The sequence below is a fragment of the Onychomys torridus genome, chromosome 10, assembly GCF_903995425.1.
Source record: "Onychomys torridus chromosome 10, mOncTor1.1, whole genome shotgun sequence".
Lineage (NCBI taxonomy): Eukaryota > Metazoa > Chordata > Mammalia > Rodentia > Cricetidae > Onychomys > Onychomys torridus.
In genome coordinates this window covers 89,548,065-89,666,437 of record NC_050452.1, presented here as the reverse complement: position 1 = coordinate 89,666,437, position 118,373 = coordinate 89,548,065, and the positions used below count along the sequence as shown (strand labels likewise).

At 37.8% G+C, this 118,373-nt stretch overlaps 1 protein-coding gene across 1 annotated transcript; it reads right to left on the bottom strand.

Moving 5' to 3' along the window:
• Positions 1-7,284: 7,284 nt before the first annotated feature.
• Positions 7,285-75,961, bottom strand: Tmprss11f (transmembrane serine protease 11F). Its single transcript, XM_036200202.1, has 10 exons — positions 75,902-75,961; positions 48,709-48,863; positions 42,343-42,461; positions 31,793-31,860; positions 28,053-28,216; positions 25,234-25,272; positions 17,191-17,392; positions 13,589-13,848; positions 11,542-11,684; positions 7,285-7,502 (listed from the first exon to the last, which is right to left on the bottom strand). Exons 1-10 carry the CDS (start codon positions 75,910-75,912, stop codon positions 7,344-7,346), a joined length of 1,320 nt encoding a protein of 439 aa, XP_036056095.1. The 5' UTR covers positions 75,913-75,961; the 3' UTR covers positions 7,285-7,343.
• Positions 75,962-118,373: the final 42,412 nt, after the last annotated feature.

The window sequence follows — 118,373 nt, the reverse complement described above, 5'->3', positions numbered from 1 at the left end:
TCATAGGTGGAGGTGAGAAACATTTCCTTCCTCATCCCATCCCACTCCTTAAACTTACCAGTACACCTCAGGCTCTTGGTCTTCCTCCTAGATGTACATTATTATCTCAATTCTCATACTAAACTTTCCAATTCATATACAACACTAAACTTCAATTTAATCCAACAGTAAAAACTTAAATTCCTAAGTTACTTTTCTGAAATAGAGAATATTAATATTACTCAAAAATAGAGAAAAATTATTAGATTCACATCTTAACATGATTTCTAACTTCCATTTAGAAGCAGAAATATGAAATAAACCCTTCACAGGTAAAATAAAACCCAACTTACTGAAACATTGCCACCACGGGGAAGGCCAGCTTCTCCACCTCCACGCTGCTCTGTGTGTGATCCCTGTCAAATGAGTAGCATTCTAGATATTCTTGTAGACGTGTAAGCTGGCTAAAGTTAAGAGTGCTTAAAGATTTAAAAGAAACTTGTTTAACAAGTTGGGACAGGTAAATGTTAACCAAGAGTATGGTTTGAGGTAAGGAAAATAATTACTTGATAAAGTCTTTGTTACAGGAAGTAAGAATTTCCTTGTTCTGGCTAATTGAGAAACAATGTCAAGTCTCAAACGTAAGCAACTCCCTTGACTCTTGAAGAAGCTTTCTGTTTGTCTTTCTAGAGGTAGTGCTGTCCCTGTGAGTCAGTAAATGTCTGGTCTCTGGCTCAGTCATTCATCTCTTTCGGAGGCACCTGAAACATAAGATTTTTCAGGAAACGTTTGATGTTCTTAACAAAACTTTCTTAGTGCAGTAGCATATGTGTTCATTATGTCTTGCCCAGTATCCTCATGTCTATTCTAAAGAGAGATACTCTTAATAAGGAAAAAACCCTGAGATTTACCATGAACCCACAGTCATTTTAAGGATCTCATCAACTAGCCATGTTTTTGTCTGGGTCCAGTAACTTTTAGCTGTATCAGCATCCACTTTCTTTGTTACTGTTGGATTTTCATCTCTCTGATACCAGCGCTTTTCTTCCAGTGACTCTTTTTCCTGAATGTGGAGAAAATCTTCTCCTTTTTCTTTGCTACAGTTCACTTACAGTACACTCACTGTCAGAGTTACTAATCAGAACCTGTCTACATGGGATCTATGGATGCTGGAAGCCTGAACTGTCTCCAGGACAATCATCCCCAGCTCTACCTGATTTAAATAACTTTCCCCTCCTCAAGTAAGCATCCAGAGTTGGTTTTGTGTACTTTCAGATTTTTAGGCTCACTATGATAACAAAGCTCAGAAGGTTAAAACTGTGATGTATTTCAATGTGCTAAGCAGCCTCTATGAGAAAGCGCCAAGGCATTCATTATTCTTTGACCCCTTTCTTTTCAGCTGATGGTATTCAACACTACTATTTATTTTCTATTCCTTATTTCATTTTGGAAGAACCAATCTTGTTGTTTGAATAAGAGTGTCCTCTACAATCTTACACAATTGAGTGCTTGTTCCTCCGTTGGTGAAACCTATTTGGGAAGGATTAGAAGGTATAGTCTTTGAAGGTGGTAAGTCATAGGGGAGGGGGATGGAACATAGAGGTTTCAAAAGCTCACATGGTTCCAGTTAGTTTTCTCTCTTTGCCTTGTGGTTGTTGTCTCAACATGTGAGCTCTCAGACATTGTGCCAGCATCAATTAGTAGGTCTGTCTGCCTACTAATACACTCCCTGCCACGATGGCCGTGAAGTAACTTTCTGAAACTGTATGCCCCAATATATTTTTCCTTTTATAAGTTTCTTTGGTCATGGTGTCTCTTCACAGTAGTAGAAGGACAACTAAGTCAAAGGAATCGATATAAGAAAAGATTCCACCCTAGGGATTAAGTCCATAAAAAAAGCAGCCTAGAGAAGTGGGTTAGCCTTTCCACCATGTGAGGGTCCAAACAAAGGAGTTGTTCAGACAGTACACCTGTCAATATCTCAGTCTGTTCAGCCTCTAAAAGTGTGAGGAAAACATGTTTGTTGCTTATACTTCATAGTACTATATTTTCATTATAAAAGTCTCCACATACAGAAATAAGTACCTTTACTAACATCTGAAAAAATACCTTTTGTAATGAAATAAAGCATAATCTTGTGTATATATATATACAAGTTCACAGTAGGATTCACATGTTCACAGTAGGATTAGAATAGAAGATGATTTTGGAGGACTATTTTAGAATTCTGTTAATCATAATGTCAAAACAAAATATTATTTTTATTTTTAAGTGATATTTTAATAGTGTTACCCAGTTTAATTTGGTATGTACATATTGTACAGGTATGGTAAATGGCTTCAGTGATAAGAAAGGAAAGTGCCATACATAGGGTGAAGTGGTGCAGGGGGCATGACCATTTGCTTGGCCCTGCAGATGCCTTTGTGACAAAGCCACATGAAGTTGTGTGGCACTCTGGAAGTACAGTGGCAAGAGAGGAGTGAAGACGAAATTTAAAATAGAGAACAATAAGGGAATGACAATTAATTTCTTGTACGTCAAGAAATTGGTTTTGTCTTTATGCTACAAATACAGGCTCTTGATCTCTTTTTGTGCCGTGTATGTGATCATGTTTGGCATTCTTTTTTGTTGTTGTTATTGTTCATGATATCATTGCATTTTTTTTTTTGGTTTTTTTATTTTATAATTTAATTTAATTTTATATATCAGCCATGGGTTCCCCTGTCCTCCCCCCTCCCGCCTTCCCCCCAGTCCACCCCCCTAGTATACCCCCCATTCCCATCTCCTCCAGGGCCAAGACTCCCCTGGGGACTCATTTAAACCTGGTAGATTCAGTACAGGCAGGTCCAGTCCCCTCCTCCCTGGCTGAGCAAAGTGTCCCTGTGTAAGCCCAATGTTTCAAACAGCCAGCTCATGCACTAAGAACAGGCCCTGGTCCCACAGCCTGGATGCCTCCCAAACAGTTCAAGCTATTCAATGGTCTCACTTATCCAGAGGGCCTGATCCAGCTGGGAGCTCCACAGCCTTTGGTTCATAATTCATGTGCTTCCATTTGTTTGGCTATTTGTCCCTGTGCTTTTTCCAAACTTGGTCTCAACAATTCTCACTTAAACAATCCCTCCTCTTTCTCACCAGTTGGACTCCTGGAGCTCCACCTGGGGCCTGGCCGTGGATCTCTGCATCTGCTTCCCTCAGTCATTGGATGAGATTTCTAGCACAACAGTTAGGGTGTTTGGCCCTCCGATCACCAGAGTAGGTCAGTTCAGGCTTTCTCTGGACCATTGCCAGTAGTCTACAGTGGAGGTTGCATGGATGGAAATGTAGTTTTTAGGAGGCAAACAGTATGATAGTGTGGCAACTTTGAGAGATTTGATAAATTAGAAAACCAGATTCCTAGAGTGGACTAGAGATTAGAAATTAAGGTTCTTTAGATTTATAAGTTCAAAGAATTGAAGGTAGCTGTGGGTCATCTACTTGGATACTGAAATTAACCACAGAGAAGCAATTGAGAGATGGAGGATGCTTTGAGTTTGATGACTAGTATCTCACAAATGGCAGAACTGTTAAAAAAAAAAAGTTGGAAGCAAGGAGGCAAGGCAATTGTGGGTTAGAAGTATGAGCCCTAAACACATTTTTATATTAGTATGTAGCAAAGATTGTTATAAAACTATTTAAAAAATAAATAAATAAAAACTATTTAAGTATATAGAAACTTTTAGTTTTATTTTAGTTTTATTATCAGTAAGAAATAAGAAATCATTTTAGAGGGATCAAATGATGAGAAGTATTAGAAAACAAGACAAAACCACATATGCATGTGTGCACACCATCACACACAGGAGCACACTTGTATGCACACATGTATATATGCACACACACAAACATCCATATGCATGCACACCCACAACATGAGGACACATGTTAGAGACACAAGGTGTGAAGCACTGTGTGAATTTAGCTTACCTCACATTTGTTTTTTCAAGGAGAAGCAGTGATTTGCAATGGTCATTAAGGCTACAATGTCCCAGTCTGTCTAACTTGCACAACTCAGATTACAGCATTGGAGGGAAGACTGGGATGGACTCTGTTTTTCCACGGAGCATGGCTCATTCCATAAACCTCTAGGCATCTAGTTAGTCTTTGTACCAGCATTCAAAACACAGGTTTGTTTTAAAGAATCTCTTTTTTTAAACTTTTTTTAAAAATTATATTTGTGTTTTAATTTTACACATCAGCCAGGGACAAATAACCAAATGAATGGAAGCATATGAATTTATGAACCAAAGGCTGTGGAGCTCCCAGCTGGATCAGGCCCTCTGGATAAGTGAAACAATTGAATAGCTTGAACTGTTTGGGAGGCACCCAGGCAGTGGGACCAGGACCTGTCCTTAGTGCATGAGCTGGCTGTTTGGAACCTTGGGCTTACACAGGGACACTTAAAGAATCTCTTATGCTTCCCTCAGCTCCAACAGTTATGAATGTATCAATTTCAATGATTTCTTAAAAGTTTATCTTCATTTCTATGACTGCAGGAAGGATTGTGTATACATATTCTTGCTATCAAATAATTCAACCAAAGTTTATTCAGTTGAAAGAGAAAATGCATTTTTATTGCTTTTATTGTTAGTGTATCATGAACACATCAGAGCCATGACTGACTATTAGCAAAGTTTTTGGCTCAGTCTTTTGCAATCATAATAATTAACCCTTTAGTTAGAACCTCAAGTTTCATTAGGATTATGCTGTGTTGGGGTTATTACATTTTCTATAAGTCTAATTGAATTGCTCTGTCTTTTAAACCTACCAGAATTTGTTTTTTTTCAATAAAAAGAATACTAAAATTGTTATAGTGTCAATACACAGGAGACAAGACCATTCTCTTGTGTGTTGTTAATAATTTTTTATGTTTGCCAAATGAACAAAGCAATAAAAACCCAATACTGCAAAGAGCAAATACATCTGTATAATCTTAACACCTTTTTCTGTACCATCTATATTGATATCTTTTAACAATAATATACTTTGCATTTTTGAGATTTTAAATGTTCTCCAACTTTTCAACTTTGTTTTATTTATTAAGAATGCCTCACAGTAATGCCATGAGGTAGACAGCTTAGTAACCCATGTGCCAGATGGAAAACACAAAGTATAAGATCATTTGACTTCTATGACATTCAAACAACAAGTCAAATACCAAACTTGAAATAAGACATACAAACATTGTTATAAAAAATACACTTTCTATTTTTTTTTTAGAATTTAAACAACTTTTTATGTTTATTCCTCTTATTTGTGTTATCATTGAATTCAATCTAACATGGAAATTTTTAAATCAGTATACATAGTTTCACAGATACTTAAACACAAATGTAGTCACAGTCTTATGAAATATAAATAAAACAACACACAATGAATCTATTGTCATAGAATTTACAAAGGAAAGAATGAGAGTTTTTTTGGTAAACAGATTTGCTTTCACATATCTACCAAAAGGGAGTTTATCTTAAATTAAAGGAAAAATCCAATATCAATCAAGCCCATCTTTAAGCTTTGACTCTGCATTTTCTGATGCTGTCACTAACTATCAGCTCATAAAGCATGACCTTCCTGTACTTGTAACTCATTGAGATGCAAGTTAGAGCAACTCAGAGACTTTGAAAGTAGTATTTGTCTTGGCTTCATATGTACACATAAACACAGTTACATGTAAACTAAACCAAAAACAAAAGTTTTAGCCATTAAAGAATGGCTTTGCCACAGTTTTTGTCTGCTAAGTCAGAGTAACACATGCAGGTCTCACATTTGAGAGATGGAGGTGAAGACAGATGCATGGCTGTAGTTCTAAGTGTGGTGATCTTCATCCTATGACTACTTGTCTACAGCAGACAGTTCAAAATAAATCTGAGAAACAACATAAAAGTGATTTTGAAAGTCTGATACTTCATGTTTTTTAATGATGTAATTTAATGCATTTTGAAGATGTAGGGGCATTTAAAAATATAAATAAGTGCATTTTTAAAAGTCCAAAAAACATTAATATTGATAGTAGCTTGTTCATTCTGAGAACTTACTGTGTGCAGTTGCTATTGCAAATACTTTACTTGAATTAATACATGTAATCCTCAAAAAAATGAGGTAGTATTTTATTCACACTATACAGATGAAAGAGCTAACTAACCATGAGATATTGGGCTATTTGCATAAAAGCAAATAATTTGCATATGGCAGAGAGATAAAATTCGTGATTCATTGGCTTAGCTCAGACAATCTGTGCTCACTAGCTCTATGCCTACCACTATGAGGCTTTGGACTATAGTTAAGATCCTTTGGTGGGGAATTCATTTACTTTTATTTTATTTTATTTAGTGCTCAATATATAGTAAGCACTCTCCTAAATGTTTTGCATAAGGCATTCCCCACCTGACATTTTGATAGACATATGACTTGGCAATGAGTAATGATTTACAAAAGCATTGGTGACCATATGCTCATGTTGATACTTCCAAATAAGTATTTAGATAACACACACTATCAAAAGCTTAGTGTAGCTTGCTGCTAAACATTTTTAAGCCAATTCTGCTTTCATTTGCTTCCTTTTGTCCTTCTAATACTAGTAGAAAAACCCTTACAATGGTTTTATTTTCTCTTTGCTGGGCTGATTACAGTTGATATGTGGATGGCAAGATACTGCTAAAGAGTAAGTCAGAAATGATTCTTAACAATGCAAAATGCTTCCTGAAGCTAGCGCTTGAGGGCATTTTATGGTGCTATGGCAAGTTCATGTGCATTTAAATAATGACAGTTCCTGTGCTTGAGAATAATGCTCTGCTCTGTCAGATGCAAACCCAGGTTAGAGTTCAAGTTTTACTGCAGGTTCCACGTGCCTTCATTCTAGCAACTGAATGTCCAGTCATGAGTTCTAGAATGCTGGTGTCTTGAATCCCTAGGGAAGATGCTAACTGATGTTTGCAAGATGAGCTCTGTGTATCACATGAGGTAAGGTTGTAGCAGCCTGGCAGCTCTTATGTCCTGAGGGAAGACATTTGGAAGTGTTTGTCACACTGAGTAGTCACCCTTATGAGTGAGGCATTGGTGCTACCTGTCATTAGCCATGTCTTCTTCCTTCTTGGTAGAGAGTTTATGTACACAAAAGCCACCTCATGATATTAAGTTGGCTTAGGTCTGACAAGTTCCTTGATATCTGGCAGAAGCACCAATTTAACCCCCACGACTCTAAGTAATAATGTATAATCTGAAGGCATCCTGTTCTGTATGTCGTAACTATAACTCACGACTCTATGTGATAATATACAATCTGCAGGCATCCTGCTCTGTGTGCCATCGCTATATCTCATGAGTCCGCTTTAGATGCCGGTCTTGGAAGTTATCCAGTCTCGATACTTAGTCACTCTTGTGTAGACTCCAGGCTTGTTTGGAAGAGCACATGATTGTCCCCAACTTACTATGCCAACAATATACCAGATGTCCCGATTGTCATAAACCAGAGGTCCACCAGAATCACCCTGGAATATAAATAAATGCTCAAACATTTATGATCATAACATTCAACTTTTTCCCCCAGACTTTGTCACCCCCACAAAAAAAAAAAGAAAAAGAAGAAGAAAAAAGAAATTGTTATATGGACTACAAAGACAGACTGTGAATAGATTTTGTGCGCTTCAACTGAGTTACATTTTTTTTAACTGTAAAGTACATTTTCATTTTTAGTAGAAAGACCAATAATCATTCATATGTAATGGTTACATTATTTCTGGCTGATCATCCTGGTATTTTTTATTTGTTTGGGTAGACATGTTCTACATATACGCTGTGGTTAGACAACAGTTTATGCACATAAAATGTTAAATATGAGACTATTATTTATAGTAGTAAAGCAAAAGTTCCAAAGCTTACTTCTGAATACTACTGGCTTGACTGTGCTTTATTGCCCAGCTCTTGGTCTCCATTTCTTTTATTCATCTACTTCTAATTTATATTTTCTTAGTGAGTTATAAATGTTCCTTTTTCTCTTTTATGTAGTGAGAAAGAGTAATTAGACAGATACTCTTTTTTTAAATAAATAATTTTTTCTTTATTATTATGTGTTTTAAATTTTATACATCAGCCATGGGTTCCCCTGTCCTCCCCCCTCCCGCCCTCACCCCCACCTTCCCCCTAGCCCCTCCCCTCCATTCCCATGATCCTCTTATTGAAGGTAAAAATATGTTTTCAGATGTTGAAATGCCTCAGTTTCAGGCCTATTTCCGTAAATTGTAGGCTATGTGATCTTGAGTAAAATATTTTAACTTTCTTTGTCTCTTTTACTTCATTCTTCCATTCACTTATCTTACAAAAAGATTTATTTGTATGTATGAGGTGTGGGATGGTGTGGTGTGGTAGGTGTGTGTGTGTATGTGTGTGTGTGTGTATGTGTGTGTGTATGTGTATGTGTGTGTATATGTATGTGTGTGTATGTGTGTGTGTGTGTGTGTGTGTGTGTGTGTGTGTGTGTGTGTGTGTGTGCGTGCGCACACGTGCGCTTGCACGCGGGCATGCAGGTGCCTGTAGAGCTCAGAAGAGGGCATTGGATCCCCTGAAGTTGGAACTACTGCTACTGGAGGTTGTGGGCAGCCTGTGATGGGCACTGGGATTTGAACTCAGGTCTTCCAGAACAGCCTAGGCAATCTTAACCACTAAGCCATGTTTCTAATCTCCTCCATATGCTCTTACCAACCATTCTTTTAGTTCCTATTACATGCCTCATGAATTTTGATAGTTATTGGAGATATAATAATGACCCCCCCAAAAATGAATGTTTCCTTTGCTCATAGAGCTTGAAGTATACATTAAATAGGCTAATATTTAAATAAATCTCAAAGACAAATAATAACTATGGTTATTGACAGAGAAACTAAAATATGAACATTTGATTGTTCAGGGCATACCCTCCCAGTGCATCCCTTGGAAATGCAATGGTGCTGGATGAGAAGGTGGAGGGTTGTGCGTTGGAAAGCGGTAATGGATTGCATTCTAGATAGAAGGAGCATTTTCACGAATGCTCTGTGGTGTGGAGGAATCTGCCATAAACACGGGCAGAAAAGATGGATTTAGGGAGTGAAAAAATGGTAGGAGGATGGGTTCAGAGGCTTGAGGGGACTGGCGGATGGGGGCAGGAATTACGGACTTCGTTCAGAAAGCTTTGTTTTGTATTTTTAAGAACAAGAAAACCAGCGGCTGAAATATTTTAATGAGGCATTTGACATAGCTAGAGTAGCGTGTTATAAATATTGCTGACATTTATCTGGCAAATGCACTAAAGAAGTACAAGAGTAACAGTGAGGTGACTAGTGAGAAGCTGGAAGCTTGCGGTGAGGGAAAAGAAGAGAGCGGGAAGAAGAGTACAGAACTGATGAAACAGAAATTACAACAAAGGTAAAAATCCAACTGATTCAATCAGCAACTTGGTATGGGGGAAGAAGAGGAAATGGTTTGGAAATCATTAAAGACTTGAGAGAAGACATTGCTTTAAGGAAGGAGGTAGTAAGCATTGTTAAATGCTGTTAATAGGCTTTAAAAACAAGAACAACTGCAAAAACGCCTGTTAGAATTTGACATTGACGTCACTGGTGAGTCATTAGGGAAGACTATGGAAAAAGTAAAAGTAATATTGATGGATGAAAGCATTAGAAGGAAGTGAGCAATAGAGACAATAGGCATAGACATTCTTTCCAAATATTATATTAACAAAGCCACAAAACAGGGTTCTAGCTGGAGGCACCTAGCTAGAGATTTCCCTGAAAGACATTTAAACAGCAATAATAAAACAAACCCAGTTAGTTGCAAGGTAAATGTAAGTAGGAGACTCAGTCAGAGCTATTGTGAACTTTCCCTGAAAGGCCAGTGAAAGCAGGAACTGGAGTGGAGAATGGGGGTTGGGCCATAGAGAAGAGGTGACCTACAGAGCTCTCCCTTGAACAAAAGTGGCTTGAAAAAACAAGCCAATAAATGGAAAAATCTGTACAAATTCACAAATATGGGAAAAATATACTTCTAGACAACCAGTGAGTCACAAGAGAAATACAAAAGGAAATTAAGAAAATACTCTTAGACAAAAACTGAAACAGTATCCCCCCAAAATTATGAGATGCAGGAAAAAACAGATACACAGGGGAACTTACAGTGTGGAATGCCTAGATCAGAAAAGACTAAAGATCTCAATTAAACATAACATTGCTCCTTGACAAGGGGGTAAATGAACAAACTAAGGTCACAGTTGGAAAACAGAAGGGAATGAAGTACAGAGCAAAAATAAATAAAATATACACTAGAAAAATAAGAAAAGGGCATATCCGAATTGTTCTTTTTACCGCTCTATTCACAATAGCTAGAACATGGAAGCAGACTCAATGCCTTTCTACTGATTATTGGGTAATAAAAATGTAGCACAACAGAATTCTATTCAGCAATAAAGAGGTACAAAATCATGAAATTTGCTGGTGGATGGATGGAACTGTACAATATACCAGTGAAGTAACCCAGACTCCAAAAGAAAAACACCACGTTCTCTTTGCAGATCTTAATGATGAATCTTTAGATCTGAGTATATAACCCAGAGTAACTACAGAAACCAGGGAAGTAGAAAGAGACCATGGTGTGGGGGGGAGCAGTCTAGCTTTGAAGAAGATGATAGGGCATAGGTGTTATCAAAGAGGAAATGGGGAAATGAGGAGGAGGATCTTAATTGAAGAAGAGGGAAAGAGGATAATACAGTGGGAGAGACAGGAAGGCAGAATAAATAACACCAAAGATGTTTGAAAAGCAACAGGAAATACATCATTTTATAATATATTATTTTATAATTTTATATTTTATACACATGCATGCATGCCGACACATAATAGGGTTCATCACATAGTGTAAAAATGTTCCCCCAAGAATCATACACTATCTAACAAAAACTTCAGTTTCTGCCAAGGGAAACCTGCCTTACAGTTGTTGGTCAAGTGGTTCCAAGAAAACGAGTTATTCAGAGGAGTGGTTTTCTGTCTTTGGGGCTTCATTTAAAGAAAATTAACAATGGAAGTCAAGCATGGTGGTGCACTCTTATAACCTCAGAACTTGGGTTGTAGAGAAAAGAGGGTTAAGAGTTCATGGTCATCCTCAGCTACATAGCAAGTTTGAGGCTATCCTGTACTACTATATGAAACTCTGTCTCAATCTCCAGCTCCAATCTCTCACCTCAAAGAAGGAAGGAAAAGTATAATGAAGCATAAAGTAATTGTGTGGGCCAAAAGAGGGGACAGCTGACTTTATTTTCCCAAAGTGTAGAATAGGGAAAATTATATAGTTCTGCAATGTCTTGCTACATTGAAAATCAATAATAATATAAGAAATTAATAAGTATAAACCATAATATAACAATAAAATGCTGTTCTAAAGGGGCTGTACTTTGGGTTTGTGCACATTAAACAATCAATACAGTTGTTCTACTAGAATATGCTAAGCTCAGAAAGAGCCAGTAGAAACTTCCTTTGGAAGAATTGACTTCAACTTTCAACTTACCTTACATGCATCTACTTTTCCTTCCATGAATCCAGCGCACAGCATCCCTGGTGTTATCAGGCCGTCATACACTTCCTTTCTGTTACACACATCAGTGCCTATGGTTTCCACCCTGGCTTGCCGGAGTTTATTTTGTGTAGGTCCTATTACATACACACAGATAAATAAGCAAAGAAAGAATGTGCTTTTTAAATATGACTGTATCTCTACTATAGACTAGAGGTAAACTGTGTAAACCCAGGAGCCAAAGCACAAGTGTTTTATGAATATTAGTTTTTGTTGAATTGTATTTACTCTAGCCTAAGTGCCTGTATGAAAGAAATCAAACATACAAGCCTCAGAACTGTATCATATTACTGGTTGTCCCAAAGCATCCTTTAAAACTACATGCAGATATTATATGTATACAAGAGTTTTCATGAGGATACACTGTGCACTCTTCACTGGATGCTCAGAGAGATCAACCACACTGATCTAGTCCAAGTTCCATGATAAATAAATTTGCTGGTTTTTTGCAGCTAATATTAATATTAAAGTAAGAACCAAGACACAACACAGAGAAGCGTTCTTCCTGGAGTCACTGGTAGTGTGTTATTTATGGTGTTTTGTAACATGGAAAGTGAAATGGGTGAACAACTTGTGCCAGCTGTGTAACAGCAGAGTGGTGATAAGGGCTAGGAATGGAGGATGCTGCATGGTTGAATATAGATGGGAAGTAGCATGGGGTTTGGGTGACCAATAGGTGAATTAACATTAGTTAGTAGTGAAAATGAAATTCATAAGAAACTCTTAGAAAGCCAAGTTGGATATATATGGGATATATGAGAAAAATTTTCATGACAAAATTATACTTTCATGTTTTAGCATGTGTCCTGTCTCTGCTTCCTTCAGTGTACTCTTTTTGGGGGCATGGGGTTCAAGACAGGGGTTTTCTCTGTGTAGCCCTGGCTGTTCTGGAACTTGATCTGTAGATGAGGCTGCCCTCAAACTCAGAGATCTGCCCGCTGCTACCTCCCAGGGCTAGGACTAAAGGCGTGCGCCACCATACATGGCATCATCAGTAGATACTTCATTGAACATTAAATGTGTCACTTTTAAGTATTTGATTCATCTCCCTGTGTGTGGCAAATTAGTACTTAGAATTCTTAAGGTTTGATTTTCAATTTATGAAATTCTTAGGCTTGATATCTTCAAAAATTTCTAAAGAGAGGATAAAGGGAAAATAAAGAAAAGACATCATCAAGAATGAGATTTAAAATATATTCTGATCAAAAGGATTTGTACTAAGGAAGTATACAATTTGTTAGAGTCACTCCTGTATTTGTCCTTTGTTATATTATCTAATATACTCTTTTCTTCTTTATTAGTCTCTGTCCTTTCTTACCACTCTTTCAATTGTGAACTCTGAGACAAGGTTATTTCATTTACTTTTCAACATTCAGCACCCCATTCCACCAAGGACCACGCATATAAAAGCTTTGCCATCATCATCATCATCGTCATCATCATCATCATCATCATCATCAATATCATCATCATCAATATCATCATCATCATCATCATCATCATCAATATCATCATCATCAATATCATCATCATCATCATCATCATCAATATCATCATCATCAATATCATCATCATCAATATCATTATCATCATCATCAATATCATCATCATCATCATCATCATCATCATCATTTGTGTGTATGTGTGTGTGTTGTAGCATTTACGTATGTGTCTGTATGTGTGCACATACGAATATGTGCACAAGCATGTATGTATGTACATGCATATGGAGGATAAGGGCTGCTGGTCACTGCTTTCTTCAATCACTGTCAGGTAATTTTCTGAGACTGTTTGAGTTTGAGGTTTTCTCACTGAACACTGAATTCACTGATCACAGATTTGAGCCACACAGTTGGCTTACATGTGGGTGCTGTGGACCCTAAGTCATAACCTTTTGCTTGTGCAAAGAGATATGTTTTCCCCTGCGCCAATATTTTTATGAAAATATTTTTGTATCAAAAAATAGGGGGGAACTACTCACCATCATCTACAATAGACCCAAATCCTGTGACAAACACACTTGTTTTCGGCGGCAGTTTCATAGATGAATCTGGGAGGCAGACTCTCTGAACCACATTTGAAAACTCTACACGGGTGGTGAGCTGGGCCAGAGCAATGTCGTTTTCATTGCTTTCTCTGTGGTAATTTTCATGGATGATAATCTTGCCAACACTTCGTGTCACTGCAGGTGGTGTTATGGTTGTACCAAAAGTAGCAATCCATTTACTTGGGTCTCTGTTTCTACAGGAAATTAGAGGGTAATATTTGGGATGGTTCTCATTACCTTCTTTAAAAAAAAAATCAAAATCATACTTCTGCCCGACTTTTAGAATTAAGCTCTTAAAGAATTCCTATGGTGGAAGAATTGACAGTTGGTGCCACTGTGAGAAAGGGGTATCCTATGGTTAAACCAAATAATTGTACATAATTTATCAGTCAATTAGCATGATCAATTTTCAAAATTCAAAGTTGTGCCTTGTTAGAGTTCATTGGGTTCTCACTCTTTTATTTCAATGATTTATGCAGAAACTAATTTGCTCTCTTTTAGATTAATGAACGTACTAGTAAGCAAGTTCCCTCTGTATCAAAACACCTATCTGGATTTGACAACTTACTTGTTGGTTCTTGTTTACTGTGATCTTTGAGGCTGAGCAGAATGTGTCCACTGTGCCCTTCCTTGTGTGCTCAGAATTGATTCTCCACCCAGGCCCACACCCCTTCCTGACAGTCAGGGCTAAGCTGCTCTTACTGGAAGCCAGGCTTACACAGCCCTTGGCTGTAGTCTATTCAGTCCCACTCTTACCAGCTCTTCTTTCATATAGATCATTTTTTTCTTTTCCAGGGTTATGTCACAAACTCCATTCAGCCCAATCAGCTCTTATCTGCCATATTTCTTCCCCAAAGTCCATTTCAGTTCTCGAATTATTCACATCACAGATGATTAGACATATACAGAAACCAGAAATCATCCGAGGAAAGGGAAATTGCGTAGAAGGAAATCACCGAAGAGAATTCAGAAAAGAAATTTCCTCGTTTTTAAGGGATTATTATGTTGGTGAATCATCGACTTTTTTTTCTTTCTGAAATGATTTTTTTATGTTTGCCTGTGTGAGGCTATGTGTACATGAATACAGGTGTCAGTAGGGGCAAGAGGCATCTGATCTGCTGAAGCTTGGGGTCACAGGCAATTGTTTCACACTTATTATGTCTGCTGGGAATGGAACTTGGGTCCTCTTTGAGAGTAGAATATTTTCTTAACCACAGAGCCATCTCTCCAGCCCATGAACATTACATTCTATATTGCCTTCTCTGAAGTTAAAGCTCTTCTTTCCTTCCTTCCTTCCTTCCTTCCTTCCTTCCTTCCTTCCTTCCTTCCTTCATTTTTTATTTTTTAAGAAAAAAGTATTTATTTTGTATTTTGAGATTATCATATAAGTACAACATTCCCCTTTCCTGGAATCATCAACTTTTAAGAGTAGACATTTTCAAAGTGGACTAGAATTTCCAGGGATGAGCAGACAGAGCCAGGAGCAGAAAGAGAGTCTTCTTTCATCTATTTGTTTATTTATTTATTAATTTGTTCGATGTAGACACACTAGGACAGGGACCTTCATTTGATACCTAGAATTCTAGGGGAGATAATGAGTAACATGACTCCAGGAGTTAAGGAGATCACAGTTTTGGACAACAAAATAGAAGGACCACCCTTTTGTGCATCATCAAAGACTCACAACAAGCCTAAACACCCTGCTTTGTGAATAAGGACACTAAGAGATACTCAGGCCTTGTTACATCTTGTCTTCCTACATCTTGTCAAAAACTTTTTCTGACTCACATTGTTTCTTTAAGACTGGAGTAAACATTCGTGGACATGAAGCACTGGGATTGTACTTAAACACCATTTTAAAAAAATGTTATTTTATAGAAAATTCATTTATTAACTTATGAAGGGGATAACTTCTACATTATCTTCAAAATATTCCTTTATTCATTTTCTCAATAGTATTTCAAGTATACATTATAGGATGGCACTCTGAAAATATAATCCCTTTTTTTCACGATCATCACCTTATCCAGCTCTTTGAATTTCTCTTATCAGTATCAAATATGCTCTATTTGCCACATTAAAAAGTCTTTCTTCAACTTCATAATTGCCATTAACTTCCAAATTTCTTTGTCATCTCTCATTTATACACTCCTTAAAAAGAGTTTTTAAATTTACTGTACTTGTTCCTTCAATTACTTTTTTATCACACTATGAAAAATTAGCTTATTAAGGTAAATAGTAATCTTTACTTTATCCACTTTAACATCCAGTTCCTATGTAGGTGTGTTCATCTCCAGAAATTGCACTAGACTCACTGAAGGGAGTGTTTATATTCATTGTTATTATTAATCTGGCATTCTGATTGTTTTTTTAGAAGACAATTGTAAAGTGAATTAACACTTTTACAAAAAAATGAGTTTTGAGAGACTGTAAGGACTTGAATGTTTCAGAAAGTCTTTTTTTTTTAATTATTTAGTTTTTCATAACAGGGTTTCTCTGTGTAGTTTTGATGCCTATTCTGGATCTTGTTCTGTAGACCAGGCTGGCCTCGAATTCACAGAGATCTGCGTGGCTCTGCTTCCTGAGTGCTGAGATTAAAAGCATGTGCCACCACCCAGCTTCAGAAAGTCTTAACAAGCACATGGGACTTGTGTTCATCATGAAGACACAGTATTAGTTGCTTTGGGATTCATAGATAGGCAATAGTGAGTCTCTTCTTCATTGAGGGAGGAACAGATAACTTTAAATTCATTAGGTCATTTTCATGATACCTTGTCTATGCAGAGACTGGTGAAGTGTCCTGGAATTTTCTGTTCCTGCCCTTAAAAGAATGATTAAAAAAAAAAAAAAAAAAAAAAAAAAAAAGCTTCCTAGGAGCACCAGGGAAAAGCTGCTTTGGGAGAACGCACGGACAGTGGCACTGTGCAAGCAAAGAACCTTTATTCAGAAACCCTCCCGTCTTTTAAGATTCCTCTCTATGCTGGCGGTAACTCCCAAGGGAGAAAAGACCATGCAGTTCAACCTCCAGGTGCTCTTGAGAGTCAAGGTATGTCTGGGGTTTGAGAGCAACAACCTCGAAAGCTCAGCTGAGAGCCAGACTCTGCTACACATGACCAAAATTCCATGCTATGTGGGCAGAGTGACACCTCTATACACCTTCGGAGTCATGCCCTCCCTTGGGGTATCCTCGATAATGCAGTGAGAAGGGAGTGCTTCAGAACAGATTTCAAAGCCTTTTGTAATCAAATAACACTGGATACTGACCATGGGAAGTCAATTAGTTACTGGGGAGCAGAACAGAGGTGGTTAACTTTTCTCCTTGAGTATGTTGAAGACAGGTGTAGTAGTTTTTTCATGACAAATAGCCTGAAATACTATGGGAAAGATAGCACCAGAATCACAATGATACAAACCAAGTAGGGATGCAGAGCACAGAGAAGGTGCAGACCAGAGGACGAGTGAGGTTGACCTGTTCCCTTGCACTCAGTCATTGACAAAAGAGGACTAGGAAACAAACAAAAGCCCAGTCAACTTACTTCCAGAAACAATGGGCTGCTGTGAGCAGCCATGTGTTGCTGATGAGCGTGGCTCCACACTGATGGCCAGCCCCTATGAGCTGTAGGCTGGCCTGCCATGGCCATTCCCCTTCCATAGCTGTTTCCCTTCCTTGGACAATTCGTTCAGTAGTAGAGGATGCTGGCAATGGCATGTTTGAAGATGACATCCTTATCCCACATCCTGGAAAAGAAACACAGAGTAGTTTGTTCTCATGACAACAGAGAAAAGTATCATGACTTCATGACTTATATTTAGGAAAGTCACAAAGAAAATCCTTTGCCTCAATAACTCTTTAACCAATTCATAGCAGTCAGTCACTGGCATACATATATATAATTTATTACCCTGAGGTTCAGAAGAAATATTTACCAATATGCTTAGGCATTTAGTTCAAAAATCAACTTCTGTCTATATATAAAACATACTGACATACATATTTGTAATCCCAGCATTTATGATGCCTATACAGGAATTTTCTCAACATTTAGTCAGCCAGGGCTACACAACACAGTAAGTTTCCCACAAACAAATAATATAGATTGATAGATAATATGAGCCAAAAATAATAAATGAGCTTAGAAATAGAGGCAAAAATAGAAATAGTTTTATTGGGTGCAGAATATATTTGAAAGTTGGAAAATACAATCAGCTATACTGATCAAGTGTTCCGTTAAGGGAACATCAAGTGTGTGTGTGAGGTAACTTAGTATCCTTTGAGGGAAAGGGATGGAGTTGGGGCATGTTCACAGATCAGAAACTAATTCAAACCCTGGTGGTCCTAAATTTTACAAGTCTCATGGAATGTCTAAGTCAAGAAATATACAATAAACTGACCACTCTGGTGTACCTAATACCTGTTAAGATATAATTAGGCGGTCTGCCCCAGAACTCCCATCTGGACCAGAGGTGAGTGCCTGGGTTATAGTCAGAGAGGCACCTGTGCCTGGGTCCCACCACTGGGACACAGGCCACTCTGGGAGGACCTGACCAACTTGGCCCCAGTTTCCTGCCAATCGGCGGACACTGCAGGAAGGCTCCCCTTTTCCAAGACTGCAAGCAGACACTGCAGTCTCCACACCCTGCCCCCACACCCATTTGCCCAAGACCCCAGGCACTTCCTGAGACTCAGAGACTAGCCCCCAGCTTCTGTCTGCCCTGGAACTCCCATCTGGACCAGAGAGACCCCAGCCACTTCCTGAGAATCAGAGAACAGACCCAAGCTTCCATTCTGTCCTGGAACTCCCATCTGGACCAGAGACCAGAGGAACTCCCATCTGCACAAGAGGAGCTCCCATCTGGACAAAATAAGGAGACCCCAGAGACTTCCCGATACTCAGAGTCCAGCCCCCCAGCTCCTATCCGGCCAGCACTCTCATCTGGACCAGTGCTCCCATCTGGCACAGAACTTCCATCTGGACCAGAGAGAGGCTCCCTAAATCTGTCAACTTTCTCTGGACCAAGTACACTGATAAGACCAAGAACAAACACAAGAGGAGATGGGCAGACATCAAGGCAGAAGTACATACAACAAAATAAAGAGCAATACAGCATCACCAGAACCTAGCCCTTCTCCAACAGCTAGACCTGAACATCATGGAATGGAATAAGAAAAAGAAAACAACCTTATAAGTAACATCATGAAGAGGCTAGAGTCTTATATAGAAGAAATCAAAACTAAAGTAGAGGAACAGACAAACAAAAAATGGGAAGAACGCTATAAAAAAAAACTAGAGGAAAGGACAATTAAAGCAGAAGAAAACAATAAATCCTTGAATGAAAATAATGAAAAATCAAGGGAGACAATCCAAGACCTGAAGAGGGAAATAGAAAAAAATGAAGAAGACACTAGCAGAAGGAATGCTGGAAATAGAAAATCTGAGTAAACAAACAGGAACTTCAGAGGCAAGTATAACCAACAGAATGCAAGAGATGGAAGAGAGGATCTCTGGTGTTGAAGATACGGTAGAAGAAATAGATTCATCAGTCAAAGAAAACACTAAAACCAACAAAGTCATGACCCAAAATGTCCAAGAAATTTGGGACACCATGAAAAGACCAAACCTATGAATAATAGGGATAGAGGAAGGAGAAGAATACCAACTCAAAGGCACAGAAAATATATTTAACAAGATCATAGAAGAAAGCTTTCCCAACTTAAAGAAGGAAATGTCTATGAATATACAAGAAGCCTATAGAACACCAAACAAACTAGACCCCCCCAAAAAGTCCCCTCAGCACATAATAATTAAACAACTAAACATACAGAATAAAGAAAGAATATTAAGGGCAGCAAAGGAAAAAGGCCAAGTGACTTGTAAAGGCAAACCCATCAGAATAACACCTGATTTCTCAATGGAGACTTTGAAAGCCAGAAGGACCTGGACAGATATAATGCAGATACTAAGAGACCATGGATGCCAGCCTAGACTAATATACCCAGCAAAACTTTCAATCATCATAGATGGAGTTAACAAGGACTTCCAAGACAAAACCAGATTTAAACAATACTTATCAACAAACCCAGCCCTATAGAAAGCACTAGAAGGAAAATTCCAACCTAAGGAAAACAGATACACCAAGAAAACACAGGCAATAGATAACACCACAGCAGTAAACCCCAAAGAAGAGAAGTACACACACACTACCCCAAAAAATAAAAATAACAACAGGAATGAACAGTCACTGGTCATTAATATCCCTTAATATCAATGGACTTAATTCACCTATAAAAAGACACAGACTAACAGAATGGATATGAAAACAGGACCCATCTTTCATCTGCATACAAGAAACAGACCTCAAATTCAAAGACAGACAACTCCTAAGAATAAAAGGCTGGGAAAAGATTTTTCAATCAAATGGTCTTAAGAAGCAAGCTGGTGTAGCCATCCTAATATCCAGCAAAATAGACTTCAAACTAAAATCAATCAAAAGAGATGATGAAGGACATTACATACTCATTGCAGGAAAGATCCACCAAGATGAAGTTTCAATTCTGAACATTTATGCCCCAAACACAAGGGCGCCCACATATGTAAAAGAAACATTACTAAAGCTTAAATCACATATAAAACCCCACACATTAATAGTGGGAGACGTCAATACCCCACTTTCTCCTCTGGACAGATCAGCCAAATTGAAACTTAATGGAGACATAATGGACTTAACTGATGTTATGGCTCAAATGGACTTAATCAATATCTACAGAACATTCCACCCAAACAAAAAAAGAATATACCTTCTTCTCAGCACCTCATGGAACCTTCTCTAAAATCGACCACATACTTGGCCACAAAGCAAATCTCAACAGATACAAAACAACTGGAATAACCTCCTGTGTTCTATCAGACCACCATGGTTTAAAGTTAGATTTCAACAACAGAAAAAACTACAGAAATCCTGCAATCTCATGGAAACTGAATAATGCTCAAATGAATCAACAATGGCTTAAGGAAGAAATAAAGAAAGAAATTAAAGACTTCATAGAGATCAATGAAAATGAATACACCACATAACCAAACTTATGGGATACTATGAAATCAAGACCAGATAAACCATTTAAATAGTCCAATAACCACTAAGGAAATAGAATCAGTCATTAAAAGTCTCCCAACGATAAAAAGCCCTGGACCTGATGGTTTCACTGCAGAATTCTACCAGATCTTCAAAGAAGACTTAATATCAATACTCTTTAAATTGTTCCACACAATAGAAGCAGAAGGTATATTACCAAACTCCTTCTATGAGGCTACAATTACCCTGATTCCTAAACAAAACAAAGATGCAAAAAAGAAAGAGAACTACAGACCAATCTCCCTCATGAACACTGATGCAAAAATACTCAATAAAATTCTGGCAAAGAGACTCCAAGAACATATCAAAACAATTATCCACCATGATCAAGTAGGCTTCATCCCAGGGATGCAAGGGTGGTTCAACATACGAAAGTCCACCAATGTAATGCACCATATAAACAAACTCAAAGAAAAAAACCACATGATCATCTCACTGGATGCAGAAAAGGCATTTGACAAAATCCAACACCCCTTCATGATAAAGGTCTTGGAGCGATCAGGAATACAGGGAACATATCTAAACATAATAAAGGCAATCTACAGAAGGCCAACAGCCAACATCAAATTAAATGGAGAGAAACTCAAAGCATTACCACTAAAATCAGGAACAAGGCATGGCTGGCCCCTCTCCCCCTACTTATTCAATATAGTACTTGAAGTTCTAGCCAGAGCTATAAGACAACATAAAGAGATTAAAGGGATAAAAATTGGAAAGGAAGAAGTCAAGCTTGCAGATGACATGTTAGCATACATGAGTGACCCCAAAAATTCAACCAAGGAACTGATACAGCTAATCAAAACATTCAGCAACATTGCAGGATACAAGATCAACTCAAAAAAATCAGTAGCCCTTCTATATACAGTAGACAAACAGGCTGAGAAGGAAATCAGAGATACATCACCCTTTACAATAGCCACAAATGATATAAAATACCTTGGGGTTATGCTAACTAAGCATGTGAAGGACCTATATGACAAAAACTTTAAGTCCCTGAAAAAAGAAATTGAAGAAGATGTCAGAAAATGGAAAGATCTCCCATGCTCATGGATAGGCAGGATTAACATAGTAAAAATGGCAATCTTACCAAAAGCAATCTACAGATTCAACGCAATCCCCATCAAATTACCAGCACAATTCTTCACAGATCTGGAAAGAATAATACTCAACTTCATATGGAAAAACAAAAAACCCAGGAAAGCCAAAAGAATCCTGTACAATAAAACAACCTCTGGAGGCATCGCAATCCCTGACCTCAAGCTCTACTATAGAGCTACTGTAATAAAAACAGCTTGGTACTGGCATAAAAACCAACATGTGGACCAATGGAATAGAATTGAAGACCCTGATATTAACCCGCATACCTATGAACATACAATTTTCGACAAAGAAGCCAAAACTCTACAATGGAAAAAAGAAAGCATCTTCAACAAATGGTGCTGGCATTACTGGATGTCAATGTGTAGAAGGCTGCAAATAGATCCATATCTGTCACTGTGCACAAAACCTAAATCCAAGTGGATCAAAGACCTCAACATAAATCCAGCTACTCTGAACCTGATAGTAGAGAAAGTAGGAAGTAATCTTGACTGCATTGGCACAGGAGATCACTTTCTAAATATAACACCAGTAGCACAGACACTGAGATAAACAATCAATCAATGGGACCTGTTGAAACTGAGAAGCTTTTGTAGAGCAAAGGACATGGTCAATAAGACAAAGCGACAGCCTACAGAATGGGTAAAGGTCTTCACCAACCCCACATTTGACAGAGGGCTGATATCAGAATATATAAAGAACTCAAGAAATTAGACATCAAAATGCCCAACAGTCCAATGAAGAAATGGGCTATAGTACTAAACAGAGAATTCTCCACAGAGGAAGTTCCAATGGCTGAAAGACATTTAAGGAATTGCTCAACATCCCTAATTATCTGGGAAATGCAAATCAAAACGACTCTGAGATACCACCTTACACCTGTCAGAATGGCTAAGATCAAAAGCACAGAAGACAGCTTATGCTGGAGAGGATGTGGAACAAGGGGAACTCTCCTCCACTGCTGGTGGGAATGCAAGCTTGTACAGCCACTTTGGAAATCAATATGGTGCTTCCTTAGAAAATTGGGAATCCATCTCCCCCAAGACCCAGCTATAGCACTCTTGGGCATATACCCAAGGAATGCTCAATCATACCACAAGGGCATTTGCTCAGCTATGTTCGTATCAGCTTTGTTTGTAATAGCCAGAACCTGCAAACAACCTAGTTGCCCTTCAACTGAAGAATGGATAAAGAAAATATGATACATATACACAGTGGAGTACTACTCAGCAGAGAAAAAACAATGATATCATGAGGTTTGCAGGCAAATGGATGGATCTAGAAAAAATCATCCTGAGTGAGGTAACCCAGACTCAGAAAGACAAACATGGTATGTACATATGTAGTCACTCATAGGAGGATACTAGATGTAAAACAAAGATGACTAGGCTGCTACACAACTCCAGGGAGGCTACCTAGAAAACGGGACCCTAGGAAAGACCCAAGGATCACCCAATGACAGAGAAATGGATGAGATGTACATGAACAACCTGGACGACAGTGGGAGTAATGAAGGGCAAGACTGGAGGGAAAGAGAGCTTAGGGGAGCAGGAGATCCCAGCTGGATCAAGAACAGAAAGGGAGAATGAAGAATAAGAGACCATGATAAATGAAGACCACATGAGAACAGGAATAGGCAGAGTGCTGGAGAGGTCCCCAGAAATCCACAATGATATATCCTCTGTAGTCTGCTGGCAATGGTTGAGAGAAAGCCTGATCTGACCTAGTCTGGTTATCAGATGACTAAAGAGCCTAACAGTCGTCTTGGAACTCTCATCCAATAACTGATGGTAGTGGATGCAGAGATTCTCAGCCAGGCCCCAGATGGAGCTCCAGGTATCCAACTGTCGAGAAAGAGGAGGGTCTGCAAGAGCGTGAATTGTTGAATCCAAGATTGCAAAAAACAAAGGGACAAATAGCCAATCTAATGGAAGCACATGAATTATGAACCAAAGGCTGTGGAGCCCCCAGCTGGATCAGGCCCTCTGGATAAGTGAGACAATTGAATAGCTTGATCTGTTTGGGAGGCACCCAGTCTGTGGGACCAGGATCTGTCCTTGGTGCATGAGCTGGCTGTTTGAAACCTTGGGCTTACACAGGAACACTTTGCTCAGTCTGGAAGGAGGTGACAGGACCTGCCTGTACTGAATCCACCAGGTTTAAATGAATACCCAGGGGCTGCCTTGATCCTGGAGGAGATGGGAATGGAGGGGAGGGGCTGGGGGAAGGTGGGGATGGAGGCGGGAGTGGGGAGGACAGGGGAACCCATGGCTGATGTATAAAATTTAAAACATATAATAATAAAGAAAAAAAATTAAAAAAGATATAATTAGGCTGGAAAAAGCAATCTCTATGGTAGATTGAGTTCCTGATGTGAGATATCTTTGTAGTAATCTGTCCATGTCAGCATGTAAATGAAGTACAGAAAAGGAGTTTTATTCTCCTGTTGACCATCCTAGAGTCTCTCTGTCATTTATTTTTATCAATACATAAGTTATTTCTAAACATCGAAAATGTCTAGATATTCTTTTAAATGCTGTGTGTGTGTGAGTGTGTGAGTGTGTGTGAATGTGTGTGTGTGTGTGTGTGTGTGTGTGTGTGTGTGTGTGTGTGTATGTAGCAACACACTTTTTAGATGAGAAACCCAGCCTTGGAGAGGAGCATAAATTGCTGTACATCACCTAGCTGGTGAGTGACAGATTAGAATTAACATTAGGAGATTATACATCCAAATCAATAGTATTTTGCTGTTGAGAGACAGCCTAACACAGAATATAGGTCATGATTTGTCCTTAATGTGACAAGAATCAATTTATTATCTTTGATGTACTTTATATGATATTTATTTTCTAAAATATAAGAGTAGTTTAGAAAAATTATTATTCCCTGATATCAAATCTTCAATTTATCAAACTTCAAACCAACCTTTAAAAAGACTTGTAAATGTTCTTACAACATTGATAATAGGTGTATATTTGTTTACTAAACTCACAATACATTCAGGTGTGATAGGATGAAGCAAGGTGAAATCCTTAAACACTTTTTTTTAAAAGTAAAAATAAAAACTTCAACTTGGTCCTTTCTTGAATTATGAGAGAATATTAAAAATATTTTAAAATATTAATACAACATCTAAAATATTATACATGTATAGGGTATAAAGAATAAAATCACATTGATATACACCTAATATGTGAAGTATTATAAACAAAAATGATAAGACTAAGTACTTTATTTATGAAAGTATAAATAGAAATGGAAAATCTTGTGATCTATACTAACTCTTTTGTGATTCTTAACCATTCTCTTTATTTAAAAATAAACAATTAATTGTGGACTTTGGAACTTACGACTATTGAGAAGATTTCTCATCTTTTTGCTGTCAATAGCTGTAAGAAAAGAATAGAAGTTAGTTGATATGACAACATGGTCCTTTTCCTGGGCTGTTTTGTTTACATGTTCATGAACAGCATTGATAATTATTTGAAGTATCCATAATTCAGAAAGACATCAAAGTTTTCATAAGCAAGCAATATACTATAATACTCTGATTTACTCATTAGTTCAAATAATAGAATTTCATTTGAAAATAAACTCAGAGCATCTTATTTTATGATTTTTCTTTTATGAACAGGAAAAACAATTAGGAATGAAGGAGCAAGGGTAAATATGCCAATGGCTTTCTTCATGGGGCTCTAGTCAAAATCCAAGAAGTGGCCTCCAATTTCCATCACAACTGATGTTGTCACTCAGTGTCCTTTGTCTGTATTCCCAATGGTCAGCAATGAAGGCAGACCCTCAGGGCCCAATTTCAAGGCCCTAGTCTAACAGGAATTTGGAATTCTGTCCATGGACCTTGCTGACTTCTCCCTGAGACCCTATCTCATACTGCAGTGCCTTGAGAAATTTGTGACTCGGCACTAAGAGAAGTGCATGTAGCTACTTCACTTATAACCTGTCTAAAGACCCCATCGATTTACAACTCTTATCCCACAGTTATGTCTGTAGAAAGGTAGCCGGAGACTACGTAGGGATCTAGTGTAGGCAGACCAGTCTTTTTATTAATCCATGTAAGAAGATTTCCTCCTTTCCCAGACAGGGTTCCTCTGGAAAGGAGGTCTTGTAATCTACTGTTGTATAGGGTTAGAGAATTCTCTCTGACCTGTTCTTCACAGAAAGGTAGATGGGTCAAACTCTCAGTATCTGCTTTAGGAAAGAGGGATTCTAGTTGCTTTCCTTGGAGCAGAAGAGAGAAAATTAGGGAATGTGAGATCCAGAAAGGACTGTTTTTGAAGGCTCTTGAGATTTATTTACTTTAGTTCAAAACTCTCCATGCCAAACAACATACTTATGAAAGTTCAAATAGGAATGTAAGTCCCAGTCCCTGTTAAGGATTTCCTAGAGACTTTTTTAAATGAATGGTATGTATGTAACAGAAGAAAATATATAGAAATGAATATTTAGTATCAAGCATTGTCTTAGTATATGCTTGTTTGTGTATCAAAATAACCTGTATGATAAAAATGTCATTGTGTATAAGCAAGGCCAAAAATCCTTTTGAAAACTGTAAGAATTTATAATTTAACAATGCAGTAAATGTTCATGGTTTATATTTTACTTTAAGTATGTGATCATGACTTGGGAATAGCTATATTATCAATAATCAAGATTTTCTCTGAGAATCCTTTTTACAGAATGATGAATATGTCCTATTTTCTTTTGGAGTGAAATGATTTAACAATGAAAATAATCTATAGTAAATAATGTGATCATCATTATTCCTAACTACCTATGAAATATATGAAAAGATTTGGCTTAAGGATGTCCAGGAAGGATCCACAAGTCCTTCCATCTTTTATATCAAAAACAACAAAATACAGAAATTCATGAGATAAAGCAAAGGTGCTGGAAGGCATGCTGTCGTGAGATGTAGAAACCGACTAAGGAGGTAAAAGAAAAAGAAACAAGTCCAGTCCTTGCATCTTCAAACAACATTTAAAACAGGATTTATTTGAAGCAGCATTTTATTTTGGCAGAGAACAATAGAATCCCTCTTGGCTTGGATTCTAACTAGCTCTAAGGTACTTCTCATTTTAATTTCATAAACTATTTGAACTTCATTTTCTTCTACTTTGGGGGAAAACTAGGACTTTCCTGATATTTTCTTTTCTTTTCCTTTGGAGTAACAGGAAAATAATGAAAAACATTTTGAAGTTAGAAATAAGTCAGAGGACCTCTTTATAGTTTATGTCTTTCTTATTTCAGAATCATTCTTCATATATGTTTGTTTCTTTGCTATAAAATGTAACTCATGGGGCTATAGAGAATTCAGTAGTCAAGAGGACATGATGTTCTTGCAGAGTACCTGGGGCATCTCAGCATCCACATCCACCTGTAATTCCAACACCAAGGGATCAGCATCCTCTTCAGGCCTCCACTGGCATCTTCACACATGTGCACATAAACTCACACACACACACACACACACACACTCACATAAATAGGGGAAAAGTCTTAAAAAACAAACAAACAAAAAACCCTTAAAATGAACCCATAAATGAGGCTCATAATGTTGGTTTAATTCTGGTTATTTTTGCTGATTCATGTCTCAGGGCCTTGTTTAATGTCAAGCTCCCCATGCAAAATGTTGAAAATAATGCCTCCCCTTTGATGCATTTTAAAATATCCAATATCATTTGGTTAAAAAACTTAGAAATTTTGTCAAAATCTCTCATAAGTTTAGAAAAATGTGTAATTCTAAATTTTACCTCATAGGTAATTTTTCATTTAGTTTTCTTCCACACTGATATGTTTTTAGTGTGTGTGTGTGTGTGTGTGTGTGTGTGTGTGTGTGTGTGTGTGTGTGTGTGTGTGTGTGTGTGTGTGTGTGTGTACAGATGTCAGAAAGGCATCAGCTACCTTGGAACTTGGCTTACTTGGCTTACAGGTAATTGTGTTCTGTCATGTGGATGCTTAGAGCTGAACCTGGGTCCTTCTCAAGAACAGAAAGTGTTCTTAAATGCTCAGTCATTTCTCCAGGCCCATTGATATATTTATTAATAATGGATTTGTAAAATTGGGAGATGCATGAACCAGATTCTTCTGACAAATACAGGAGATTTCAGTCAAAGAGAATTGGAAAAATGGCAAACAACAACAAAATACTTACGTGTGAGGCTAAATGATGGTTTATAAATAGTCAAAGGCAACTGCTTGATCTTCAGACTTTGATATAAAGTTGTTTCAATTTTTTTCTTGATTCGTTCAACACTATCAGTAGATGGGTATCGAAACATAAGCACCATAAGAATGTTCACACCCTGTTCATCTGGACTGGAGCAAAATAGAGAAATAATTCCATGTCTGTGATCTCCATGAATTAAAAGAAACATTGTTGATGGATGTCTTGGCACAGGAGACTTAGCATTACATCCAGATAAAGGGAACAAGATAGGGTAATAAGTGTGGCAAACACTGTAGAAAGGAAAGCAACATAGTAGAGATACTAAGATTATTCTCACCTTTCCTCAGTTCAAAGAGTCTTGTGAGGTACTCATGAAATCACACTTTGTATTCACTTAAAGGATTAGCTTTTAAAGGCATTTTGAATGAAAGTGGTAAGGTAACTGAGGTCATTAGCCTCCTAAGCACAGAACTATATCACATTTCTAACCTATCTTGATGTTTACTGAAACTCTCTCATGAATTCTGGCCAGAGGGATGTGGTAAGGAATGATGTCCCTTATTGCCAAGGTCTTGGGCTTCTCTTGTCTGAGGCAGAAGTAGAATATCTTATGGCAATGCAATACTATAATACCCCCTGGCATCCACTCTTTTGCCTCCATTTTTGACTCTTTGAGTTGACCTGTGGCAATGCAATAAATATTGTACAAAAATACTGATATTTTGGTGTTTTAGACAAATTAAAAAAAAGAAAGAAGACAAAAAGAAAAAGCTGGAAAAAGAATAATTATCACTCAGAAGTTAAATAACCATGCATATCCTTTCTATTATCCACCTGTCTATCATCTCTATCAACCCCATATCATGTCATATCATATCATATCTTATCAATCTGTCTGTCTGTCTATCTATCTATCTGTTATCTATCTATCTATAGTCCATCGTTTCCTTATCTATTTCTCTATCATATTTCTAATTATCAACTATCTCTCATCTATCCATCTATCTCAGTGTGAAATCTAGGCCTTTTAAACATCATGTTAAAACACACATAGGAGCTAATGAGATGGCTCAGCAGGTAAAGATGCTTGCTGCCAAGACTAATTACCTGAGTTTGATCCCTGGAATCCGCATGGTAGAAGTAGAGAACTGACTCCTATAAGATATCCTCTGATTTCAATGTGCATGCTGACTGATGCACATGGCCACATATACACAGGATTTTTAAAAATGTCAAAAGTAGATAGATCTCAGTCTCTGATAATAACTCCATGTTTAATTTACATATATTACATTTTGCCAAAGTATTAAAACAAAAAGATGTTTTTTAAGAAAAACAACAAAAATTTGTTTGTACTAAGGAAAAACACTTCATAGGAAATGACTGTGATGGTTATAGAGACTTAAAGAAAGGAAAATTATAAGGTCCTACATTCTGTTCTATTTTGCTCCTTCTTGACGGGGGCAGACTGGTGTTATTAGAACCATCTCATTTACTCTCCTTTCTGTGTAATGTTTTTCTTGCCTAATAGTGGTGAGTCTCCTTTGAAGTACTTTCTATCTTCCTATTGTGACTAAGAAGTCATTTAAACAGTCAGACAGCAATTAACAAAAGGGACCTCTTAAAACTGGGAAGCTTTTATAGGGCAAAGTATATGGGCAATAAGGCAAAGAGACAGCCTGCAGAATGCAAAAAGATCTTTACCAACCCCACATCCAAGAGAGGGCTGATATCCAGAACATGTAAAGAACTCAAGAAACTAGAAATCAAAATACCTAACAGTCCAATTTAAAAAATGGGCTATAGAGCTAAACAGAAAGTTCTCAACAGAAGAAGCTCAAATGGCTGAAAGACATTTAAGGAATTGCCCAACATCCTTAGTCATCAGGGAATGCAAATTAAAATGACTCTGAGATACCATCTTACACCTCTCAGAATGGCTAAGATCAAAAAAAAAAGAAGACAGTTTACATTGGACAGGATGTGGAGCAAGGGGAACACTCCTCCACTGTTGATGGGAATGCAAACTTTTACAGCCACTTTGGAAATCAGAAAATTGAGAATCAATCACCCTCAAGATCCAGCTATACCACTCTTGAGCATATACCCAAAGAATGCTCAACCATACCACAAGGACACATGCTCAACTATGTTCATAAGAGCATTATTTGTAATAACCAGAATCTGGAAACAACCTAGATGGCCTTCAACTGAATAATGGATAAATAAAATGTGGTGCATATAGACAATGGAGTACTACTCAGCAGAGAAAAGACATCATGAGGTTTGCAGGCAAATGGGTGGAACTAGAAAATATCGTCCTGAGTGAGGTAACCCAGACTCAGAAAGACAAACATGGTATGTACTCACTCATAAGTGGATACTACATGTAAAGCAAAAGATAACCAGACTGCAACCCGCAGCTCCAGGGAGGCTAGCTAATAAATAGGACCCTACATATGACACAGGGGGCATCACCCATTGATGGAGAAATGGATGAGATCTGAAAACTGGGGCTGGGGGAGGATAATGGAGGGCAAGAGTCAGGGGAAAAAGAGCTTAGGGGAGAGGGAGATCCTAGCTAGATCAGGAACAGAGTGGGAGAACAAGGAAAGAGATACCATGATAAATGAAGACACCATGGGAATAGGAAGTCAGAGTTCTAGAGAAGTCCCCAGAAATCCACAAAGATACCTCCACTATAGACTACTGGCAATGGTCAAGAGGGTGCTTGAACTGACCTACTCTGTTGATTAGATAGCCAAACACCCTAAATGTCATGATAGAAACCTCATCCAGTGACTGATGGAAGCAGATGCAGAGATCCATGGCCAAGCCCCAGGCCAAGATCCAGGAGTCCAATCAATAAGAAAGAGAAGGGATTCTATGAGCAAGAGTTATTGAGACCATGATTGGAAAAACTACAGAGAAAACAAGCCAAACTAGTGGAAACACATGAACTATGAACCAATAGCTGAGGAGCCCCCATGGAACTGGAGCAGGTCTTCTGGATAAGTGAGACAGTTGTTTAGCTTGAACTGTTTAAGAGGCCCCCAGGCAGTGAGACTGGGACTTGTCCTTAGTTCATGAGTCAGCTTTTTGGAACCTAGTGCCTATGCTGAGACACTTTGCTCAGCCTTGGTGCAGAAAGGAGGGGATTGAACCTGCCTCAACTGAATGTACCAGGCTCTGCTGACTACCCAGGGGAGACCTTGCCTTGGAGGAGGTGGAAAGGGGGGCAGGGTTGGGGGGAGAGGCTGGATGGTGGGAGGAGGGAGGACAGGGGAATCCATGGTTGATATGTAAAGTGAATAAGAAAGTCTCTTAATAAAAGGAAAATAATTGTTCATATTAAGGAAAAACACTCCATAGGAAGGGACAGTGATGGTTATAGAGACTTAAAGAAAGGAAAATGGAAAGGTCCTACATTCTGTCCTATTTTGCTCCTTCTTGATGGGGGCAGACTGGTGTTAGTAGAACCATCTCATTTCCTCTCCTTTCTGTGTAATTTTTCTTACCTAATAGTAGTGAGTCTCCTTTTAAGCACTTCCTATCTTCCTATTGTGACTAGAAGTCATTGAAACAGTTAGACAGCATAATTCATGTTGCTTAAATTGTATGGAATCTCTTTGCTAAAACAATTCTCAGGGTGGCTGAGCAGCCATGTCAGTTAAATATGCCATCTTTGTGGTATTGGGTTGAAATTACAGATCAGGTCTACCTACCTAATCTTGATCACATGGGACTTGATAAATCGACCCATTCCAGAAGAACGTCGAAACATCCTAGACATCTGATAAAAAATAAATAAATAAAAACTGTTAGTCCTAAGAAACATTATTTCTTATCTATCAAGAATTTTTTGTGAAGGATAGGTTTTTAGCTGATTTTCATGATGCATATTGGCTTTCCACAGTGAGAAGAGTAGATCTGTTGTCCAAATCCTTGTAGGACTGAACAACCTTTTCAAAATGGCCAAATTTACTGATCCTCTGTAAAATGGGGTGATTGTGATATCTGCCTTACAGAGTTCATTTGGGAAGTAAAATTTGGAGCGTGAATGATGGATCAGTGGCTAAGAATGCTTTCACAGAAACCATAAGGATACAGATGTGGATCCCAGTACTTGTGAGATAAGCCAGGCTTCCTTGCAGACTCCTGTAATCCCAGCTCTTGGGGGCTGCAGAGGCTTGTGGCTTTAAGCCTATCCCCAAAAGCAAGCACCTTGGGTTCAAGAAGAAATTGTGGCTCAGAGGGTATAAGAGGATACTTTATGGGATGCCCTCTTCTGGCCTTGTCTGTTCGCAGAAAGGTGCACTCACATAGACCCATACACACACATACAAAGACAAACAGAATTTTTAAAAGTAAATAAAATTATATCATAAATTTGATGTCTAGCACACTACTCACAAAATAATTTCAGTTTTAATTACCAAACGAATTAAAGTATGTGTTATTTTTAAGACATCATCCTCAGTTCTAAAAAAAAAAAAAGCCCAACAGCTGTTTGCTACACTCCCATAGCATCTAGTTACCACTGATCCCAGTTCTGCTGATTTTGTCGATGATTACTGCATCACTTGACCATTTGAATGACTGTAACAACTCTGACACCTCACTCTGAGTCATCTCTCTGAGACATTCAGGGCTAAACACCTAATACTAGCACTGGTAGCCAGTTCCACAACACTTCCTATTATGAGCATGACATTTCTCGACCTTTCCAGACTGAACTTGTGAAGGATTTGTGATGTTCAGAGAACTTATTTCCTAAAGATTCGTGGTTCCCTAAAAGGTGACTTGCTGAACCGTACCATCAAAGACCACTGGAATGACCATCCATAGTCTGTAGACTCAGGTATGTGTTAAAGGAACCAAAATCTACTTATAAACTAAGTTTTACACCCCACCTCCAGTTACTACACCCTCTGGGGACAAAGGATTCTGTATTCCTACTCCATATCGTTTCTTCCTCTCCTTCACGCCACAAAACTAGGACAAGACTCCAAAGACTCTACCTTCTAAATATTAAACCCATTTTCCTTGTTTTGGTCTAGTGGCAGAGTAATGCCATCTCCTGAAAACCCTGTGTTATATGGTCCTTCTTGTTCCTGCAGTGTTCCCTCACAATGCAAGGGAAACTGATATCTATGAAATAGAAAGATGAATATATTAAACTCTTGTTTACAGACAGTATCTCCCTCAGAGTAAGTGCTATGATCTTCCTCCATTGTTGGTCCCATCCTCTGCCCTCACTTGAAAGCTGCCTTTGCCTGTCTGTGGTTTTACAAAAGAGAATATGAACAGGCAGACTGATTCTATAAGTTGACTACCATGAGGTATCTACCAGTAAACAAATGGACAAAGAAAATACATTGTGTTATAAATGCATAATGGTTTTTCAGTCATATGAAAGCATGCAGTAATGCCATTTTCAGGATAATAGAAGGAAAGTGTAAAGTAAGAAAAATAAGCTAGATCAGAAAGACAAATACCACATTCTTTCTCATATGTGAACCCTAGATTTTATGCATAAAATGCCTTAAATATATAAATATATGCACACACAGCATAAAGTAGTGGTGTAAATATCTGGGAAAATAAGGAGTCAGGGCAGATGGGAGGGTGATTAAGGAGAGGGGGATTGAGGGAAGGTATTGGAAGTGAAAATGGTCAAAGTACGGTAAAGGTGAATGAAAATGTATTTCTAAAGCCAGTCACTGTACACATGAATATATAGCAGCAAAATATATTTTTTCAAAATTGAAAACAGAATGGAGAGATGGTTCAGCCATTAAAGGCTAGGCTCACAACCAAATTGCCAAATGTTTTTTTCAAAGTTTGTGTGTTGCTAGGCGGTAGTGGCTCACGCCTTTAATCCCAGCACTCGGGAGACAGAGCCAGGAGGATCTCTGTGAGTTCAAGGCCAGCCTTGTCTACAGAGTGAGATCCAGGACAAGCACGAAAACTACACAGAGAAACCCTGTCTCGAAAAAAAATGAAAACAAACAAACAAAAAGTTTCTGTGGAAATACCCTGTATACAGCTCAGTCAGTTAGTATAACTCAATGACACTAACAAATTTATGAACAAAAAAATCAAAAGAAAACAAGATTAGCCATTTATTTTATATAAAAATGAACTATCTTCTTGGAAGCCATTGTTATGGTCATTTTTCTAAAGAAATTGAATTTTTCTTATTGGTGTATTTCCATTGAGAACTCAATAATATGATATCTAGTCCAAACTGCTAATTCTATCCTTAGGTTTTTATGGTCTAACCCTAAAAATAACTTTGGTAATGATCATTTGACTTAAAAATCTGTGTCTAAATAGCTTATGAAAACTATTTTTCACCTTAAAATAAGATCATAATTGTCTCCCTTGGCTTTGATTCCAGCATTAAAAACAAAATACACTTGAAACAGTGGGTGTGGTTCTTAGTAGGCTGGTGGCTGCTCAGTTACTGTTTGGGTTTTTATTCTTTTCTCCTCTGGCAAGTAACTGTAGAAAGACTACATTCTCAAGGAAGATCAGCTGCTCCTGGATACAAGGAGATACTGCTTGAGAATTATCTTTGAGGTCTAGCTATGAAAATAAGGCCAGTTATACAGGTATCTTTCTACTATAAGGGTGGATATGGGCCAGTAGAGGAAGAAGACATTAATAGAACAGTCTGCTCCAGGAAGGCTTCCTGCTGACTCCAAAAGTTTCCATCCTCAAATCTCCAAAATCCTGATCATTCAAATCACACAATTAGCAGTTGTACACTGACTGTGACAGGTCTCAGATTGTTCCATCCTGTCATTACTTAATTTTAATATTGACTGCATTCTTTTCCATGAATAAGCTTCCATTAATAATCAAGATTTCATGTTCTTTGAAAGAAGGGACTGTGGTGACCTTGGCATTATTTAGAGTTTTGCAGAAGGTATGTGTGATTGAATAATTGCATATTCCTTAATGATTGACTATGTACAGTTATGGCTAGTCTTAATCAGCATTGTAAAGGAAAAACAGCTCTTATACTGCTTTGTTTATTCTTCTTATAGCTGTCTTCTTCCTTTTAGATCACTAATTTATTCATTCAGTACAATCATAAGTCCCCTGTGTTCAAAGCATTGTAGTAGACACTGGATAAACAGTACTGAACAAAAATAGTGCCAACCTTAAACTCAAAATACAGTTAGAAAGTAATAAAACAGACATTGATTATCAAGATCACTAGTAAAGTAATATAAGATAACAGCTAAGAAATTGTAAAAGAGAAAGGTTCTCCATGTAGGTGATGTTGTGGTGATATTTCAGATGATGAGGAATCAACAAGGTTGAGATAGTCTTCTATGTGGGAGGAATAGAATATTCAAAGAATCCAAAAGAAGGCCAATATGGGTAGAGCAAAGTGAGCAAGGTAGAGTGTGCAGAGATGGGAGGAGCCAGAGCCAAAGCACATGAGCATTTGGAAACTTGGGTGAAGAGCTTAGATTTTTATTCTGAGCATATTCAGAAACCATTAAGAAATTCTAAGCAAACAAATACAATATAGCGTTTTCAAAAAGTCATTCTGATTTCTCTGTAGATGTGAAAGGGATCCTGAGTGGAAGCAGTGATAACTGATTTGAATATGTGAGCGATTATTCTGGCTATTCTAGAATGGAGATAATGAACTAGACATAGAAATGTGACTCATGACTTGAATAAACAAAGAGATAAAATTGTTCACTGAAAATTCAGAGTGAGAGAACACTACAGGAAGCAGTCTTCAAGAGGGGCATTTAAACTAGATTAATTTTGATTAATTAATGCCTCCAAGAGTTCAAAGTAGAAATGTCAGGCAGACTATTGAATGAGGGTGAAGTTTTATCTATATAGTTCAAATGAAGCTAAACTAATCTCTATGGCTCACAAAATTGGCAGAGTTTTAACATCTTGGCCAGTCTTTAATTCTAAATTTGACCAACCAAATAAGACTTATTCTTCAAACATCCATCTAAGGATAGTCATGGAGAAATGTCCTGCTGCTTCAGTTAGTAATTTAGAAAAACACATCAAGCAGGCATTAGCTGTATCTTCCAAAAAGAGAAAAAATAAGGAAGGACATTAGCCCAAGGACATTCCCCTGAACCAGCAATATCAGAAACCAAGTGAGTCTCTGCTGTTCCCCACTAGTTTTCATTTTATTTATCTCTATTTTAACTTACACTTGTTTAATGCTATTTAGCCCTTAATGTGCACTATATGTCATCAGAGGAGAAAATACAAACAAACAAACAAATAAACAAGCAAATAAATAAATAAACAGTAAGAAGGAGAAGCAAAGCCAGACAATCCCTCAGATGATCTAGAAACATTGACCAACAGAGGTTGATTGTTACGGTTGCTTATCTAACAAATAATAACATCTCTTTTCTTTCTTTAGAAATTTCTTAAGACAGGCTGGAGAGATGGCTTAGCCATTGAAGGCTAAAGCTCACAACCAAAAGATCAAGAAATTTCTATGGCATTAGATTTGTTTTTTACAATAAGGTAGATTGTGATGAAGAATTTTAGCACATAAATATTTACTTAACTATAAATTCATAATTGCATTAACAATAAATTGTACTGAGTGGGGAGATGTACCAGTTTCTGTAAGTGCTGGCTGATAACACATCACACCTGTACTGTCCCACAGATGTGTCCTTGTCTGACCTGGGAAACTTGCCCAGTGATGTCTGGGAACTTATTATCTACCATTTCAGGCATCACCTTTGGGAGTATGACAAACAGCCCAGCCCAACTATGTCTGCACAGAATCACCACTGTGACGTAACCTAAACCCCAAATCTTCCCCACAAACCAAGCTGAGCCTGGACTTTTGAAACCACATCTTTGCTTAGATTCTTCCTGCTGTCTCTACATTCTAAATAAAATTTCCTGTAACTATTTGTTTTAAAAAATCATGTAATCAGAAATCTTCATTAATCAGGAACTTCCAGTCACAGAATTTGCTTGTTATCACTCAATATAGACAAGAATCAGTTTTCTGGAATGAGACAATGCTTCATTAAGCATTCATTCCTGCTGGGGGACACAGAATTATGCAGTGAGACATTCAGCCATCATAAAAAAGCCAGCCCACCAGAGCCAAGGGTTCTGATGAATGATTTAAACAAACAAACAAAGAAACAAAGAAACAAACAGCAAACACAAGGCGTGTTGGCATTGGCCTTTTGAATGGCTTGGCTGTTTCCTGCTGTAGATTTCTTGGGTGAAGCCATTTCCCCACATATTACAATTTGGGGATTTATTCCCATGGTGTAGCGTGTGTTTTGACCATTTACTGGGCACAATTTCTCCCATGTGCTGGTATATTGGGTGACATCCCCTCCATTCTGTGGGACCTCCAGTGAAAGAATTCAAAGTCAATAACCTTGGTTGCTACAGCCTAATCTCTGCTCCATTCCCTGAGACATACATTAGAAGCCAGCTCCCTGTAATTATCTCCCATTCTGCAGGACATGTGGTCAGGAAAGGATCATTCAAATAGAATACACTTCAGAGATAAAGGAACGTCCAAGCTCATTTGATTCCTGGTCCCTCCTGATTATGGAGAATTGAGTACCCTAAGTTCTCCCACAGCTGACTTGAGAAAGTGCTAACCTCAGCTGACCCCCCAGTTCTACCCTAAAATGCTATTAATCCCCTTTTTCTAACTGCTTAGGTGATAGATGTAGACTGTTGCACATTTATTTATCACTAACCCCGAGTTTAATTAAGCACACCTAGGAATGAAGCATCATGCATGAGCTCCCTTAGATTTAAGAAGCCTAGTAAATCAGCCTTTCTGTTTCTCGGTGCTGCCCGGCATCCTTCTAGCCACGCCTCCCTAGAAGCAGAAAAGTGCTGATGATGTCACTTGGGACAGCTCCTATCTGCTTGTTCCTGAGGAAAAATGCTAGCTCTGTAACTATGGTGATATACTGTGTACCCTCGTAAACTTCCCTGAGGATCAGAGGACAGAGCCAGCCACTAGGATTAGACATAGAGGTCAGGCAGTGATGTCCCACACCTTTAATCCCAGTGCTTGAGATCTCATGTCTTTGCTTGGGAAGCACACATGCCTTTAATCCCAGGAAGTAATATGGCAGGGTAGAGAAAGATATATAAAGCATAAGGAAACAGGAAGGAATTCACTCTCTTGAGGCTGAGGATTTTGTTAGAGGTAAGAGCCAGTGGCTGGTTGTTCTGCTTCTCTGATCTTTCAGCTTTCACCCTGATATCTGGCTCTGGGTTTATTATTATTATTATTATTATTATTATTATTATTATTATTATTATTAAAAGACCATCTAGAAGCTGGGAAGTGGTGGCATACACCCTTAGTCCAAGCACTCAGGAGGCAGAGACAGGAGGATCTCTGTGAGTTCAAGGCCAGCCTGGTTTACACAGACTGAGTTCCAGGACAGGGTCCAAAGCTACATTGAGAAACCCTATCCTGAAGAGAAAAACAACAACAACAACAAGAAGACCATCTAGATTCGAACAGCAGTAATTGTTCGATTACCAGACCTGCCTTTGTTTTTTGTGTGTATATAAACTGAAAAACTCTGAAGCAGAAAAGAATAAAAAAGTTGGCACGAAGAAGCACAGAGTGAGGGATTGTTTCACCCTCAGGTTTTTTGAGCCTTCAGCTGGCTATAGCCTGTCCTCTGACCCTGAGAGGACACTGAGGCTGGCCCTCAGTAGTTCTCAATACATGCCACTGTGTCCTCTTCTTGGAAGGTCTGCTATCATAGGTTCCCAACATTGGGATGAGCCTTGGCTCTCAGGTGGGAAAATACTCAATGAACTTCAGCAGAAAAGGGTTTGCACAGTAACTTTTTATGTCCTCATGTACTTTTATATTTCTTAGAAAGAAAGTAAGAGGAACATTCAAACAGCCCCTCAAACTTTAATCATTGTTTTAGAATGTTTTCTTTTTAAAAAAATCATAAAAGGAGTTTCAGTAAACGTTCTTATAATACATGGGATTAGATAAATATAAGGTAAATAACTTCAACTAAACCAGTAATACTGAGTATGAAAACAATTGATTTCTTGTTTTTTTTTTTTGAAAATATAATTTAATTACATTTCTCTCTTCCCTTTCCTCCCTCTACATCCTCCCGTGTATCCCTTCATACTCTCTTTCAAATTTATGGCCTTTGTTGTTAGTTTTTTTAAACTAATTGTTATGGCATATATATATATATATATTCATAAGTATATCATATTCAGTGCACATAATGTTACCTGTATGCATGTTTTTATGTTTTTAGGGTTGACCATTTGACACTGGACAACCAACTGATGTGCTCTTCCCTAAGAAGGAATGCCTCTTCCATTCCCAGCTTTCTACCATTGCTTTATTTTAGTCTGTCTTAACTCTACCCCAAACATCAGAGTATTACACAAGTGATCAAACAAAGAATTGCTGTGGAATACTTGCTTTGCACACTGTAAAGATTTGTCACTCGAGTTGGTTTAATAAAATGTTGATTGGCCAGTAGCCAGGCAAAAAGTACAGGTAAGGCAGCCAAACTGAGAATGCTGGGAGGAAAGACAGAGTCATGCCAGCCAGCTGCTGAGGAAGCAGGATTTATAAAAAAAAAAAAAAAGGAGGTAACAGTACATGAGCCACATGGCAAAGCATAGATAAGAAATATGGATTAATTTAAATATAAGAGTTAGTTAGCAACGAGCCTAAGCTATTGGTCAGGCATATATAATTAATATTGAGCCTCTGTGTCAGTTTTTTTGGGAACTGGTGGGCAGGACAGAAACTTCCACTAACATAGAAGTCCATGAAAATCACTGTGTGGCTCTGAGATTGCAGATAGTCTGTAGACAGAGAAAGTTGCTACTAAAAACAATGGCTAGCCTTAATATTTTTACCGAGGTTTATGATATAAGGCATTGATTTAACTGTTCATAAATTATTCTGCATAGTCATGATGCTGTATTTATCCCCTCTCTTGGCCACTAATGAAACATAACATATTATCTGCTATCATTATTTGATAGAATCCTAGAGATTAAGATCCTATAAATATTCATTAAATACATATAAAAATTAATTTATAAATCCATTAAAAAGATAGAAAGATAAATGAATGAGTCATAAGCTACACATTTTCATTTTCATCTCAAATATGTTTGGAATGGAAAGAATATCTTAATAATTAAAAGGTTGTAGCCTGCATAAAGGAAAAGTAAAAGAAAAATCATTAAAACTGGAAGACTATGCAATGAGAATAGTTCAATAGTTTCAATAGTTTCTGATGTTACTAAATGAAAACAGGTAAGCTGTTGTCGTCAGAAAAGTAATTAACTAGGAAACTCTCAGTTGCTTATTGTGTACAAGTCTTTACCGTACAAACTCTTTAATTCTGTGTTATCCTTTGAGAAAGTGGATGTAGAATGAGAAATTAGGAAGAAAAGAGCAAATAAAATATTCAAAAACATAGAAGTAGCTTTAAGGAGGGGCTGACTTCTAAGAACTAGGAATTTTGAAAAAGTGAATGTAGACTACATCTAAATGAATAGATTTGGGTTCAAGGTGACAGACTTCTCTTTAAAGACCTCATTAAAATTATGTTAGATATAAAAGTAGAGATAAACACAAACACTAACAAAAAGTAGGAAAGACTTCCTTAATAGATGAGAAATTTATTTCATGTCTTGAATTCAGACAAAGAAAGAAAAATAACTGTCTAGAGAGATGGCTCAGCAGTTTAATACTGGCTGTTCATCCAGAGTATCCGAGTTCTATCCAAGTCCAATACCCTTTTCTGCCTTCTTGGGCACCTGCACTCATGTGCACATGTAAACATAGACATATGAACCTATACACAACTAAAAATAAAGTAAATCTTTGAAAAAGAGGAAAAATCTGAATTTAAAATTACAAAATGCACCTAGTATTAATTCTTTAAAAAAAAAACTAAGAAATTATTTATTTATTTTCTTTAGCCCATGGAATCCAATTAGTGCTGCCTATATTGAAATGGGTGTGAGGTCCTAGGAGAACTTGGGTTGAAAGTGAAGGATGGATATAATCAAGATACATTGTATACACATACAAAATGTTCAAAAAAAGAATAAACTTCTAAAACTGAGTAATATCTTTAAAGAAACAGTTTAAAGTTTTATTGAAATGCATCAAAGAAGTCCTAAATTAATTAGTTATTTTGTGCAGGCCTCTATACTGAAGCAAGTTAAACCAGATCCCAACAAATGTGTATCTGTGTGTGAATGCGTGTGTATATTAGATACATAAAAGCAAAATTCAAGATTAGCCAAGATAAACTTGTAGGTTATAATTCTAGATATATTAGATGTACTGGGTGTACATTCTGATAAATGTATTTGAATCCAGAAATATGTGAATATGGTATAATTAAGCTATGTGAGAAAACGTGAAAATAGATTGCCTTGGAGGCACTGAATCCCATATTAAAAAGTCTCATCAGAATGAAAACTTATAGAGAAATGAGGAGGAAGACCTTGTGAAGATGGAGACATAGATTAGATAGAGATTTTACTATTTGCAGCAACAGATTAAGGGATGCTTGGAGTAGCCAGAAGTTAAAACAAGAAGTATCCCTTGCTTGCTATTGACAGAGTGAAAAATTGTTGTGCATTGAAAGAATTCATATGCCTCAGTTAATATGTCGAAACTTCATTTGTGGAGGAGCTAGCCTGACAGATAAGCATGGGAATGACTATTGTACCACAGTAGTGCTAAGAACACTGCTTTTAACATTAGGGAGGAAGTGAATTTAATTCCTTAATTCAAACACACATGTGACTCAGTTCCATATAGCATAAACTTTAAATGTAAAAGACAAAGCCAGGGTTTTAAAAGCCATTGATATAGAATCAGAAACGATTTCTCATACAAGTACAAATGATACTGATGAGAAAATAATGATATCAATAACATTTTAAAATTTAGTTCACCTGTCCACCTCAATATAGTATAACCATAATAAAATGCATGGAACAAATTGAAAATGTTATTTTCAATACTTATTATTAATGCAGGTTTATATACAAGTGGTTAAAATCATTAACAAACATTAATGGAAAGAAATGCTCATGGCGGATAACTATGGTTAAAACTTATTAATAAACAGGAAAATGAGAATTAAATCCTCAATGTGATGCAGACTGCCAGCATGGCAAATTTGAATAGTCAAATTGTTAAATTCTGAGAAGGTTGTAGATCAGCATTTCTCATTGAGCTTACCATTCTCTCAATCTGATGACTTCTTTCTATAAACTCTCTTGATGACCTCGTCCCATAACTTTCTTTGTATTTGATGTTTGTGACTTGAAAAGAGGCAAGGTAATAGAATGACTTATCATCTGAAAGGCAAGGAGAATGGGAGTTTCTGGGTTACATGTACTAGGTTCTTTGTTTTCCATCTATAACAAAAGTTACTGTAGAATTCAAAAACTCCACCTTATAATTTCATCATGGCAGTCAACCAACAAAGAAAATTCAGTTCCCAAAGAATGCTGCCTGATACTCCTCTTATAGATCCATATGCATATCAAAATTTTCCTACAGTTAGACATGTACCATATAATGAAAAGTCAATGTCAAGTGAAATCATAAAAGTCATGTGCATTCTCTTCTCAGAGAACAGCTAACATAGGTTTATCACACACCGGGTTTTGATGACACAGTTGCCAGAGTTTTGAAAAAAATCTATCCTCTTCATAATTCCCACTACCACCAGCAATCCAGTTTACGCTTGTGTCATTGAGAGCAAAATCTAACAGCATTCTTAAGAGCATCCCTGCCTCTTCTCCCATTCTCCACACAGGAGCCAATTGTGTTGAGAGCTGTCCTAGAGACTGCCAATTTGGCAATATCACTTGCCCACCAGAGAAGCCTTTCCTTTCCTTTAACACACTGCATCCTTATTTGCATGGAACCTGCCTTCTTTTTTGATATTCTCTTCTACATACTCGGAATTTCTGCTGAAGCAGCAGCAAAACTGTTGGTGTTTTCCTATCCCCCTCAAGAGTTTTCTTCTCTATTACTTTCTTAGAAAATCTCTTTCAGAGGGTGTTCTCTACTGTTTTAATCCTATTCTTGACTTCGCCTCTTTTCAAGATGCTATTTGCAACATCTACACTGAGCTACCAACCACAACTGCACAGCTATACTACACTTTGAAGAGCTCCTACTATAAATTCTAAAGATTTGTGCTTTTTTTTTTTTCAATAGGATGTCTGCCTCTGGAGGGGAACTTTGGACTACTTTTAATTCTAAGAGGAAGAAACATTTCTGATAATGATAGCAAAAAGAACACAGTGCCATGAGGGCCCTAAACTTTTTTATAAAATAATAAATGAAGGAATATCTACTTCAATACTCTGTACTTATTAACTACACAATATGTTATGTTAAAATTGACATTTTAATTTAATTATAATTCCATTTCAAAATACTTTCTAGATTAAAATTATATCAAAGACCTTGAATGAGTAAGAATTGCATTTGTAAGAGAATAAACAGATTCTAACTCTAATACCTACAAGTATTTCACATTATTATTTTGGTTTTTTTTCTGTTTTAACTTGTTTTATCTGGCTGAGATGGATTACTACCACAATTTCATATCTTCCTTTTCTTATTTCTGAGTTAACCCTAAGAATTTTTTTGAGACATAGTCTCTCTGCATAGCCTGGCTATCCTAGAACTTACTCTGTAGACCAAGCTTGCCTAGAACTCACAGAAATGCACCTGTCTCTACCTCCAGAATGCTGGGATTAAAGATGTGCACCCCTATACCCAGCTAGCATTTTGTTTCTTAAAAATATAGATTAGTTATCAAAGTTAAAAGTTGAAAAAGATGTGTCAACGATGCCTTTTTACCTAAATAATCTATGCTCCATTTCAATTGTATTTATGGTTTCACTTTTAAGGTCATGGCTTAATTCTTTGTCATGGATGAGTGGATGAATGAATCAATACTAAGTTCTAATCAATCACTGTTTACATGCAGTGTCTTAACAGATCCAAGATATATCCCCATTCATATCTTCACAAGATTTCATAGCTGAGTTCTCTTATAAGAGGTTTTATTATTTACTTCAATGACAGGTATTTTTTCAGTGATGTCTCTGTGTATATTTCAATACATTTTAATGTATTATAATCTCAAAATATTAAAAGTGATTTAAAAATCAATTAAAATTATGTAAAACACTGTTAGGAATGGTTGTTGTTATTTTATTGTTTTGCTATTGGAAATATTCCATGTCATATGGATAGAGTCTGGAATCAGCATAATGATGATCCAAAAACTGCTTTCTCTGACTCTAAAACCCTTACATTTTGAAGCTGAGTACTGTAATTAAAGCATGAGCAAAACAGTTTATTTTTTTGAAATTATAATATATCACTCCCTCCTTCCCTTTTCTTCCTTCAAACCTCACATTCATACACCCTTGCTTTTATTCAAACTTATGTCTATTCATGCATATTTATTCATAAATGCATAAATACAACTTGCTCGGGCCATATAATGTTACTCATATGCATATGTTTTCAGGCTGACATTTGTTACTGGATAACAAATCAATGGGCTCTTCTCTGGGAAGACTATTTCTTCAGTACTCAGCATCCTAAGTTTTGTGTAATTCTGTGTCTTGGGTTGCCAGTTCAATCCCCTGGAATGTTGTAGAGATGCAAAGGTGACTGTAACAAACACTTAAATCATTACAAAAACTCTAAAGTACATTGTATATTGTACTTCAATTATAGTAGTTATTACATTATACTATAGTGATACTGAGCTTCTCTGTGGCTATTCTGTTCATTTCTGCAATGAGAGAGTTGGACACAAAAAGGACTTTTTAAAGCTTGGTTAGTAGAAACTAGCATCCTGAATCACTCAAGGTGGTGGGCCTGAAATTAAAACCATGTCTCTGTATCTCTTCAAAAAACAGAACTCCTACATCCCTGGAAGCAGAGTTGGTTCTGCATAGTGAGAAAACAAGTAGGCTATCCCAAAGCAGAAGAGCACTTTATACTTTTGAGAAACCAAGTTTTAATATAGTTTCAAATATTAGATTTATGAATTTTGTGAAAATTCAATTTTACAAACTATATCCTTCAAAATTTTATGTGACATTATATAGCAGTTTCACTTTTACACCATAACAAGGGATAAAATAAACAATACAAAATTATCCTAAAATTTTTAACTATATAAAATTTAGAAAAACAGCTAGTATGTAATTCCAATATGTAAATGCAACAATTAAAAAGTCAAATATCCCCCTAAAAAAGAGCAGTTAATTTTCAAATCCATGTGTTTGGACTTTCAGTTCATTCTATAGATCATATGATATGGTAGTGAGTGTGGTTTCATTCATTAATTGTTAAAAATACTCATATAGTCTTTAAAAATATGGTCATTTAAAAAATATTCCAGTCGGGTGGTGCTGGTGCACACCTTTAATCCCAGCACTCGGGAGGCAGAGTCAGGCGGATCTCTGTGAGTTCGAGGCCAGCCTGGTCTACAGATCGAGATCCAGGACAGGTACCAAAACTACACAGAGAAATCCTGTTTTGAAAAACAAATAAAACAAAAAACAAAAAAAAAATTCCATAACCTTTTTCACTGGCAGAAGTTTTTCCAATCTGCAACTGTCAATGAATACTAATCTATGAAGTATTCAAAATCAGTTTAAAAAAAGAAAGAAAGAGAGAAACAAAGAAAATTAAAGAAAGAAAAATGGTTTGATAAGAAAATGAGATAAAATTTTTAAATAATTATAGGAAACATGAATGACCTATTGATTCATGGATAGGTCCTCAACATTATTGCTGATCAGGCAAATGCAAATTGAAACTAAAATTAAAATTTCAATGCTAATGTTACCTGCACCAAATTAACAATTATGAGAAGGCATGGAAATACTAAACGTTGATGATACATGACAGTGATAATTGACATACAGTGATAAAAAATAAATAGTTAATATTAAAAAAAGATTTTCTGTAGTCCAGCCCGGGGTTTATACAGATAATTATACACTTTCATGTTTCCTAGGCAAACCCTTGTACATATTCACAAGTATACCAAGTTATATGTGTAAGGGAAATAGTCTGGTATTCTCTTAAAATCTACAATGTTCAGTAATCTCCAGGCACATGTAAAGGTAAATAAATTAGGGTTGATATAGCAATACAAATTTATTCTCATATAATTCCAGAAATGAGAAGTCTCACAGCAGTTTGTAGGTTTAAGATCTCCACATAGTGGAGTTTGGTCTTTCTAGAAAAATCTGTCTTGTCATTTTCTTTAGCGACCTCATCCTTTAGCTCCTTATTCCACATCACATAACTCCATTTCCTGCTGTGGATATCGCTCTGTGTAAATAAAGTTCTGATAGGCCAGTGGCCAGGCAGGAAGTATAAGCAGGACAAGAGAGAAGAGAATTCTGGGAAGTAGAAGGTTGGAGGGAGAAACCGCCAGCCACCGCCATGAAAAGCAACATGTAAAGACACTGGTAAGCCACAAGCCACGTGGCAAAGTATATACTAACAGAAATGGGTTAATTTAAGATAGAAAAGGTAGATAACAAGCAGCCTGCCACGGCCATACAGTTTGTAAGCAATATAAGTTTCTGTGTGCTTTCTTGGTTGGGTCTGAGCGACTGTGGGACTAGCGGGTGAGAGAGATTTGTCCTGACTATGGGCCAGGCAGGAAAACTCTAACTACAATTTCCTTCTCTTTCGGTGCCTTCTCCCCTTCGACCTCTGTTTCTCCTCCTTCTTAGAAGAACCCTTGCAGTTCTATTTAGGGACCATACAGAACATGTATATAATATCCCCATCTCAACACTATTAATGATGACTGGCATGTTGCTTCAGCTGTGTAACATTCACACAGGCTGAAGATGAGGACATGGACGAGGGCCTATCACAAACTTTATGACAGCTTTGTTTTGTTTTGTTTTTTGTTTTTGTTTGTTTGTTTGTTTTTTCAAGACAGGGTTTCTCTGTGTAGCTTTGTGCCTTTCCTGGAACTCGCTTGTTAGAACAGGCTGACCTCAAACTCACAGAGATCGGCCTGGCTCTGCCTCCCAAGTGCTGGGATTACAGGCGTGCGCCACCACCGCCCGACTGGAATATTTTTAAAAATGCTTTTAGACACTAATTTTTTAAATTATTCTTTTACTGTTTCTTTCTTGAACACCTGAGGCAATGGGATTCTTTTGAATTTATTTGCTGTTTTTAAGACACGGTCTCATTCTACAGCACAGACTGACTGGGAATTTACATGTGTTCCAGGCTGACCTGGTGAGCCTTCTGTCCCAGACTCCCAGGTCCTGAAACTACCACCATAAGGAGGGGATTTTAAACATAAACCTACTTTACTAACTTCTAACCCAAAATGTCAACAAGAAAGATAAAATTACAGGAGATAATGTTATTTGGGTTTGTCTAAGAAATACATATTATTAATGAGCCAGTTAAAGTGTGTAGACAAGTAAACTGGTAACTTCAGATACTTTTCACTTTTTCTTTATAGGTTGTTCCAGTGTCCTGTTATCGTTATGGCTGTGGGAGTTTCTAAAATTTTAAACAAAGTTTTGATCACTTCTGGTTATAAATATGCAAAGACAGAGGTAAATGAATCTTAGCTGTGTGTCATTTGGTTTTATCTGTGATAGCATTTTTCTATACAGTTAGAAATTAGTCCTGAGTTTTTCATTCTCCCTCAGTCATTAAACAACTTTACTTTCCTTCAGATATAATGTTTGCTTTGACTTCTTTAAGATGTTTTGGGGTGACTTTCTTATATAACAAGCTTTACCCTCCCTTCCTCCCCCTCCTTTCTTTCCCTCCCTTCTCCTTTCTTCTAACCTCCTTTCCTTCCTTCCTCCCTTCCCTCCCTCATTCCCTTCCTCCCTTCCCTTCCTTCCTTCCTTCCTTCCTTCCTTCCTTCCTTCCTTCCTTCCTTCCTTCCTTCCTTCTTCTCTGTCTCTCTCTGTCTCTGCCTCTCTCTGTGCATCTTTCTGTCTCTCTCTCCATTTCCTTGTTTCTTTGTGGTGTTGGGGATTTGAATCCACAACTGAGCACCTCCTAGGCAATTGTTCTTCTACTGAAGAATATCCTCAGCATTCTTTAATTCTTAAATTTTGAGACAGGCTGTTCATTTGATGAGGCTGTTCTTTATCTAACTCTGTAACCCAGGTAGTTCTCCTTCTTCAGTCTCCTGACCAGCTGGGACTACTAGCTAATACTACTGAGTCATATCTATCATAAGCTTTCTGGAGGTGATTCATCAATATATTGATTCTGAGAAGGGCAGTCAAGCCCATAACTTGATGTTATTTGTCCTTATCCTAAAGAATTGTTTTCCTTTTTTAAAATTCTTCTTTGTGTTTCATGTACATGTGTCTATCAGCTTTGTGTCTATTTAAAATTGTTAATGTTTAGGAATGTGTAAAGCAGGCTTTCTGTTCTTAGCAAGCCAGACTTTTACAACACTATAATGTTATATTTAGCATTGAATGCCATCAAAATATCAAATTATGTGGAACAGAGTGCACTGTACAGTGGGAACAGGGCCAGGAGACTTACCTTCAACGACGAAGTGAGTGACGATGCCAATCGTGATTCCTACGATTGCTGCGATTGCCAACGTGAACAGAGATAGGCGAATAGGGTCCCAAAACCGTTGTTGTCTTCTGTGGTATTCAACTCGTGGGTATTCAGTTTCTGAAAATTCAACTGGTCTGAAGAAACAGAATGAAAAACGACAGCAATTCAGTAGACTTCATCACAGTCCTTTCTCACGTGCATTTCCCTCTTTCTTTCTTTTTTTTTTTATTGAAAATGGATTCAGTGGAGAGAGAGTCCAAACCAGAGGTCTCCATTGGGTCCCTGAAAAGTCGGGACCCACAGAAGAGAAGGAAGAAAGATTGCGAGAGTCAGAGGGGAGAGAAGACACCAGGAGAACAGGGCCCACCGAATCATGTGTATTTCTCATTCCTTCATTTAATGATTGGTATTGCTAACTACCATTCGGTTACTTGAATCTCAATGAAAACACCGTAATGTGCATACCCTCCCCAAACTGCAATCACAGTACTTATTGTAGTTAAGTTCTATCAATGTAATGATTTCTTTGCCCTGATTTTCATATGGCATACTGGAAATTTAAATGCTTGGTAATGAAACATAAAGGCTAAATTTAAAATTTATACTTTATAAATAATATTTAAGTCATATAATAAGGGAGATTTTAAGCACAACTTTCCATAGTTCCATCAGTTGTAACTGATTAAAAATAATAGGCTTTAATAAGACTTTAAAAAATAATCTTAAGAAATTAAAACAATCCATCCCTCAGACCAAGTCCACAGATTGAGTGGGCCCATCCGCCAGGGAGGACTCCTCACGCTGTGGCTGGAAGCTGAATCTGAACACTCCTCACAGGCTCACCTGGGGAACTTCCTCAATACTGTCGCCCTCAGCGGGGCCTGGGCTCTTCTAACTCAGAGGTCCCCTCCCTGCCAGTGCCAGGCCTGAGCACACTCCAGATGCCAATTTCTGCTTCCCCCTGTCCCCTTGGTAGAGGTCTTCAAGGTCCTGGCCCGGGACCATCTAACCAAATTCTGGAGAAGTGGACCTTAGAAACCGCGCTCTCTGCTCCCTGAGACCTTAGGGAAAGAACCTGACCCTGGTGAAAGGGAAAGGAAGGGACTTAATTGACGAGGAACTTCCCTTTCTGAGTCAGTTTCATTTCCTCCAGTGGCACTGGCCACTCCCCCTGCCTCCCACTCTAGACACATTCCTAAGACCCAGGAGGTAGGCTGGGGGCAGAAGGAATGGGTGGGATCCAGTTTTGTGTGGTTGGTTTTTATTATCTGGGTAACAGCAAGCAACAGAGAAAAAAGAGAAAGAAAGATAAAAAAAGAAAAGAAAAATTCTTAATGAAAGAGAGAGAGAGAGAACAGTGGTTAAGAGCGCTCTTCCAGAGGACCTAGATTTGATTTCCAGCACCCACATGGTGATTCACAACCATCTGTAACTTCAGTACCAGCGGATCCATCTTCTTCTGGCCTGTGCCGGTACCGCATTCATGTGGTACATAGATACACGTGCAAGCAAAACACTCAGACACAAATAAAACGAAATAAATACAAATTAGTTTTTTAAAAAAGTAACAACATAGCCGGGCAGTGGTTGCACATTCCCTTAATGCCAGCACTCAGGAGGCAGAGGCAGGTGGATCTCTGTAAGTTCGAGGCCAGCCTGGTCCACAGAGCGAGATCCAATATAGGCATCAAAAATACACAGACAAACCCTGTCTTGGAAAATTAAAAAAAAAAAAAAAAAGTAACAGTATCACTTGCAAGACATGATCAGGGTTCTTTGTATTTTATTGATATCCCCAGCAAAATCTCAGAACTTATGTGTTGTACTTGATGACATTCCAGTATGTCTATGACTTGTACCACTCAAGTGTCCCAGTTTCCCTGGTACACTTCCTCTTCTAGGGATAGAGCATCATTTTTCCAACAAAAAATGTTATTTACTTAATTTCTGACTCCTCAAATAGCATTCAGTGCTGTGGTTTTTGTATTTTTATGAAAACTTTTTATTTGACAAATATGCATTGAAAATGTTCACAATTATAAAAGCAATCCTCATGTTGGTATGTATAACATTAAAATGCTTCAATCATCATATTTACCTAAAGGTTTTGATATGTGCTTTGCCTTTAGGATATTCATACTTTAGTAGAGGAGAAAGACAAGGAAACAAGTTGTTGCAGCTCAGTTTTTTTAAAGATTATATAACAAACAACCCTTTAGAGGAATATGGTAGAAGATTTTTATCAAGAAGGCTACATTGTGTGTGTGTGTGTGTGTGTGTGTGTGTGTGTTTCTTCCTTTCTTTTTGAGACGGGCATTTACTACATAGCCCTGACAGACTTGGAACTCTCTGTGTAGACAAGACTGGTTTTTAACGCACAGATATCTGGTTGATTCCTGATTGTGCCTTGAGGGTTCTGTAATTAAAGGGGTGTGCTGCTGTGCCCAGCTTAGGCTACATTATTAAAACTTTGAGGAATTACTTGATATAAAGAAAAAGGACAGAGAAAACAGAATGTGAAAAGGAAAAACTGAAAGGGTGAGATGTGAGGAAGGGCTCACTAGTAATATTGGTGTCAGAAATAAAAATATAAGTAAAATTAGGCTTTTGCCTCGAAGAATTTATGTTCTGTAAAGTGTATGCAGACAGGAAGTCTTTTCCAACACTACAGTACTAAAATAGGATGGAGTAGAATAGGCTGCTGTAAACTCAGTAGTGTGAGGTTTATAATCCCTGCAGGTAGGTGGGCAACCAAATTCATGATCAGTTAATGAACGTAGCATATTTCTTCACACAGGTGTGAAAGGAATGGATTCCGCAAGACAGGAACAGGTATGTCAGGATAGAGGCTGTGTTAAAGAAACAAGAGATACGTGTCCAACGCCTGGACTGAGGTTGCAGCATGGGAAGGAAAGGAGAACACACATCCAGCTTTAATCCTTGAACCTTGCTGAGTGATTGATTGGGTGTGGGACAAAGAAATGATTATCGGCTCATTAGAGTGGATGTCCAGGCAAATTATTGTGCTTCTAGGAAAGATGGGGACAATTAAAGGAAAAGGAAGTACTTCCAATGAGGAATCAATAATGCTGATAGGATGCTCAGCCCGAGTCAGCGGGAAACAATTCCTTTACTTTTGTATCACCAATGCCTATTCATATTTCAATGAAAGCAACCCTTAAGGTTGAAATTGCACACCCAGAAGAAAAAAAATCCCCATATTCCCATGAGCATTGCTTTGCTTCTTACCCACAACACACCTATTTCCAAATCCAGTAAGTGTCTTGATGGTTTATTTTGTATGTGTACCTGGTACTGTCATTCATTTGTACTCTTATTCCCCCTTTCACCATGTTCTCTTGATTTCATTCCTGCAGCCGACCCTGAGTCAAGGCGTCTTCCCTTTCAAAAATCAGGAGAATCAAATTTTACCAAATTCCTTGTGACAATAACTAAGCATCACATCATAAGATGCACCATTGCAAAAAAAAAAAAAAAAAAAAGGCCCCTTTTCTTTTATTACAGACACATTTAATTTTGAAACTTATTTCGTCTATCATTGACTATTTGTTTTCATCCTGATGGGGCTAAAATGGCACATTCTGTCCCATAAAAGTTGAAGTGGGTGTTACCTAATACGTCTGTCCTGCGAAGTAGAGTCTGTAGGGGCAGCAGGTAGATGCCCCCCAATCACTGAGGAAGTAATGTTCATCATCTTACGGTTTTGATATGAATCACTTCCTCGAGTGGTCCATGTGTTGGAGACTTGGTCCCCAGATGGTGGTGTGTCAAGAAGAAAACATTCTTTGCCATGCCATTCAGCTGCTGTCTTCACCATCACCACATTCTAAGAACAAGGGAGCAAGTCCAGTATGCACAGACACCTCTGAAACCATCACACATTCTAAGAACAAGGGAGCAAGTCTACTATGCACAGACACCTCTGACACCATCAACACATTCTAAGAACAAGGGAGCAAGTCTACTATGCACACACACACACCTCTGAAACCCTGAGTCAAGGCGTCTTCCTATAAGTTGTTTATCCAGATGTTTTTTGTTTGTTTGTTTTTGTTTTTGTTTTTTTTTAAATCGATAAAAAAGTCCTAGAACACTCAAAGCAAGGAAAAGGTTCATAAAAAACACCTAGGGAGCACTAGGGAGAACTGGCCCTGCTCCTCACCAACTGCACCATTCTGGAGAGTGGGCCCTGCACCTCCCCAGGCAGCACAGTAGAGCTGTCCCTGCTAACAGGGGTGGAGGTGAGCCAGACCTCCAAACTTGCTCCTTGCCCCTCAACACCTAGCCACCTACAGCAAATGTCAAAAGCTGATGCTGGGGGGTTATCAGAGTGGGGAAGGTGGCCTTGACCCTCACCAGCTGCAGCACTTGGGAGAGCAGGCCCTGTGCCTAGCCCAGGCAGCATAATAGAGCTGACCCAGCTGACAGAGGCACAGGTGATCTGGTGCTCCTAATACACATAGATCTGCCCCCACCTTCATCTACTATAGGGTGGAGTGGGTGAGGGAGAGATAACCTCTCCCTTTTCCCACCACTCACTGCCTAAGGTGGGTGGGTGGGAGAGCTGGCCCTGGGTCATGAGAATTGGAGAATTGGCACTACCCCCTAATGGCAGCAGCACTCTGGAGAGCAGGTCCTGCACCTCATGTAGGCAGCACAATAGAGCTGACCTTGTTGGCAGAAGTGCAGGAAAGTGTGCCTGGGGGGCATCAGAGCATGCAGACTGACCCTATGTTCTCTCATCTGCCATGTGGTGGCATGAAAGAGGGAAAAATGTCCTCCCTCCTCTCATGCCTCACCACCTGTGGCAAGTGAGAGAACTGGCCCTGGGGCCACAGAGTAGGAGAACTGGTTCTGCCCTTCACCAGCTGCAGCCCACTGGGGGAGTGGGTACACATGGCACCTGACCTGGGCAGCACACTAGAACTGACCCTGTTGGCGAGGGTGCAGGTGAGCCAGGTCTGTGGGCATGAGAGCAGGAAATCTGCCCCAACCCCACCCTTGTATGCCATGGGATGGTAAGGGTAAGGAAAATATGCCCCCCACACTTCTTGCCACCTGAGAAAGGTGGGAGAGCCAACCTCCGGGGCATAAAAATGGAAGAGCTGGTCGAAGCACAGCAATCTGGAGAGTGGGTCCTGCACTTCACCTGGGCAAAGCAATAGAGCTAGTACTGGTGGTGTGAGTGTGAGTGAGCAGGAGCCAAGGGTGTGGGAACAGGAGAACTGGCCTTAGATTCCAGCACTTGGGAAGCAGAGGCAGGTGTATCTATGTGAGTTCAAGTCCAGCCTGGTCAAGAGAGTGAGATCCAGTACAGCCAGGGCCACACAGAGAAACCCTGTCTCAAAAATAAACAGAACAAGAGAACTGGCCTCACTCCTTGCTGTCTGCTACATTGGGTGAGCTAGCTGGGGCAGTGCTGGGGAGCTTACCTGGGTGGTGATGATTAGGGAAGCTGGCAGGCGGACCCAGCTACCACCCAAGCACAGAACCAAGACTATGAGTTAGCCCACTCCTACAACTGCTGGAGCATGTGAAGGGGTCAAACCTGAAGAGCAGGGGTTGAGATATAGATGTCTCAGTTAGGGTTGGTCACTGGGCAGTCTCTTATTCTTTATACTTTTAGCAGTTGGAGTTCGTGTTTGTTAATCACCAAAAAAAAAAAAAAATTGACAGAAGGATGACAGATGCACTTGTCTATAGATATATTGATCAATTACTAGAAGGTAGTTTAACTGGTGTCTATTTAGCAAAATAATAGTAGTATGTTCTCCCCTTGGGCTTATGACTTCTTTAGCATAATTTTTTTAAGCCTTTAAAACTGTGCCAGGCATGGGTTCAATCTTGTGAAACTGGCCTTAAATACAATCAGAAAGTAGTTGGTTACACTTATAACATTTGGGCTACTGTTGCACCAGTAAACATATCTTGCCAGGCCGGTCACTATCATAACTCATGGGGTTCACAGCTTGGTGATATCAGTCATTACTTTTCTCCATTGGTAGCTTGCATTGAACCTTCTAGTACTATGGAAACTGGCCAGTAGGGAGGAAGCCTCCAGGCCATTATTAGATTTGGTTCTCCATATTCTATCACTCAAGTATGTGATGTCTTCATCAATAGGCTCTTACCATCAAGTTCTATAAGGTAACCAAGAGCAATGGCAATAGTCTGTAGTGTTTGAGGGCATATTGTACCCCACTAATCAACAACTGCAAGAGAGGTAACTGGTTCTCGGTACTGGGCTCTTTATTTGATAGTCTATTGTGCCTAAGAGGAACATTGTTCTATTCTTACAGGACACCTTCATTTAAACTCTTGTCTATATATGTGGTGTGTACATCTACAGCAGTAGGTTCCCATATGCCTTTTTCAAAGGATGTTAGTGTTAGTTTTCCTTCCCTATACTCTTTCCTCTACCCTACCTTCCTGTCCACACTTCACTTAATCTTTCTTGATTGTTATTCCTCAATCACCCTTTATACTACCTATCTTCTATCTCCCCTTCCTTGAAAGATATTTTAAAATAATGATATAAATAAAACTTGACAAGAGACCATAAGCTTCTTTCAGAAAAAGAACAGTATGTCATACCACTTTTTATCTAGCCCTGATATATAAGCCCTGACATAAATATCGCTGCCTTTCATATGAATGAATAATAGCAAATAAGAGAAATGAAATCTATACCTAATTCCAGGAGATATTGTTTATATGCAAAATCTGAAGAACATTAGGAATTTTTCTTTAGATTCAAACAGTGATTTTAAAGCTGATGGCTAACAATAATTATTTATAAATTAACAAAGAAAAAAGTCCATATATATATATTGTGGAATATTTGTATACTTATAACGATGTATTACTGTGATTGATGTAATAAAAAGCTGAACAGCCAATAGCTAAGAGGAGATTATAGGTGGAACTTCCAGGCAGAGAGAGAACTCTGGGAAGAAGAAAGGCAGAGTCACCAGCCAGACGTGCAGACATGGAAGAAGCAGGATGGGCAGTATGGAGAAGAGGTAACGAGCCTCAGGAAGAATCGAGATTGAAAAATATGGCCTAATTTAAGTTATAAGAACTAGCTAGGAACAAGCTAAAGTTAAGGCTGAGTTTTTATAATTAATAAGAAGTCATGTCATTTGGGGCTTCTAGAAAAAATCTGACTACATATATGGATATATGTAGTGAATAAAAAGTAGATTCAAGATCTAAGAAAAGGTGAAATATTACTTTAATGGTTGCAGCAGTTTGATTTGGTTCAGCTGATGGCACCATGTTGAAAATGTAATCAGTAACAGAATATAACCTTTCCTAGAGGATAGTAGTAAATGTATCTCCCCATCTATGAGTTTCCACATTCCTTCCTTCACACACACAAAATGTAGAAAACTCAGCCTCAACTTGACCCATCAGTAAAGCCTTGGTACTGATCCCCAACATGCACAGTAGCCTTGAGTCCACAGAATGAACAATCTAGCACAATAGGAAGAATGCTCTCAAGATCATGGAAACTGACTCATCCACTCTACAGGGAAGACCTGAGGACCAGCCAGCCAGCAATCTCTGACCCCTAATCCTACCACTCTGCCACCAGTGGCCCTACTCTACTCCAAGAACTTGAGAACTGGTCCACTAGGCAGTGCATACCTCTAGCAAAGTCACACCATTGCCTCCACATGATCCTGTGGTGTATCTCATCAAGGTACTTTCAGACACACTAAATCTGATTATGTCTTTAAAAAAAATAACATGGCACTATATCTCAGTACTCCCCAGAACCAAAGTCAAAGCACCTTGCCCAATAAATACTCATATTTCATTGGAAGAAAATGCCTTTCCTTTCAAAGTTTCTCCATGAAATTGAAAGAAGGAGCTATTTGACTTCACAGATACCGATAGAAAGACTCGATAAGCTCCTTCAAAGAAATAGAGCAATACTCTAGTAATTGTCTCCAATGCTAAATCTTTAAAGTGCTGAAAAGATAATTGAAAACAATTATTTGAGGGAACTCAGACAGAAACAAGAGACTAGAGATGAACAATTCCACGATGACAGTACAATAATAGTCTGAATGACACAAAGCAAAAGATAAACAGGCTAAAACCCACAGCCCCAGAGAAGCTAGGTAAAGAGGAGGACCCTGAGAGGGACACACATAGATGGACCTAGGAAGGAGAAAGGGTTAAGATCTCCTGGGTAAACAGGGTGGGGGAGTAAAGGTGGAGGGGATGGGGGTATGAACATGAGGGCTTGAGATGGCCCAGCTTGGAGAGGGACAGAGAGGGAGAACAATGAAAGAGATATCTTGACATAATGAGCCATTATATGGTTAGGGGGAAATCTGGTGCTAGGAAAATTCCCAGGAACCCACAATGATGTCCCCAGCTAAGACTCATAGTGATGGTGAAGAGGGTGCCTTAACTGGCCTCAGATCCATGACTACCCCAATTGTCATAATAGAACCTACATCCAGCAACTGATGGAAGCAGATGCAGAGACCCATAGCCAAGCACTTGACCAAGCTCCTGGAGTTCAGTTGAAGAGGGTGAGGAGGGACTAAAAGAGCAAGGGGGCAGAAGATCATGATGGGAAAAACCACAGTGACAGCTGACCCAAGCTAGTGGGAGCTCATGGACTCTGTACTGACAGCTGGGGAGCCTGCATGGTACCACAATAGGCCCCTTGAATGAGGGTGACAGATGTGTGGCTTGATCTGCTTGTGAGTCCCCTGGCAATCAAACCAGGACTCATCCTGAGTACATAAACTGGCTTTTTTAGACCCCATTCCCTATGGTGAGATGCCTTACTCAACCTTGATGCAGGGGGGAGGGGCTTGGACCTGCTCCAAATTGGTATACCAGCCTATGTTGAATACCCAAGGGAGGCCTTACCCTCTATGAGGAGTGGGTGGGGGTGTGATGGTATAAGGTGGGAGGGTAGTAGGAGAAGGGAAGGGAGGGGGAACAGAGGGTGGTATGTAAAATGAAAAAAAAACTTTAAATAAACAAGTAAGTGTTAAAAATAATGGTCTGAATAAATTCAATACATAAATGTATACAATATATTATGCATAACATATTATACAAATATATAACATATGCATTGTCGTTAAAAGAATCAGACTAAAAACATATCAGGGAAGCAGAGCATTCAATAGTTGAAATAAAACACAGTTGAAAGTCCCAACAAAAGAGTAGACAGAGCAAGTGAAACAGTTTCTGAACTTGACTACAGGTCTTTTGAACTAAATCATCAAATGTGGAAGCAGGGCAGAAGCTGATTGCTATGCTACAGCATGTAAAATGATGCAGCATTTATGTTGCACTGATGTTGGTATTTTCACAATGAGAAAAATGATTGTATTAACCTTATGTATTTGAAAGAAAAGAAACAAAAATTAGAGGACTGCCAAACATGCACTTGGTTTTGTCAGAAAGCATGTGAGGGGACATTCTTAGTTGTGAGTGACTTCAGTGGCATAACGAACTGGTGAAATGATGGGGGACTGAGGGACTGTCAAGGACACTTTGGTCATCAAAATAAACTCCCTATCAGCTAAGGATGAGAAAAACTGCAAGATATGGAAAGAAGCTATACAGTACCTTGCTTTAATGTTAGAGTATGGAATAGCTTTGCATGTGAGGGGAGTGTTATCCTATTACATTTTAATGACACTGGAGAATGAAAACAAGATATTTCAAGAATTTGTTCATACTAATTACATATATTTTCTGAAAATTATTTTTAAAGCTTCAGAGCTACACACATCCAGTATTGTATTCTTCATAGCTGACTTCAAAAGACATCATGAGCAAGTCAGAGCACTCAGAAACAAGTCCCTCCAATACTGTAATACAGAAAAGTCAGCTTCACCTCTTATAACAGCTCCATTTACAAATGTGTTTAGTAACTTAATTTACTTTGTATGAATATAAAAACATTTGGGTAGTTTCCCTTATGTTCTTCAAAAATCAGTCAAGCTCCTCAAATATTTTATTTTTTGAATTACTATTTGAGATGAATTAGAATTATCATTTTTTTGCCCCAGGAAGATATAATGGGCTATCATGTACCCTCCAAAAATATTGAGAACAGATCATGTTCAATGTTTCACCTAACTGATTATCCAATAACAAGTGATCAGTTCTAAAAAATATATACATTCAAGTAATACTAAATAGACTCACCATGGTGTTTGTGTGTGTGTGTGTGTGTGTGTGTGTGTGTGTGAGAGAGAGAGAGAGAGAGAGAGAGAGAGAGAGAGAGAGAGAGAGAGAGAGAGAGAGAATAATTAAAGAACAAAAGATGATGAATTTGAGGAGGAGTTGGGCAGGACATATGAACAGGAAGAGAGAACGTGGGAAGAAGCCAGGAATGTGAGAGGTAGAGGAAGTAGTGAGTGGATGTGTGTTGTTGATATAAACATAGTCATGTCACACACCCCAATATCTAGATCCATGGAAATGGCAAATCCTTCTCTGAGTGAGGTTAAGAGGCATAGAAGAAGCATCCTCTGGTTCAAGTATGAGGATTTTCAAACAAATGTTGACAGTGTGTGCAAACCATCAACTGAAGCTTCCTTCTCTGGGAAGACTGAAACCCGAGATTGTGCCTCTGCCGCCTTGTTCTACTGTATACTATAAACCTTCTTCCTCAATTTAGATATACAAAATAAATGTGCTGCGTTTCCAGGCTGCTGTTATTGATGGTGTGTATCCATCACAGTGCGTGCAGTCCAGACATGTCTCAGCTTTTTTATACTTATGTTTGTGTGTTTGTCCTTTCTTCATCCCCCAAACATTGTAGGATGCATCAGGGAACATTACAGTAATGTAACCATATTTTAATTTTTTAAAAACCAAAATTAAATATATATGTGCGTGTATTGAGAACAGAACATATTAAATGAGTTAAATTATCTCATTCATTGAGCACATGTTCATTAAAAGTCTACTGTGTTCCAGAAATTATTTTAGGTACAAGAGATTCAGCATAAATGTATATATATGTGTGTGTGTGTGTACACACACACACACATATATATATATACACACATTTTACATGTACACACACACACACACATTAACACACACACATTTTGGCTTCCAGTAGGAAAGAAAGACATAGTGGACAATAGACAAATTTATACAGCAACGTAAAATACTAGGGAAGAGGAAAGAATTAGTGTAAGAGAGGTGGTTAGATTACATTAAGCAGGAAAGAACATTTTGAACGGATAAAGAAAGATGCAAACAAAGTGAAAAACAGAGCCATGTAGATATCTAGGGTTTGTTCTTCAACCAGCAAAAAAGAATGAGTCTAAGGGCTTAAAAGTTGGAACAGTGAAGTATTTGCAGATAACAAAAGTTTGGTGTGGACAATGTGTAGTATATATGGGGAAAATAATATAATAAGGACACTGAAACTTATAAAACAGATTATAATCTGGAGACCAGCAGGTCATAGTAGAGACGTCATGTAATTCTCAATCAGAAGGGAAACCATTATGGAGTTTTGCTCTGTGAGCTGGAGTAATTTCTTTACAAAGATCACCTTCTCATGGATCAGGGTAGAATGGGATGAGTGCAAACAGCAAACCGTCAAGAGGATCATAGCAGTGTAGCGGTAACTCTGGTGAGAGATGATGATGGCATGGGCCAGGACATTACCAGTGAGATAAAAATTCATCCCTGATAGAATTTCCAGAAAGAGTTAAAGAGGTTCCTAGGCTCCCTGATAGGTTACTCAATCCTGAATGGTCAGCCATAAACCATATCTCAACAACACACACACACACACACACACACACACACACACACACACACACACACATACACACACATCTATGATGAATAATTTGGGAAGAAGAAAGTGGGGAACAAGAGAGGAGAGAAGGGGGTAGAAATGATGTAACTACAATACAAATTATGAAATTAAAAACTTAAATCATAAAAATGACTTTAGCCTGAAAAGCGTTAGTAATATGTAGTGATGCAGTGGCCTTGCCATACTATGAGCAGAGTAAAATCTTTATCAAAATAATCTTCAGCCGGGCAGTGGTGGCGCACGCCTGTAATCCCAGCACTCGGGAGGCAGAGTCAGGCGGATCTCTGTGAGTTCCAGGCCAGCCTGGGCTACCAAGTGAGTTCCAGGAAAGGCACAAAGCTACACAGGGAAACCCTGTCTCGAAAAACAAAACAAAAAAAAAAGTATAATAATAATCTTCATAAAGAATGCTCATCTACAGAACAGATGTTAGACAGTTGTTTTGAGGTAGAGAAGGAAAATAGAATTCTTCCAGTATGAAACCTCACTACCAGGCAAACCTCTGAAACACAATGGAGACCTCTCTGTTGAATTCCAAATTGACATACAAACCCTTTAGCAAGACACTGGGATTTATGTGTAATGCAAAACTTGGAAGTTGACCTGTAACATGGACCTGATTCACCTTTGTCAGCCTTTTCCCAGTATGCACCCAGGAAACACATCTTTGTTTTTAACTATCATCTCCATAAAGTCTTTTCACTTCCAGGGACAAGGAGCCAGGTGCTGTTATAGTCATGAGTCATTGACGCATTGTCTTTCTCAACGCCTCAGAAGACATACGCATTAGTCAGTTTTCTGTCACCATGACGAAACACCCAAGTCAGTGAACAAGTTTTTAAGAAGGCTTATTTTGCTCAAGTTGAAGTTCTCAGTATATGGTTAGTTAAGTCCATTGCCTTTGGACCTGTGGAAATGCAGTTCATCACCAGGAGAGTTAATGGCAGAAGAAGGGCAGACAGGAAGTCAAAGAGAGGAAGAGGAAGATTCCATGAGGGCATGACCTCAGTGATTTAATTGCCTCCCACTGAATTAATCCCATTTAATTTCATCTCTCAAAGGTTCTGTGAACTCTCAAAAAATGCTAAGCTATGCCTTTTGTGGACATTAAATACTCAACATATGCCAAAGAAGAAAAAGGAGACAGACAAGTTAGTTTTTGAAAGTGAGACCTGCTTTCTCCAAGACTAGCTGCTAATACAAATACATTAAGTATAGAGGAAGGGACTGAATTTTCTTCTCTGTTTTACCAACCAGCCATATGAAATCAGATTTTACAGTAAAACATAACCTACAGTTAACTCATTTTAATCACCAAGACTATCTATATTCTGACAACACTGGGTATTGTCCTGCCTAGTCTTCAAACTCCTTCTGAAATTCCCTGTCTTTTCTCATGTTATTCATCCAGATGATGGTTTTTAGATTTGCCTTCCCAGCTTTTACATCCAGCCATTGGCTGTATTTTCATAGAGACATACAGAAAAGATTGAATCCTTTAGTCACACTCCATGCATTTAAAAAGTATTTGCTATCTACTGTGTGCCTTGCACTGTGGTAGGCACAGGTTATTCACTGATCAACACACTAAAGTCCTTGTTCTTCAATAAATGAAAATAATCTGTTATTTATACTTTCTTCTACCAGTCAACCTGAAGGTTACATCCCCCCACACCCTACTGTCACAAGGAAATGCTAGGGGCATGCTGAGGAAGCACATAAGTCGATAAATATGGACAACAGTTACATAGGAGCTGATTGTCAATTAGAAAGCAACAGCTCTCTGAAAACTTTAAAATTTCTCTTCCTCCTCATTTGGAATGAGGACTTTGATTTATGAACCAAATGACACTATGGGCAGCTCATTTCTTTTTATGAAAGGGCCAAAAACATGGGCTGGAAAAGAAATGGTACAGGAAAAAAATGGTTCAGGATAAATTGCATATCCATCTACAGAAAAGTGAAATTAGGTCCCTATCTTTCATCCTAAACAAAAATCAATTCAAAATGGATGAAAGTCCTTATTTTAAAACCAGAAATGCTGGAACTTCTAAAGGAACACACAGATAAAATACTTCAGGACTTTGGTTTAGGCAGCAAACTTCTGTACAGAATCCCATCGAAGCATAGGAAACAGCCCCAAACTGACAAATAGTATTGCATAAAATCCCAAGCTTCTCCATAGCCAAAGAAATCACAGAAAATGAAAAGATAGCCTGTAGGATAAGAGGAAGATATTTACCAGCTATACTTCAAACAAAGCATTTAGTGTCTAGAATATATAAAGAACTACAAAAAAAATTTAAGTTAAAAATCTGAAAATAATGACCAAAAAAATGGACCAATGCCCTAAACAGTATTCAAAACAAACAACAAAAACTAAAAACAAAAAAAAGCAAAGAAAAAATAAAAATGGCCAAGAAACATCTTATAAAAAATGTTCAACATCTCTAACCATCACAGATATAACAAAATTAAAACCATTTTGAGATGTCATCTTACCCAAGTCAACACTGCCCACCATCAAACAAACAAACACAATGCATGCTGGGAAGAATGAAATGAAAGGACTATCCTTAACATCTGTAGATGGGAGAATAAACTAGTACAGCCACCATGGAAATTTGTGTGGAAGCTTCTCAAAAGACTAAAATTAGAACTACCATATGATCCACACCATACTCCTGGGTATACACTCAGAGAATTCTAAATCCTACTATAGAGAAACTTGCACATCCATATTTACAGCTGTTCTTTTCACAATAACAAGGAACTAAAACCAGCCTAAATGTCTGTCAACAATTAAGTGAATAATGAAAACATGGTACATATATACAGTGCAGCTTCATTAAGCCATAGGGAAAACTTGAAATTATAAAATCTGCAGGTAAATAGATAGAATTGGAAGATGTTAAGTGAATGAACCCAGGCTCTCTCACATGGACTTAGCATCTAACATAAATATGCACATGCAGAGGAAAATAAACATAAATAACAGATGGGAAACTAGAAAGGGGACCTGTGATTAGAAATGAAAAAAGGCTTTGAGAGAGGGAAGTGTGAAGACAGCTGAGCAATGCGGAAGAAGGGAATGCTGGGTGCCAACGGTACAGTGTCAAGGCAGGGGGAGGCAAGGAGTTGATGTGGAAATCAAGCAAAATGAAGTAGGGATGGAAAACCCTATTACTTTGTAAACTAATTAATTTTTAATTAACGAAACAGTATCACTCTGAATTAGAAACAGATGTCCAGTGAATAGATGTGTATGTTGGTTTGACTCAGCATTGCATCTGAAAGAAAGAGAAACTTGTCAAGGATTTAAGGACAAATGAGAAGATATGGGGTCTACTTAAATAGACTTGAATCACCTGTGACAGTATTACTTAAATCATCATGATCATTCTTACGTGACTTTTTTTAATTGAGCTTATTTTCTGTTTATTTCTAATGGTATTAATGTGTTACAAGGCAATACAGTACAATTAACTGGAACCTTGTAAGTCGAATGAATCAGATAAAAATTCCATCAAGATGAGGATTTAAATATTTAACTATCCTGAGCACTAAAGAGATGTAAATAATCAGATGTAAATTAAGTGTAATTCTATGTGCAGCATAAATATTTATGCACTAATCAGATGTTCTCACCACAGCAACCCTGAGGGGAAATTCTTCCAGTGTCTTACACATGTCCTAACACATTTGTATTCAACCTGGAGCACAAATAAACATTAGAGATTCAGCTTGGGCACAATCCACTCTACTTCTTGCCAAGATGCCTTCATTTCTGGGCATGTCCACAAATAGTTCTCTCTCTTTATTAGTATCTCTTCTGCATGAGTTAACTGAGGTTAACAATCACATATGTGTAGTGATACACATGAAGATTGGCAAGTTACAGCAGGAGATAAAATACATGATATTCATTTCAAAGGCAATTTTAAACACTCAAAGGAAAAAAAATGAACCTCATCAAAACTCATAGGTGCACCCTTCCACAGGGCAAAATAAGATTGCAGTTTATTAAATCATGCTAGTTTTTCATTAAAGTCTAACTTAAAAATCTTCAGCTTTGGCTAATCTTGCTGAGGCTTCACTTTGGATAAACTAAAGGTAAGTTATATAACAGCCTGAGCACCAATGTTACACACATAGGGACTATCTTAATGATAGGATTCTAAGTATGTGTATAATCACTTACTTATGTGTACAATTACAGTATAAAATATTTTATAATTTAGTTACCTTGTATCCCAGTTAATCTTGCTTAAGAAAGTATTCATCAACCATTAAAATGTTTAGATCTGGGATTTGCATCACAAATCTCTTCCTCTTTTCTGTTTTTCTGATTCCTTTTGCTTTGGAGACAAGATCTTGCTGTGTAGCTTGGACTGACCTAGCTCTGTGTATACACACATGAAATTGCCAAAGAACAAACTTAACTAACAAAAACCAAAAAACTACTGACAAATATTTAACTATGATGAAAATTGGTATAAGAAATGGAGGACACTCCTATTCCTATAACAGGGAAAACTTATCTCATGGTTAGGATCAAGTATGGCTTCTTCAAAGACAAATAAACAAAACAGCCCGAAGACCATCTCATTGACAAGATCCAGGAAAAGAAAGAACAGAGGGGTTCATAAAATGAGCCACCAACGTGCATGAAACCAGCTGAGAAGGGGATAATCAAAATAATTTCAAAAGAGATTTGGATGTGATCAGTAAGCATAGTCTTCTCAATCTACCAAATTTTGTAATATATAGAGTTAATCAAAGACTAATAATGTACACATATCGAGTTATGCCATATTTCTCCAAATATTTTTTTAAAAATCTAATAAATGTGAAAATGTTATTTAAAAATTCAGTAATAATAGAGACACTAAACAAAGATGACTCATATGAAAGAAACAGTCACTGGACTATACAAAAGCATCTTACATATTATTAATTTTTTAATCCTTTCCACGTGCTTTTTATAGTCTGCTATGATGCAACCTAGGATTGCAATGCTGCTTTATATAGTTCATGCATGTGTAGAGTTTACTCGTGAAAGGCAGAGTTTAATCTTTGCTGTTTGGATGTGTTAAAGGCATTTGTAGTGCAATGACTTAGAAATTTGGTTGACTTGAAACGTCTCAGCCCTGAATATTAATCACAATAAACTCGGGTCCATAGTACTTTGACAGTCATATTGGAGGAGAAAGTAAACATTTCGCCTGATTTTCTACTGAAATAGAACTCCTAATGAGAAAGTCCTATTGTTTTCTGTACCCTGACTGAGATATGAGTGACCAGGTCTCAAGTACCACAGCGAAATGTAAGAGCATTGATTGTGATTTGATTCTGGAAAGCTGTTGCAGTTCTATTATTACTGTTGTTTTTGTTATCACCATTATTATTATTATTATTATTATTATTATTATTGTAGTTATTAATTATTGTGTGTCAGACATGGAGTTAGGCTCATCTTGTCTCTGGGAAATGCTTGCAACTATAGACCTGACATGATAAAAACTGTAACTAAAAATGTTAAATTACAGCAAAATGTGTATGAAATCCTCTGTTCTCCTTCCATGTGGCATAAGATCTACACCTCTCATGTCAATGTGTTTTTTTCAATTTTATGAAGTAGTTCAATGATATCAGTAAATTATCTTTTAAAATCAAGTTCATATCTTACAACCAAAAATAATCATTCTGACCTTAAATCCAAGAAATAATTCATGAGAAATCAAATACTATCACCTGTGACTTAGACTGAGAGATTATCACTAGAAAAAAATAAAATTGTGACTTGTAAAGATTCCACAGACTGTCAATCATACTGTCTCTTGAAAATTATATTTTAATATTGAATATTTTTATATACTATCCCTAAAATAATTAATATTTTGTTTTGTATTCAAAGATTAGTTACATAAACTACTATTAGTTGCAGTGAATTCAAAGTTGAAATAAATACTGGCTCTGTTTTCCTGTGTTTATCTATAGTAGACTCTAAATGAAGTATACTATTGTTATCCAGTTTCTGGTAAAATAAGTACACACACACACACACACACACACACACAAATACACAGGCACATACACATGCACACACAGGCACACATGTGCACACACATGCACATACATGAGCACATTTAAAATGCAATTATTTTCCATGAGCAGTGATGTTCTGCACTTAGCTTTCTATATGGTTGTCTGGTGAAGAGGTTTGTATTTTGTTAGTATTTTGCAATACTAATACAGAGGGAGGAGCTGTGATTAAGATATAAGTGCCCTAGATAAAGGACATCAGCAGTGTTCTCATTTACAACTCACATGATCTGCATATTCAATAAACAAAATTAACATGTCCCAGAATTTCTCTGTCACATTACTGAAGGGTCATGTGTGAGAGATAATGACTAGGTTAGAGGGCTACATGTAGAGACATCTGAGAGCTTGTCATTCTTATCATTTTCCCTTCAAAACTATGCCTTACTTACTTTTTATTGTTTTGTTTTTAATACACCCCAGTCACAATTTTCCTCCCTCCACTCTTCCCAGTCCCCCCTCCACCTCCCCTCTCCCCAGATCCACGCCTCCTCCTTTTCCCTTCAGGAAAGAGCAGGCTGCCCAGGAATATCACCTGAACACGGCATAACCTGATACAAGACTAGGCACAAAGCCTCAGATCACAGCTGGGCAAAGTCATGCAACCAAAACTAAATTTTATAAAGACATAATTTTTTGAAAAATGATTTTTGAGTACACATTAAGGGACTCACTGATAATTAATAAAATCATCTGATCTAATCTATACAAGTTTTAAAAAAACATGTCATGTAATTCTCGAATAACAATAAGGTAATTGGATTATGACTTCTGAAATTTTAAATATAACTTACAAACTGTTTTGCTTAAGGTTTAAAGTTAGATTTTATCCCTGTGAGAATGTCTGAAATTCTTATTATTGGCTTCATATTCAGATAGATCCTACCTGTATTTCCATATATAAATTAACTGGTATTTGCTTCCATATTCCTTTGAAAACCTATTAATCAACTTACTATGTTTAGCTACAAATAAAACTACAAAAAAGTACAATGAAATGCATTATTTCATAGTAACATTAAGAGTACCATGAGGTTTTAAAACTAACTTCCCTATATTTTTCCAATGCAGAAAACAGTTAAACATTACAAATGCAACATTAGTTTTCTCAACATTACCATGTGAATCAATGAAAATAAAATTCTAGGGAACTGATTCTATTCTAACTAATATTTATGTTAATTATTCTAATGTACAGGCAACACCTAACCTAAGCAGGTAATATAGTTCTGGGCACCAAGAACAATTTAATACATGCTTTGTTTAATGTGTTAACTCACTTCCAGGATGACATTGATGAAAATAGTACATTTTCATTTTAATTTAACTAAGTGGACACTTTAATAATTCCTGAATTCTTTATTTAGTTAAAAACATTTTTTTTATAATTTAATTTCATTTTACATATCAGCCACTGATTTCCCTGTCCTCCCTCCCCCCAACCCATCCCCTGTTCCCATCTCCTCCAGGGGCAAGGACTCCCCTGGGAATTCAGCTCAGCCTGGTAGATTCAGTTGAGGCAGGTCCAGTCCCCTCCTCCCTATACCAAGGCTGAACAAAGTGTCTCAGCATAGGCCCCAGGCTCCAAACAGCCAGCTCATGCACTAAGGACAGGTCCCCCCGGTCCCACTGCCTGGGGGCCTCCCAAACACTTCAAGCTAATAGACTGTCTCACTTATCCAGAGGGCCTGATCCCATTGGGGGGCTCCTCAGCTATTGGTTCATAGTTCATGTGTCTGAGATGTAGGATGATGGATAAATCTAAATTGAAATGTATAAATATCAGAAATACCTAGCTGAGTTTGTTCATGTTAATAGCATCTTATTTCTCCATGTTTCTGAATAATAAGTGTAACTCAATGTTAATCATCCAGATTTCTAATTAATGGAGAGTACTGTGAAAGTTAGAGGAAACAACTTCCCCACCACTAAAAGCTTGACTCAGCATCCCTAATTTTGTAAACACAGTAGAGAGCAGCAAATAAACCATTTCTTATATGTTGTCACAGCTGTACAACTTATCAGCAAATAGTGTTTAATGTTCTTTCAATTACTTCTGTCGAAAGAAAGGGATGGAGACGAATGAGTTAAAATGTGATAAAATTAATGGCTTGTTGATTTTGAAAAAGGAGTAAATACTAACTGAACTCTTGCTGCTCTGATTGGGCCAAGGAGTGAAAAATACTAGCTGTTTCCAGGGAAAGTATGCTGTCCCAAAACAATGATGGGTGGAAGGCAAGGAATCCAGTTCCATGTCCTCCACAGAGGACACATTTCTCAAGTTAACTTTACAGAAGTGTTTTTGCACATTCTGCTGAGGATGCTGGCCTCAATTCTTTCATCTAACCGTCTCACACTCAACCATAATGGCAAACTGGTTAATATATTTTTAGAGTTTGTTATAGTACATAAACCGTGAAAATAACATCTGACTGTTCCTTTACCTACAAGGAATATAAGCTATGGAAATAAGATTAATCATTCCTTTACCTGTCAGAATGGTGGCAAAGAGCATGAAAGCAATTGAAGATGGGGGTCAAAAAGCCAGGTACAATCTAGATCACATAGCTGTCTGGGAGTAGACCGGCATGGAAGGGTGAATGATGGGGAGGGAAGACAGGCAAGAAGCCATAGAGAGTGGAGCAGGAAATATCACACTGATGTAGTAGAGATGAGAGTTAAGGTGATACTGCTCATGGAGTTTCGAGGCGGTATCTGTGCTGATGCATCAGTCCTCAGCGTTCTGTTCAGGTTTATGTATATGACTGAAGTGTCTTCAGTGTAAAAAATGGGAGCCAGCCAAATGACCTGATTCTTAATCTATTTTTAAATACATTCATCAAAATAAAAGTGCCTCCTCCTTCTCTTCTTCCTCCCCTTCATCCCCCTCCTCCTCTTCCTCCTCCTCCTCCTCCTCCTCTTCTTTTTCTATCCCTCCTTGCCTTCTTTCAGTTTGTATTGTTCTTCTGATGGTTTGATACTGGTGTATGCTCTAAGTCCTCTACCTGTTTATTCACCTGATTAGTAAAAGAAGGAAAGAAGGAAGAAAGGAAGAAAAAGAAAGAAGGGAAAATACTCCAATTGAAAGAAAGCACAGGAATCCTCCAAGGATGCTCTCAGGTGAGATGATAAGAGTTAAGGCAGTTGTTTGCCATCATATAGATCAAAGGATTTACCTGTTTTCATTTTTCTCTACAGTACCAGAATGTATCTTGCACTCTCTTTTACGGTTTTTTTTTTTCTATTCTCAGGACTTATTTCTTGCCAAAATGCTTTATCTTATCTTATTTCCTGGAATGTATCTTCAATATTGTTTTACATACCAGTATCTAAGCCAACATTTTAAAACAGCACATAGCACTGAAACATATGTTCTGAATGTTGTGTTAGACACTCTAAATATAACACTCAAAGAAAAATAAAACAATACTAGGAAAATACTTAATAAATTTCAGTTATACGAAATTGTTAGTTTATAATATTTTAACCTACAAATGGGGTAATGACTTTAATTTTCTTACAATCTTTAATTGTGCATTGTACTGTATATTTTCAAAAGTTGTATTTTGCTTCATTTTTTATTTTATAATAGAAACGATGCCCCAAACATGAGATGCTTTCTTACTTAATTGCAATGTCATATAAACTACTGACTTCCTCAAAGTCACTTGTTTTCAAGTTTTGAACAATAACAAGCATTTAATTATAACATTAAAACTTTGTAAAAATAAAAAGGTCCTACATTTTAAACATAGGCAATGACAGAAAACTTGCAATCAAGATTTGTATCATACACACAATTTAAAGGATATAATATGCAGAATCCAATACAACTACAAATATCTTAGATGTGAGTTTGAGTTGATATTGAACTTGGATTTTGAATTTTTTTCAGGGGTTCAGGATGCATCACAATAAATAATTAAGTCTTAAAATGTCTATGTTTCAAAATTATGAAAACTTTCTACTTCTTTCTTTATAGTACCACGACTGAGGAGAAACAGCCCCACATTACTTCCCACAAAAAATACCATTTTGACAGTTTGCTGCAAGTGACTGCTTTCAGCAGCAAATCATGACCCAGATTGTTTCTACATTTTTATTCTGCATTTGTCAAATGCAGCTAAAAGATGCTTTTGGGGTCTTTTTAAGTATCATTTGTGCAAAGCAATAAACAACAGCAATATTTAAAGTTGTTAAAATGCATTTCTAAACTTTGATCTTGATTAGTTTTCAAAAATAAATGAAAAACACATCATAGAACAGTGGTTCTCAACCTGTGGATCTCGTCCCCTTTGGGGGACAAATGACCCTTTCTCAGGGGTCACCTAAGACCATCCTGCATATAAGATATTTACATCATGATATCTATCAGTAGCAAAAATCGCTATTATGAAGTAGCAATGGAAATAATTTTATGGTTGGGGATCACCACAGCATGAGGAACTTTATTAAAGGGTCTCAGTGTTAGAAAGGTTGAGAAGCACTGTCACAGAATATTAGCATATAATCTAAAAGTTGGCTTTAGCAGATAAGTAAATAAAGTGAATCTTTCAAAAGAAAAGGTACACAACCTTCATCTCACGTTTATGATGTTTATAATTCACTTCTGTTATTGTATTTCCTCCTTAGATTTGAAACACCAGAAAACATTTTTTTCCTCAGGAGGCAGAGGCAGGTGAATTTCTGTGAGTTCAAGGCCCTCCTGGGCTAGAGTGAGTTCTAGGAAAGGCGCAAAGCTACACAGAGAAACCCTGTCTCGAAAAAAAAAAAAGTATGCAGCTTCTTATTCTTTTACATAATCTTGTATTTATATGTCTGCACACATGATAGATACACACAGTATATATATATATATATATATATATATATATAGAGAGAGAGAGAGAGAGAGAGAGAGAGAGAGAATTTAGGTAGCCATGTCATGTGAATATACTGTATTACTAGTATACTATAATCAATATTTGTTGAATTATGAATGAAATCAAAATCTAGTCAATTAACATTTACCTGATGTTTTCTTCTCTTCAGTGATAAGTTTTCATCAGCAGAACAGCACAAGTTTACTTAGAATAAAGCATCTCTATTGTTATGCTTTTTATTTATCTTCAGAATTGCTGTGATATGAATATTTCATTAGCATTGTTAATCAGTGTTATGAGTCATGAACCTGAGTGTTTCATTTACTCATAACCTTTCCTATTTTTCTCAATAATCATTCTTTAGCTTTAGCCATATATAGTCATGAATACCATACAAATATTGAGGGTCTGCAATGAGACAGGAAATATGTTTAGCACTAGGAATAAAGAGAGCATTCTGTTTACCTGGAAAGACATGATTGAAAGCAATTAAATTTATAGAGAGATGAGTATCGATTGGCAGATACTCAATGTTTTAATGTGTGCCTGGGGTGGACAACTATGCTTTAGGAATGACTATTGTAGCAGCTTAGAGGAAAAGAATATCACAGCAAATTTCATTAACATCATGAAGGAAGACTGTGGGCTGTCACTAAATGTGGGAAGGTGCATTCCTTACAGGCGAGGAAGCAATCTATGATCAGGTGGAACCCCACCTCTTCCCTTATCAACCAAATGACAATAAAGTCACCAAGTGAGCTGGTTCCCTTAAAGCTCTAAATAGCAAATTTCATCATTCCTTCCTCCTTCCATTTTTATCAAACTCTCATAATGAAGTCTAGAGATATTTAACCTGACACAAAGACCCTTCCTAAACCAATCATCTCATTTAATTAGATGATATCCTGGGTCTTCTTAGAAGTATACTTAAAATCTCATGACTTTGAATGACCGTCTTAATCCAGAATATATACTTATTTTCCTCCAAACCATTTTTACATGTTTGTAAAGGCAACCATCATTTCTTACATATTTAGAGATCCTTTCATGAGATTGGGCAGACAGATTCATTATATTTCTGTGTGCTTCTCATTTTTATGTGTGTCACATTCAGCCATCACGGTAGAGTTCACTGACTTGTCTCTCGACACCAAGTTCTGCTTCCTTGTAGCTGTACCTCCTGTTGTTGCCTCATTTGTAGATGGTGAAGTGAAACAAAACTAGACAACTATGCTCCAGGATAGTTTAAACAGTGCTCTTATACTTTAAGGAAATTGTTGTTCTGTATGCTAACTAGCTTTTAACTCCTTGACATCATAGAATATAGTTATTCAAATGGACTTCAGTATTATTTCACTTATTGATTTAGAAATACTTTTGACCAAGACCCACAGCAAAAAAAAAAAAAAAAATGTTGTACATCAAATACTCACACATCTTAAGTATCTCCACAATGAAAACCTTACTACTTAAAATACAGACTATATGAAATAGTACCTCATTAGTATTTCAACAAAACAAATAAACTAATAATGCCAAAATTAAAATAATAGCAAACCCCCAAAATTGTTTTGTGTTTATCCTGGAAGATAATCACAAATTCTGTTAATGGTTATGACCTCTCATCCCTTCTATTTTGCTATTATGTCTTCCTAACCTTTATGTATGAACATGAAATCTGGAGAGGTAGAGGACACCCAGACAGGTGAGTGGAAACCTGGCTAAGATGTCTGTGCTAAGAATCTCATCAGCCACGATCTTTCCTCCCCATCTTCCTTTCTGTGGTTCCGCCTAATGTTTGTCTATGGGTCTCTGCATCTGCTCCCATCAGCTGCCTGAGGAAGACTCTCTAATGACAGTTGGGCTAAGCACAAATGGGTTTGTGCCTAATCGTATTGCATCTTATTATTCCAAGTTCAGTTGCTATCCCTGGGAGGGCTGCTCTTTTCTGAAGGGAAAAGAAAGAGCAGTGGGTCTGCGGGAGAAAGGAGGTTGGGGGTGGAAACTGGGAGGGGTGAAGGGAGAGGAGGCTGCAGGCAGCATGTATTGTATGAGAGAAGAATAAATAAAAAGAAAAAACAAAAACAAGGACCCAACTCTTGTCTAGAGGTCCTTACTTAGAACGCTGAATTAAATCTGAGGAGGCTTCAGTGTGACATAACATAGTAAAATGGTCAGAGTAGAAAGGCAAGTATAACAAAGGTATAAAAAACATCCAGACTTGGTCTCAACAATTCACACTCTGCATCCACTTCCATCAGTTATTGGATGAGGGTTCCAGCTCGACTGGTAGAGTGTTTGGCCATCTGGTCACCAGACTAAGTCAGATCAGGCTTTCTCTCGACCATTGCCAGCAGTCTACAGAGGATGTATCATTGTGGATTTCTGGGGACCTCTTCAGCACTCTGCCTATTCCTGTTCTCATGTGGTCTTCATTTATCATGGTCTGTTATTCCTTGTTCTCCCTTTCTGTTCTCGATCCAGCTGGGATCTCCTGCTCCCTTAAACTTTCTTTCCCTCAAACCTTGCCCTTCATTACTCCCACTGTCGTCCAGGTTGGTCATGTAGATCTCATCCATTTCTCTGTCATTGGGTGATCCCTGTGTCTTTCCTGGGGTCCCGTTTTCTAGGTAGCCTCCCTGGAGACCAAGATTGGAAAAAGCACAGGGACAAATAGCCAAACGAATGGAAGCACATGAATTATGAACCAAAGGCTGTGGAGCCTCCAGATGGATCAGGCACTCTGGATAAGTGAGACAATTGAATAGTTTGAACTGTTTGGGAGGCACCCAGTCTGTGGGACCCGGACCTGTCCTTAGTGCATGAGCTGGCTGTTTGGAACCTTGGGCTTACACAGGGACACTTTGCTCAGCCTGGAAGGAGGGGACTGGACCTGCCTGTACTGAATCCACCAGGTTTAAATGAATCCCCAGGGGAGTCTTGGCCCTGGAGGAGATGGGAATGGAGGGGAAGGGCTGGAAAGAAGGTGGGGCTGGGAGCGGGAGGGGGGAGGATAGGGGAATCCATGGCTGATGTGTAAAATTATAACACAAGTATAATAATAATAATAATAATAAGAAGAAGAAGAAGAAGAAGAAGAAGAAGAAGAAGAAGAAGAAGAAAACATCCAGAGTAGAAAAGAGATCATAATAATATGTCAAAGTAGGAACGTAGGTATAGGTAATGCCATGAACTGGGAAAAGAAGAGAGCCAGGCTGTTGGAGAGGCATGCTACTGAATTCTGAGATAAAGGTGGATGAAGACTCCAAGTTCTTTGATATATCTTTTACATTAAAATTGTTAGCCTATCATACTCACTTCTGTACATTTTATCTTGCTAAATAATAAATATGCTTTCTTATACTTAAAAATATGACTATCCTGGTGAGTTGTATTATTAGGATAGGATCTGTCTAGGTCAGCCTTAGGCATGAAATGGATAGTCTTCCTCGGGCTCATGCTGGTATTGGTAAGTAAGTTGGGGCATGTAAAAATTACTTATCATTTAAGAATATGACAGTCCACATGTTTAAAGCATTATATTTCATAGAAGACAAACTCAAAACTAAACAATCACAAGGATCACAAAATCAGAATTATGTTTCATACACTGATCAATGGAAACATGGGAAATTTATATACAGGGACACTAAGCACCTATTTGAGAAATAAAATAACAAGTTTGGGCTATAAGGAGTTTGGAAGAAATAATCGATCACATATCAATTATCCATTTCAGACTAAACCAATAGCACAAATACTACTACATAAAATAAGTAATTTTAATAAAAAATGAAAAGTGATCATTTATTTTGAAGTTCAAGTTTTTGTTAACTCAATAATTGTTTACACATGAGTGTTTTAATTTAACAGTTTCATTCATGTGATATATATATATATATATATATATATATATATATACAGTAATCCAATTTGTAGTCATCTTTTTACTTAGAATTAAGCAAATAAAAAATTCAATATTCTTTCCTATTCAATATGTATTTTGTTATCCCATAATACGTTTCATTAAAAAATATACTATTAAAAACATATCATATTGAGCATAGTAAGAAATCAAATTAACTATGCTTAATATTTTACTCTTTGAAGCAGAGATTTTTCTAAATGTTAAAATATAATACTGTGAATATATTGTATTTATTTTCTAATTAAAAAGAAAGCATCACACTGGTCACTTTTGTTTCATTCAAAAAAACAATGAGACAAAATTTCGACACAAAATATAATCTCATAAAGTTAAAAGAACTTCCACCAGTCAGAATCTGCATAGGCTGACCCAGGAGATGTAAATCTGTCCCCATTGTCAGCTCACTGAGAAAAGCTGAGTACTTACGCGTACATCATGGACCCAAGACTGGGGAGGCTTCTATCCAGTCACCATCTGATCTCTATCAGCCAGGTCAGGGCTAGGAGGCTGGAAAATAATGACAGTCACTGGGGACAAGAAAGGAAACAAGTCCAACAGGTTTACTGACTGAGGGTGGTTGGCTTCATGGAGCCTGATAGGAGCAAGGTCTGTTTGGTGCCAGCCATTGCCACACAATGAAGTAATTGTCAATACCTGCATAGAGAAGCTCTAAGCAGTAGAGGGCTCAGATACGCACAACTGAGGATGATTCAGAAGTGGCACTTTTCCAGTCAGGGAAGATATGATCAGAATTGAGGTGTGGACTCAGGTTCTTTTTTGTTTTTTGTTTTTATTTAAGCAAAACAAAACACTAGAGGACACTGATGCCACATTCTCCTTTCTTGTCAGAGATCTTCTGTCTCTTCCACTTCAGAGGGGAGCAGAGTGGTTCTGAATTCTAGACCAGGGTACCTGTGCCTATGTCCTTGGTTGTATGATCATGGACAGTCAGATTAGCTTATTGAGAATGACTTTCCCCACAAGCAAAGTAGTAAAATTAATTGTATCTAACAGTAGCCACTTTAGCTCTAAAAATAAAAACAAATTTCACCAAAAAACAGAAAAGTAAAACAAACATGTCATTTCTCTTCTCTCATCACCAGAAATATTAGTAGATTTCAGAGGCATAAATAACCCAGTATTTAGAAATAGTCTTCTTATATAATTATATACTTGGAGCATTTAAGAATGCATGAATTTCTCATCAAATTATATAAAGTTGCCAGGTAAATATTACAATTTTAAGGTCTATCTTTAAAGATTCAAAACCAAGCCAGACCTAGTGGCACGGGTGGGTAACCACGGTGTTGGTAACCACAGTTGTTCAAGAAGGTGGTTGAAGAAAGGCTGTAAGTTAAAGGCCTCAAGCAGCAGTTCTCATCCTGGGGGTGTGGCCCCTGGGGGGGGTCACACGTCAGATAGCCTGCACACTGGATATTTACATCATGATTCATAACAGTAGCAAAATCACAGTTATGAAATAGCAGTATAACAATTTTATGGTTGGGGGTCACTACAACCTGGAGAACTGTATTAAAGGGTCAACGCATTAGGAAGATTGAGAACCACTGAGTTGGCATGATAATGGCCATACATTTGTTGTATATAGCCTTTATTACCTCAGTTAATCCCCCTCACTCCTCCTCTCTTCTGAAGGGCTGTTGGATCAGGGCAGACTTTTTCCTGCACAGTCAGGCAGTTGTGAAATTTCTGTCCATGAGTCCATTTTTGTTGCATATTACATTTATGCATTTGTTTTGTTGCTGATGATGAACAATTCCTTTATCTCTGGAATAAAATCAACTTGACCATGATGAATGATCTTTTGAATGTGTTCCTGAGTTGAATTTGAAAATATTTGCTGAGTATTTTTGTATCTATGTTCTTCAGAGAGATCAGTCAGTAATTTTCTTGTGTGTGTGTGTGTGCGCACGTTTATCTGGTTTAGATATCAGGGTAAAAGAGAATACAGAAACATTTCTTTCTTTCCTATTTTACATAATGGTCTGAGAAATCGATGCTTTTTTTTATAAAGTCGGGTAGGATTTAGCTGGGATTTCCTCTGGGATTTGACTTTTTTACCTGGGAGGTATTTTGTTTTGGTTTTTGTTTTTAATTTCACTGCTTGTCACAAATCTGTTTAAATTCTCTTGTCACACCTTGGTTTACCTTTATTAGGCCATATACAAATACAAATTCATCCATTTCTTCTGAATTTCCCAACATAAAGTGTGGTGATATTTTGTTTGTGCTCTAACAGATAAAGCTTGCCGGCAAATCAGAGGAAAAAGCCAACCACTAGAGTAAACACAGAGGTCAGGCAATGGTAGCACATGCCTTTAATCCTAGCATTCAGGAGGCAGAGATTCATCCAGATCTCTGTGAGTTCAAGGTCACACTGGGAACAGAGCCAGGTGTGGTGGCACACGCCTTTAATTGCAGCACTAGTTAACCATAGAGTCTGTACAGACAGACAGGGAGTGATAGAGCTGGGCGGAAAGAGGAAGTGATGTAGCTGGGCAGGCAGAGGAAGTAAGATGGCAGGGCACAGAAAGGTGTGAGTATACAGGAAGTAGCTCTTTCTTGGACTGAGGATTTCCTAGTGGTAAGAACTTGTGGCTGGCTTGTTCTAGCCCTCTGATCTCTTAGTTTAACCCCAATATCTGGCTCCTACTTCTTTATTAATAAGACCATTTAGCAATTCGTGTTACATTAAAGAGATATAAGATTTTTGTTTTTTATTTTTGTTTTATTTTTCCCCTTTCTCCCTTTTTTAAAGTTAAATTCCCTCATCCATTCCACATACCAACCACTTCTCCTCTATCCCTTCCTCCCACTCCCTCCTCCCCCACCTGCAGTCCACTACCCTCATCCACTCCCCCTCTGCCCAGAAAGGGGCAGGCCTCCTGTGGGAGTCAACAAGCACAGGATATAAATTAAGACATGTTTTTATGCTTTTTAGAATTTCATTGTTATTTATTCCAATGTCTCCCTTTCCTCTCTAATTTTATTAATTTCTGGCTTCTCTCTCTTTTTCTTGACTAGTTTGGCTGTGGATTTATCATTATTGTTTATCTTTTTTTGTTTTTGTTTGTTTATAGACAAGGTTTCTCTGTTTAGGTTGGCTGTCCTGGAACTCACTCTGGAGACCAGGCTGGCCTTGACCTCACAGAGATTCACTTGCCTCTGCCTCCCTTTCTTGGACATTAGTGTGTATCTAGTTCATTAATTTTGACCCTGACCTTAACTCACTAATCTCAATTAGTTCATTGTAATTCATTTTATACCTTGTGATCCAGTTAAATGTAACAACGTGGTGGGGAGGAAAGAAATGGTGACTGCATGAAGGGGGGTAGACTACAGACAGCAGCACTGGAAATCCGTCTCCTGCTGAAAACTCACTTATTTTCATCCTTTTAATTATACCCCAGGAAAATATTGTGTGTACATATAGCTAAAGTTTGAAAAATAGTAGCTACTACTATAATATAATAGTTTGTGAACTGCAAGTCCAGTTTCTAAAAATTCCTTCACTATACTCTCAGTATTTTGACAGTCTACAGATGGATTATCTGCCTCATAATATTCTCACCATAGTTCTCAAATGGCCTGATAGAAACAGATCCTAGTAACATCTGTTAGGCTTGATTTATATGGCTCCTGAAGAGTAAGAATGTGTGTTTTGTGGGTGGCATAGGGACAGTCTGTGTCTGCAGATTGATTTACAATTATCCTCTTCAAAAAAGAAAAGGTCTTAAATCCAGTATTCAGCCTGTTAGGCAGTTTAAATGCTGCCAGGTAGGAAGGAGAAAAAAAACAAAACAAAACAAAATTCTTGAGGGGGTGGTGGCACATGCCTTTAATCCCAGCACTCAGGAGGCAGAGGCAGGCAGATCTCTGTGAGTTCGAGGCCAGCCTGGACTACCAAGTGAGTTCCAGGAAAAGGTACAAAGCTGCAAAGAGAAACCCTGTCTTAAAAAAAAATTCTTAATGCTATTAATCCTTTCCAAAATATGATTTTTGTATATTCTCTCTGAATAGAGTGATAACATCAAAATCAAATGATAAAATTTGTGATGGCAAATAATCTCATGCCACATAGTGAAGCATGTTCCACAAAGAATGTGCATGGTTTTTCATCATCAGAAAGAGCAAATGCCCTGGTTCATCAGAATGGCCAATGAACAATAAATTATATATATTCACATATACATGTACCAAGAAGTACTGAAAAATAGAGGCCATGAATTTGAATAAAAAGGAGAGGCATATACAAGGGTTTGGAGGAGGAAAAGGGAAGGGTAAAATGATGCAAATGTATTTTAATATTATTTTAATCTCAAAATATTAAAGAAGTAATTAAAAACCAAGCAGAGTAATAACTAAACTTCATAATATAACCCTTTCTGTATAGCAAGTTTAAAAACCCTGTGAAATGACGAAGAAGATAACATGATTCTGGGTGATAATGCTCTTCCATACTGATTTTCTTTATGAATTGGGAACTCCATATATGGATGTTCTTCATTTCCCAAGTAAATACAGATATTCTTCCTCAAGATCTAATGAGTTTCCTGGACTGTAGGAACAATTGCCTTTTCTTACTTTTAAAGATATTTATTATTTGCAGATGTTGTGTGCAGAGGGGGAGATATGTAGGAATAAGGAAGGTGAACTCACACCTAAGTGCATGTGTGGAAGTTCGAGGACAAATTTAAAGAGTCAACTCTCTCCTTTTTTCCACTATTTTTTTTTCATTTATTTTACATACTGACCACAGATTCCCCTACTTCCTCTCCTCCTGTTCCCTACCCCCACTTCCCATCAACCTCCCCACCATCCCATGCACTCTTCCTTAATCTCAGTTCAGAAAGGGGCAGGCTTCCATGGGAGTCAACAAAGCATGGCACATCAAGTTGAGATAGGACCGAAGTTCTCCCCCTGCTTCGAGGCTGGGCAATACAACCCATCATGGGGAATATGTTCCCAAAAGCCAGCTCAGGGGCAGGTCCTGATACCACTGCTAGGAGCCCCCCAAACAGACCAAGCCACACAACTGTCACACACATGCTGAGGGCCTAGGTCGGTCCTATGCAGGCTGTCTAGCTGTCAGTCCAGAGTCTGTGAGCTCCCACTAGCTCAGGTCAGCTGTCTCTAAGGGTTCTCCTGTTATAACCTTGATCCCCCTGGCTTGTACAATCCCTCCTCTCTGTCTCTGTGACTGGACTCAGGAGCTCTGCTCAGTGTTTGGCTGTGGATCTTTGCATCTGCCTCCATCAATGACCAGATGAATGCTCTCCAGTGACAATTAGGGTAGTCACCAATCTGACTACAGATGACCAGTTCAGGCATCCTCTCCACTATTGCTAAGAGTCTCAGCTGGAGTCATCCAACTCTCTTCTCTTACCATGAGTTCTGGGAATCAATGTCCTATGTTCTCTCTCATATGGGGTTACTATCTTAGACTCTCTAGAAATGTGTGTTTAAATTGGGGGTGCCCATAGAAATCAGGAAACTAGGAGATGACAATGTGGTAAGATTTCAAGGGCATGGAGCGTTTGTGGTATGAAGGAGAAGAGAAGAGTAATGAAATAGGAAAGATGAAGTGGTAAGGGAGTAGGAAGGCAAAAATAGAAGAGGAAGAATGCGGAAGAATAACTAACACTAAGACATTGAAATGCCGTTTGGAAACCCAGTATTGTAGAAGCTCCTAAAATATACACATATGTGTATGTAAAAGTTTCAATGGAGTTGCCCTATAATGCATGGGCGTTGCCTCTCCAGATAACATAAACTATCAAACAAAAAGCTCAGTGCCAAGTATGTATGCATTGTGTCCTTCTTGTTGGCTGCTGGGATTCCATAGACCCCACAAACATTGAAAGTAATTGTTTCCTGAGGTACCCTCAAGAACTTGATGGTAAGGTATTATTGCCAATGGTCCCACATACTTGAGTTATAGAACACAAGAAATCAAACTTGTACTCTTACAGAAGCTTCATCCCTACTGGCTAGCCTTTAGGCACCAGAAGATTCTATACCCTAAGATTACTGGACATATACAGTGAAACAGTATTTGCTAGACATACTAGGTCTGTTGCACACAGAGCTCATTAAATTGTCTCAGTGGGCTTAAAAAAAGAACTCATGAAACTATGAGGGCAACATCATGGGGAAGTAGGGGAGCAGCTATAAGGAAGATGTTTTTGATCAAAACATATACATATATGGAAGTTTCAAACAATGCTAAAAAGAATAAATAGATTTAACAATTAAAGGAACATATGTAAGAATACAAAATGTGCAAAATAACAATCCTTCCTAATCTCTTTTCTGGAAAAAGAATAGAAAGAACACAATCAAGAAATTAGGGTGCCCCTTAGAATTGTATTCCTAAGCAATGAAGGTAGCTTTTCAAAAATCTTAATTTTTCTGTAGTGAAGACTGAACCACAGGATTGAGGGGTGCTAAACAAGTACTCTATCACTGAGCTACATCCTTGGCCCACATCTTTCTTACATTAAAACAAAGTCTTTCAAAGTTGCCCAAGCTGTCCTGTAATTCACTCTGAAGCTCAGGTAGACCTTGAACTTATGAATCCCATGTCAACTTTCTGAATAACTGAAATTACAGACCTACACCACGAGGCCACTTTCTAAATCATATATTCTAGGAAGAGATATTTGGATGGTAAATGATAAGAAGGTAGGTGGTGTGATAGTTTGGAAGAAAATGGTCTCCAAAGGGAGTGGTACTATTAAGATGTGTGCCCTGGTTGGAAGAAGTATGTCACTGGGATGGGCTTTGAAGTTATCTATGCTCAAGCTACTTCCAGTGAAACAGACCATTTCATATTGCCTGAAGGTCAAGATGTAGGACTCTCAGCTCCATCTCCAGCACCATGTCTGCCCGCATGCCACCATGATACACCATGACAATAATGGACTAAACCTCTGAAAACGTAAGCCACCCCAATTAAATGTTTTTCGTTGATAAGAGCAATAGAAACCTTAACTAAGACAAATGGGTAGGTAGGTAGATAGGTAGGTAGGTAGGTAGGTAGGTAGACAGACAGATAGACAGATAGATAGTGCCCCTATTTGTTTTGTTTTGTCAACTTTTGATACAAGCTAGAGTCATTTGGGAAAGAGGAAATCTCAATTAAGAAAATACATCCATCAGATTGCATGTAAGCAAATCTGTAAATCTGTATGACATTTTGTTGATTAATAATTTGATGTGGGAGGGTCCAGCTCTCTAAAGGCGGTACTAACGTTGTGTAGTTGATCCTAAAGTGATGTAAGAAAGAAGTCTTAGTGAGAACCTGAGTAGCAAGCCAGTAAGCAGTGCTCCTCCATGACGTCTGCTTCAGTTCCCACCTTGATGTCCTTCCCTGAGTTCCTGTCCTCACTTCCTTCATGATTGACTGCAATTGTAAGATGAAACAAACCCTGTCTACCCAAATTGCTTTTGGTTACAGTGTTTTGTCACAGTAATAGAAATCAAACAAAAGAAAACAGATAGATAGTAGGTAGGTAGGTAGGTAGATAGACAGACAGATAGATAGAAAATAAGTAGATAATAAATAGAAGAATGATCATTTCTGGACTTTAGTTGGGACTGGGTTCTATTGATGTGCTCCAACAAGATTTATCGATATTACAATTTTTGTATATGCATATCCAATTTTTCTAAGAAAAATTCATTTTCATCAGATTCATCATACATTTTATGAAATCAAACTGATCAAGATCTATTGATACAGAAATGTAAGTTGATTCTATTACCTTATACATGGCCCCTCCCATCAATAATGTGAAGTTCTCTATTCCTTAGTCACTTGCCAGGTTGTTCTTCTCTTAAACCCTCAGAGGGAAAGTTCACATGCAAGTCTACTCCAACATACAAGGAAAAATTTCTAAATTTTCACAAGTCTTGATGCCGGATGTTCCTTTGTAATATATTTACTTTATTTTATCTTTCTTTTTTCCCCTTTTCCATTTTGCTTTTATTCTGCATACACAACTGTACTACTTTGTGGGTAAAAATTAAAATGAGTCATACACTAGAAAAAGAATTGAGAGGAGAAGTAGGATGGGGAGAGACGAGAGAAATGCAAGGAGCAGCAAAAAGAAATAGTAAAACCAAGAGCGAGGAGAAAGGGAAGCAACAGAAGGAAATGACAGGGCAGAAAAAATATGCGGGAAGTAGAGGAAAGAGAGAGACTCCAATTCAGTTTACAACAGAAATATTCTCTTGAACCATATGGCTAAGTTTACATGGTTGTTGATGAAAACATATAGCCTACATTTTATATAAATAAATATACATAGTTGCATGCACATAGTTCTTATATGACTGCATGTTTTTACTTTTTAAATTATTGGATAGATACATGTATAGGTCCCATTCCAAAATGTGTACTCATTCAAAATAATCAAATAATTTGGTTATCTTTATGCTTTAATCAAGAACATTTCCAGATGTTGTACTCAAACTTTCATTTGCTGATGCATGCAGTCATTAAACATTCTGTGTTGGACACGTGCTGCATGCCAAGTAATACGCTAATTGCAGAGCAAAAATAGAGCAAGCAACATTCTTGTCTCTCTAAAATAACCTCACAGTAGACAGAGGAAGAGCAACACCAAGCAGAGAATCCTAGAGGGTCTGTGACGGCAGCTGAAGTACCAGGTGCTAGAAAGCAACATTCTTGTCTCTTACAGTCAAGACTCTGGGATCCAGAGAAATCAAACAAGCCCTGTGTTCTGTCAGTGGAGGGTCAGATATTTTTATTTCATTATTTATTTGAAACTAGCTTAAACATTGTTACTCTTCTATTCCAGTATGTCAAATAAGAATTTTTTTAATCTGAAAAGTCACATGATACAGATGCAAATATGAGTCTACAGAATGTTTGACAGAATATCTAGTTCATAATTGTTATAATTCGTCAGGCTTAAACCTAGCAAGGGAGATAGCAGAAAATATATCCCAATGTTTTGTTTTACATATTATACAGAGACACATGAACTTGTGTCAGATGCTAAAAGTATAATTCCAGTATTTTATTTTCAAGTCATGTTTGCAGCCTTAAATTAGCCATTCCTCCTCATTCATTCTCTCAATTCATGGCTATTTAATGATCATATAGATAATATAGTACCTTAAGTTCAAGAGTTCTAATAACTAGTAACAACTATGATAACGTATATTTTAATTCAACGTTTAACTATCTGTCAAAAAACCTTGATTTTGTTTTTACCCCTTAAATTATGCAGGGAAAATTGTGTCATTATGAGAGATCAATGTTTATGCTAGAAACTTTCAAGGCATGCAGAGAAGGCATTTGACACATGTCACTGATAAGATTTTTCAGGTGAAGAAATGTTTTTATGCTTTAAATTTTTTTGAGGTTATAATTTCATTATTTCTCTCACCCCTATCCTCCCTCCATACATATACCATTCATACACCAGAGTCAATGAGATTTCTCTCTCAAGAGTACTGTGGTGAAAGAGAGACGAATAGCCAACATCTTCCTCTGGCTTCCTTCTGTATTCACACACATGGATACACTGCACATTCACACACACACACACACACACACACACACACACACACACACACACCCAAATGAACATTTTAGTGCTACACATACTTCATTCCAAAGATAATAACAATTATTTTACTCATATGATGAAGTGCTCTATAGATGCAAAGCACAGTTAAATGTGATGGCCTACCCCATCCTTTCATCTTTCAATCACCTATGTTCTACTCTTCCTCCTCCCTTGAGATTCTTCTACCCCCTCAATATCAATGGTGCCTTTCTAGTTTCCTAGATTTTACAGCACTCGAATTAAACACACACATCTGAAGATGACACTTCAGATCACCGACACTAGGATCTATGTGGGATGCTGTACTGGGTTACTTCGCCTATATAATGTTTTCCAGCACCATTCATGTATTTATAATTTTTTCTTTATAACTGATCATAATAGGAAGGGAGTTTTAAGTTGGAAGAAGGATAGGAGGGTAGAACAGAAGTAAGGGACAACTAACACTAGTAATTTTGAGAAAGACATGTGGAAACCTATTATTTTTATAAGTGCCATATGTGATTTCATATATAAATATATAATGGTTTAATTGTAATTAGTTTATACAGGGGGTTATGCTCATCCCCAAAGCTATAGTTTGCCAAATAAAGAGCCCAGTGCCAGCTATAGGATACCTTTCCCCCAAGTTGTTGGTAAGAAACGTCCCAGATGTCTCCCCAGATAGTGCAAGCTATTGACGATGCTCCTGGCTCTCTACCAGGACGTGGTAGTAGTGCCATATTACTGAAGACAAGGTACACTTTGGAAACATGACAGGAGAAATCAAGCCGGTACCAACAAGAAAGCTTCCTCCATGCGGCCTATCATTCATAGAAACATAGGGGTGTTATATAGGCTTCTAGGTGGGTGTGGGAGTCATCATTAGTCTTGCCCAGCTTTGAACTACAATAACGACTAGTGTGGCAAAGAAAATATGCTCATAGGTGAAATAGTGGCATAGATGTTATGGGTGTAACAAGCATTTTCTGAATGGATTTAAGGCCAACTCCATAGGAAGAAACATATAGATAGATGGCACTACAGATATGGCCAATATTCCCATGGTTGGGGAATTCTTGGGCCCCAGGGAAGAAGCTATTATAATTACTCTGCTAAATGGCAATAGTATCAAACTGCCCTCTAAATTCTTATCTTTCTACCCATATATTAGTGCAGCTCTGAGACCTCACTGTGAAGTACGTTTGTGTACTGGATGGTTGTCAATGTAGAAACATACAGGTCATCAAGTACAAAGAATCAGTGATTGTGAGTACTCACCCGGAAATGGGACATCAATATCACTGTACCCATCAATTGAGTTTTTAAGCATTGCACTGATGAGGCTATAGTGGTATTAATTGTGATAAGATGGGTTATTTTTTTAGACATGTGTGTCTATTGCATTTGACAGACTTCCTTGCCCTTTGTTCCACAGGCGAATTGATTATAAAGATCTTCACTACACATATTTACATGAAATATGCTCTATAATGTTCCTCTCAGAAGCAAGTGCAGATTGATAAAAGTGGAGCATGTTTGCTATTCATACATTAGTTATTTGATAGATATTTTAGATAAATGAATGTATAAATCTTATCCATAATATAAAGACCAGAATAGTAATCATTCACTAATAAACAAATGCATATTGTAGTATACAAATTTTTATGTTCTATGTTCAAGAAGTTGTACAATTTTCTCACCTCTATCTAAAATAGTATGACTCATGACCTAGAGATGAGTGACACATCGCCTAATGGTATTGTTTTGCCTTCTTTGACCTCCCTGCTTTGTTATTTCTGTCTTGATCCCTTTGTATCTGTGCAAAATAGTTTTAGAAGTTAGAATCAGTTTCAATATGAATTAAATCAGTCAGCACTGGTCAGAGCAAAATTCTCTTCACAACCATGATAGCTTTCATACTTTCTGGTAATGTTCAGACAGAACTTGAATGGGAAGATTTCTGAAACTATTTTGTAAAAGCATATGTGTAACAGATATGAAACTTTTTTTTAATTCCAGGTAATAATCTATTGCTCCCGTGTGGTTCTTTTTTTCTTTCTTTCTTTATTAAGATTTTTTTTTTTCATTTTACATACCAAGCACAGATCCCTCTCCTCCCTCCTCCTGTCCCCCAGCCCACCCCTGACTCCCACCTCTGAAAAAGCAAGGACTCCCAAGAGGAGTTAGCAAAGCCTAGTACATCCAGCTGAGGCAGCTTCAAGCCCCTCCCCCTGCACCAAGGCTGTGCAAGGCTCCCACAGTAGACAGTGGGCCCCAAAAAGCTAGCTCCTGCACCAAGGACAGACCCTGATCCCACCACCAGGGGGCCCCCCCAAGCAGACTGAGCTACATACAGTACTGTCTCTCCCATGCAGAGAGCCTGGTCCAGTCTATGGAGGCTTCATAGCTGTTGGTCTAAAGTGTCAAAGTTCCCACTAGCCCTGTTAGGTCACCTCTGCATGTTTCTCTACCATGATCTCCATGCTCCCTGCCCATAGAACCCCCCCCCCCCCCCCCCCGCCTCACTGGACCCCCCCCCAGCTTGGCCCAGCACTTGGCGGTGGATCCCTGAATCTTCCTCCATCAGCCACTGGAAAAAGGCTCTAAAATGACAGGCAGGGTATTAGCCAATCTGACCACTAGGGTAAGCCAGCTCAGGCACCCTCTCCACATTCTCCCCATATCTATTCAATGCAGTACTCAAAGTTCTAGCTAGAGCAATAAGACAATAGAAAGAGATCAAGGGGATACAAATTGGAAAGGAAGAAGTCAAACTTTTGCTATTTGCAGATGATATGATAGTATATACATAAGTGACCCAAAAAGTTCTACCAAGGAACTCCTATTGCTGATGGCATAGATCATGTGGCAGGATACAAGATTAAAAATAAAAAATAAAAAACAGTAGCTCTCCTATACACAAATGACAAACAGGCTGAGAAAGAAATCGGAGAAGCATCACCATTTACAATAGCCACAAATAGTATAAAATACCTTGGAGTAACACTAACGAAACAAGTGAAGGACCTGTATGATAAAAATAATAATAATAATAATAAAATAAAACAAACAAACAAAAAAAACCACTTTAAGTCTCTGGAGAAAGAAATTGAAGAAGACATTAGAAAATGGAAAGATCTCCCATGCTCATGGATAGGCAGGATTAACAGAGTAAAAATGCCAATCTTATCAAAAGCAATCTACAGATTCAATGCAATCCCCATCAAAATCCCAACACAATTCTTCATAGATCTGGAAAGAATAGTACTTAACTTTATATGGAAAAACAAAAAAACCCAGGATAGCTAAAACAATCCCCATCTGGCTCTTTGCTGACTTTAAAATAAAGGAATTTACACCCCTATTCTCCATTTTACCCTTTACACCTTTCTTTAGTTTTCAGCTTACAAATCACTGCTATATGGTTAGTGGGACATTCTTTGTGGACAAAAATATACACTTTTTACAGTAAACTCAGGTCCTTACTTCCTTTTAAGAACCAAGAAAGCATGCCAAATTCTGAAAAGTTCACTTTTCTCATAAGTAAAAGCAGGCAGATCATATCTACTTTTGATAGATACTGAATATCAGGTGAAAGAATGACTATACAGGTCACCTCAGGAGCACTGTTGCACATTGTTTCTGGAAATTTTCTTCTCTCAAGAAACATTAACCTAAATAGCCACTTTCAAACCAGAATTCTTCCTAATTCTTCTTCCCAGGTACTTTGATGTGCTCTACTTTAAAGGGGGAAGGAACACTCATGTCCATAATTGATACTGTGTGTCACTTAACCTCGGTGGTTGGCAAATAGCTTTAGTGCACTTTCATGCAATCTTCTAACATCTCAATGACTGGGGCTCCACTTCATCTACTGGCAGCCTTGGCTATTCTGTCACTGGTGTCTTCAAGCCCTTAAGGTAGAGAGGTTCCTGCACTAAGGGCTCCAGACACTTATTTTCCAGTTCAGTCTTTCATGACTGAATCCATTCTCAGGACTTTGCAGACTATTCTTCTATTCAGATAACCCCCAAATTTGTATCTCCCCTCACCTGTGATTGTAGTCATCGATACTCACTAGGGGTCTTTGTTTCATTATCTTGCCACAGTCTTGCTCAATTGTCTTTTTAATTAATCATCTATCATATATCTGACACTGTGCCTGGCATTGTACAAAGGTCAACATGTTAAAGTACGTTCCCAGACTGTGACTGAAGAATGTAGTCTTTGCCCCTCCATGCTTTTCTGTCTTAGTTGGTGATGCTACACTCAGGTTCAATTGCCTGCTTTCAAAATTTGTAGAGCATGTTTGATTCACAGTTCAGTTTCATTCTTTGCACCCAGCCAAAATTTGGTAATCATTCCTTCATGTTGTTTCATCCAAATAGTTTCTTTCTTTCCGATTTGTTTATAATTTTAAAGCAGCATTATAGCTCAACTTCAAGACCAATGTACTTTTCTCCTTCCGATACAATTTGTGCTAATCCAAAATCAGTTGCCTGTGAGCTTGCACATGAGCTAATTAATGTCAGAGTATTAAAAACAGCTTTGTTTAACGGCATGGCCCTTGGTAGGTCAACTGCACTTCAGGCACCATTCTCAGGAACAGTTGACCAAACAAATGGAGAGGTGAAAAAAGATCAAAGTTGGGTGATTGGGGATGTGAAGGTAGAGAAGGTGGATATGGAAGAGGTTGGAGGGACAGTGAACATGACCAACATATATCATACGAAATTCTCAGAAAGGTAACAAAAACATTCTTTAACATATATATTGGCTGGCTCTTGGTAATCTTTTCCCCATACTGAGTTGCCCTCCCCAGCCTTAATACATAGGAAGGTGCTTAGTTTTGGTTTTTTGAGACAGGGTTTCTCCATGTAGTTTTGGTGTCTATCCTGGAGCTAGCTCTGTAGACCAGGCTGGCCTTGAACTCACAGAGATCCTCCTGACTCTGCCTCCTGAGTGCTGGGATTTATAGGCATGCGCCACCACCGCTCGAGCGGTGCTTAGTCTTACTGCAACTTCTTATGCCATCCTTTGTTGAAATCCACGTGAGGCCTGCCCCTTTCTGAACAGAAACAGAGGAGGAGTGGATTGGGGGGGGCTGAGGGGAGGAGGAAGGGAATGGGAGAAGAAGAGGAAGGGGGAAATTTTGGTTAGGATGTAAAATAAATAAATATATTAAATTTTGAAGATTATATATATATATAATTTTATTTATTTATTTATTGCTTTTTCGAGACAGGGTTTCTCTGTGTAATATCTCTGGCTGTCCTGGAACTCATATTGTGGACCAGGCTGGCCTCAAACTCACAGAGTTCCACCTGCTTCCTTAAGATATTTTAATGGATGCCTATTTTCTACCTTATCAAGAGTTTGATTGGTTTGGTTTGAATATAAAACTGCAGTAGGGGCCTCCCTGGATATTAGAACTTGGTCTCCACCTGATGGTAGTATTTTGGGATGCCCTGAAAACTGTAGAAGTAAGTCACTATAAGAGTGTAAAGGGTATCTTGCTGGGGCCCTTGCTCTTTTTCTCTGCATCCCATCTTCCATGAAGTGAAAAAGCTCCTCCACCACATGGTGCTCCCATGATGTTCTGCCAAGCCCATGGGATCATGGGTTCTAAAACCATGACCTGAAGGAAATCTTTTTCCCTGATGTTGCTTCTCCCCAGTATTTTGTCACAGCAACAATAATCCAACCAAAACATGCCTGAATAAAATTCAAACTCCTCTAAGAAGCAAGTTCTTCCCAACTCCTTTTCTGTGATATGTCCACCATGGACTTTTAAATCTTACTACACTTTGTCACCCTTCCATCATCTAATGTACATTTTAACACTGTAATTTTTTTTCCGTTATCAGTCTCCATCCTACTGAGGTGTTCTCTCTATTATTTCGCCTCCTTTAAATATGTGTCTGTAAAACCCCAGCTTAATTACCATTTCTTAACATAAAACTCCAACAGCTTAAGTAGCAGTTTCAATGGGGTGGTTGGTTGCACACCTTGACTCAAGACCGTGTTCTGCCTTTAGTTTTGTTGTGTCTAATAAGGCACTAGGTCTCCCTGTGCCTCCATTTCTTCACCCATGTAAGGATGAAAATATCATCTATCTTTAGAACATCTTGAGTAACAAATGAAATAATTAATGTAGACTATTTGGAATATCACCCCCAAAATCAATCACTCAACAATCATTGCAGTAGTAGCAGTAATTTAGCAATGAAGATATATTCCTCCACAGCTCTAATCCTCTCTTCTGGTAGACTTTTCTTTCATTTATAAAAATGATACAGAATTTGGACTTTAATGAGATTCAGATTTCTGTCACTGATATCATCCTATGGTATTCTTAATCTGTCTCTTCAATGCCATTTAAGAGCCCCAAAGAACAGAAACTACATCTTTTACTTTTTAGTTTTCATCTAATATGAACTTCAGACTCAGAGTAGGAAGTCCTTTGTCAGTAAGTGCCTAAGTTTTTCCTATTCTGCTTCACATTGTGGTTCATATTTACCTGTGTGTAAGGGCTAGAGGAGAGGATCTGCCCCTTCATTTTTACCTTGACCTAGGAAGTAAAAACATAACTTCCTACAAATTAAACTAAATTTTTACCTCTCCAGAAGTTTTTCAGTATTTAATTTTCTTTCTTTACTGAGGAATCCAGGAATCAGATGATAAATTAGACCTAAAACAAAACCAGATAGTCGCTTCTTCTAAACATTTTCCTGCCAAGGTTTTTGTAGCGGCTCATCTAAATATTCAGAATTGATTGAAGAAATCAACTCTGATATGAAACAGCACGGGCTATCTGTAATATATATATATATATATATATATATATATATATATGTACATGTATACATATGTGTGTAAGTATTTATGTAAATATAAGATTAGTACCAGGTGTGATAGAAGCAGACTATTCTACATACAGGAAATTGGGGTAAATATAATCTTCAAAGAATTGAAAAAATAAGGAAACCAATTAAAGTTGGTGTGGTAACTATCTCTATACACTAGCAATGCTAAGCAACATCATTGATAAAATATTCCTCCCTGCTGGAGGTGGACTACTCCCACTGACACCCACAAACATGCATCTCCCACATCACGGTTCAAAAATTGTCCTTATAGAAGGTGGACCTTTTCTGGCCCCTCTGATGATTCTTAAATATCTTAGAACAATTTTAAAAACAAAGCAAACCAAAAAATCCTTATCATCTTTATTTATTTGTGTGTGGACACACATGTGTGTGAAGGTCAGAGTACAGCTTATAGAAGTCAGTTCTCTCCTCCCACTCTGTGGGTTCCAGGGATTAACATAAGTCATCAGGCTTCGTGGCAAGTAACTTTACCTGTGGAGCTATCCTGCCAGACCAGCTTTGTTGTGCTCTGTTCCAACATAAAAATCCACTTGACAGCACCACAGTATCAAAGATACAAACATATAATTCATAAAACAGTCATATTTTACACTAATAGTTTGTAATACTGATTTTGAAAAATTCTGCTCTGATATGGTGCTTAGTCACCCAAACAGGAATCATCAAGAAAGATTTGTAGGATGGACTAAGTAGTTGCCATGGGCTGTTGTCAACTAGTTTTAATTCAAATCAGCAATCAACTAGACTCTTGGGTGAGGGAAGACACTGAGGCTTTAATTTATGTCCTTTGATACAGGAGCATAGGAAACAGGGAAAGTAGAACAGAAGCTAATCGGCATGTTGAGGGGTGGACTTCACCCAGTGATACTCCATCTTTGTTCTGAGTTTTCTTTCTCCACATCTAGCATTGCCCTGAGTACCATCTCTCAAGTTCTTGACTCCTACTCTATCTACAACACATTCACTTCTCTCATTGAATTTTGCCGACTTTCATTGACAACTCCAAACACACAGAACATTGAAGTCTATTCATCTCTATTCCTTTTTAAACCTTGTGTTTTGTTTCCTTTGTCTCCAGTGAGTGCACTAATTCCTTGGTTATCTCTCTCACTGTCTATGCATAATTCAGGGTGCCTGTCACTGGAGGTGTTACTCTGTGCCCGTAACTTATGAATGAAACCAGCAATGATGCAACTTCTACTGGTCAGGGCTTCCTTTTGAAAGCTATAGTTACATGCCCAATTAAGAGCAAGATGAGAGGTTTAAACTTCATGACACATCTCAAGTATTACAAATTATTCTCTCTTATCTACACTTTGGCTTAGGGTAGATACAAGTTGAAGGCATGAGCAGTTATTATCACTTCCAGAATGTTATTATAAGCAACTAAAAATTTGTCATCTAACCTTAGATAATGGTTTCAAGGAGGACGAGTTAGCTGGTCTCGGTTCTGTGCAGTCAAACAAATATTTCATGTCAAGTGAAATGAACCTAAACTAACTTCCATAGGGACTGCAAGGAATCATCATAGATAAGTATGTGGTCTTCTTTTTAATAGGTAGTGCTAACCTAAACTTTTATTTTTAACAGTTTATGTGTCTTAATGATGCTCTGATGTGACACAAGAGCATAATAAGTCATTCAATGACTGAAGAGCTGGTGAGGAGGAACACTATTTGCTGGACATATGATTTTCCACATAAACAATTGATTGTGAGAAAACCAACAAGCTGGTTAAACATTTCCAAGTGACTTGATACAACATAGAAACATACCAGATGTAATCCTTTTGCTAGTAGCTGCTTTCTCATATGAAATATTACAAAGGGGATGTATTAATGAAAGCTTAAACATTATTTCATATGTGAAAGGTAGAAATGTATAACCATTTAAACAATACATTTTTTGGTTTTTCCAGAGAGGGTTTATTTGTGTAGCTTTGGTGCCTGTCCTGGATCTCACTCTGTAGGCCAGGCTGGCCTCAAATTCACAGAGATCCTCCTGGCTTTGCCTCTCGAGTGCTGGGATTAAAGGCGTGTGGCACCGCCACCCAGCAACAATGTAAAAGTTCATATAAGGTTTAAAATTGGAAAGAGGGTAAGAACAACAAAAAGAACAGTGGATGGAAAATAATGGAAGAAAAGGAAAAGGAATCTAAGAATTCTAGTATGAAACTCAAAAGTTCCTTTTGATATAAATTTTATAATATTCTCAGACATCATTCAACTACTCTTTTGTTTGTAATCCCTCAGAGTCACCAGATGAAATAGCAGTATTATCTAAATAAACATTACAAATATGTGTATAAGTGGATCTAGTCTTATGCTGAGGTCTTTGATCCACTTGGAGTTGAGTTTTGTGTGGGGTGATACTGATGGATCTACTACACTCTCATACGTGCAGACATCCAGTTAGACCAACACCATTTGTTGAAGATGCTTTCTTTTTTCCATTGTGGATTTCTGGTATATCTCTGAAGTACAACTTGAAATCAGAGACTGCTAACAGTTCTTTTATTGTTCAGGTATATCTATCAATGAGGGCAATAAAATAATAGAAACCTAAACTAAACTTCCAAATTTGATTTTCAACATTGTATTTGCCAATGTTTAATTTATGGCCTGAAAAACATTGATTTAATAAAATGAAACCCTCCTAGGATGCTGAAAAAGTAAGCAAAAATTTCAAAGATTGATGTTTTAGGTTTTTGTAATTGCTGTAAGTAATCCTTATGTATTTGTCCTCAAGGTTAAAAACTATACACACCAGTGTGTCGATCAAAAAAGAATAAGGGGCAATACAGTTGAGAGAACTTTTGTTGAGGAAACTCAGCAACCCTTGAATTAGCTTGAAACATGCTGTGTTTTCTATCTGTCTCTAGGTCTCTTATCCATCTTTGTCATGAGGAAGTTTATACTCCCTTTTTCCTGAAATCCTTGTCTATTCTAAGGTCACTATACTTCTGTGATAAACTGACCTAGGAAAAACCTAGAGCTCTGCTCTTACTAGGGTCAAAATTCTGCTGCTCAGGGAGTACATATTGTTACAGGTTCTCAGCACAATTATGGAAATGACTATGATGGAAGTGCCTGTAGATGAGACATCTGAATTCATTACAGATAAAACGCTCCCCTGGCACACAGCATCATAGCCTTTGAAGCTTCTGGTTTGCATAGTCCCCAGATGCATCATCAGGGTGCTGAATACCACATGGTCTGAGTCACTGGGTAAGAAAGAACAGTAGCATTTTTGTGGGCTTATATATTTTTTTAATCTAGCTGTGAGAGTAATACACTAACACCCTATCATTACATGGTTCCTTTATGGCTAAATTTTCCTTTGTAAAGAATTAAGCCCAACTTTTTTACACACTTTGATGTTAAGACCTGTTTATATACTAAAATTCATTATTGAGAAGCTGTGGCTTATGTGAAACATCAACATTTACTATAGTAGGGATTTAACAAGGAAATTACAGTACCAATTAATTTATTTAAATTTACAATAATAAACAGTTACATCTCTTTTATTTTTTAAAATTACGTTTCCCAAAACTAATGGATCTCATTTTCAAAGTAATAAGCATGCTTTGGTTCTCCCTAAGATTTGAAATATGTTTATTTCTTAACAGTTATGGGTAGCATAGAATATGATGTGCTCTTGTATTATCCTAAAACTCACTGGTTCTGCATACCTGGTTAGATCTTTTATTGTGCATGATTTTATAATATTCACTCAGGAATGCAAGCAGATCCAAATATTGATGTATTTCATCACATAAAAACTATTAATTAACATCAGCACCAAATTCATTATATAAACTTCTAAGTGTTGAGGAACAGTAAAATTCACAAGCTTTCAATTTCCTTATTTTTGCTTGAGTTTGAGTTTTATCACTAATCAAAGTGAGATGCTTACATTACTGACTTTTAACAAATTGTCCTATACAAATGTAAGTCCAAATATCCACACCGTGTCAGTTTTCCTTTGCATTTACCTATTATACTGTAGTACACACAAGATGTATCAACACATGCTTTCCATTTTGCCACCCAGGACATTTATAAATGATCTGAACCTGTGGTCAGTTTTAATGAATTAATAATCTGTACTGCTCTGTGAATAGTCCTCAGGGAAGCTGTTTTTGTTTTTGTTTGTTTGTTTAATGTCCCTGTTCTGATTCTGACACAGTATCAGTGTTTCATTGTGACTATGCTGATACAGCTAAAATAGAGATTGGTGTTTTTGTGAAATGGTTTTTTACTTCAGCAACTCATAAGAGTCTCAGGGCTCCTCAAGTTTAAGAAGTACCAAATTAAACCCTTCAAATAATATAATCACCATCATAAACCTTCCGAAATTCTTCTAAATTCAGTCAAAGTAAATTTCTTGACAATAAATTAAAGCATAAAATCGTTCATTTAATGCTTAAGTAGAGAAAAATTTGGACAAAAGAACATTTTAAAGTAACTCCAAGAATTTCTAAAACCACACCCATAAGAAGCTAACACACATAAGAGAGAGAACACAAGCAAATTTTAAAATATGTATTATCCATGTATTGTTTTCCATACCTTTTGGCTTGTTACCTTTGAATTGTTTCTTCCTTACATAGCATATGTTTCTTTGGTTGGCTGTTCTTGAAAATGATGCTGGAATAAAAACTCTGGAATCTTCTCTCTGAGAACCAAAATGGATGAAAGGCATACACTCACCCTCCTGTTCCTAAGACTTAACCCTTTACCTCTGACTCAGCCATGTGCTACAGAGTCAATCAAAAAGGTTCTTGCCTGGAAGCTAGTCACACGTCATCTTTCCATAGCCAATCAAAAGGTCATGATACAAACAACAGCTGCTCAGTTGAGACATTCATCTAGAAACCTGTAAGTACCACTGTCATTATTTGTGGCTCTTTGCCAGATGGATCCAGAACAGAAAACAACCCATCGGGTTTTACAACTTTCAAAACCTAGAAAGGAAACACTGTCCTCGTTTTATATGTGGATTATATAATTTGTTCTGTCCTGAAGCTCACTCATCAAAATTAACACTGATCAAAGTTGGAGAAATATATTTATTTCTGGAAATATTTTTATTCTCTTTTTATATGCCTTTATGTTCCCAAAGAGAATCAGCAAGAAGTCTCTCTCAGGTGTAGCACTTGGATATTCACTACACGTTTTTTTATAATTTTTTTTACCCTTGAGAATTTAATACATGTATACAATGAAGCATAATCTAATCCATCCCCATCTTCCCTCTAAAACTCCCCCATATCATCCCACTATAGCCCTTTCCCAACCTTATGTCTTTTGGACTTTTTTGGTAACTCACTAAATTCAATTAGTTTTGTACATATGTGGTAGTGGTGGAATCATCCACCGAAAATCTACCAGCAGCCACACTCTTTGCCATTGGGCATCTATTTATAACAATGAGCAATAAATTACTTTTTTTTTTTAAACAATTCAGTCCGTGGCACAACACAGACCACTATGGGCACCAACAGCTTGAAGGCATGAGCAGATATTTGCTTTACATAAATTGTTATTTGTACCTTTAGAAGTTGATCTGGCATCCAGTTCAAAGGTATGTTGAGCAAACATCCCAAGGGAAAAAAATTGTAACTAGACCTTGGCTTTAAATTGTAGATAATTATCAATGAAGATAATCTTATACTATGATCTACTGTGTTATCGGTGTACCTTTTGTAGTGGTGATTTACCTAATACTTGACAGATGAAAGAGATGAGTCACAGGACACCTTAAATTTTCATTATGGTAAAGCACCTTGAAGACCTTTCCCAATTCCCCACCTCTGCCCACCTATGAAATCTTTCAGATTCTCTGGGTTTGGCTTTTATGTATCTTCTTGGTCACATTTTTCCAACCTTTTTCTTTGTTTAAAACATCATATATATGTTCATGATTACCAGACAGCTATTTTTGATCCCCAGGCTCTAGGCCTGCATGTCTAAATCTCACTTAACACTTTGACTTGTGTTTCAGATTGCACCTTATACTTCACATCACTAATTTAATAATAAATTATCCACTCTGGCAATCTCTAACTGCTTTTCCATCATGCTTCCCAGTATCAGGAAACTGTACCTTCCTTACCCACTGGCCATGACAAGAGTGTGGTGAATCTCTGCAACAGTTTATCTCAGGGATGGGAAGAAAACAACCTCCCATGCTGCCAACAGAAGGAAAGACTCTTCTCAAACTTCTAAGCTTTAAGAAGTGACTTAAAAGTCTGTTAAGCTTGGTCTTCCTCCTTTCAATGATTGTTTCCTTCCTCCCATCCCACACAATTCACTCGAAAATGCATTAATTACTTGGTGCTGATAACAGTAGCTATGTATATGAGGCAGCCTAGAGCCTATGTAGGCAGGATAAGGAAGGCATCTACACAGAAGGTGGAAATAAACATGTATATGCACACATAATGTTACATATATGGCTCTACATCTATTACTTAGTTCTGTTCACTAAGAGGGGATTAGAGCCAGAGAATCACAGTATGCAACATTCAGGTTTGGTTTTCTTTTTTTTTAACACATTACTTTCCATAAGAATTCATTGAGATAAGGCTCGTTCTAAGGCTGAATCAGAAATTATAGACTGAACCTAGAATATTTTGTTCCACGAGACACTATGGAAACAATTAAGATATTTATCACAAATGCTTAATCATAAGGGATTACCAATGGATAATTTTTGTATCAATGCAAATAATAATATTATATTGTTATCTATGAGATAAAACTGGGAACCAAAACTGAATAAGGAAATGGGGAAATGTGTAAAGAGAATGGTACAATTAGAAAAACCACCTCCTGGCAGCCATTTAACAAGGATTGCTTTAGATCCACAGCATCACTGGGTGCTACAGACAGGAAATTAGATGTTTGGAGATACCTGAATTCTCAAATAGACTCAATATAGCGCGCACACGCACACAACACACACACACACACACACACACACACACACAAAGACACACAAAACTTATCAGCCTTTAAATGTTACAAAGGAGAAATGTGACAGGTTACCTTATTTGTTTGTTTGCTTGTTTGTTTTCCCCCTTTGGTTTTTTTATTTTATAATTTCATTTAATTTTACATATCAGCCATGGATTTCCCTGTCCTTCCCCCTGCCACTGCCTTCCCCCCAGTCCACCCCCCAAAAGGGACAAATAACCAAACTAATGGAAGCACATGAACTATGAACCAATAGCTGTGGAGCCCCCAAATGGATCAGGCCCTCTGGATAAATGAGACAATTGAATAGCTTGAACTGTTTGGGAGGCACCCAGGCATTGGGACCAGGACATATCCTTAGTGCATGAGCTGGCTGTTTGTAACCTGGAGCTTATGCAGGGACACTTTGCTCAGACTGGGAGGAGGGGTCTGGAGAGGCAATGAGGCAAGTTGAAATTGTTTCTGAGGATGTAAGGAGAAGACAATGGCATGATTTTTGAGATGTGTATATCCAAAATCTTGAAGGATCCAATTGAGAGACACCTTCCAAAGTAAGTGGCTTTTTGATTTCAAAACATGATGGTCAAAAAGGTTGATGGAAAATAGCAGAAGTCTTCCAGACTACAACACATAATCCTGGTGTTTTTGTTAGGAAGAAAGCAGTACGGCATGCAAATTAGGAGTGTGTGCTACAGAAACGTTGATGTTTTCCCTGTACTAGGCTAATGTCTGCATGTAGCAGAAACAGGACCTCTGTGTATACAAATAATACAGAGAAAACAAAGACTACTTAGTAGTCTTATACTATTTTTTCTAACTTTGAATTTTTTTTTTCAAAAAGAAGAAGAAGAAAACTCCAATGAAGATGACACCAACGGCAAAACCACAGTTCTCCAATTATTTTCCATAACAGAAATGAGGGGAAAGAACCTGTTTGGCTTACATTTGTTGCAAACTGATCTTCTCCAAATTCTTCAAAGTAATTGTCAGGATTATGTGTTTCTTAGGCCACACAATAAATATTCTTGTTGGATTAATGCTTTTGATAAATATCTATTTATATCAAATTTTGTAACTTCTATATTTATAGAACTTATAAATGCAAATTTGAACATATTATTTTGGTATCGCTTGAATCTTTTTGTACTCTAGTTTTCTGTGTTTCTCTAGTAATGTTGACTCATTAACCTAGTGAACAGTTTCTAAGATGCTTGATTATTTACCTAAAACAAATAGATACTAAAGGATGAGTATTCCTTTTCTAAATATAAATGTCCTATATAATAAGTGGTGTTTTGTAAAATGACTGTATCAAGGCTAACTTATTAGAATGTAGCTTAAAAATCAAATAATATTATTAATATTATTTTGAACTTTATGAAAAATTAAGAAAAAATTTGAATACTGATAGGATAAAATTATTGTGGTTTCTTCCTTATAAAGGCATATTCTGGATGATGGTTTCATTAGATGCATCAATGCTTCTTACTATTTATTTCTTTCATAGTTCACATTAATTTTCCAGTAGGAAATGATGAATGTTTGTGAAATTTTATATTATATGAGAATGTACTGTACTTTCTATTTCTTTTCAGATGGTTCCCAGTCCCAAAGTTAACTTGATGAAATGGCAAAGAAGAGATGAAGGTGAAGGAAGAGACCATAGGTTGAGATTAAATTGTAGATGGTTTCTTGTACTCCTCATATTTCTGTTTGGGGGCATGTTGCAGAGTCAGTGTTTACTAGCTACACTCAGACATGAAAAAAACGTGGCTGCTTTTCTTTTTCTTTCATAGGCTATATCTTTCTCCTGTTCTTCCCTTTTCTTGTGCAATATGTAATAGGAAAGAAATCCCTGTCTTTTTTTTAACTTCTAGTGTTCCACTCTACAGCTGATCTGGGTAGCTTCTTGGATTCAAAGCTCTATTTCCCTCAGGGTTTGTCTATATGATTCTGTTGGGGAACAGACCTGTTTTATTATAATGTTTTACTGATTTTTTAATTCCTCACTTCTCTTCTCTAAGACAGTACATTGATACATGGTAAAATATTGTTTGTAAGACCCTTGATAGTAAGGGTCTCAGAATCATAGGACATACACTTAATCTTTCTGTATCTCTGGTCTGGTCCTTGGACTTGTCAATACCGAAGAGTAAAAGAAACCTATCTGGGTTAAGGGTACCATGCTGGTACTCACCACCAAGGTCCAGTCTTAGCCATTTGTTTCTCTTGAGAGTCCCTTTTGTCTTTACATAAGCCTAAGTTTCCATCAGTTTCTAAGCCCTCTAAGCAACCAATGATTTCCCCCTGACTTACACAGGAGCAGCTTTCCCCCCTGTATCTACACCATGGGGATCAGGCTGCACACTTATCTATCATACCTTTTTTTCCCCATTAAATGTGCTACATTATCCCCACAGCACACTTGACAAAGCTGTATGTACAGGGCTTTGCCTAGACATCACAGTTCCCCTCTGCTATCACATCTCCAGTGTTCATGGGCTCATTCATATAATTTTCTTCTTTTCTCTCATTCTTTCAGAGTTACACCTCAAGAGAAAGCATGAAGAGACATCTGACTTCCCTTGTTAACTTCTGCTATTCTCTTTCTCCCCACACTTCACTGGAATGGAAGGAATGTCTTCCTTTTTCCAACACAGATTTACATTTATGCATAAATACCTTCTGCAAGGCAGTAGATCTGTTTGGTTTTGAAGAAGAAATGTCCTTTTATAACTATGGAAATAATTCAATGATCTTACCAATTCACACCTGAAAAAATGATACTGTTTATAAGGTCTTTGGTTGGATTGGCAAAGCTTAGGTGTTAAAATTTCTTTATTCCTCAACTACAAGCTAACATTATTTGAGATTTTAAAGGTTGTATCTAGTTTTGGAGAGGTGATTTGGTCATTAAGAATTCTGGCTGTATCCACTTCCATCAGTCACTGGATGAGAGTTCCAGTCCAACCGTCAGGGTGTTTGGCCATCTGATCATCAGACTAGGTCAGATCAGGCTTTCTCTCTACCACTGCCAGTAGTCTACAGAGGATGCATCACTGTGGACCAGGCCCCAGGTGGAGCTCCATGTGTCCAGTTGTCAAGAAGGAGGAGGGACTGTGGGAGCGTGAATTGTTGAGCCCAGGATTGGAAAAAGCATTGGGACCTAAGGCCAGACAAATGGAAGCACATGAATTGTGAACCAAAGGCTGTGGAGCCCCCAGCTGGATCAGGCCCTCTGGATAAGTGAGACAGTTGAGTGGCTTGAACTGTTTGGGAGGCACCCAGGACCTGGACCTGTCCTTAGAGCATGAGCTGGCTGTTTGGAAACTGGGGCTTACACAGGGGCACTTTGCTCAGCCTGGAAGGAGGGGAGTGGACCTGCCTGTACTGAATCTACCAGGTTTAAATGAATCCCCAGGGGAGTCTTGGTCCTGGAGGAGATGGGAATGGAGGGGAGGGGATGGAGTTAAGGTGGGGGTGGGATGGGGGAGAACAGGGGAACCCATGGCTGATGTGTGGAATTAAAACACAAATATAATGAAGAAAAAAACAAGAGTTCTGGCTGTTCTTCAAGACAACTGTATTTGGCTCCCAACACCAGACTGAGTGCATCACAACCTATAATTTCATATCCATGGGATCCAGAACTCTCTTCTGGCTTCCATTGGCATTGTATGTACACTCACACACATACACATACACACACACACACACACACATTCACACACCTGTGTACACACACATATACATACACACATATGTACACACATTCATGCATGTGCACACACATACAAATACACATACACACAGATACACACTCACATAAATAATAAATAAATAAATTTAAAATTTCTATCATTCTTTTAGAAAGTTTTCATTGTAGAAATCCTAACCTAAATCAATATACTTTGCACAATAAGGGGTTATTTATGCATACAACATACAAAAAGTAAAAGTGTATTGATTTTATTTACAAATATCACCTTATTACATATATCCCATTATCCTTTATTTCTCACAACATTGCACATTTTGACAAAGAATCATCTCACTTGAATCTCCTGGAGAATTTGGAAGTACTAAATCTTATAGCTACTTGTGCTTTCTTTTTCATTTTTTTATTACCCTACCCTGTCTGTGACCTAAGATGAGGACCTTCATCTGAACTATGTGAATCTAGGGATGTATGTTCAATTATAGTTATCATTTACGTCATTTTAGTCCTGGGGATTCCCAATAAAGAGATTTATAGAAAGCAGAGAATATCAATTTGAACATCTTATTCTACCACCCATGATTTCTTCCTTTTCCATTAACTACCCATTTATCATTCACTATTAAAAAGCACTTGTACCTATTATCAAGTTTATAAAAGCAATAAGTCCCCATTTAGAACCATGTACATAGGAAATATATTTTAAAATCATACAATGAGATAAACATGATAGTCTAAGTGTGTTCAGTTAGTCTATAAGAAAGAATAGGGCAAGAAAAACAAAATACAAGACTGACACTTTGAATTTTTCCCAAATCATGACCTTAGGTAACACGGAAAGATTCTTCAAGAACTTCACAACTGTTCTCTTGTGATGAAATTCTCCATGACACACAGTCTTATCAGAATACCTGAAAGACATGTCATTACTTCTCTCATTTTTCCATTGAGAAATTAGGTTGATTATATTCAAATTATTGAGAGAGCTTAAACTCACAGATACATTCAAATAAAAGAAATTCTTCATTAACAACTTAGATCTTATGTTTTAAGACAGTATTGCACTGAGATGAAAACTACATATTGGTTTATGTCATATATCACATTATATCAAAATTAATTCATGCCAGAGCACTCAAAGTATTACTAGCCTCCCCCTTTAAAATACGAAGAACTATTTTTCAAAGAAGTTAATGAACAAATTCAACACCACTCAGTAAAAAATAGGATCAAGATCTTAAGTTAGAATGATTTTTCTAGTATACCATTTTAGTTTATAATTTGGGGAGAACACTCTCCTCTGCATAGTTTTCTACAAGGCTCTTCTCCATAATTTGAACAGGGTCCTGGAATATCAGAAACTGCCATTATCTCTAACTCCCCCAAATCTACAACCATAAATACAATTAGACTGCAGCTGGAGAACGAAGGCTTCCTTAGATATGATGCTTCTAGACAGAGAGGAATAAGTCAGTCTTGGCCTTGCCACCATTGCCTGAAAGCTAAGTTTCCAAAATTCAAATGACTGTCTTGTCTAAAAAGAGGTTGTATCCTCATAAAGAGAGGAGATTGAGAAATAGAGCAGGGCACCAAATGACATCTATCTCGCCAATTCAAAAGGAACAGAATATGGACAGGAAAACTAGCTACCAAGACACAATCCCTGGGATACAAATAGGCTGAGTCCCTACCTGTAAAGGAACAAGTCACAATTCTAAATAGAGAAGCAAACAGAAAAGGAATAGAGGAACCATTGCAATGACAACTGCACTCTAGAGAAAGGGAAGGTCTTCATCAGTGTCACATGCCAGCATAGCACTTGCCCAAAAACAACTCTCTTCTGTGTTTTAGCCAAGCTGAGGAAGCTTGTGACTCCTGACTCATATGTAGTACCTGAGGAAGCAGCCAAGACCCAGGGGACAAGAAGAACAGGATTTGTCACTCTGGTTTAGACATATTTACTCTACCTCCACAGTGTGATATTTCAGTTATGTTTTCTTACTCTCTTAAAAAATATTGCAGACCACAAGAATGGAGGTGACGGGTGATTATGTTGAAAAGAAGGAAGGATGGAGGAGAAGGAACTGTTCCTGAATGTGTGGCTTTGTGTAGTTTTGACAGGACAAAAATTTAGAGATGGAGGCTGACCAAAAAATATGTTTGATTTTTCAAATATTTTGTTTTATTCTGTGGAGGGTGTTGAGCTACTAATGTCTACATTTATGTGTTTATGGTGACAGGTTAATGGGTATAACTTCTCTTCAAATTGATCAAGATACACACACAGCATATGTATAGCTCTCTCTATGTTTGTGTGTGTGTGTGTGTGTGTGTGTGTGTGTGTGTGTGTGTGTGAGAGAGAGAGAGAGAGAGAGAGAGAGAGAGAGAGAGAGAGAGAGAGAGAGAGGAGAGGAGAGGGACAGAGGGTTGAAACACAGAATATATATATATATAACCTAAGATGTCCCAAAATTTACTATATATCCCAGGCTGGCCTCAAACTCACAATCCTCCTGAACTCAACATTGGTTATACATAGATCAGGTTAGAATAAGAGAGGGAATTTTTGGTAAATGATGTACTAATAGGGATAAGAAGATTTATCAGATAAAATATATGATCCCCAACTGGATTTGAATTTCAGATCTAGTCTCATGCAATATTTCTCATGCCCCATATCACTAACTATAATGTCCAAATTTGAATCCAGCCACTGATTTTCAAAGATATTTAGGGAAAGATGAGGTGAATATTTTTAGTATAATTCAAGTTTACCTGAATGTTCCATATTTTTACTTGAAAAATCTTGAGATTTTACTCCAGAGTCTATTGTTTGTCTATGTGTCTATTTTTCCATGTTTGTATTATTGTTAGCCTGCATTTGTCTTTATATATATGCACCTACCTGTGGGTATAAAAGGGAGAAAGAGAGATACTGGATGACTTGGAAACTGAGTAGTAACAATAAGAAAAGTTGTACACCTCATATTTCTAAAACTAAATACAATTTTCTTCTATTAAAATAATGATATCATATAAACTGTATATTTTTGTGTTGATATTATAATTCAGACCTGAAATCTCAGCCATTGGGAGGATGAGGCAAGAAGATCTTGAACCAACATAGCAAGAGACTGTCTCAATGAAAAGAATATATATAAAACAAGGAGAAAATTGAAATCCACAATCACAAACTAAAGATAATCACCATAAAGTTTGCAAATTTATCTAACTTCTTTGCTACTCATACCCACAAATATAAAATAAATTAAAAAATCTTAAAACTATATTAATGTTGTGAAGTATATGCCAGAAAAGACCACTCAGACATTGGATCAGGCCAATAGAAAGTCCTTATTAGCTGGCAGGCAACTACACTGTGTGTTTGGAACCAAAGTGTGGTCCTGAGCCTTCCTCAGAGTGGGCTTTAAGCATAAAAACTCATCCTTGGTTGACACACCTCAGATAGTATAAGAACAGTTAGCCAGGAGCAGAATTACAGAAGACAAAAAGAAAGGTTAATATTTTCAGGGACTTTCTCAGAACTATGGACTTTTAATTATGAAGTCTTTGTTTTCATTTTGGCATGTGTTGCTGCCTATGGACAGGGTTACAAGGCCTGAATGGTACTTCCATCGTGGTGTCAGTTGTGATAGAGCCTGGGGTCCTACTAAATGTCTAGGGGCCTGTTACATTGAAGTTAGGATTTCTGGAAGACTTAATACAGCCAGGTAATTCAAATGGTTTATGCAGATGAACACATTAGACTTTGGTTTGAACCCAATGAGGTAGGAATACAGCAGATTTTCATGAAACATTACTAGGTCATCAAGCAAGCAGTGGTCCAGCTGAGATTCTGATATGCAGAGTGACTGTGGTGCTCAGTCCTAGATGAGTCATCTGGACCAACCTCATCTCATCCAAGACAAAGGGAACATCACGGAAGAGAGGACATAAAGAATATAAGAGCTGCATAATGGGGCAGGGAGAACTATGAAATATTGTCTTCTTGATATAACACATGCTCAGCACTAACTGTATTCAGTGGACCAGCAAAAATAATAAGTTTTTCAAAGAACATGAAGAATTTGGGAAGGAGACAGTTTGGTGGGGCCTGGGATGAGTTGGAGGGAGGTAGAAGGGAGATGGTATGATCAAAATAACTTGTATTTGTGTATGGCATTTGCAATGAAAAATTATTTCATTTAACTCATGGTTTTTAAGATTTTTTTATTACTTTAAAATATTTATCATTTAAGTTTTCATGCAATCTATTTTGATCATATATCTCCTCCCTTAACTCCTCCCAGATCCTCTATATCTCCTTACCTACCCTACCATACACACAACTAACTACTCTCCCTCCCTCCCTCTCTCTTCATGGCTTTTTTTTTGTATGCTTTTTGGTTTTGGTATTTTTTGTCTTATTGTTGTTTGTTTGTTAATTTTTTGTTAGAGATAATTTTATTTTTTTGATAGGTTGGAGAGCTTTTATTCAGGTAGATCAGTTGGTATAAGCCTCTTCCAGGCAACTTAAGTGGTCTTCGTTTCTTCCAGGCAGCTAGGCTTCTCTGAAAGTATCTCCCAAGAAGTCTTTATTGCTTATATATGCTTGAGGAGGGATGGACCTATTATATCTGGTCAATTTCAGGGATTTCCTAAAACTTCTGAGTTGTTTCTTCCTGAGTTTTAATGAGCTTTCTTGAAGGATGCAAATACTCAATTTGGAGGAAATTGCTATACAACAACTTAGAACAGGAGTGAAGATGTTACTGGATATTATGCTAAGTAAAATAAGGTAGGCACAGAAAGACAAATACCACATGATCTTACATACATATGAAACCAGAATCGTGAGACTCAGATACAGAAAGTAGAATCATGGTTGACAGGTATTGAGCAAAAAGGAATCAAGGTATGTCTTCTTAGATTCTAAGCCAGAAAATAGTTATAATAGATATATAAAATAAGGAAGCTATTGGATTAATGTACTTTAATTTTATTTTGTTTTTGAGATAATTTTATTTTTAAAAGCTAAGGAAATAAAGTCTATACTTTATCATATCTCAGTATCAATTCATTTGCAGGAATTCCAGTTGGAAGCATTATAAACCTCAGTCAGCACATTTTCTTAGCATCCTGTTGGCTGGAACAGTTTCTCACACTTTGTTTTTTTAATAACTTTTACATTTTGGGGGAATAAGCACTGGTCAGGTATTTTGTAGACTGTTTCTCGGGATTCCTTTATGTTTTCTTTTATATTGGACTAGACTATGAAGCCTTCCACACAGGTGGAAGCTAGTTTTTGTATATTCCTTAGATCCTTGAGTGTGACTTTCCTTTCTGTAGGATGCTCCTCACTTTATTACAGAGGATTGCCTGGTATCCATCACATTAGGATAAACCATTAAGCTTAAGTTTCAGATGCTAAAAGAGTGCTTGCTGATGCCTTCATACTGGTAGACCCTCTTTCTGAGTACTCCACCAGCTTGGCCAAACAGTTCTATTGAGTTGCTCCTCCTGGGCCATCGTGATGGTCTCAAGCAAGACTTGAGTATGTAGTCTCATTTGTTTGCTACATCTCTCACATCCCATCTGAAGTCTTCCCACTGCCTTTGAGATGCTGCAGGTGCATTGGCTTGTCCAGCTGGGCCTGGAAAGCTGCAGAATGCATAAATAGTTGCCAAGCCTTGCTGACCTTCTTCCACCCAAGAGCTTATTCCATGCAGTGTGCCTGATAGTGTGGTTGCTTTCTCTGCTGTTTTTGAGGTCTAACTTCCTCATAGCTACTACAAGGACCTAGTGAAGCAAACCTAAACTATGTCACAGATGATGTAACATGAGGTGAACTTCTAATTGCAGCTGGATAAATACGTCTGTCTCTCTTTCCCTGATCAGACATTTCAGAAGCACAGTATCCCCTACAGACTCTGCAAAGAAACCCCAACAGCTTGATGTAAAGGTCCAGTGATGTTGGTGATATACCCCTTGTACATACTTTCCATCTCTTCTTTATCTTCTCTCCCTTTTCAGTCTTTCCCAAGAATTGTATAGCTAATAAAATGAAAGTGTTTTTTATTTTTAAGTTTCTTTCCTTTTCTTACTATGACATCCAGCAGAAGACAGCTGTGATCTGAAGATTCACTAGCCTCAGTGTCCATTTATAGAGCCAAAAAATGTTCATCATATTAAAACAATTAACAATAATTCTAAGTTGTGGTGTATAAATCTTTTTAGACTGGTAGTCTGATAGTTAATTGTTGAAAGGCAGAAGAAAATAAAAAAGGGATCAGTATTCTGAGCTACAAGGGAGGAGTGCTTGTCCCACAAGTAGAACTGTGACAAATATCTTCTTAGTTTTAAGTTTTGTGCACTGTACACAGGAGGTAGAATAGTGGGTGGAAGAGATTACACACACAAGGTTCAAATGCTGAAAATATCTCATTTGACTTGTAAGTGGCAGGTGTAGCAATAGGACAGCATATTGACAAACAGGTCATCTCATGAATATTATTTGACAGCTGCTGCATTTTATAGAATTGTGTATTATGTATTCACTGCCAGAACATCTATAACAAATGTGCCAACATGCTATGCTTAAAGGATAGCTACCAGATTTGGAGAAAGAAAAGAACACACTGAGACCACTACGTGCACTTGTTCCACAGGAGGAAAACAGAGTTGAACCATTCCTGTCAAGTCGTTGGGAAAAGGAGATTGAGACACGGCACAAGTCCTAGCTTCTGCCTTATGGTTAATGTAATCTAATTGATGTGGGTCTGTACTTTTTATAATCAAAAGCACGGGCCCTAACATACTAAGGGCTCACATAATATGACATAAATAGCAAAAATTCATAATATGACTATATAACACTATAATTTAATGTTTTGGGTACTATCAAATATGTCGGTAAACCTTAAGTATACTTTTAGATGATCAATTGACACACAATAATAGATATTGTTTCTATTATACATTTAAATAATCTCATATTGTGGTGCTTTTTTTGTCTTATAGGTTAAGTTGTACAATTTCAAAATGTACTGGTAGTGGATGAATAGGCATCCACGTAACAACACACATTGCCTAATATCAATAATTAATATGTCATAGGTTACTTAATGTTAAGGAGTCCTGATTGATGTCTTTATAATTTGAGCGCTCAAATGAACAACTATGTAGTGTAGTTGTATAGCAAAAGCAATAATCTCTAACATATTTAGCCGAAGCCTTTAGAGCAGCTTTTATTCCCTCTCATGGGTCTCGCTGAAATTGGGTCAATTCTTCTGTAGCATCTCATTTACTAAGAATCTCTCCTTTTAGGAAGGTCAAATGATCTCTCTGAAGCCATTAGATGCTTTTTGGATTTGTATTATTCAGAGAACCTGAAAAATGGCTTCACATAACATAAAAAGTTCATTTCTCTTATTTTATACTTTTGAAACTAGTATTTCAGCAAGCATTTTTTTTTTAAATTTGGAGAACTGCCTGTCCTCATAATAACGTATGTTCAGACAGATAGACAGGGAGTGAGAAAATAACTATGTAGCATACCATCAGGTTGCCTTGGGAGCTGTGAGGCAAAGCACATGAGGATTGTATTGCGGAGAGGTTTAGAAATCCTGAGAGGCTATAAGAGTGAGACCTGAAGAATAACAGTCACTAATAAAATCAAAATATCTGTTAATCAATTCACTCCTTCAAGTGAGCATATTTTTAAGAACTATGACATGTATTCCTATGCAGAAGTGGTAGGAAATTCATATTCGGTTTCGAGCATCCATTAGAGCACTCGTGGGTTTGAGGATTTCTGGCAACAACTGCATGTCCCTCTCTTTCCTCTAAAGGGATTCAGTTATGGCTTCAGGTCAGCCTCACTTGTGTGTTCACAATTGTTCTTCCTCTTGTCTGAAATAGCAGCTCTGTCTAATTCTATACATATTCAGCATATTCAGAGCCTTTTCCCATCGATACCTAGCTTCCCACGACACAAGATCAGCAGGTTTTTCTTTCATTTATTACATGCTTGTGACTGAGCTAAATGCTCACACAAAGGGAGGAGCTTAGTCCTACCTCAACTTTGTATGCCATGCTTGGTTGACACTCATGAGAGGTCTGCCCATTTCAGAACAGGAACAGAGGAGTGGATGGGGGACAGAGGGGAGGAGGGAAATGAGGAAATGAGGGAAGAGAGAAGGGAGGGGAATGTGACGTTGGGATGTAACATAAAGGAAAAAATCAATAAAAAGAAAAAATATTGAACTATTATGAGCCTAACTTTTTAAACAAGCACATGGGATAGTGGGGAATTTAAGACACTTGCTTAAGTTCATAACATCTGGAAATGCCAGGAACAGAATGCCAGCATAGTTCTAGGGTCTCCAATGCCCACATTTTAAGCCATTATTCTAATATAACATACCAGATCAGCAGGGGCAACTATCAATCTTGATATGTCCTCACTTCGAAATACTATAGCAGGTATATTTCCTGACTTTTCCTTCCACATTTTCATTACCATTTCATACAATTTAATTCAAATTTTTCACAGATTTTTCAAGGATTTAGGGAAGGACCATATTTTATAATATTTTATCCTTCTTGACTAGACTCGGTAATAAAGTTTGTTAGTTTTGATACATGCAAAGTAAGAAACATTTGGTAATTAAGCTCTAAATTCACATTTTGGCTATATTATGTTGTTCCCTGTCCACATCATCCACAACTCCTTAGACTTTATTGCTTGCAAAAGCCCAACTGTGTGCCTTTATGCTGTCTACCTCTAGATGTCTATGAACCCCTTCTGAAGGAGCACGTTATGAAAGGAATATTCAAAGGAAATATAAACAGTGTCAGAAGAGCCACCTGAGGAAGCAGAACTAACCATATCCTTTTTGGTTCTTAACACAAAGATATAGAAAGAAAGCCATGGCAGAAAGGAGAGAGAGAGAGAGAGAGAGAGAGAGAGAGAGAGAGAGAGAGAGAGAGAGAGAGAGAAAACAAGGTCCTATGATTAGCCTACTGTACAAACCTGTTCCAGGAAACAGTCTTAATAACATTTATTTTAAAAACAAAAACCAAAAATGCAAAATAACGCCCTTTCTCCTTTCAAGTCAAACCACAAACAGTTTCTAAAATACTCTAAAGTTCTAAGTTCACCCTCACTCAGTGATATAACTGGGTGGGAACATTCAAAATTAGTCAGCACCTTGTATCACAAGGGTCTGCCTGCCCTACACACACAACCTAAATCTAAAGGCCAAATATCCATGTATCAAAACTGCCCTGACTTGCATGGTGAGAGTCCAAGCAGAAAAAATGCAAAGTTCTCCAATTAGAAAAAAGCCACAATGCGCCATCCCTATAGCAGGTAGTTCCGTTACCACCCTGCCCATCACCCTCTGTGGTGTACTCTTTAAATAAACTTGGTTTTTTCTACTCTGGTAAATTTGGCTGAGTTATTTTCTTGGACTGTCACCACTGGGTTCCAACAGAAACTTGGACAAGTTGAGCAGATTTTAGAAAAAGACAGATCTTGGGGTCACCGAAAGCATCGGCACAACTAAAGAGCAAGATATGGGAACAGAGTGGAGAGTGGAGGGCCAACAGGAGGAAACCCTCTTGGGATTCTCAAAGCGGCTCTGGCAAAAGAGGAAAGAGGTTGAGCTAAAAAGAAGGTAATGGCCATCCCTGATAAAACCGAAGGGGAAAGTCCGATGTCTTTAGTGTGTGTGTGTGTTCGTTGAGGAGAAATCGAGGTTTGGAAATATCAACCCAGGATAACAAAATGGCAGTGTGGGAAAAGAAAAGCTACAGCAAATCCCCAGAAAGGCCCCTGGAGTCTGATAACACCGAGGCACGAGCTTTAATGGAGAACATTGAAGTGTACTCTGCAAAGGTACTCTGCAAGGGTCTGAGTCCTCAGATAATACAGATAAGAGCATCTTATTGACCTTTCAATTGTTTTTGAGTTATTGCTTTTTTAATTTTGTTTTTTATTTAAGAATCTTTTTATTCATTGTACATACCAACAGATCTCCCTCTCTCGTCCTGCTCCCCCTCCCCTCCCTACCCCCTCCTCCAAAAGGGTAAGGCCTCCTATGGGGAGTCAGCAAAGCAAAGGCAGGATCAAGCCCTTCCCACTGCATGAAGGCTGAGCAAGGTGTCCCACCATAGGTAATGGGCTCCAGAAATCCAGCTCATGCACCAAGGATAGATCCTGATCCCACTGCCAGGGGCTCTTCAAACAGACTAAGCTACACAACTGTCTCCTGTATGCAGAGGACCTAGTCTGGTCCCATGCAGGTTCCTCAGATGCAAATTTACTGCTTTTTATGTGTATGTGTTCGGCTGTTTGTACATTAGAGAACCAATTCTGTCCTCTGACCCTGAATCTGCACATTGTGGCATACATGTTCTCTCGTGTTCTCATTCTCTCTCTCTCTCTCTCTCTCTCTCTCTCTCTCTCTCTCTCTCTCTCCAAATAAATGTAGGAACACTTTTAGAATGCTGTTTGAGTTTGTACACAGTATTTAGTAGTGGAAGATGACAAAACAAAATGAAAAATCTTTTTCAGGTCAGGTTCTTTCTTTTGTTTCTAACTTTTATACATGACAATCTGCAAATCCAATTTTTAAAAATCAAAAAGAGTCTTTGTGATGTCTAACAAATGGTGGAATTCTTGAGACTTTTCTTCTTAACAGAAGTTTCGAAAGGACTGTAATCTCCTGGTGTTTTGTTGTTTGTTAGCTGATTTAACCTGGAAATATTGAATGGGAATATGGAATATTGAATGGGAAGAACACTTCTATAGCTCCCCATTGGAAAAAAAAATCCTCATATGAGTATAAACCTTTGAAAATGTTTAAAATCTAAACCCTTGCTCTTCCAGGAAAGTGATCACAAGGAATTAGATATCAGAATATAATTAAATGGCTCAGTGGTTAGAGTACTTCCTGCTCTTCCAGAGGTTCTGAAGTTCAATTCCTGACAGCTCATAACCACCTGCAGCTCCAGGCCCAAGGAACCTGATGGTCTCTTCAGACCTCCAAGGTCACTGGCAAACGTGCAGCATTCAGGCATAAATGCAGGCAAAACACCATGCACTTAAAACAATTAAAAAAGAATACAAGTTCAAAGTTACTGGCTTTTACTCTGGTCCACTACTTGATGTGTTATTTATCACAAAACTTGATGTGGTGGGGTGGGGATGGGAGATATCTTTAATAAAACATAAGCTTTGATTAAAACTGATAAGAATGTGCATAAAACATTTTGGTTCACAGTTCCTGTTTAAAGAAATGTAGTTCAGAAAGAAAATGTTCAGCTTGGCTGTGTGTGCTGTTCAGCTCCTTGATGTGGCTTCTCTTCACGACAGTTTTCAAGTTTGACATTCAAAGGAAAAACCTAAATCCTGATACTTGGGCTGCAGCTCCCTCTGCTGTAAGAAATGATGAGGCTCAGGTGTGTTCTGCTTATACAAGAAAAATACAGAAGCCTGATGCCGAAGCCAAAAGAATGATTAAAGACAACATTTAAACAAATGTGAAAATGTACATGTAGAAAAAGAATCCAGACTAACACATTCATTTGTATATCACTTGGTTTTAGAATTTAAAATATAATCTAGTTTATAAAAATTCAATGGGCTGTGGTGGCACACGCCTTTAATCCCAGCACTAGGGAGGAAGAGCCAGGCGGATCTCTGTGAGTTCGAGGCCAGCCTGGTCTCCAAAGCAAGTTCCAGGAAAGGTGCAAAGCTACACAGAGAAACCCTGTCTTGAAAAACAAAAACAAACAAACAAACAAAGTTCTATGAGATTATCAACAGGTTTGAATGTATCAAAGCATTCTAAGAATGTAACATTTCAGATTAGCAACATGATGGTTACCATTACTTGTTAACTTAAACACAACCTAGAGTGTAACATGCCAGAAAAACAGTGTGATGGTTATCGTTAATTATTAACTTGAACAGAACCAAGAATTCTCTGAACAGAATCTCAGTGAAAGATTGTGGGGAGGTCAGGCAGGAACTTTAAACAGCTGTTCACATCATACCCAGCTAAGAACACAGAGAAATGAATAAATACATGCTAACTTGCTTGCCTGTGTCTTGTGTTTGTTCATGCTTACGTAGTTCATGACCCCCTGCCTAGGGGATGGTGCTACCCACAATGGGCTGGCTCTTCCCACACCAACTAATTTACGACTACCCTGCACGGACAAGGGGCATTTCTATGTGGGATCAAATGAGAATGAAACAATGTTTTTTCTCCTTTTTTATTTATTATATTTGTGTTTTAATTTTACACATCAGCCATGGGTTCCCCTGCCCTCCCCCCTCCCGTTCCCCCACCTTCCCCCAGCCCCTCCCCTCCATTCCCATGTCCTCCAGGGCCAAGACTCCCCTGGGGACTCATTTAAACCTGGTGGATTCAGTACAGGCAGGTCCAGTCCCCTCCTTCCAGACTGAGCATGTGTTCCTGTGTAAGCCCAAGGTTCCAAACAGCCAGCTTTGCACTAAGGACAGGTCCGACACCAACACCACTTTTCCCAAACACATTTGTATTTGTAAAACATTGTGTCTTAGGGACCCAGACCTGTCCTTAAGACACAATGTTTTACAAATACAAATGTATTTGGGAAAAGTGGTGTTGGTGTCATTTCCCAGTATGGATTTCTTGATAGTATATACCCAAAGCTATAAGGAATTTTCACTCTTTAAAAAAAGATCGAGGAAGCAAACAAACAAAAATAAAATCAGACCAAAACAAACAAATACACAAAAATTATGAACTGCTCAAGCTTCTTGTCAGAGCTGCTTCTTTACCAAGACTTCTGTGACTGGTTGGCATAGGACAGGGTGGACATTATTTTGTACCTTTGGGCAAGGTTGTTACCCCCTCTGTGTTTCAGATCCTTTATCTGTAAAGTTAGAGTGAAAGTTTCCTTTATAGAATAGACAGAGTATTAGTTGGGATAGGATCTTTTGAATCATTCCTTGACACACAGCAAGAACTCAACAGTTGTTAAATAGAGTTGTTTAATTTACTGTCATGATGACAATGAATAATATGGTGTGAAAATAATTGTGACATAAACTAAATATCAAGATAATTAACTGGAATTTAATTTAAGAGAACTGGTCTTTGAACAGTTTAAGAAACTGGGATTACGTGTGACATAGGAGAACCAAAAATACTACTCAAAAGTAAATTTATAATCTGGATGTGATGACATATACCTGCAATCCCTGTATCAAGAGTAATCAATTTTAAAAGGTCAATTTCTTGTATGGTTAGACATGATATACACATTCATAAAAACCACTGTTTAGGATAGAAGAAAAATAAGTAAAATATTTTCTCCTATAGGACCAGGAATATACAAGCACAGTGGAAAGCACCTGCATAGCCAGTATTGAAGAGAGAGAGAGAGAGAGAGAGAGAGAGAGAGAGAGAGAGGGAATATTTTTCTCTTCTAAATCCTGTCTCGGTCACTGAATCTTAAGTAAAAATTTTAAAATCTTATAAGGATTAAATCTTATAAAGTCAATAAATGAAGGTTTCAGAAAACACTAATTAAGAATTTTATTTTTCAAGAATGATTATTAGATTGAAGTCACTTGACTATAGAGACTTGTGCCTTATAAACACTGTACTGTGCTCATTTCTCGGAGCTGTGGGAGCCCATAATATAAAGCACATTTCAAATAAGAGTAGAAATATATGTACATCACAACAAATGTGGTTCTGTATTTTATCACTATATAAATTATCTGGAGTAAGAATATAAAAATAGTTTATATTTATATCAATATACAAGAATCCATAACTGCAATTTATCTAAGGCTGATATTTTACTAAATTAACTTACTAGTATATACATTAATCTACCTTAATATCCTATACCTATCCATTCCACTTTTTCTTTTCTTAAGGGGAATACCGAGTCCAATGTTTTCTTCCACCCCCAACCCTATAGCCATTAACCATAACCCTCAGAGACATGAAACCTTTGGAGAAAAAAAGTATTAATATTCTCCCTTATAAAGTATTTCCTACAGACACAGCATGCCTATCTGTCTTCCTTTCTGGCCCCACTGCTGCTTCCGGAAGCATCTTAGTCTTCCTTTCATCCCTCTTCCAAGACTCACCTGTAGGCTCTTGGGTCAACCACATTATCCCGTTAACATCACCAGCAGCACTTCCTTACTCACTGTCTCTAAGCTCTTATCTCCACCAGAATAGTGGGCACTGGAAATCATGGGTGCTCTCTTGAATTGCCTAGAAATACCCAAATGCCTGGAATGTATTGATAATGTGACACCAGACTAACCCCAATGGGGACAGTAGCCCCTGGGGACCAGTGGCTCTGGAGATGACCCTGAAGCAGGCTTTCGTGTCTGTATGTCCTGAACCCTAAGGCTTTGACACCCACTTCTGCAGCTTCTTGAAGAGTCACTTCTTAGATCAATCAGAGCTGAAAGTTATCAGGAAGATGAATAACCACATTACCAAGCCCCGCAGGCTGGAAGAGTCCCACCTAGGCTAGTGTGCTCACCTTCAAGTGGGACTAGAAACACTGACCTCCTTTACTCCCATAAGAAGAAAGAAAAACTAGCCTACTTAATAGTAGAAATACTAAGTAAACACACAATCAAGTGAACTGTTACTGAGTAAAGAGATCTTTCTTTACATTGGTTTTAATTAGGGCACAGCATACATTTTTGTTGATTTCAGATAGCTTTTATAAAACATATTACACATAGAGAATTTTCCCAGAAATCTGTATCTGTGCTGAAGAATGACTGTATTTATTATCTGTGGCTTAAAATGTGCTTTTCTCTCTGGTTTTATTGGTAGTGAGAAACTCACAATGATTGCAGATGTGTAAATGCCTCAGTAAAAAGAGGTTGTAATTCAATACCTCATTTCAGGCTAGGTAAAGTTACAACCACAGCCTTCCATGAAGCTCTGGACATGAAAGTAGATCCATCGCATTGCAACCTGATCTTTTGAGAGGCACTGGTCTCTCATTATGCAGTCTGATAAATCACTAGTCAAGGACATGCTCCCATAGTTCTACAAGATCTACACTATAACCCAGTAGCCTTATGTCATGATGAAATAGCAATAATGTAGGCTGATAAAGCAGGACACAGAGAGTATTTTAACAGTATTTTTGTGGGAGTACTTTCTTGGCTAATGGCTTCCCAGACCAAGAAACTCAAGATTTCTTATTTTTGTTTTGTTGAATTTTCTTAAAAGTTTACAAAGATTTCCTTAGGGCTATAATTCTTTCAAAATGGGCCATTATACACATTAAAAGAGCGTGAAAAGTATTAGACGATGGTGACTTCACAGTTAAGAGTCCTGGCTGCTCTTCTAGATGACCTGGGTTCAATTCCAGCACCCACAGGGTGGCTCACAAACATATGTAACTCCAATCCCAGAGATGCAGCACTCTCTTCTTACTTCTAGGCATGTATTCAGTGCAGGAAAAACACCTGAACACATAGAATAAAAATTTTTTAAAGAGCTGAGGGTTTGCTCAGTGATAAAGCACTTGCCATGGAAGCCTATGAACAGGAATTGGGATCCACAGAATGCACATAAATACCTGGTGGGCATAGAAGCCTGTCTGTACCTCCATCCTTAGAAGACAGAGGCAGGGGTCCCAACAGCAACCTGA

Bases quoted from the DNA above. Each gene is read 5' to 3' on its own strand.
- Tmprss11f (XM_036200202.1), bottom strand. The intron at 31,861-42,342 runs GTAAGCTCAATG...ATTTTTTATCAG, and splicing joins GTCATCAGATTGAGAGAATG to ATGTCTAGGATGTTTCGACG. The intron at 25,273-28,052 runs GTAAGTATTTTG...CTTTTCTTACAG, and splicing joins ACCATCATTTAGCCTCACAC to CTATTGACAGCAAAAAGATG.